Source organism: Cryptotermes secundus, unplaced genomic scaffold (genome assembly GCF_002891405.2).
Source record: "Cryptotermes secundus unplaced genomic scaffold, Csec_1.0 scaffold1406, whole genome shotgun sequence".
NCBI classification, from domain to species: domain Eukaryota; kingdom Metazoa; phylum Arthropoda; class Insecta; order Blattodea; family Kalotermitidae; genus Cryptotermes; species Cryptotermes secundus.
Window position 1 is genome coordinate 231,677 of NW_019721015.1, and position 138,617 is coordinate 370,293.

The following is a 138,617-nucleotide window of genomic DNA, read 5'->3' on the forward strand; positions in this document are numbered from 1 at the left end:
TGAAGATAGACAGTTCCGTTCTACACGTGTGTACTGAAGATTCTCGGTGTGAATGTGGTCGCAATTAAATGTAGCACGCAGAATGCATTTGTTTTATCTGAAAAAAAAAGAATAGAGACCACCAGTAGCTACATTATTACTATTCGTGAATTTGTCTTACAATAATAACAAACAAAACTTTCTCCATTACACTTTTGTATTAAAACCTTCGAAATATTTCGTGTTCCTTCGATGATCGCAGACAGACCAACAGAACTTGTGATATTAACAGAGTTTTATGCAAAGTTTTTCGCAATAAATATTTATTAATAATAAATATTACTAAATTACTAGATCTTAAACATTTAAAATGCATTATTAGGGCAAGTAGCACGCATGGGGAGAAGAGGAATGCTTAAAGTATGTTGGTGGGAAAACTTGAAGGAAAGACTCACTATGAAGACCTATAGGGAAGTGGGAGGATAATATTAAAATGGATCTTAGAGAGACAGAATGAGGTGGTATGGACTAGATTGATCTGTCACAGGATAGGGACCAGTAGAGGGATCTTGTGAACACGGCAATGAACCTTCGGGTTGCATAAAATTCTGGGAAATTCTTGAATAGCTGAGCGACTGCCGTCTTCTGAAACGTGACTGAGTTCAGAAGAGTTAGTTAAGTTGTCACACAGAACCTCATAGACAATACTCGTCCTTACGTTTGGAATCCGTAATACAAAACTAAATAGAGCTTCATACGGAACGTGTAAATGAGTTTATGGCTTATTATCTTACACAGTTTCGCATTCCAGCAATGAGTGCAAATTCATAGTTATCTGGCGGCCTCTGTGTCAATGTTTTACTTCTACCAAATTTGTCGTCAGGGAGCCGGGACAGCATAGTCAGTATAGCGACTGGCTACGAGCGGGACGATCAAGGGGTTGGAGTTAGAATCCCAGTTGGGTCAAAATATTCTTTTTTCCACGTTGCCCGGACTAGATTTGGGGCCTTCTATCCATTGGTTATCGGGGGCACTTTACCTTATGTGGTCTAGACGCTAAAGAATAGTTGAAAGATCGTACATAAAAATGAAGGCTGATCACATATATATATTCCGAATCACAAGGAAATAATTAGAATGATATTAATGCGTTGGAGAACAGACTCTTCTAATAAAATAATGCAGTAGGCTTGCAGTAACGTAGCCCTTTGTGTTCACGTTATGTAACGGGTTACCGAAGGTCGCCCGCTACTCGCGTCACGGACAACAAACATTCCAACCACACAACTGAACACGGGGAAGCACAACGCCAATATACGTGTATGTATTGTCTGTCAAAATTCGTACTTCTCATGTGATGAAGCCCAACTATCGTCGGGCAAGAATGAAGTCCTGACCGCAGTGATGTATAAATACATTTGATGCGTGCAGTCTTATGTGACGTAATTACGTGGGCAATCCGTAAACTGCTTTAACTACCAAAACTGTAAAAACATTTACATACTGAGACTACAAAATATACAGTCTGTTGAAATGAGGTTCCTTCAGTCTTCAAGTGATACGCTAGGCTAGATAAAAGCATCGAATCAGGTTACAAGGCCAGAAACGGAAATAAAGGTAAAGTTGTCCCTGTGCTTAACTAATTAAGCACTACGCCATGAAGACGTTTAGGCGAGTGGATGTACAGATCCACATCTTCTTGACCTCGGCACTAGCTGAAGGTGAGTGGTCAGCTTCACGCCCCGGCCACTTTACCCCGGATACCCATTGGATAGGAGGCTGGGTGGGCCCCAGAGCCGGTCTGAACGACGTGGAGAAGAGAAAATTACCCCTCGGTCGTCCAGCCCGCAGACAGTCGCTACACCGACTGTCGAATTACAGAGTGGCAGGTGAACATTTAAGTGGAAAAGTTTTGGAAAGAGAAAGTTATGGCCTAACCGACGTACTGTCGTGACATTTGTCTGCATACTGAATAAAACCACGAAAACCTTTAGGATATCATCTGTCTCGGGCGAGTTTCAAGCAGAGGACCTCAAAAATATGAATTCAGATCCAACCTACTAGATGCGTTCATTTTTTGTATAGACCTTATTGAGGTTCAAACCCATTGTTTTGAAACTGAAGGCATACATAGGAATTACGACTTCACGCAATCCCGAAAACGGCTCATTTATCAGGTTCATTATAATATGGGAGGCCTTATACCGAAAGCTCCATATCACAGCCATCACTCTTCTATGATCAGTAAGGCCCTGCCAAGAGATAGGACCCAGTTCTACCGTTTCAGAAGGGCCACACTTAACAAACAAATCGACGGTCTGGAAACTTTTTCCAGAGATCGACAAATCAATCAGATCAACTCCGCCTCCCGGCAGCAGCGGAAAGCTCCTTCAAACATCATTTTCTTCAGCAGAAGAAGATTCAGATTAGAAAATTCTTAGCCCTGAAAGATCACTGAGACCCCGAAAGCCAATCAGGGCTCTGATAAATCTGTCCTCAATTTATCAGAGCACGTCCTCACAGAATGGGAAGAATACGTGCTTAATTTTGCAATAACAAACAGAGTGTGTAATCTGGACATGGCATGTGCGGCAGAAAGTGCAAAGTCCAAACTTCCCACCCTCCTTGGGTATGGAGTGCTGTTGGAGGATTCGATGCATACTAGAGAAACCAAGACCTTTACATCTAACATGACTACGAAGGAATCTGTGGCACAAATACAACCTGGCACAAGGTCTGCTTGCACAATCAAAATTAGCCCAACGTGCGCATGAAGAAGGCCACAAAATGTGTTGGAATTAAGCGAAGGTCTTGCAGATTGAGCCCAACACCACATACAGGCAATACGTACAAGGAATCCGCCCACCTGTCTCTGCTGGAGCATCCGATCAGTCAACCCAGTCTGGACATCTCCCCCATCTGGACCCCCGTTATCACATTAGAAATCAAGGAACTACAATTCCGTCCAGTACAGATTATGTGTAAAATTTGTTTTTGTGTTGATACCATACAGAGAATTTGTCTTTTTAGTGGTGACTTCTATTCTGATAGTACCCTGATTTTTATCGACAATAGCCGTGAAATAGTGCATGGGCATAGGTACTAGGCCTCATTTGTGTGGAGTTTTATTTTTAATGTTTTTTAATGTTTGTCTTAACTCTCGCAGATGCTTTGTGGAGTGATTGCCTTGTATAACCTATCTTATGCTGATGCTGGCGTCCGGAGAGAGGGACTAGCTCCAGCGATTGGGTCCAACTAGGTGGGTTCTACCTGAAGACAGAGACAGAATTCAGTCTCCGAAACGTTGTGTTTTGTATAAAAACAGGACGAAGGGTAATGTCCAGAAACATATTATTTGGAGCGATTATTTACATAAACAGCTTTAACTGATTAATCTTTATATTCAGTGTGTTTTGTGCGAGGTAATGCCTAAATTTAAAAGTATTGTTTAAAACAAATTCTTTCTTCAAATCGCATGACTGACCAAAATCACGGGAAGCTTTTTATGATGGATTCAGTGTTGATGCTTCACGGGAATTTTAATGACAATTACATCTTGACAGCAGAAAACTCCTGCTGTATTTTTGCTTGAAAAAAAAATTTTTTTTTTGGTGCAGCTAACGTTTAAAAATACAAAATTCGATTTGAGCCTTATGTAATAGAGAGGTCATACTAGGCTACTAAGACTCAGAATTAAATTCGTTTAATTTATTCAGGGGCAGACCTCTAGTAACGGCAGCAGCTTCGAAACCCACAAATTTCAGAAATTAAACGCATGGACGTTCAGACGGCCTCAGAAGCGGTTCTCAGCCTCTTCCTTCTTGTTAGCCAGTGAAACACGCAAATGTATGCACCATAAGCAGAAAAACAACTCAGAACTGTATAAATTACTTTCTCTCGGTAATTATAACCCAGACTCAGAAGGGGAAAGAATCAAGGGCACCTCCTAAAATTACAAATTTAATTTAGGTATTTTACTTCTTTTCGGTAAAAATGAACTTTTGTGAAATATAATATTACGTATATATGGTTATGTTAGCCGTCGCCACAACAAAGTGATTTACGTATAATCAATCAGCATTCAATTTCAATTGAATATTTAATTTGTAATTACTTACTTACTCACTCATGGAGCTGGCCGCGCCATAGCTCAAGCGGTTAGTCGTTGGCTTTCCACTGCTGCGGCCCGGGTTCGATCCTGTGTCTGGTCAAGTGGGGTTTGTGGTGGACAAAGTGGCTCTGGGGAAGGATTTCTCCGAGTACTTCGGTTTCCCCTGCCAATCTTCATTCCACCAATTGCTCCACAATCACCCTCACCTATCATTTGGGGCTCGTACAATAGGCCAGAAGTGGCCGCAGTACAAGGGACTTAGTCCCACCCCACTAGCAATAAAAATACGCATGGAGCTGAGCCCTTCTGGAGGAGCCGCCAATTCTGCAGCTACTCAAGAATTTCCCAGCATTTCATGGAACCCGAAGGTTCATTACCGTGTTCACAAGGGCCTACACTGGTCCCTATTGTGAGTCAGATCAATCCAATCCATACCATCCCAACCTACCTCTCTAAGATCCATTTTAATATTGTCCACTCACCTACGCCTTGGTCTTCCCAATGGTCTCTTTCCTTCTGGCTTTCCCACCAATATCCCATACGCATTCCTCGTCTCCCCCATTCTTGCTACATGCCCTGCCCACCTCATCCTCCTTGACTTGATCATTCTAGTTATACTTGGAGAAGAGTACAAGTTATGAAGCTCCTCATTATGCAGTTTTCTTCAACCTCCTGTCACTTCATCTCTCTTCGGTCCAAATATTCTTCTCAACACCTTGTTCTCAAACACCCTCAGTCTATGTTCCTCCCTTAATGTCAAAGACCAAGTTTCACACCCATACAGAACCACAGGCAATTTATTTTGTAATAACTTTGAATAATTTTAATATATCTTTCAGTACTTTTAACCACGCATCAGCCAGCCAGTCAGCCTCTACGTCACTCAGGCAGCCAAATCTGTCACTCCCAGATAATCACTGAACAAATATTGAAGACAGCCGCATGTTCGGCCGGGCGTGTGAAGTAATGAAATTATAAGCGAGTAAACTCTCAACGTAAATGGAACCGATTCAATCCGGTTCTTACCTGCGTCGTGAAGCTTCTTGTTAACTCTGATAATGAAAAACACAAACACGCGGGCTGTAGTAATAAGAAAATATTGGATCCAGCTGGCTTTGTAGCGGAATGTTTCTCATGCCTGTACGAATGAGATCCTTCCTTCTTCAGTGTAGGCGTACATCATCACAAGTTGCCTTATTGCAGTTTCCAGTAATTGTATAACAACTTGTTTTTGACTTAGAACACTTCCCGAGCGGCCTCCGTAGTCTAGAGGTAACGTTCCCACCTCATGACTCGTAGTACGCTGATTCAAACCCGGCGGAGGTCGTGGAATTTTTAAGGGCGGAAAAATTCAGGGAACAAGTCCTCCGGGAGAGACTTTAAGCCGTGGGTCCCGTGTCGTAGCTTTACGGCACGTAAAAGAACCTCATATCTCTTAAGGAGGTCCCTGAGCCAAATTCAAGGACATTTCCCGCCCAACAGTAGTCTCTAACGCCTCTGATAGATGGGGGAAGCATTATAGATACCGCCAAGCCAGTATAGGCCGAACTCGCTGGCTTGGTCGGGACTGATGGTAAGCACCAGTATCGGTAGGGTATAGAGACTGGTAGAATATCATAGAGGGAAGCACAATAGATCAAACTGGTCGCGGTGCATGGGGAAACCCACCCTCTCCAATAACTAACTAACTAACTAAAACACTTCCCAGTATCAGCGGTTGTAGGTTAAAAATTAAATTCACTTAGTGGGGGGTGGAGTCCAGCTGGGTCCACTCGGCACGGCGGCCACTGATTGGCCTCTTGTAGCTTGTCCCGGGTGATTATGATGATTGAGGATTTGGTGGAATGAAGATTGTCAGGGGAAACCGAAGTACTCGGAGAAAACCCGCCCCAGCGCCACTTTGTCCATCACAAATCCCACTTGACCAGACCCCGGGATCGATCCCGGGCCGCCGTGGTGGGAAGCCAACGACTAACCGCTTGAGCTTTGGCGCGGCCTTGGGATGATGATAGATCATTAGCAATATTTTCTAGGAACTTGTGCCTCCATCTTCAGGGTGAAAGAGAAAGCCGAGCGAGGAACGAAAGTGTCATGGGTTTAAAGAAGCAGGACCAGGAGTGGGTCTTTGTCAGGGTCCGCTCAGGGCACCGTCTCAAGTTCTCCGTATATCCGTACCAAGACTGCAGGGCCCTCGGCGACTTTGGTAACGAGCTACAGTACCACACGGGAGAACTGCTCCGCCTGGAGGCGGGTTCGAATACCTCCACTGCAGCCCTGAGAGTCGCAGGAGGCGACGAAAAGAGAACCAAGTGCCTGGGGGTATAACCGGGCCACCCTCCTCCTGGGTGATATAAGTACGGGGATCTGGCCCTTCAGGTTTAGGGGAGTCTCGAATCTGGGACAGTAAAATATGGTTATGAGTCCCGCGGGACTCGGACGTGAGAATGACTGCGCTGGTGAGGACCAGCAGCACTTTTAAACTAGAGACCCGTCCTGTCTGTCTGACAGAAAGAAGAATCTGTTCTTGAGTCCCAAATTGGGTCTTGACACCAAGACAGACTGGCCGACTGGCCATCGGTTGTAACATAATGTCTCGTGTATGAGTGACTCTCGACGGGGTTTTGGACAAGATATTGGATTTATTGGCCACTTTAACATACAACTCGTGCCTACGCTTAATTATAGCGCCATCGCTGATTTCCACACTTTACAGATCGCTAGAGCACACGCTAAGTCTTTCCCAGCCTGCATTGTGTTCACTAGTAGTTGTCTGGTAACGATTCCAACAGTGGCTATTCCTCTGCTACCGTGCTCAAGTACTCTCTGAATTGCGACTCCCTTCCAACTCTCGCAATTGTCTCTTTTCTTCAGGCTTCCGTGCAGGACTCATTTATTTGCCCCAATTGTCTTCCTTACAACTCATTGGCACGGCCCTCGCGGATAACACCGATCATTCTCGTATGAGTATCCGTTGCTTGTTTACCGAGCCATTCCCTAGCAGCGGCCATCTATTCTCATTAAAAATCTTCTGCCTAGCAACGGACGTAGTTCCGTTTTCCGTTTCGCGGCCGTTGCCTAGAAACGAGTGTTGTTTCAGAGCCGTTCGCTGGCAACGGCCGTTTCTCTGGCTCCACAGTTCTTGCTTTGAGCAAATATGCCACAATAACTAGAACGGGAGAACTTCAAGGCAGCACACCGGCAACCGGAAAACAGGAACGCGGTTATGCACAGAACTAATGATACTGTTAGCGATTGTGTTGACACTTCTCATGACAGGATATCTGCGGTAAGTAGTGTGCTGTCACGTGATTTCCATGCTACTCCTGTGTGACTCCACACTTAACTTTTTCTGCCTCAGCATTCGCCAAGGAAAGGTCTTGCAGTATTGCTGTTTGGATATTCCGACGGCGAATTCCGAGAAATAAGAGATAGGTAATTGTATGACATAATAGAATAGTCTCTATACAAATTCCCACTGGCGTTATTTGCGGTTTATTAAGCTTACATGCTGTTTGTTTATAAAGTCCTTTTACGAACCCGTATGAAGTACGCTTTGTTACGACTCGGTGTGGCTGAACGTACGGAGTATACGATTGAGGCGTCTCGTGCAAAAACAGAGAAATTCTGTAGCGCCGTGGGAAATTGATATCGCACTTTTCAGCCCTGTTTAAAATCAGTCAGTTCTGAGAATAATAATGTTATGACTTGGAACAACTTCGCATTTCAATTGTCTTCTGGGATATAATGCGATGCATTCTTGTGAAATTCAACAGAAGTAGCTTGCTGCCTGTTTCATGCTGGTTTCTTGCTAAGCATACTCTTCTATTCTGAAGATGGAGGCGATATATTCCTCCGAAATTTCGGTTGACTTTCAACGGACTACACGGCGTTCATCACTGTGAGAACCTCAGAATCTTATTTGTTTGGTAAAAGGTGCGTTTAAAATGTAATTAGCATATTATTAAATTTCAAGGGTACGATTTGTGCCATATTATAAATTATTTTGCACATCAACCCCTACAAGAGCCAAGTGTTGAAAATTTCGACATTGGGAAAAGTTGCTGTATCCGACATCCTGTGACATCTGTTACAATTTTATCTGAACTATATCTTTTCTTTACCGGCGTTGCATTCCTGTAAGGGTGTTGTTTTATTTTCCTGGATGTTTCATAACAGTATTTTTTTTTTCAGTGGTGGAGTCATTAGCCCCACGCCCAACGCCAAACCTTGGGGGACCACTTCTGGCCCCTATCCTTTGAACTGTCTGGCGCGGGTGGCACTACCAGGAGCTTACGCTCCCGCCAGCATAGGTCTCCGAGTCACTGAGGGCGCCCAGACCTCCTCCCCACGATAAGGCTGTCGTCCTCGCGGAGGCTCTGAAGTACATGTCCAAGAAATATGTGGAACGATTATTTTTCCTTATGTTTGGATTTCTCTTGTACTTCTTCACACATATTATTTGCCCAGGACGGAAGTTCTGTTTTCGGAAACCTCAGATGTCAATGTGGCATTATCGGAACTAAACCCACCACTTCTGGAAGGCTAAAACTGCCGGTGTTGGGGCTGAAGAACAAGGCTCCGACAAAGTGACGTTATTCAGGGGTTCCATTTGATTACAGTCCAGTGGAACTCGGATTGTTTGAATCCCGACTGTCCCAATACTAATTAAACGTATCATGGCAACCAGCCGTCTTGAAATAGCGAGGACGTTGACACGAAAAGCAGATGAGTGCAATGCTATGTAACTTCTTGCACTGGAACACGCAAAAAAAGAAAAAAAGTAAAGCAATCCCTGAGGCAGGCCGTGAAGGCCCATAGATTTGTGAGACGTCGGGGCCCCACATTTTCTAGACAATCGGCTCACAGATGGCAGTGAGGTTGTCAGCCTTATGCGCCCGCCGCCCATTACGCCCCAGGAAGATTTCTGGTACTCATTTCTGTTAGAGGCTGAGTCGATCCCAGAGCCATAGTGCGGCTGGAAGAATTAGGTATGAAGAAAGCAGTCTTCTTGGATTTGGCACCGTGTATATGTGGTGTTAACCGACGTTTCGGAGGAACGTATCGCCTCCATCTTCAGGGTAGAAGAAAAAATATAAGAAATCTGCAAGCGGAGAGACCGTGAGAACCGGTAAAAGCAGACTGTCCCAGAAGACTGCTTTCTTCATAGTCACCGCCGTGAAAGCCTCAAATCTTACAAGAATTAGGTATATTGAAAATTCCACTTCATCGGGATTCGAGCCCACGTCCTTCCGGCTTGTAGCATAGTGCCTCAAGCAACTCACTACCATGCGTGCGAGACTCATCAGCTGGGAAACGAGTTTCGTCTGCTAAACAAACTTCCTTGTTGGACTTTTTCAGACAACGTGTTTGAAAATGTTAATTTATAATTACAATTATTAATTTTTCATGTTTCACCTGTTTTAAAGTTGTTTGGTGTAAATTATTATGAGAGTGCCATAAGAAGCCGGAGTAGCGCAGTCGGTACAGGGGCTCGACGGCAGAGGATTGAAGTTCGAGTCCTGGTAGGGTCAAGAATTTTCTCTTCTCCACGTCTTCTAGACCGGTTTTGGGGCCCACCCAGCCTTCCATCCAATGGGTACCGGGGGTTCTTCTCCTGAGAGAAGGCGGCCGGGAAGTGAAGCTGACCATTCACCTATAACTGGTGCCGAGGTAAAGAAAATGTGGATCCATACATCCACTTCTCCATACGCCTTCATGGCGTAGTTCTTAATTAGTTATGCACAGGGACAACTTTACCTTTTTATTTTACTGTAATCGTTCCATGGACAAGAATTTAATCCAATTATTCGAATTTTCTATTATCCGAACCACATTTGTTACTATGAGTAATTAATTAGGTTAATCAGCGTTCTACTGGACTTCGACAGGGAAGGCGGCCACTTGGTGTGTTGGGGGGATAATATTAATGTACATCTTAGGGAATGTCATGTAGTGAAAGTGACACGGAACTCCAGGTCACTGGTCAGGACCTATAGCGCGCATGAAATTGATTTGTTAGCAGACACTTCGCGACCATTATCGGCTGTTACATGGACATCACGTGCTCGTTAAGGGCTGTACCATTTTCCGTGCGGCCACAAGACATCGTGTCAGGCAATCCTCTGCCTCATCTCAGAAAGTACTCAGTATGTAAATATTTCGATGAAATCTGGCATTTTGAAGCGTCTGCACTAAAAATTGTTGGGGGAGTATAATTCTGCTACTTTCGGTCAGTTCGAAACTTTATTTCCTTTGGCTGTAACCAGTCAACTTAAGGGTCAAAGATGAAACAGGAATATTCGGTACCGTAGTGCCTGGTTAGAGCCATCAGTGCCTCGGAAAGGGGGGGGGGCGGTGATAGATTATGGAGGAATGTTTGAAGAATGATTACCGGGGAATAATCGAAGAAACTTGGAGAAAAGCTTGTTCCTGTACCATTTCGCCAACTACGAAATTGACGCGAAGTCAGCAGGAATTGAAACCGGATTTCTGCGGCGAGAAGCTAGAGTCAGTCGCAATGACTAATTTGCGTGAAACCCAAAGTTGTAAAGGCTGAAGGTAACGTTACTCTTGTGATTAATTAGCATTATTCCGTGAAGACGTATCGGGAGTGGAGGTGTAGCTCCAAGCAGTCCTAACCTAAACGCTAGATGTCAATGTGTAGTCAGTTTTACGCCTGAACCACTTACTCCCCGGGGAAAGAGGCCTCTATTCCCGTTGGGTAGGAGGTTGGATGGGCAACAGAGCCGACTTGGGTATGCTGATGAAGGGAAGGTCTTCCCCCTGTCGGGAATCAAACCCCATTCCCTCGTCTTCCAGCCCGTGACCTGTTTACCGTTCCGACTAAGTACTGGACTTAGGTCAAATCGACGATTTGAAAGCCGCACCAAATATGGTGGGTAGCTGCGAATATATTTAATAAGCAGTCGCGGACAGCTGACAAGGGGCGGTCTTACAGCTTGAAGGTTGAGCGTGAGTCTAAAAACTCACCATAAAATATAAGTTTGTTACGAAATGTAGCAAAGGGCCTCGGGACTTGGAGGGCTCTTATGAACAAGGTAATGAACCTTTGGGTTGCATAAAATGTTGGGTAATTCTTGAGTAGCTGCGCAAATGGCGGCTTCTCAAAAAGGGCTCAGCTACATGGAGTTAATTCGTTAGTTAGAAGGTATCTACAGAGATGTCAGTAGATTCTTATAGATACATCTGCAGATATATTAAGAGAAGTCTGTAGATATACCTACAGAGATTAGAAGAGAGTTCTGTAGAGATATCTACAGCGATATTAAGCGAGGTCTGTGGAGAGCTCTACAGAGGTATTAACTGAGGTTTGTAGACATACCTACAGAGATATTAGGAGAGGTCTGTAGAAAGCTCTACAGAGATATTAAATGAGGTTTGTAGATATACCTACAGAGATATTGAGAGAGGTCTATAGAGATATTAACACTCCTACGTCTGTAGATTTCTAATTTAATTAATTAATTTATGTCGATCTCCGTCACAATCAGATTAATTAATTACAATAAATTGGATGCAAAAATTTGTCAAACGTTTATATCCGTCAAAATCGATAGATCGCATTTCTGTAGGATATTAGTATTTCTTATACTTCTTACGTGAGAAGGTAAAAGGCAATACGGGAATTTTCATTTTCGTGTTTTGGAAATACTGATAGACCGCTGTGACTCACAGTTAAACTTGCCATTCAGATTTCAGTGTACGTGTTCTATGTTGTATCAAAATTGGTCATAAATCGTCCACTTACGGACTACATCCTCCAAAAGCGGGAGGGTGAAAGTGGACTTAACCGGAGGTAAGGTAATGGCTATTGTAAAATTCTCGTGTTGCTGTGTCCTTCAAGAAAGATATCATGACAGAACTGACAAAACTTAAATTCTTACAGCAGACCTCCAGTCATGAAAATCTTGTACTTTGATATTATATTTACAATATTATATTTAAGCATCCTGTTGCACTCTACACGATAAATGATACAAACTCCGTCCTAAGTGCAAACAATATACAAATTTTCTCTAAATTTTAAATTTTAAATTTAAAATTTAGAGAAAAAAATTTAAAAGGTTTTAAAAACATCATAACTAAACATTTTTAGAGTGCTACTACAAGAATATCAAATTTGACGTGTGCAACACAATATCTACATACCAGACACATATCAACGATGTAGATGTTGATAATACGAAGAATGTGACATTGTGTTTTTAAATGTTAAATTTTAGACTGGGTTCAGTGTGGCAGCAACGTTAAGAGTATACACCTGATGATGGCCGATAGAGGCCGAAACATGTAGTGTAGAAAGAACAAGATCAAAGACATATAATATATATTGTTTGCACTTAGGACGGAGTTTGTATCATTTATCTTGTACTTTGATGTCTTATTTAAGTAAAGCAAATTTATATACCAAAAATAAAAATCAATAACCTGATGAGTTGACGTTTTGAACTCGATTGCAAATGGCCATAAAATCGGATAGTATTCGAATAAAATTTCTATTGCTTGTAATTATAATTATGTTATAATGATGATTATGATTATTATTACTATTAGACTACTCTTACTTAAATATAGATCTTGTCTACGTTAAGTTTGTCTGACATAACCTCAAAATCTGTGACTGTCCCAATATTTGTAACTATTGGCCGCGATTCATATAGAATTTGTGGATTTATTTGTGATTTATCTCTATACGAAATTGCATATGTGGTTCTGTAGTCATCGCCATCAAACCGAAAGTAAAATCCGGTATGGATTTCATGGTACCGCCAATTTGTTGGTCTACATTCTAAGGGAAAAAATTATCTGAAACAAAGTTGCCAGTTTTCCATGATTTCATGCCATACTCACGCAACAATAGAGTTACTGTTGGAAACGGGTGTTTTCTACTCGGTCCTTGCAAAGGGGTTATAAGGAAGACAATTTGAATCGGGGTTGAATACCTCCACCGTGACCCTGCGAGTCGTAGGAGGCGATGAAAAAGGAAGTCTTGAATCTGAGACAGTAAAATATGGTCACGAGTCCTACGGGACTCGGACAAGAAAATGACTGTGCTGGCGAGGTCCAGCAACAGTTGTAAACGACAGACCCCTCCTCTCGTTAGAGACAGCGCCCCGCATCAACAAACGCGTAACTGTCTGACAGTAATAATAATCTGATCGTAAGCTCCAAATGGATGCTTTATTCCAAGACAGACTGGCCGACTGACAGTCGGTCGGAACATAAGACTCAGACTCAGACCCAGTCAGAGGAGAGTTGAGTTCCGCAAGAGATGGCGCTATAGTTCAGTTGACAATTCAGTTGCGGGATATTCGCCGGATAGTACTGACGTCAGGACAGAAGCTGAAGAATCTCCACTGTTGAGAGCTGTTACCAAGCAACGATCAGTGAAGACACTGCCGGCTGAAAAAGACTTAGCGTGTAGTGATTTTTAAAGTGTGGAAATCAACGATAGAGTTGTAGTTATCTATAATTACAACATGTAAGTGGTCAATAAATTTATTCACCAATCCATACCCCGTCTATAGTTACACATACTACGTGACAACATATCCGATACGTCCTAAATTTGTTTATTCAAGCTATAAAATATTTTATATATATTTTTCGAAGTGGTGGGTTTTTTACGAGGCCAAAGGAAAAGTTCTTCGATCATACAGTAAAGTGGCGGCTTTGAATAACCCACAATTATCATTTTTCTTTTCCTTGGCACTACAGCCCCAGTGGGCCTAGGCCTACCTACACGAACTTCTCCGGTCACTTCGGTTTTTCTAGATCTTACACGTTCAGTAGGACTCCTTGGGCGGGTGATCAGCTCGTCGCAAGGCCTCTACATGTAGACAAACACAGAAAAACGCCCCCAAACATCCATGCCCTAAGTGGGATTCGAACCCACGATCCCGGTTTCCAAGCGAGCGAAGACAGTACATGCCTTAGACCGCTCGGCTACCGTGACCGACACAATTATCATTTAAGTGTCTATAAATGATAATTTACAGGATAAGCCAGGCTATCACAAGATACATTAACCGATACAGCTGCTGATAACAGGTGATTTGTCAGTCGCTGTCTACCGACAGTGTTCGTGGTTCCATGAAGATTCAAAGGTAAAAAAGGTGAAGTTGTCCCTGTGCTTAATTAAACAACAAGCGATGAAAGCACGCAGTAGCGTACTTTGTTGAGGCACTATGCTACACTCCGGAAGGTCGAGGGGTCGATTCCCGATGAGGTAATTGATTTTTTTTAATTAACCTAATCTTTCCAGTAGCACAATGACCCCGGGGGTTGACTCAGCCTCTAACAGAAATGAGTACCAGGAATCTTCCTGGGGGCAAAGGGCGGCCGGCACGTAAGGCTGACAACCTTACCGCCATCTGCGAGCCGATTGTCTAGAGAAAATGTGGGAACCTCGTCGTCTCACAACCCTATAGGCCTTCACGTCTTGTTACAGGGATAGCTTTACTTTTACCTTTTACCTTTTTTACCGCTCCATGAGAACACAATGGGGACTGGAGATACAGCTCCACCATTTTTGACCTCGGCATTAGATAGAGGTGAGTGGTCAGCTTCACGCCCCAGTACCCGTTATAGATGATGTTGTGAGGGCTGCAAAGTCGCTGTGGACGCTGTGGTGAAGAGAAAAATCTTACACCTCCCGGGAATCGAACCACGGCCGTCCAGCCCGTAGCCTGTCACTATACTGACTGAGCTATCCCGGATCCCCATAGCTACTGATAGCGTCGTTAAATAAACCACAATCATATAACACTGTTTCGGAAGCTCAGTAAGTTGCTGTTTTCATATGAGGGATTGAGTACTTTCAGAAAGGGCGACTGAATCCAAGTTAACTGACGCAGTTAACTAGGTACCACCAACACCGAACCTGAAGGCGGAAGCAGATCCAGCTTTCAAATATTCTGTTCTGTTTTAGAATGTCGGACGATAAGCAAATTTCAGAAAGCAAGTAATACTAAGCGAAGGTTAGTATCTCCGGTGTGTGACGCCGTGTAATTTGGTATAAAGTTAAGAATGTTGGAAAGGAAATTGTTGCCGCCAATTTCAGGATAGAAGTTGGAAGACGGATGCATCAGGTTGCTCCGAAACGTTAGTAAAACACTACCAGACTACACTGTGTCACATCTCACAAAAGAGTAATGTTGATACATGTTTCCATTTTTGAACATCATTTTTTGGGTTCAGTTATAGAGGCTGTCCTTTGATGAACACTTTGCAAACCGATTGGAAATTTTTCCTGAATCCCTGCGGTTGGATGGTTTTTATCATAAAGCTCAAAATCGCCCGTCTTGCATCATAACATTTTTCTAAACGACGATGCCGTGGACGCATATGACTAGATAGAAAGAGGCGGAATTAAACACCTTTTTTCGAAACCGATGGGAAAATGTCCATCACATCAGACACAAGACCTACGTCATTACGTTGGCAACTGGCAACAAAGCCCAAGGTCGAGCTCGGAAGTAGTTTCGGTAACTTGACTTTCCTTCTCAGTGACAACAACCAATTGTTCGCGACCTTTTGAAGGCCACTGAACGTATTACAGGCCGTAATTACATCAAAATGACCATCGGATTTGCCACATCCCTTTCTGCAAGGCACCATTTTTTACCGGTTAGTCTGTTCGGTGACGTAAAAGTGTTCACCGCAGCTAACCAAGTCTCTGACTTGGCGTGATCGTGTAGAAGTACATTGGCCCTAGCTATGAGGCTGTTCATTCAGATGTACTTTAACACGGACATTCTTAAGGGTCAGTTTTAAATTAAATTTCCATTTCTTCAAGCTGGGAAAGAGCCATTAGGAAGACCAAGGCGTAGGTGGGGGTATAATATTAAAATATTATCTTATATATTATATTATATATATTATCTTATAGAGATAGGATAAGATGGTATGAACTCGATTGATCTNGTTCTTGAGAGGCTGCGCAATTGACGGCTTCTGAAGAAGGGCTCAGCTACATGAAGTTAGTCTCTTCAAGTTGAGTCTTTCCACCCATTTTCATGCTCAAATGAATTAAATGCTCATTGTTTCTTCTGCTCGAGCTACATGTTCAACCCATTATATCGTACTTGATTTAACTGCTTCAGCTTATTTCTAGTAGAACGTAAATCACAGTTCTCAACATAACTTTCTCTACGTTAGGCAAAGCAACCAGTTTGGATATCCCTATATCATGTAGGGCAATTCACACTCTTACCTAGTGCTAGTGACAAGTTGCAACGTGGGACACAGGAGACCTGTAACGTCGCCACAAAAAAGTTACTAATTGTATGATTGTCTTCTTGCAACAACATAAATTTTTATGAATATACTGTGTGAAAGTTGCCACATAGAGTTAGTGGCCAAGGTGGCACAGTTCTAGAGCAGGAAAAGTTATGCGTCCTAGTTATTGGGCAAGATTACACAGTTCTAGAGTAGGTACATTTTCCACCGTGTTAGTTAGGGGACAAGGTGTCACAGTTCTACAGTAGGTAAATTTGTGTCACTAAGTTAGGGGACAACGTGTCACATTTCTACAGCAGGTAAATTTGCGTCACTGAGTTAGGGGACAAGGTGTCACAGTTCTACAGCAGGTAAGTTTGCGTCACTGAGTTAGGGGACAAGGTGTCACAGTTCTACAGTAGGTAAATTTGCGTCACTAAGTTGGGGACAAGGTGTCACATTTCTACAGCAGGTAAATTTGCGTCACTGAGTTGGGGGACAAGGTGTCACAGTTCTACAGCAGGCAAATTTGCGTCACTGAGTTAGGGGACAAGGTATCACAGTTCTACAGCAGGTAAATTCATACCACCTAGTTAGAGGCCAAGGTATCACGGGTATAGTAAAGGCAAATGTGTTCTAACGAATTAGTGACCGAGGGGAAATAATTCTTGTGCAGGTACATGTGTGCCGCGGAGTTGACGATTAAGGTGACGTATCCTATCGCAGTACAGAGCACGTACACTTGCCTCAGCACCAAAGAAACGTTTTTGACGGCATACAGGTAGAGTAAAGGTAAAGTTCCATGACTTATACATTATTTAGTCAGTAACTCAGCTTTGTCATGGTATCGAAATGGTATGTACTGCATTTCATATATGAACTCATGAACTGATTCAATTGAAATGTCTTTTAATGCAGTTTTAAGATGGTTACATAAATTTCCGGAATTCGATTTTCCGGGTTTTAAAAACAGGCACCCTAAACCCATTCTTTCCACCGAACAGGTTGGCTCATGCCGTAGCGCTTCTGACTTGTAAGGTGCCCGGTTCCAATCTCGGTGGGAACATTGACTATCTTGAAGAAAGCAATCTTCTGGGATTTGGCACCGTGTATATGTGGTGTTAACCCACATATACACGGTGCCAAATCCCAGAAGACTGCTTTCTTCATAGTCACCGCCGTGAAAGCCTCAAATCTTACATTGACTATCTTGACTGAATCTTTCGCGGCTTTCCGCAGAGCCTGCAAAAAACCGCTTCTTTTCAAAATCCTTTCCAAATCATCATTTCATCAACCATTCTAATATTCGACGCTATACAGAATGTTAAAATTATTGCGGAAACGTAGGTGGTTGATGCACTATGCTACAAGCCGGAAAAGTCGCGAGTTCAAATCCCGATGAGGTCATTGGATTTTTTCAATTGACCTAATCCTTCCAGCCGCACCATGACCCTGGGGTCGACTCAGCCTCTAACAGAAATGAGTACCAGGAATATTCTTGGAATGTTCTTGGGGGTAAAGGGCGGCCGGCGCGTAGGGCTGACAACCTTGCCGCCATCTATGAGCCGATTGTCTAGAAAATGTGGGAACCTCAGCATCTCAAAACCCTATGGGCCTCCACGGCCTATTACAGGGATACCTTTACTTTTTTACTTTTTACAGGCTCTAAGGAGGTACAGTATTCACTTAGAAGAGCAAAAAGCCCCAGTCAACGCATGCGTATAAATCAGTGCCGACTGAGAAATTGACTGTACTCTAGGATAAGACTGCACTACGCAATAAGCAAAGAATCAAGTAGCCACACTCGCTCAGTCGCTGGCGAAGTTCCACGAGTGCTCTGTGGGAGGAGGTTGTGCGCTGTCGACCATGTTCTACGTACAGGCGATGTACGTACTTCCAGAGAATTTTCATTGGCATGACTGCACATGAAATTCACGTCTGCCATTTCTCGAGCAGATCAGTAAGATCCACTTACAAAACCAGTAAACGGATTTCATATCGAATGAGTATTACAACACCAAATATCACTACTTCTTTCTTCCTTAGTGGTACATCATGGAGTTGAGCCCTTCTTGATAAGCCGTCAGTTGTGCAGCCATTCAAGAATTTCCCAGCATTTTAAGTTACCCGAAGGTTCAATACCGTGTTTACAAGAGCCCTCCACTGGTCCATATCCTGAGTCAGCTCAATCCAATCTAAACCATCCCATCCTATCTCTGTAAGTTCCATTTTAATATTGTCCACCCACCTACGCCTTGGTATTCCCAGTGGTCTCCTTCCATCTGGCTTTCCCACCAAATATCCTATATGCATTCCTCTTCGCCTTCATTCGTGCTACATGCCCTGCCTAACTCATCCTCCTTGACTTCATCATTCTATTTATACTTGGAGAAGAGTACAAGTTATGAAGCTCTTCATTACGCAGTTTTCTCCAACCTCATGTCACGTGGTCTCTCTTCGTTCCAAATATTCTCCTCAACACCCTGTTCTCAAATCCCTCAGACTATGTTCCTCCCTCCATGTCAGAGACCAAGTTTCACACCTATACAGAACCACAAGCAGAACTGAAGTTTGGTATATTCTAATTTTTATGTTTTTGGACAGCAGACGAGAAGACAAACCATGTTAGGTGGGTCCCTGTCACCACGGCATGGCGCGTCCTCAGGTTGCGGAAGGAGGAGACACCCTCCAGTTTTGGAGGGAAACTGCGAATATATTGAATAAGCAGTCGCGGACAGCCGACAAGGGGTGGCCCTCCAGCTTGGGGGTCGGGCGTGGGACTAACAACTCCTCACCGTAAAAAATCATTATGTTACGAAAATGAACACAAAGCCTCGGACCTGGATGGATTCTTTGGATAAACGACCTAAGCTAATGAAAATGGATATGAGATTTGGCACTTGGAATGTACGAAGTTTGTATAGGGCAGATTCGCTCAGGGCAGTGGCGGAATAAATCTTAAAATATAAGTTGGATTTAGCGGAAGTACAGGTGGTCAGATGGGATGGAGGTGGCATCGCACCAGCAGGTGACTATACATTTTTCTATGTAAAGGGGAATGAAAATCATGAATTAGGTACAGGTTTTTTCGTACATAAGAGAATCGTATTAGCAGTTAAGGGGGTAGAATTCGTTAGTGATAGGATATCATATATAATACTGAAAGGTCGCTGGTGTGATATCATTGTTATGAATGTTCACGCCCCAACCGAAGATAAGATTGATGACATAAAGGATAGATTCTATGAAGAACTAGAACATGTATTTGATAAATTCCCGAAGTACCCTATGAAAATTTTGTTAGGAGATTTCAATGCCAAAGTAGGGAGGGAAGACATTTTCAAACCAAAACTCTCATTCATTTATTTACTGCTCCAAAACAAATTTCTCAAAATTCTTTATTAGAATCCGTCGTAACACAACAATGAAACGGTCTAGGTCAGTATCACCTTAGCTACATGTTTCGGCTTTTAAAGCCATCATCAGGAAAATACTTGGTTACTACACTCACTGGTTACACATTACACTGTAAAATGAGGCACTGGTTAAACAATAAATACCAAATAATACTACACTAATACCACAGGTCTGAAGCGGTTAACTATACGTGTACATGCCATGAATATACCTCTTTATGTCCGCTGGAATATAACAAGATCGCAACAACTACTTCATAGTATGAAACATTACATGAAAAGTTCTTAACCATATTTTATTGTATAACTTCCGTTTTATAATAACTGTATCATTTTATTGTATTTTTATACCTTGTATTATTATAGTGTAACAGTTGTCAAGTATCAAGCTTGTGTCAAGTATCACACGGAAATGCAGTTCAATAGTGTGCGAGTGTAGCAACCATGTATTTGCCTGATGACGGCTTTAAAAGCCGAAACATGTACCTAAGGTGATATTGACCTAGACCGTTTCGTCGTTGTATTACGACGGATCCTAATAAATATTTATATGTAATAAACACAACGGGATGCACCCAATGAAAATTTCTCAAATTTAATACACAAATTTACAAGAGATACATCAGGGCCTCCATCTGTTGTGGTATAAGAAAACTACTTAAATTCTCGCCCTGCGCCGTTTAGCGGCCGTTGAAGTGGCAAACTGCAATCAAACTGACAGACGTGCCGTTGCCGTCAAAGTATGCCAGTGGTTCCGAATGGTATGCTGCAGCTGATCCATACAGTACAGGACGATATACTTACCAACAGGCAGAGTTCAGCTCTTATTGTGGGCACCTGAGAACGTCCGACAATGTGAATGTTTGTGGGTTACATAAGTGATGGCACAACCGGTTCCCGATGCCCCTGCGTGCTACACTATAATTAGATGAAATCATTGCGTTGTCATGCGCATGTTATCATGCCCACTCGTACACAAAGTCACGAATATACAAGCGTAACAATCCTGAGCTCTTTGTGCTGTTGCCATTTCTTCTGACGTTCGAAGGCAGATTTATGTACAGTCCGTAACAGAAGCAAGAGTTATTTTTTCTTCTTCTTACTTTGACAGATTAATCTTTCTGGCCTGTTCCCATTTCATAATTAATTTGAAAACTCTGAATCTGACATGCCCCCAAGCGGGATTCGAACCCCATGTCTCAGTGTTCGAACGGATGAAGATATTTCTAGCCTTATACCGCACGGCCACTGTGACCAAGCTGCTGATGTACACAGCTTATGTTTAGGGTCTGTAAGAGTTATACTGCACAGGATATGGTGCAGTGGCCACGCTGGTGAATACGGCAGTGAACATTCTATATATCTATGGCTCTATAGCCCTTTGTTGGGCTTTGGCTGCTTTTTCGGTTTCTTAATCCTGTACACAGTCGGTAGAACTCCTTGGACGGGGGATCAGCCCATTGCAAGGCCTCTACCTATACACAGAACAACACAAAAACAGAATAAACGCACACAGACATCGAGTGGGACTCGAACCCTCGACGCCAGTGTTCGAGCGGGCGAAGACGGTTCATGTCTTAGACCACGCGGCCACTGTGAACGGCTCGTACACGTATGTTCTAGAAGAGTAAAAATGTCTTCGGCGTATTATTAAAAATAAACCGAGAAATATAACGATGATAATGATGATAATAACAATAGCGAAAAATAATAATGAGACTAATAGAATTAATTTTCTGAGATTATCGTTGCCCCACTCGCTACACGTAGCGCCTTCCGATTGGTCCTCAAGGTACCTGCATGGTGAGGGTGATGGACCTGTTCCTTTGTTTCTGTTTCTCGCAATGATTCGACGTGAATACTGTGACGATGTCATGACGACAAATGGTTAGAACCGAATAGTGACGAACTGTTTTGAATTCGTTTAGCTAAAGCTATTGAAAGTAAACATTCCATGAATACACCAAGTGAACTGCGAATGAAAGCGTGGAAGCCACAATTTGCGTAGCTTCGGTCTGTACAAGAAGAATAATCGCTAGTATGTAGTTCGCGTAAGTTAATGTGAAGTTCTTGCAGGTGACAATGTACACCGTGTAGTGTGGTAGATATTTGCCATCTGCCAGACTACAAGACAGTAGTCTATCTGTTCATCTTAATGAAGGCTATATTTATTTTTAACCCGCTTTCCTTAATTTTAACAAGAAGTTCTGGGAAGAACTACTCACCTAGTTTCCTTTGATACGACACGGACTGCACAGGAAACAGACACAGCAAGGCGATATCTTAAGTCTGTGTGTCTGTGTATCTTCTCTAATTCATGACAGCATAGCGTAGGCCAATATTAAAGCAAAGAAGGCGATAAATTCTTCCTAGGACTTCTTGTTAAAATGTATATCCATAGTCGCACGAAACTTCAGTGCCTTATATTACGCGCCAGTAATGTCATTTTGTTGTCATGTTGTTCGCAGGGTCGATATTTTGATGTTATTGACACTAACATAAAATTCATGTCACGTGTCACGAAAGTCAATTATTGAGCTTAAAAGTTAGTAGCAGGACTCCCAGTCCGAAAGTCAGACTGATAGTAACATTGTTGCCTTAATTTTTTGCAGTTGCAGTAACGTTTTGCGCGATTCCATGTATTGTCACTGAGTCTTCCGAGACGAGTCCGTCAAGGCGTTGCAGACAAGTTACAGTTTATCACAGAATATTTCTGTTATCAACGGGTATCATAATTCATTCCGCTGATATTCGTAAAATGAAGCACAAGCACCTGAAGAGGTTACAGTATATGAGTGCCGGTCACGGCAGCCGAGCGATCTAAGGCATGTACTGTCTTCGCTCGCTTGAAAACCGGGATCGTGGGTTCGAATCCCACTCAGGGCATGGATATTTAGTTTGTGTGTGTGCGTTTTCTGTGTTTGTGTACAGGTAGAGGCGTTGCGACGAGCTGATCACCCGCCCAAGGAGTCCTACCGAATGTGTAAGATCTAGAAAAACCGAGGTGAACGGAGAAGTTGCTGGAGGTAGGCCTAGGCCCGCTGGGGCTGTAGTGCCAAGAGAAAAAAGGTATGAGTAAAATTGGTTCTGTCCTTAATTAAGACGTATGGGGGAGTAAAGTTATAGCTTCATCCTTCTTAACTTCGGCATTAGATGTGAGTGTCAAGCTTCACGCCGTGGTCGCTTTACATTCAGACAAGTGCTCCCGCTACCTATCGACCGCGATGCCGGTCTGGAAGCTGCTGAGTGGGAAAACTCCGGTCATCCAGCCCGTAGCCCGTCGCTATACCAAGCTAGCCCGGCATAAAAGTAAAGCTCCTGTTCTTAAGCCATGAAGACATTAGGAGGAGTGAAGGTATAGCTCCACCATCCATGATTTAGACACTAGATGGAGGTGAGCGGTCAGCTTCACACCCAGGCCGTTTTATCCCCGAGAAAATCATCTCCAGTATCCATGGAATTAAGGCGCAGTCTCGGCCGAGCCATAGCTCAGGCGGTTAGTCTCCGGCTTCCCACCGCTGCGGTCCGGTTTCGAGCTCAGGTCAGGTCTTGTGGGATTCGTGGCTGACAAAGTGGCACTGGGGCAGATTTTCTCCGAATACTTCGGTAACCTTGCCAATACTCATACCACCGATTCCTCGACATTTATCATTATCCATCATCTGGGGCTCGTACAATAAGCCAGTTAGTGACCGACGTACCAAGTGGACTCAGTCTCACCCCACCTCAAGGAGCTAAAAGAACTAAACTAAGTAGCAGTCTCCATATGACAGTTCTTTTTGAGAAATTGGCAGTCGCTCAGCTGGTCAAGAAATCGAAATTCGGTGTCGTGTTCACAAGAACGTGTCCTGGTCCTTATCCTGAGCCACATGAATCCCACCCATAACCGCCTTCCCTACTTCTCTGAGATCCAGCCCGATATTATTCTCCCTGTCACGTGTTGATATTGCAACTGGTGTTTTCCTTCATGTTTTCCGGCCAAAATTCTGTATGATTTCTAATATATTCTATCCCTGCTACATGCCCGGCTCATCTAGTCTTACTTGATTTGGCCGTTGTAACAATGTTTGATGCAGAATACAAATTTTCAAGCTCTTCATTAGACTATTTTCTTCAGCCACTCCCATTTCTGTCTGTCTGTCTCTCTATTTTTTTATATTGCTAGTGGGGTGGGACTAAGTCCCTTGTACTGCGGCAACTTCTGGCCTATTGTACCGGCACCAGATGATAGGTGAGGGTGATTGGGGAGCAATTGGTGGATTGAAGTTTGGCAAGGGAAACCGAAGTACTCGGAGAAAACCTGCCCCAGCGCCACTTTGTCCACCACAAATCCCACTTGACCAGACCCGGGCCGCCGGGGTGGGAAGCCAGCAACTAACCGCTTGAGCTATGGCGCGGCCCCTTTCTGTCTCTTACTTATATCTAAATATTTTCCTCAGCACTCTCTTCATTCGCGACAGAATTATGTTTTTCTCTTAAGTGAGAAGCTACAGGTACAAGTAACCTCTTTAACATTTTAATCTTCGTCTTTATATAGCAGATTTTAGATTAAAAAATTACTAACATGAATGGCAGGAAGCATTCTCCGAATTTAATCAATTGTTACTGTTTTCGTGAATCTTGTTATAGCTTTCGAATGTCGTTCCCAAATATTTGAACTTTGCCACTGTTGTCAGATATTTGTTAGCTGTTTTAGTTATGATTTTGCTCTGTATTGTGGGGCTACTGTGATCACAGCACATACATTAAAAATAACAACGGGGAAATTAAGAACGAGCGTCGTGGGCGTCAAAATCAAGGGCAGTTGGGAGGGATGGAGTCAGCTGATCGGGCCTGTGTGTAACGAGCTGTAGTGCGCAGGTCGGCGAGGGAGGAGTGGGGGAGATTCGATATAACCTGCATGCACTAGACGGTAGGTGTAGGAGAGTGTTTGGAATCATTTTGTTGTTATTCATTTGAGCTGGTTGCAGGGACCCCAGGTCGCAGCATTATCATCAGGTTAGTGTTTTGCTGTTCAAGACCAAGTATCTGTTGATTTGGAACGCAGTATGAAATGTCTTTCTTAGGAAAGTGTTCTGTATCTTATCTGAGCACGCGGCCATTGTGTGTCTATTTCCTTTGCTTCACAACTCCTGGTTTTCAGTGACACCAATGTATAGTTAACAGGGATAATGAGAAAGAATTTTAACGAAGTAAAGCTGTGAGGATGTGAAATGAATACAACGTCCGATGGCTGACCCATATTGTGACTGATGAATTGTGTTCGTTAGCAACGAGAATATATTTGAATAGTCTGTAAAGATAGAGTGGTGCAACATAAACTGACAGCTGTGGTTGCTATGGGATCATGAACAGAAATGTGATAACGGGGTCAGGGTCATGACACCAGTGAGGTTAAACGCGCAATTCAACCCAGCGTTCGTAGCTTCCTCGTAACAAATTTGGGCTTATACGTCTATGTATGAAGTCCGTTAATAATGCAACAGTCATTAAAATATTCACAATTTAACACTAACAGAACATGTTTCGGCCACAGACGGCCATCCTCAGGTGTTTCAGTGCGTCCAAACTGTTACACTGCCCCGATGCGCGCTAAAATTGCACGTTGACGGACTTGGTACATAGACGTTTAATTAAAGATGTGGAACAGGATGCTGAAATACAGTATTGGGCTGATACTCCATACATTAAAAAGGTGAATTTGTCCTAGTGATTAACTAATTAAGCACATGCCATGAACGCACATGGGGGAGTGGATGTGTAGATCGGCATTCACTTGACCTCGGCACCAGTTGGTGGTGAGTTCCATACATGTTTAGAATAATAGCTGTTATGCTGAATTTGCTTCATTTAATTCACAGTTGCTTGTTTGAATATAGTTCTGATCCCAGCACACAAGCTCTCGCTTTGTTATGTTGGTATTAGATTTTGTAGGTTACAAAGATTGAATTACCAGAATTGTTTCGGTTGGCAAGTTGGACTAGTTCAGTTCGGTCAAGCAACAGGCCGTTAGTGAAACCGAAATCCACATCAGAGCCTTAGACATTTTTCTAGATTTCACGGAAAAGAGTTTGAGATGTGCTTGAACGCTGGTAACATCAGTTTTTAAGGTTGTTTTGGAGATGTGCTTTCTAAGAGTGCCCTAGTTAGAATTGCACAAGCTTCTTGTACAAGAAACAGCACATCGAATAAAAATGTTGTTGCCTAATTTGATTGAAATTATGACATACTGACAGCAGTACAGTGTAGGGTCCGGAACAAGCCCTAGTGGCAGTGTAGGAGAATGTGTTGAAGGGGGTTTCCTTCCTCGTGAATGTTCCCATTTCATTAACTACCGTGGAAGTTCAGGGCTTCCGTTCTTGACATTACGGTGACATTTTGTTTTAAAGTAGCTTTGAGACGTGGATGTTCGAATGCGAAGTTTCAGTTACGGTAGTTGAGAAGAATACGGCGCGGTAGCACAAGGGAAACAAATAAATTCTGATATGCTGATTATAAATATGAATGTGAAGTGTATTTAATCTCAAGTTAGACGTGCTCGTTTTTTTTTAGTTATGTATTTTTACCTATCCTTATAATTTTTTGCCAACCATAATGTGAGAAAAAGATTTTTGATAGTGAGTGAAAGTTATCATTTAAATGTCGTCATAATACCAAAGTCCGTAATAAGAGTTGTGTGTATTTTAGTAATATCTTGCGTGCAGCATGTAGGAGATAAAAACGGTGCCTTTGAAACTTTTTAACCAATGTTTGTGCTCAATGTATCCAGTTTAGTCGAAAACAGCTTCTTTTGCATATACAGATGTTTACGTTCTCACAACGGTGATTGTGAAGAGTGGTATCTTCTGGGATATAAGTCCGTGTAGCCCACTGAGAGCCGAACACGAAACCAGCTGCATGCTGTCTGCATCGTATTTGTATTTTCCTTAGCTTACTCCTCAACCCTGAGGACGGAGGCGACATGTTCATCAGAAATGTCGGGTTACTTTCAGCGGACTACATGACATTATATCCCAGAAGGTAGGGCTCTTTTATTTCGTACATGTTATGAAAAAAACTGAATTTGTTCAGCTGTATTGCAGGACGTGTAAATATGAAGTCTGAAGAACAGTGTTATTGCCGTTTTAATTTAAGTGTTCAATGTGTTGGAATTTGGGATAGCTTAGTCTAGCGACCGGCTACAATTCCCGGAAGGCAAGATTTTTTCTTCTCCAGAGCGTCCAGACCGGTTCTGGGGCCCATCCATCCTTATGTATAGTGGATAACGGCAGTTCTTTCCACAGTGGTAAGGCGACCTGGGCGTGAAGCTGACCACAACTAAATCTCGTTCCGAGGTCAAGAATTGTGGAGCTATAACACCACTCCCCCATGTGTCTTCATGGCATTAAGCACAAGGACAGCTTAACCTTGATATTCCATTTTCGGAATCTCACGGACTCTTTTTGTTGCTAGTAGTTATGTATACGTAGCTCACCACCCGCACTGGAGGCGATGTGTGTGTGAATAAAGTAGCAATTTTGCTGTATTGGAAATTCCTATTAAAGAATATATTTAAATGTCACAGTACAGCAAGGAGAACAGAAAATGCCCCATATCATTACTAATTTCGTGGAGCTGAGATCTTAAAAGTCGTCAGTTGTGCTACTCTGGAACTTCCCAGCATTTTATGGGACCCGAAAGTTCATTACCGTGTTCACAAGAGCCCTCCACTGGTCCCTCTCCTGAGCCAGCTCAATCCAGTCCATACCTCCTCATCCTGTCTCTAAGATACATTTTAGTATTATCCACCCACCTACGTCTTGGTTTTCGTAGTGGCCTCAGTGGAAGGAAGTATCCTGCTGTAGTTTGTAATTTTCGTGAAATTACATTTTTTACAAAAGTAAAGACTCATTTACATAGAGACACTGATGGGAAATCGGGCGGTTTTCATAAAACTGATAATTTACTGTATAACGGTTTTCCAGACGTCTTCATCCAGGAGCGTGAATCTTACCATTCAACCTTTATGTACTGCCGAGATAAAAGAGTGCGTGGAACTGCACTTTTACTCTGAGCTTACATGACATGGCGCTTAATTAACCCATTCAGTGCTACAGATGTACATATACGTCGTTTGACGTGTTGCATCAGGTTAGGTAGGTTAGTTTAAGCTGAAGTTCTGTTATATTAGGCTGTTGCACCTTAGAGTAGGTAGTGTTGTGTTAAGTTAGAGTAAGGTTGGTTATGCTGTATTGTTTTAATGTAGGGTAGGTTATGTTATGTTATGTTATGTTATGTTATAGCATGCTATATTGTGTCAAGTTAGAATAGTTTATATTGTGTTAAGTTAGGGCAGGTTATGTTGTGTTAATGTTAAGTTACGGTAGGGTTGGTTGTGCTGTGTTTTAAGGTTAGGGTAGGTCATGTTGTGTTTATGTTAAGTTACGGTAGGGCTGGTTGTGCTGTGTTGCTTTAAGGTAGGTTATGTTGTGTCAAGTTTGTTTATATTGTTAAGTTATGTTGTCTTTATGTTAAGTTACGTTAGGGTTGGTTGTGCTTTGTTGTTTTAAGGTTATGGTAGGTTATATTGTGTGAAATTAGAGTAGTTAATATTGTGTTAAGTTAAAGGTTATGTTATGTTATGCTATGCTAAGTTTGGGGTTGGTCGTGTTATGTGAAGTTTGGGTAGGTTATGTCGTGCTACATCAAGTTAGGGTAGGTTGTATTGTGTTAAGTTTCAGTAGGTTTTGTTGTACTACATTATGCTATGTTAGGGTAGGTTATGTTGTATATTGTGTTAAGTCTGAGTAGTTTATTTTGTGCTGTATTATGTTAGGGTAGGTTAGGCCGCGCCGTAGCTCAAGCGGTTATTCGCTGGCTTCCCACCGCGGCGGCCCGGGTTCGATCCCGGGGTCTGGTCAAGTGGGATTTATATTGGACAAAGTGGCGCTGGGGCAGGTTTTCTCCGAGTACCTCGGTTCCCCTGCCAATCTTCATTCCACCAATTGCTCCACAATCACCCTCACCTATCATCTGGGGCTGGTACAATAGGCCAGAAGTGGCCGCAGTACAAGGGACTCCACTAGCAATAAAAGAAAAGGGTAGGTTATGTTGTGCTGCATTATGTTAGGCAAGGGTAGTTATGTTCTGTATGATGTTAAGTTAGGGTAGATTAGGTTACAGGTGTGCATGTACATCCTGTTGACACTTTCATGTAAAATGTGTGGAGAAATTAACTCGACATGCTAAGAGTTAATCGTTTCATTATTAGTTTGGATTTCAATATTTCAGACTTGCTTGTGCTACTCATAAAGCAGCCTGTGGCCAAGCTTGAGAACAGAGGTGGGTGACATAGTTTTTAGCTAGTTAACTGTATGTGACGCAGGTGATGGAGAAGCTCTCTGTATTTTGTCCTAGCTTCTGGATCTTACCTTGTGCTAGTTGTATCCACTTCACTTTCACGCATTATAACGACCCTTTTAATATTATCCTGCAGTCTAAGGTTCCAAATGGCCTTTTCCCTTCAGTCTGTCCACCGGTTTTATATGCACTTCTAACCTGCCTCGTATTTCGTCCCATGATGACAAATTACGAACAGAGGTTCCTAGGTCTCATCACTAAATCTTTTAGATATGCCATAGAGCTCTATCGTAGAACGGTAAGATATTGTTTGAATAATTGATGGGAAAGGATTTGGAAGGAAGCAGTCGTGGCCTAATTGGGGTTCTGTACCGATGTTGGTCTGGAGGGGTCTGGGGAAAATGTAGAAATTTTAGTAATTAATAACAAACCTTAATGATATCTACTAATTATGGGGCGAGGTTTACAGTTTTCCGGGTCCCTATTAGTAACAACAAATTTAGGTCATGACATTTTTTTTTATTATAGTAGCTAAAGATACACACCGACTTTTCGTGATGTTTGAAAAGCGAATGTCTCCTTAAGATGTGTGGATTCTATTTTCTATAGCCCCAGTCACTCACCTTTAAATCCAGGCCTGACTGAGCACATTTTATCTTCAGTTGTAGGTCTTTAGTGTAATGCGACTTTTCTTACCATTTTACATATGTTATAATTAGAAACGGCCCGGCTTCACTTGTGGGAAATGCTGCACTTATGGAACAAATCGAAATAAAATTAGTTTCCGCCAGGGAAGTTTAATACAAGTCATGGCTGGAAAGGGGTTAGATGCTGGTAGATGCCATCTACTTATTTTCAGAAGGCTTAATTTTAAGGAAACTATCTTCTTGGGGTGGGGGGCCGACGCTTAAGGATGACAACCTCACTGCCATCTGTGAACCGATTGTCTAGAAAATATGGGAGCCTCGACGTCTCACGTCCTTATGGGCCTTCACGGCCTGTTACAGCGATAGACTTTACTTTTTTTAAAGCTTTCTTAACCGATCGTCCCCAACAGCGATGCATGTAGGAACGAATTCGGGAGCTAACACCGTAGTAACTTCCTTTTCAATATGTGCTGCCCATTCTTCCGGGCTCTTCGATGATCTGGAGGTTCTGTTTGGTTCTTAAGAGCCATTTCCATCAGTGGTGAAAATTCTGGTTCTAGACGTTTGGTTCCGAACAACGCCGAGCGCTCCTCCGGGGCCATTAGTGATTTCCTGGAAGGGGCGAGGCCATTAGAAGAACACAAATTTTAAAATCAAAATTCAGCTAAAGCATTTTTTTTTCTCCTTATGGTTCTGAAGTCCATTGGATTTCGGCCGCGTTTTCAGTTTCTTAATCCTATACACAGTCGGTAGTATTCCTTGGACAGGGGATCACCTCGTCATCAGACCTCTACTTACGTACAGACATCCATGCCTCGACTGGGATTCGAACCCATTAAGATGCCTTAGACCGCGCGGCCACTGTGTTGGCTACAGTTCTTTTTTAGCTGCATTTAATCATATCTTTATAGAGCCCCGTCAAAATTAATTCAGATATGAACAACATAAAATAGATTGGATTTCAACATTTTCCGGCATAATCGTCCACAGACAACACAATGCAGCATTTTCTTTGTACAAATTTCAATTTCTTTACTCACAATTTTGATGCGGCACAAAATACGAGTTACTTGGTCGTAAACAGTAATATAAACATGAGTGAACGGAGTTTCCCTCATTTCGGTAAACATGATAGAGGGTACCAAAGGTATACTTCGGGGCTGTCCAACACAACAGTTAATTATAAACCGACATTCAAATCGTTAATATTCGGGTTATGTTTCGATCTGTCAAGATCACCATTACACTTTATTTTATAAATTACACATGTTGAATTATTATAATGGATCCATTAAAAATATTTAAAAATTAGAATTCACGTTTATCTAATTTAACTGTATTTAACCACTAGATTTTAACTTACACGCGTGTAACTTTTAGAATACATCATTCGAGTCGCACCCCACACAAAAACTTAATTTAGAATATTATTAATAAATGTAAAAAAAATGGATCACCCCCACATGGAGCTGAGCCCTACTTGAGAAGCCGCCAATTGTGCAGCTACTCAAGAACTTCCCAGCATTATATGGAACACGAAGGTTCATAACCGTGTTCACAAGCGCCCTCCACTGGGCCCTATCCTGAGCCAGATCAATCCAATGCATACCATCCTATACTATCTCTCAAAGATCCATTTTGATATTGTCCATCACCTCTGTCTTGGTCTTGTTAGTGGTCTCTTTCCTGCTGGCTCTCCCACCGATATCCTATATGCACTCTTCCCCCGTTCGTGCTAAGAATGGATCAGTTTTCATAATCCAATAACGACATATTTAATTTATAAAAAAAAAATCTCGTAATGCTCTTGATAAATTGAAACGTTGTATTGGGATGGAAATAAAAGAACCGGAACGTTTGAACATTTTAAGATCTGTTTGTAGTTAGTTGTTATGTTGAGGAACCCTAAGTGTACCTCTGATACGTGACACACAAAGGGATGCAGAAAATAAAGATGGAGAGTGTCAGGACGGTTTGGGGGTGTCAGTTCAAAAAGTCTCGTGACCGCTGTTGTAAATTAAAGCGACAGTGAACTGGAAGCCAACAGTTGACTAACTGTTCTTCAAACATAGTCAGTCCGAGATACGAAGTTCAAGGCAGCTATGACAAACAACATGATTATGTTGTGTACAAGTGGAACAGCCGTCCAACTCAAGACCATCCTGCAGAATGTTCCTAGCTCAAGAAAAATGGAATCTTTGATAAAATGAATTAACTACACATTCGTTATGAACCTGTGTTTCCCACATGGCCGCTATCACGTGATATTCATGTGACCACTGTGAAGCTTTGTCAGGTTGCAAGACAGGACTCCGCTTTAAGAGGAGGAGCACGTGTGGTCAAGGGCAGAAAGGACGAGAGAGACATAGAAGAGGAAATCGGGCCTTCCATTTCGATTACGCATTATTTGAGAAAGTGGACTACGAGGAACTATCTTGAGATTGTCTTCGGTTTAGAAAGGAAAAAAAAAATAGAACGCTTTGAATGGAGGTCATGTCTGGCTGACACACTCTCAATGTAGTAGCGTTGGTCAGAGTAGGTTTTCTCAAATGTCGACATGTTAGACTTGCCCGCAGATAGAATGCCCCGTCACGGTTTCCATCCCAGGTCAGGTCATGTGGAATTTGTGCCGGATAAAGTGCATCTAGCGGTAGCCGAGCGGTCTAAGGCATTCTGTGTCCTCCCTCGCTCTGAAGCCGGGATCGTGCGTTCGATTCCCACTCAGGGTATGGATGTTTGTGTGCGTTTTTCTGTTTGTGTACAGCTAGAGGCCTTGCGGCGAGCTGATCACCCGCCCATGGAGTCCTACCGAACGTGTAAGATCTAGAAAAACCGAAGTGAACGGAGATGTTCATGGAGGTAGGCCTAGGCCCACCGGGGCTGTAGTGCTAGGGGGGGGGGAAGTGCATCTAGATGGGTTTTCTCTCGAGTATTTCGGTGTCCCCTGCCAGTTCTCATTCCACCAACTGCTGCACATTCATTGATCATCCTATCCTCTGAAGCCATATTTACTTGGACAGCGTAATGAAAATTCATAATAAAGTGTGGTTTACGTAAAGCCGTAAGTGGACTGGCAAGTGTCCCGTAAGCCACTACACAGATTTAGATGAAATTCGATACGGAAGGCTTTCACCGAAACTTGTCGGGTTGTTCCTATTTTCAACTATATTGATCACAATAAAGCCTCTTTCCATAGGGCTGTGAATGGAGTTGTACACACATCCCCTAAACCTTCCAGAGACTCTGACATGGGAGACTGTCACAAATTTGAAACTTATTGATTCCATTTGGATTAGGTTTAATAAACTTCAAAGAGCAATATTGCTAATTTTGTGTACAACAAGAGCCGGCATAGCGTAGTCGGTATAGCTACGTGATACGTGCTGTCGGTGTTCGATTTCCAGTAGGGGCAAGAGTTTCTTTTTGTGTTTTCCGCAGCGTCTAGACGGGATCTGGGGCCTATCCAGCCTCCTGTGACACAACTGGTACCGGCGTCTCTTCCTTCAGGGGTAGAATGACCTTCTTATGAGGGAAAGTCAGTAAATAGGTTACATGATAGGTATTTGGTTTGTATTCACTGTGGTAGGATGTCCTTATTGTTGTGTTTTGTGTATTGTGTTTTGTTTGAACGTGTTGTCACTTAGTGTAATGTGTGTTACATGTCTGTTGTGTCCTATTGTGTACTACTGCCACCGGGCTAAAACCCAATTACAGTATAATAAATAATGTAATGATGTAAAACGTAAAACATACGATATTCGAACCTGGAAAAGACCGTTTATTTCTCGACATATCCTCCACCAACATTAATACACTTGGCCCATCACTTTACCAGTGCGTCTAAACCAGCAGCACAGGAGCCTTTGCTTCTGTCGGAGTCTCAACAGGGCGACCTGGTCGGACATGATCTGCAACTTTCGAACGCCATTGAGAGAATTTCTCGACCCAGTTGTGAACTGCTTTATGCAACATACGCTTCCCACTGTAAACATGAAACATTTCTTTATGAATATCCTTTGCATCGGGTCCTTTTGCTCACAGTCCTCATACACGGTCGCCATATTGACTACTGAAACCAGTCTGCGCATCTGCTACCTAGACTTTTTTATTTTGAAAAAAATAAATGCATATGAAAAAATGGCCTAGCCTATGCCCATCCGACTGCCACCTAATGAGACGCTTAAAGGTAAAGATACGAGTATCCCTGTGACAGGCCTTCATGGCCTGTCCCGGGACACCGGGATTTCATTTTTATGGTATATTTACAGGATTCCTTTTGTGCTTGGTATAAAAATTCCTTCCTATCCTGAACATTGTTAACCGACAACTCTGTTACAGGATGCGGCGTATGTTCTTGGAGGTAGGACCCGAAGGTGAGGTGTGCAGCATGCATTGATAAACGGGCTTGCTTGCGCAGTTTGGGTTGGAAAATCTCAAGGGAAACGAGCACTTGGATAGCCAGGGCGTAGACAGGAGGAGAGTATTGTGGCATTTTTGGTCAAGGCAAGAACTGTGAAGCCAGCAGAGACAGCCGTTGCTAGGGAACGGCTCTATAAACACTCCCATTAGTAGGCAGCACATTTATAACACGCATCAATAGAGCAACTGGAAAGAGCTGTTCTCTACGCGGTCCTTGGGACAGCTCCGGGGCGCAACAATAGAACTGTTGGGTGAGGTGTTTTCTGTGTGGTCCGTGCCCGGTTAAAGCAGGACAATTCTAGATGTTGGTTAATGTGAAACAGTCGCCGGCCAGTAAGGACGTGGTCACGAAAGTTGAGGGATATATGGTTTTACAAGCCGTTACCAAGGACGGCCGGTGAAGATAAGCAGACTGAGAAGCTTTACGTGTTTTTGCGAAATGTATAGTGTGTGAATTAAAGATAGCTCTATAGTTACTTGCAGTTACGATCTGTAAGAGTTCAGTAATCCAATTAACACTCCAAACCCCGTCTATAGTCACTCATACACGTGACAGTATAATCAGAGAAATCGCCTTGAAAGATAAGATTTCGACTGAAGTGGTTCAGTGCCAGTACCGGCCCCTTGGTATCGTAAGAGTTGGATATGCCTGTTCTAGGCTGAATGGCTTCCAATCGTAGCTGAATGTGTAGTTAACCGTTTGAAGCCTGACATTCATTCAAATAATGTTTTTATGTTCTGCCTCACAGAAAACAACTAATCTCCATTACAAAGACCAGCTGGTTAAAGTTATTTACGGAAATAATCGCTGTATATTCTGAGAATAATACTTAAAAGAACTTCCCATTCTATAAAGAGACAAGCGCCGGCTCAGAAATGAAGCCCCCAAGTTAAAGCTTAGAAATGTGATTGCCTGGTCAGGGTTGTCAGACACCTCGTGGAATTGTGTTTAGTTTGGTAAATACAAAGAAACGCCGTGTATAACCTGCTCCAATGCTTCTTCTTCCACCACGAATCTTGCTTGAAGCCACCTGAGACTGAACCAGAGCCCCCGTTTTGAGAACATGTGAAAGTCACCTAGGGTCAAACCCGAGTCTCCTCCGTGAAAAGTCAGCGTCTAAACGCCTCCCTGAAACACACGAATGCACACTGGGGAGAATGTAGAGTTTTTAGCCTACTTTCCTTATTTTGACGCAAGAAGTTTTGGGAAGAACTAATCGCTTACTTTCGTTTGATACGAAACGGACCGCACAGAAAACGAAAAAAATTAGTGAGATACACAGACACAAACAGCAAGGTGATTTCATGATCTTCCTTTTACTTTTAGCATAATTTCCTAATTTCGAAAAAAAATAAGAGGAGGCCTATGAGATCACTTTGCTGTATGTGTATCCATGTCTGTCTGTCCATCTGTGTATCCCCCTTAATTTTTTAGGTTTCTAAGGTAATCTTGTTGCCCCCCCCCCAAGTTTTTGTTAATAGGCTTATGAGGTCACCTTGCTGTGTATCCCCTTTTTCGATTTCTATGCGATCCGTGTCTTATAATGGGTGGTAGACGAGTAGTTCTTCCGAGGACTTTTTGTTTGAAAATGAGGAAAAGAGGGCTTACGAGATCACCTTACTCTTTGTCTGTGTATCCCCCATAATATTTTCGTTTTCTATTCCTTCCGTGTCACAGGAAAGTAGGTGATTATATCTTCCCAGAACTTATTGTCCGAATATTAGAACAAGCGGTACATCTAGTGACCATTGTGGTATGAAGAGTTAACCACGTTGCTCATACCTGAAGTGCGGCTTACTGACAGCTATGTCTGTCGCGCCCCGTATCGATTTCCCCAAATCGATATCTTTAAAAGCTGCCTCAGTTGCCGAGGATGCCTTGACCTCTTTCAAACATGCGACGGGGCCTGAGAGAAGCCGGGGCGTTGAACTCACACTGCGCGTTAACTACGGTGAAATCATGGAACCTGACGAGGCCGCTCTCAAACAAACGTCACGAATCACTGGTTAGCACCCCTGCTTCGTATTATTGAGTTCTGAGATTGATTCGCGGCTAGAACGCAAACTATGACGACTAGATAGTTTTTTCACCTTCCCCCACTCCCAGAAAATGCTGAGACGTCTTGAAGTAGGTCACAACCACTACGGCATTTTTCCTCGTTCGGCCTTCACAGTGCTGTCCCTTCATTTAAATGCATATTGCTACCCTGTAGTCCGGAAGCTTTTTCCTTTTCGCCTGCTGTCTGCAAACACATAACAATTAAAATATGCAAAACTATAATTTTGCTGTAGTTTTGTATGGGTTTGAAACTTGATCTCTGTCATTAAGGAAAGAAATGGACTGAAGGTATCTGAGAACGGGGTGCTGTGGAGAATATTTGTACCTAAGAGAAATTAAGTGACGGAAGGTTGGAGAAAATTGCACAATGAAGAGCTTCTTATACTCCTCACCAAATGTAATTAGAATGATCTAGTAAATGAAGATGAGATGGACAGGGCATGTAGCACGCATGGGTAGAAAAAGAAATCCATATAAGGTTTTGGTGGAAAGCCAGAAGGAAAGAGACCATTTGGAAGACATAGACATAGGTGGGAGGATAAGTTCAAGGTGGATTCGTAGAGGAATAGGATGTGGTGCTATGGACTGGATTCATCTGACTCAGGATAGGGTCCAGTGGAGGTCTCTTGTGATCACGGTAATGAACATTCGGATTCGATAAAATATAAGGGAATACTTGAGTATCTGACGGGCGGCTCCTCAAGAAGGGCTCAGCAACATGGAGTAAGTTACGTTCTTACTTGACTGTGCCGGTAATGTGTATGTTGCAGGTGGGGAAAGCTTCATAACATGTGTCAAGGTACCATCTCAGTCCATTCCACATCACCAAACAATATACATATATGCTTATGTACATTATAAATAATTTTGCCGTGCGTGTATGGTTCTGTTGTTTTGAAATTGGGCGCGCCAACCCTCAGACGGGTGAGCGGCTTCTGTCTCGACAGTACAATACACGAAAGTACAGACGTGTAGCCCGAGCGAGTTTCCGCGACTCTGGTGTTCACCTACAATGTACAGGGCCCCTGAAAGTATATATTGTCGCGTATTGCGTATGTAACGCGACAATTGTAAATTCACGCGGGTCTCGGATTTGGCTAAGACGTTTATATTTCTTTTACACTCGCAAGTACAATTATTCACAACTTCACTAATCACAATTACTTGCACCGCTGATTTTGGTGAAGTGTCTTCTGTCCTATGTCGGATGCGAGCCTTCTTCTGATTAGTCGGAGCTACACTGAAAACTGATTGGTCTCGTCAAAGCTGGACTTTTATAACGTGCACTCGGACTGAACAGGGCGCACCATGTTCAAGGGTTCGGTTTTATCCGCTGGTAGTATTCGTTTCCATGGATATCCTTCCATTTTCGGGGAAACGCGTTTGTTGCTTGGCGATTCCTATGCAACGGTCTGCTGGTATGCGTTTCCACTGAAGTATAAATTCTTATCGCAGTCGTTGCCTATCAGTAGACGTCTTATAGCCTGGCTTTTTGGCGGCACGCCACAATATTTTCGCGCGTTAGTGTCTAGACACGGGGTTTGGGTTGTTGAACACTCATAACTCATAGCTCCAAGTAACTGTAACACACTACAAAGAACTGCTTCGAACATTAAAGCTTCCATGTCTTCACAAGTCGTTGCCAGGTTGCGATTCCCAAGGATGATTCTTCTGCACTCTTACTTAACGCCGTTGCCGGATGGCTGCCATCTCACAGCTAACTTATGGCATCACTAGGTATTCCTGACTATTGTTGGCTCTCAGCTACTACTGACATTAAGTCAAAGTTACTTTACGACTGGCTGTGTATCGCCAGTCAGTTCGTCTTGGCGATAAGCCCCTTGAGAGTAATGACTAGGGACTTTTTTTTTCCAGTTGACCCTTGCGGTAATAGTCCTTACGTAACATCCTATCTGACGAGGAGATGAGGTTGTCTTGTACGAATGTGATTGGCCTTTCGTCAGATATGCGTATGGCACTTACAGTATGTTGAAAATTGTTTCCTTTGCACTATATACAACCCCTCTTGTCAGCACAAGCTTTGCAGAGCTGATCATGTCTAACTTACGCAGAGACTTAGTCAGAGACTAAACCGCCAGTAAGTTCGCCTTGCCTATGGGCTACTTGAGGACCACGACCGTAATTTTTATTTTCCAACTGAAAATTCGCGGTTATAGTCCTTATGTAACATCCTCCTCCAAAAAATTCTGCATTGTTGCTGAAACTCGTCTATCGAGTCATAGCCTAGCAGCGGCGGTCTTTCTAGCTCCATTATTCCGGCCATAACCCATTATGTCATAATACTGTACATTCAGACGCTGTTGTGTTCGTAGGCCGGCGCCATGAATTCGCTGGGACATTCACCCAACGCCAAGCTCGACAAAACGATCTTGGAGAAGTACCTTAGGCTCCCGCAACCGGAGGACAAGCTCCAGGTGACATATATTTGGATTGATGGAACGGGAGAGCACGTAAGGGCGAAGGACCGCACCCTTAACTTCCTGCCAAAGTCACCCAAAGGTGAGTTTATAAATATTATGGTTTGTGAGTTTTGAGGTGGCGCTGTGAAGTCAAGGAATTTGCACGCCACGAATAGGTTAGATAGGCTGGGCACACTCGAGTGAAAATTACCACAGCCTATGCCACGATCGGCTGTATGTTAATCACGCAGTGAAGTATATCTGTCAGTAGGTGGCATCAAGTCTTATATACCGATTTTAGAGGAAAGGACAGGCTTTCAAGCCACGATCGTCTATATGTTAATCACGCAGTGAAGTATATCTGTCAGTAGGTGGCATCAAGTCTTATATACCGATTTTAGAGGAAAGGACAGGCTTTCAAGCCACGATCGTCTATATGTTAATCACGCAGTGAAGTATATCTGTCAGTAGGTGGCATCAAGTCTTATATACCGATTTTAGAGGAAAGGACAGGCTTTCAAGCCACGATCGTCTATATGTTAATCACGCAGTGAAGTATATCTGTCAGTAGGTGGCATCAAGTCTTATATACCGATTTTAGAGGAAAGGACAGGCTTTCAAGCCACGATCGTCTATATGTTAATCACGCAGTGAAGTATATCTGTCAGTAGGTGGCATCAAGTCTTATATACCGATTTTAGAGGAAAGGACAGGCTTTCAAGCCACGATCGTCTATATGTTAATCACGCAGTGAAGTATATCTGTCAGTAGGTGGCATCAAGTCTTATATACCGATTTTAGAGGAAAGGACAGGCTTTCAAGCCACGATCGTCTATATGTTAATCACGCAGTGAAGTATATCTGTCAGTAGGTGGCATCAAGTCTTATATACCGATTTTAGAGGAAAGGACAGGCTTTCAAGCCACGATCGTCTATATGTTAATCACGCAGTGAAGTATATCTGTCAGTAGGTGGCATCAAGTCTTATATACCGATTTTAGAGGAAAGGACAGGCTTTAATGCCACTTACATCTGTGGTACTTAAAGGTAATCTGCAGAAAGACTGTTAGTTCTTTTGTGCAGTTGCGTTTACGCCCGAACAGCCTTGGCGTTTCTAAGAGGCACTTCCTTGATTTGTTTACAAGGTGCTCTTAATAATTGATACACTTTCGTGCATAAAATACGAGGTGGCTATATAACATAACCGATATCAGCAGATAGTCAGGCTTTCAAGAGGTTTCAAAATTGGTGTAACACCATATTACACATCTTTACCGCCAGGCTCCGCAATTTTCAGAAATGTCATCTTCCAGAGAGAAGAGCTTTTGCATGATTGAGTACAGTGTTCAGCGGGTCTTCGGAAAACTGTTTCGTACGGATCCGCCTCAAGCATTGATACAGAAGTGGCGTGACAACTTCGGAAACCAGGGATGCATCTGTAAGAAGACAAGGAGTGGCCGTCCTCGTGTGAGTGAGGAGGCTGTGCAGCAGGCGGACGCCCCTCTGAGTTGAAGCCCAAGGGAAGCTGTGACTTACAGATGCCAAAAACGAGCGTGTGGCAAGTTCTGCGCACACAGATTCGTATGAAACCTTAAAAATTTATCATGATTTAAAAAATTGGAACCCGAGGATTGCCCTAAACTGGAAAAAACTTTTGCGAGGCCTTTACTCCTCGCTCTCTCGTTTTCACTCCATGGGGCTTCTTTCTGTGGGGTTATGTAAAGGAACGAGTGTTTGTGCCACCTCTACCACTGGATATTGATGAATTGAAGTCGAGAATTACCGCAGATGTCGAGACAATTGACAGGAACATATTAGGAGTATGGGATGAGCTGGGTTACAGACTGGACTTTTTTTTTAATTCGCTTAGTGGAAGGTGGAGTCCAACTGGGTCCACTCGGCATGGCGGCCACTGATTGGCCTATTGTAGCCTGCCCCGGGTGATTATGATGGAGAATTTGGTGGAATGAAGATTGGCAGGGGAAACCGAAGTACTAGGAGAAAACCCGCCCCAGCGCCACTTTGTCCACCACAAATCCCACTTTACCAGACCCGGGATCGAACTCGGTCCGCCGCGGTGGGAAGCCAGCGACTAACCGCTTGAGCTATGGCGCGGCCTACAGGCTGGACATTTGTCGTGTCACGAGTGGAGCTCACATAGAGCACATTTAACAGAAGATTTTTTTTTAAGTTAATAAATTGTAGGGATGTGAAACCTGGGGTCGAACTGTGGCCATATAGGTCCTGAAGTTTTATTATTATTTTTTATTTGTTTCAGCATTTATGACACCTAATTCCGTTTAACACCTCGCAACTTAAGACCTGTCTTAGTATTTGACTTATCAGTATTTTTAATCTCCTGCGTAAGATAAGATTTATCGTTACCCGTGTCTCCACCAACTTTGCGTACGAGTTTCTTCCTACTCTCTCCCTAGCTGTGTATCATTATATTGTGACATGACGCCCGAAAGCAGGAATAGTGAAGTCACAGTAGAAGTTCATTGTTAGGCAACGACTCGGTAAACACATTTCCGCGGCAACGAATACGCAAGCAGCATTCGAGTAACTTCCGTAGATATGCAATGGCGCTGAATCACGCCTTCTCAACAACAGAGAGGCTGTGATTTCTGCGTGGTCCGTGCAAAGTGGTTATAAATAAGAGTTTAGTTTAGAAGAGTTAGTAGAGTTTCGTGACGCCAGTCTGCCGGGTTATGAGCTTGGGAGCAGAGGAATTGAATTGAGTTGGCAGAATAATTGCAAAAATTAATTAGGCGGTGCAATGAAGACTTCATGTGTGATTTGAGGTGACAGTGAGACTGTGATACATCCGTTGCTAGGATACGGCTAGTGAAGACTGAGAATCCTAGTGCGTGTATAACGGTCAGCTGTAAAACCTGTAAATCAGCGATAGCGCTGTATTGCCTATATTCCCGAGTTATGTATATAAGGTGCCAATAAAGCCAGTCATCTAACCCGAACCCCGTCTAATTGTCACAACCCCTAATACGTGACAATTATCCACGATTTCACTATCATGACCTTCGGATAAGGCGGCAAGGATTTGAAGTTCCTCAGAGTGGTGCTGAGACGTTCTGTTCTCATAGCGACATGCCCAGGATAAGTGTTATGCTAAAGCCACAGGAGCAGTTTCTTTTGTGAAAACCTCTCCCGTGTTTCCAACCGCGCTGTTCTCAAAAACATCGTGCCCCAGTTTTGGTCTTCTCGGAATGGTGTAACCATAACATCTTTTTCTGCGCGTACGCATGCTGTCAGGCTCCAACAGTGTGACGTGGGGAATTTTATGTACTGTTGAAGTGGCAAACAGACTGGTTGGACATTCGGTAGAACAGTGTTTTCCATGAAACTTCAATTGTGATTGAAGTACATGAAGATTTTCCAGTCTGAATTCTTCTTTCACAAATTAAAGGATAGAACTTTCACGTCCTTGGTCTTTGTCTTCGACGTAAAATCACAGATAAACTTCATCGACGAAATCCCGTCTGGGTCTGCGTAAAGGTAAGGTAAAGCTGTTGCTGTAAGCACTATGGCGGAGTAGAGATACAGCTCCACCATTTTTGACCTTGGCATTAGATGGAAGCGAGTGGTTAGCTTCACGCCCCGGTCGCTTAACCTCCAGGGAAAGAGCCCCCAATACCCAATGGATAGGACGCTGGATTGTCCTTAGAGCTGGTGTGGATGCTGTGGAGAAGAGAGAAGTCTTGACCCTGCTGGGAATCGAACCCGGGCCGTCCAGCCCGTAGCCCGTTGCTATACCCACTGAGCTTTCCCGTATCCTCCTTTATGTATGTAAAAGTAAAGTAAGAAAAGCCAAAGGCCGCGCCATAGCTCAAGCGGTTAGTTGTTGGCTTCCCACCGCGGCGGTCCGGGTTCGATCCCGGGTCTGGTCAAGTGGGATTTGTGGTGGACAAAGTGGCGCTGGGGCAGGTTTTCTCCGAGTACTTCGGTTTCCCCTGCCAATCTTCATTCCACCAGTTGCTCCACAATCACCCTCACCTATCATCTGGGGCTGGTACAGTAGGTCAGAAATGGCCGCAGTACAAGGGACTTAGTCCCATCCCACTAGCAATAAAAATAAAAAGTAAAGCTAAAGGCCCATAGGGTTGTGAGGCGTTGAGGGTCCCACATTATCTAGACCATCGGCTCAAAGATGGCGGTAAGGTTGTCAGCGCCGGCCGCGCTTTACTCTCCAGGAAAATTATTTAATTCATTCCTGGTACTCATTTCCGTTAGAGGCTGAGTCGACCCCAGGGCCATAGTGCGGCTGGAAGGATTAGGTCAGTTGAAAAAAATCCAGTGACCTCATCGGGATTTGAACCCGCGACTTTTCGGCCTGTAGCATAGTGCCTCGACCAACTACACTACCGCGTGCCCCTCATTTATGTATGGGGAATGAGTTTATTGTTGTGACAGGAAACGAAATGTGCAAGGCCGTGGAATATTCCTACGTGTTGTCGCCTTTTTTTTTTTTTGGCCGTCTGTCCGTGCGCTGAAAAAAGACGTTCGTGTGGCCTTCGTCTTGCCCAGTGGGAAGTGACTGACGGCTTGGCAGAGCAGTTAGAAGCCGCATCTCGAATCGACCGGCTACCATTCAGTTCCCGTGGTTTTCGTGAGTTTCTCAGGCAGAGTCAGGGTTGTGATGTTATGTAGTCTGGTAGGAATGGAAGCAGAGAACTGCGACCCTGAAGATGGAGATGTACGTTCCTCCGAAACGTCGATAAACATCAACCAACCTACACGGAATTTTGTCACAGAAGATTGTACATCTCGTATTCACCGCCGTTAGAGCATCAAATCTTACACATGCGTTAAAGTAAGCCACGACCGCTTCATCCACATACTTTTCCAACTAATCATTTAGATCTGTCAGCTTGCCGTTCAACGTTATACAGTTTAAAAATGAAATGTTTTTAAGTAACTAAGAATCAGTGAGCCTTAAATGGTGAGTTCCGACTTGACTCCGACAGTTGTCATTGTCTGGCGCGACTTTCGAGAAGAATTCCCATGAATACATCAGCTGCCCCTTGAAATCACGAAGTTTATAAAGATACCGTTTTACAGCTTTTTGAAGCATGTCACTCAGTTAAATAATATTTAAAAATCAATTTCTGCCTCGCTGTTAGTGGAATAGCGATGGGGTACCGGCTGGATGGCCGGGGTTCGAGTACCATCAGAGGAAAGAGATTTTTCCTTATTCCACGGCGCCCAGATCAGCTCTGGGGCCTACCCAGCGTCCTATCCAGTGTGTACCGATGGCTCTTTCCCCCGGGGAGAAAGCGTTTGAATTGTGAAGCTGGGCACTCACCTCCACCTAGTGTCAAGGTCAAGAATGATGGAGCTATACCTGCACTTCCCCATACGCCTTAATGGCATTGTGCTTTATTAATTAAGCACAGGGACAAGTTTACCTTTTGCCTCATTGAAAAGAAGTATGCGTTCATTGCAGCAACTAACCGGTTTAGAGAATTAAATTAACCTTCTGGGGGACCAAATGAACACCTCGAAATTCTGATCTTACACGAGTATCTTTCCTCTTTTACGTGTGGGTCCATCTGAAGGCCGAAGTGTGTGCTGTGAAAGTTCGCAGTGTCCCAGCAACTTCAAGAACGAATTCTTACTTTCCAAACAGAGGTCGCACCACAAATGATTGACACCGTCCTCTTAGCCTGACAAAGTGTGCGTTTGGTTCACCAAGAATGAGTGTATTGTGACGTGTATACCCATTGCTAGGTAGCGGGTCGCTAAACACCTGCCCGCGGTAAACACGCCTAAAACAATACGGGACAATAGAAGTAGGTGTTTTCTGTGGGCTCCCGGCAAAGTGGTTATAAAGAAGAATTCAGTTGTGCAGCATAGGGTGAAGAGTTTAGTTTCGAGACGCCAGCTTGCCGGGATATGAGCTTGGAATTGAAATGAGTTGGTAGTTGTAGAATAATGGCAAGAAAGGAATTAGGCGATGCAAAGAAGACTTCATGTGAGATTGGTGTTACAGTGAGACTTATCCGTTGTCATGATACGACTATTGAAAGCACAGACCCTAATGCGTATGGAACTGTGAACTGTATTGCCTGTGGTCCCGGGTTGTGAATGTATAAGGTGCAGTAAATCAAATCATCCAGTCCAAACCCCGTCTTATTAAGTTTTAAGGCTTTAAACAACACAGCACGATACGAACAAACATAGGACGACAACAAGAACTACGTAGGTCGTACCGAAAGTCATGAGCAACTTTTTTTTTGCATGCAACCTGAGAACAGCAGACGAAAGAGAGTACGGTGGTAGGTGGAACCAGCTGTTGTGTTAACCTTGAGTGTCTTGTGACGTCAATAGCTTGCATCACGTGACCAGTATCACTCCTAACAAAATGGCCGACAACCATATGTCGTTTCGCCAGCGTGCTGTCATCGAATTTCTTGTGAAAGAGGAAAAATACCTGCTGCAGAAATTCACCAGAGACTTCAGCGTGCTTATGGAAGTGTGTGCATGGGTGCGAGCAGTGTTCGAAAATGGGTGAAACATTTTAAAGATGGGAACACCAGCATCGAAGATGAGCCTCGGAGTGGTCGTCCTCGAACAGCCTCAACTGAACGCAACAAGGAAAGAGTGGATGAGATCATTGAAGATGACAGGCGTGTGACTGTGGACACAGTAGCCCGAAAACTTGGAATAGGGCACAGTGCAGTACAGGAGATGATTGAAAGCTTGGGCTCTAGGAAAGTTTGTGCTCGTTGGGTCCCGCGGTTATTGACTGAAGGCCACAAATGTCAGCGAAAAGCCATCACCTCAGAACTGCTGCGGAGATATCGACACGAAAGCGATGATTTTTTTGTTCTGTATTGTGACAGGTGACAAAAGCTGGTTTCACCATTTCGAGCCTGAAACGAAGCGGCAGAGTATGGAATGGCACCATTTGCATTCTCCATCAAAAAAGAAGGCAAAGACAGTGCCATCAGCAGCGAAGGTGATGGGCACAGTCGTCTGGGATGCAGAAGAGTTTATTCAGGTTGAATTTGTGGGACGTGGGCAAACCATCAGTGCTGCTCGTTATGTCCAGACGCTGCACAAGCTCCGTCGTGCATTGCACGATAAACGTCCGGGACGAAACATCATCTTGCATGACAACACTCGCCCCACATTGGAAGCAGTTGCAAAGATGGGGTGGGAAGTTCTTCCACACCCCTCCTATAGCCCTGATCTGGCACCCTCCGACTACCATCTTTTCGGATTTGTGAAGGATCAGCTGCGTGGACAACGTTTTGAGACAAGGGAGGCAATTCAGAAAGCAATGCGTCAGTGTCTTCGGATGGCTGGAACGGAATTTTACAGAAGGGGAATTTTCAAACTCCCAGAACGCTGGGAGAAATGTGTACAAAGAAGTGGCGAATATGTGGAAAAATAAAGAAGGGTCTGTAGATTGAGGTGCTGTATTTGGTTTGTCAATAATAAAGCATGTTACTTCACAAAAAATTGTTGCTCATGACTTTCAATACGACCCTCGTACCTTCCCAAGAAAGACAGGCGGCACAAGTTCGGCCCCATCAAGGAAAACGAAAGGACAAGGGGCACGAACTAATTCGGCTAAAGAATTTTAACTTAAATAACAAAATGTTTTTAAAAAACTTTAAGGCATCAAAGACAGTTGCTGTAGTTGTAGGAAATTTGGATTTTGTATAAAGTGTATATTACAAATATGCTATATATTAGTTTATAATCCCTGAGGTTTGTGTCCTCCAGCCATCCCAAATTCTACTTTTATCTTGACTTCACCTCTGAACTTTCCTGGGCTCTTGAGTAAGGAAGTTACATCATAAGAATTGTCTAAGGGTTCGATCCCGGTCATAGGCAGGCATTTTTCTCTTCCCCACCACGTCCAACCTTGCTTAGCGTCCACCAAGTTTCCTATTGAATTGGCAGGTGTACAGGTATCTCTTTCCCCTTGGGTACAGTGGTCACTCTGGCCCACTGATGTTAGCCGTACAACTGCTAAGTGACGAAGATATGCACTATAAAAAGATTCTATATCCGGAGCAAGTGACACCTGTTGGCATTTTATCTAAAATATATATTCGATAAAGGTGTGGAATGCCGGTCATGGTAGCCGAGCGGTCTAAGGCATGTACTGTCTTCGCTCGCTTGGAAACCGGGATCGTGGGTTCGAATCCCACTCACGGCATTGATGTTTAGTTTGTGTGTGTGCGTTTTTCTGTGTTTGTATACAGGTAGAGGCCTTGCGACGGGCTGATCACTCGCCCAAGGAGTCCTACCGTATATCTAAGATCTAGAAAACCCGAAGTGAACGGAGAAGTTCATGGAGGTAGGCCTAGGCCCACTGGGGCCGTAGTGCCAAGAAAAAAAAAAAGGTGTGGAAGTTCTTAGGGAGGCAGTGCTATAGCTGATGCGGTTAGTGGTCTGCTTCCCACCGCAGCCGTCCGGGTTCGATTCCAGTTCTAATAATGTGGGATTTGTGGTGTACAAAATGGCACTAGGGCAGATTTTCGCCGAGTACTTCGGTTTCCCATGCTAATTCTTATTCCAACAAATGCTCCATATTTATTATGCGTGACAGGTACAATAGGCCAATTAGTGGCCGACGTTCCAAATGGACTCAGTCTCACCCCACGCGCCAAGAAAAACTTCTTCGGGAATGTTTATATATTGAAGAGTTATACCTTATTCTACTTGCTTTCTGTTTCTTCCTGGTTTCCTGCGTGACTTACTCTTCTACCTTGAAAATGGAGGCGGTACGTTCCTCGGAAAAGTCAGAAGGTATTAACACTCTTTATGGTCCACTGTGCTACAAGCCGGAAGGTCGCGGATTCAGTTCCCGATGAGGTTATTGGATGTTTCAGTTGGCCTAAACCTTCCATCCGCACTGTGGCTTTGGGTTCGACTCAGCCTCTAACAGAAATGAGTACCAGGGATCTTCCTGGGGGTAAAGGGCGGCGGGCGCATAAGACTGACAACCACACCACCATCTGTGAGCCGATTTGTCTAGAAAATGTGGGAGCCTCTACGTCTCACAACCTTATGGGCCTCGACGATCTGTTACAGGAATAGTTTTCTTTGAACCTACTTTTGGCTGTACGGTCCTCTTTAATAACCTTGGCGTTCTTTACGACGAAAGATCACTTCTTCACCAAACATGATGGTCTTAAGATAACCCTCTCGATTCGCCTCAATCAGCTACGCAGCCGCGTGCCCCCAGAAAATTAAGGAGAACATAGAAATAGGTCATGTCCTTAAATCCAGGATAAATTTGTTTTTTATTAATAATTTCGGAATCATCAACTAGGATTGAAGAAAGCAGTCTTCTGGGATTTGGCGCCGTGTATATGTGGTGTTAACCGACATTTCGGAGGAACGTATCGCCTCCATCTTCAGGGTAGAAGATGGAGGCGATACGTTCCTCCGAAACGTCGGTTAACACCACATATACACGCTGCCAAATCCCAGAAGACTGCTTTCTTCATAGTCACCGCCGTGAAAGCCTCAAATCAACTAGGATTGTTTCCCTCTGTGAAATCTTCAAAACGACGCATTTAATGATGACGAATGGTTTCGCAATGTTAAGTGAGAACAAGTGGACTTGGGCCAAAGCCACACACACAGGCACACAGTAGCGGTTCCGTCGTTGCTTGTGTCACGTACGTCATTTTTCTTCTGTTTACTATGTGTTCTTCGAACTTTACTGTCCTATGAACTCTTTCCACTTCACTGATCAGTGGCAGATATCCTAAATCAGAGTCAACAAGTCAGAGATCGAAAGAGGAGTTTGAGTGAGTACATTTCTGTTTTATACATAGGAGAAGCAAAAGCTTTTTGACGCAATTTTTTTTTTGGCAGCAGTGACGCATGGATTGTACGCAACAGAGTGCTTACTCTGAAATGCAGCAATAAATTATATACAACCTACATGCAGGTATCAATCGATATGTGATTCCTCTTCGATGTCTCGTCGGTTATATCGATATTGAATTTTTACTGATTTAGGGGTTTTAGCCAAATTGTTTTGAAAAAATAAAAGGAGGCTTATGACATCATCTTGCTGCCTGTGTATATTTTTGTATCCCCCAATGCCTGAAGCGGAATAGTGAAGCCTGAAGAGACGGTCGTTGCTAGGCAACGGCTAGGTAAACACGCGGCAACGAATACACACGCAAGAACAGAATTGTTAGATTCATAATGTTGTATTTTAGCGTCCTGTTGCACTGATTCTCGTCCATATTGTATGTACTGGCCGTCTTCTAGTGCACTCAATTTCACATGTCACTCCACTACATGTTTCGGCAACATTGTGCCATCTTCAGGTGCGTTATTTACGCTAAGCGATTGCATTGCTTGCCATCATGTGTCGTTCATAAAATTATTTAAAATGTACATTCTTCATCAGCTATAATGAAATTTGTATGCACTAAAACTTCTTAAGATTTATCATCTTATGCGTCTTAATTCAACCTCGCGTATTGTATGGTTCTTCCACTGTGGGAGTCGTTTTTCCTATATTTTGTGTGTACTGTGTCTTGTTATGTGCCCTTCCTTTTTGGCTGCGAGCGTTGCAGTGGGCCAAATAAGCCAAATTTTTGCATTGTTCATCGACCCTGAAGACGGAGGTGGTGCGCTCTTCAGACACGTCGGTAAACGTCACACTCCAGAATGTAATACGTACTTTTCATTTCAATTAAATTCAGCCTTACCTTATTGCCTTTCACATGCCACACCTGTCATGGTCATTCTATTGTATATTACTTGCTCCTTGTCTCCATGTGCCACCGGCCGTTCCTCACAATAACATTGGCATTCCTGCCACATTCCAGCCTATCAATCAGGGTTAGGGCAAATAAGTATAATTTAAGTAATTATTTTTAGGTGGGCCCCCACTATAAGGGCGAGGGCACACCAAGGAAACTGACACCCGCAACGCAACCGCAATTTTCGAGAACTGTTACCATCTTGAGCAAAGTGAGGAAACGGCAACACAGTTTGCTCAATTTGCTCTGCTCCAATCAGTGACATGTCCTCAACTCAGAAGGATAACAGTTCTCGAAATTGCGGTTGCGTTGCGGGTGTCAGTTTCCTTGGTGTGCCCTCGCCCTTACAGTCAACAGAATTCAGATGTTTGTTAGGCGGTTTGCAGTAGAGAACTAGGTGGGTCATGGTACATTAGGCGTCAGGGCCTAGTGAGCGCACACACAGGCACACACGCACGCGTCAGTGAAGAGCAACCAGTCTTGGGCCCTGGAATAGTAACTTGCATTTTTTTCACTGTCTTTATTACAGATACTGTAAGATTCTTTGTGTGATTAATTAGGAAGAACAGAGCACGTGAGACACGTCTGAACTGTCCGAAAGCACGATCAGAAGTTTTTGGCTTGGACGCGTCCTGCACCCACGTGCTAGGAAGTCAGAATATCTCGATCTTCCATCGCAGAAGGACAGATGCAGGGAAGTGTTTACCGCGTCATTGCTTAGCAATAAACGTCTCCTCTGCCACCAGTATTCCGGCTTTCAGGATTCATGTCACATTGCTCCCTCCTTCAGGCTGCTCGTCCTGAGTAGGCTACAGGCGTTCCGCCATTTCTCCGTGGGGGCGTGTTTTTGAAGTCTGTAATTGTGTTCGCGTGTGGTACCGCAAAATATTGGTTTCATCTCCTTATCCAGTTTCGACGTCGTCCATTCTTCAGCCTTCGTAGACTAGGTATTGCGTTGCTGTTCTCCAACTGCGCCCTCCTTAAGCCTGCTCGTCTGGAGCGGTTTTCTTGTAAAGTGCAAGTTTTTTTTATTGCTAGTGGGGTGGGACTAAGTCCCTTGTACTGCGGCCAATTCTGGCTTATTGTACCAGCCGCAGATGATAGGTGAGGGTGATTGTGGAGCAATTGGTGGAATGAAGATTGGCAGGGGAAACCGAAGTACTCAGAGAAAACCTGCCCTAGCGCCACTTTGTCCACCACAAATCTCACTTTACCCGACCCTGGGATCGAACCCGGGCCGCCGCAGTGGGAAGCGAGCGATTAACCGCTCGAGCTATGCCGCGGCCTAAAGTACAAGTTGGTTCAGGTGTACCGCCATCATCATCTTTCTGTGGTATCAACAAATGGTCTATACCACATCTCTGATTCGGGAGACTACCTCTGTATAACATCCCCACGACGGTTCAAGCTTGGGTCACTTGCCTTCAGTGCGGAAAGGGCGGTAAGTACAGCCACACTTGGTCACCATCCTGGTAGCCCGCTGAAGCGGTCGTAGCGCGCGGCGCTGTCCATCTTCAGATGTCAGAGAAGGTAATTGTGGATGTCGTGGCCATTCTACGAGAGTCGCTTCTTTTTAGGGGAATCCTGAAAAATGGATCACAGGGCAGGCCAAGTTCCCAGCGAAATTTAGGTTACGATGGATTAAGCCCATAGTGTCGTGGGCATGGAGGAAGATGGGCAGCCTCGTGCCCCAGTCCGTCCTATGTGACGTGACGATTCTTCGCAGGTGCTCCTCGACCATTTTTGTATACTGCTCCATCATGCTGTCCGACTGGACGTGCAGAGGGTGGTTCGCGTCATGTTGACTCGTAGGAGTTGCAACACCTCACGCGAGACTCGAAGTAAGGTCCTGATCACTGTATAGTTCTCGCGTTATTCAGAAGCGGTAGAAGGGCTTCTGACACCATCGAGTCCTGGTTAGGCCTCCGGCCTGTTGGTGAAATAGCCCATAGCAATTACGAGGTACCGGTTCCCTTGTTCGCTCTGAGGGAAATGCCATGCTACGTCGATGGTTGTCCTGTCGAATAGGTCCCCGACTCTTGGAGGTGGGTGAATATCTTGAAATGGATTTGCGGCATGTGGGTAATGTGGATGTGAACTCGTTCGCTTATGTGATGAACCAGTAAAGCGAGTGCATAACAACTGCGCATCAGTGATATCAGTTCAATTTATATAAGCAGTGCTTGTGGACGATGCTGCCGACGTTTCAGAGGTACATGCTGCCTCCATCTTCAGGGTCTAACTGTCGATGGAAGCAGCATGTACCTCCGAGACATAGGCAACATCGCCCACATCCGCCGAAGAACAAAGTTAACATCAGTAATTGACCACCGTAAATAAAAAAGAGTAAGTAAAGTTGTCCCGCCGGTCACGGTAGCCAAGCGGTCTAAGGCATGTACTGTCTTCGCTCCCTCGGAAGCCGAGATCGTGGGTTCGAATCCCACTCAGGGCATGGATGTTTGTGTGCGTTTTTCTATGTTTGTCTACAGATAGAGGCCTTGCGATGAGCTGATCACTCGCCCAAGGAGTCCTACCGAATGTCTAAGATCTAGAAAAACCGAAGTGAACGGAGAAGTTCATGGAGGTAGGCCTAGGCCCACTGGGGCTGTAGTGCCAGGGGGGAAAAAAAGTTGCCCCTGTGCTTAACTAATTAAGCACTGCGCCAAGAAGACATGGGGGAGCTGTGGTATAGATGCACGTTTTCTTGACTTCGGCACTAGTTGGAGGCGAGTTAATCGATCACCGTAAAAGTCAGAAATCAGTAATGGAGAATCAGTTACGTAGAGAAGGAAGGTCACTTCTGTTTGCAATATTGACTCCTTCCCAGCAGCGGACGATGGCCGGTCCCATTTGTTTTCCTCACATCAGCTGTTTTGTAGTTATATTTAAGCGTTGCCTGGCACACTCCATGGTCACGTGACACGTGCCTGGTCACCTTCCGTCACCAGACATAATTTCCGGTTGGCTCTGTGCGTGTTTGTAGACTACCCCATCTGGAACTACGACGGCAGCTCCACGTACCAGGCCGAGGGATCCAACTCAGACACGTTCCTGAACCCTGTGGCGGTATACAAGGACCCATTCAGGCCCGGCGCCAACAACACGCTGGTGCTGTGTGACACATACAAGTACAACAAGGAGCCCACCGGTGAGTTCAAATGTGATTTGGAAACGCTGTGTATTTGTCTACAGCATGCTTTCTGGTGCCCCTGCTGTTTTTGGCCGCTTACAATGTATCGGCAGACATGCGACTTTAGACAAGTTTGTTGTTCTTTATCAATTGTTGGCCGATATGCGTGCCATCTTAAAAAAAAAAGCACGGGACATTAACCATACCTAGCACACTTGTACCTCCGTGATGAATCATATGCACCAACATGTATCGCCGTGATGAACCGCATCCAGCACACCCATATGGCAGTAATGAGCCATATCTGGCACACCAGTATGGCAGTTTTGTCCCATATCCAGCACACCAGTACAGCAGTGATGGCCATATCTAGTATGCCAGTGGGTGGTAGCGTTGTGATGAACCAGCATTAACCACTATGCTTCTGATTTTCTATGCTAATGAAGGGAAAATGAGACATGAATAATCAAAATTTCGTGCATGGTTAGGTGACATTGTTATGGTTGACTGTGCAGTATAAATTCAGAAATGAATGCATAGCATTAGTTTTGCTCCATTTATCTCGAAACCCATAAGTCTTGGGAAAATGCATGTTGATCATAAAGTGTGTTTTCATCTTTCTTTAGAACTTCTATTGCAAATATTTTGTGCTTCAAGAAACATTTAACAAGTTATGCTTGAAACATGCACGAAAATCCATGTATGTCTTCATGTAAAGTGATTTTTAAAATGACCTGATGTAAATTAAAATTGAAATGGCCATGTAAGTCATAAAATTTTCCAATTTAAATTTTTGTGTAAATCTGTCCATAAGTTTTTGGCTTCTTCCATACATATGGATGCATGGATTGATCAAACTTCGTGGGTGCACAACAGAATTGTGGACATGCCTGAAGGGGCTCATGGATAAGCACAAACTGGATAACCCAATCTCATATAATCAGGGGTATACTCCTCTTGGAAATACTCAGAAGTGGAGCATGTTACAGTTTTGTTTCATTTTAGGATTAAAAACTATACTTTTACTAGTCATGAAGCTACAGCAGTAATATTTAGTTGCCTATATTATGCTAAATGGGGGCATGTGGTAGCTTAGTTTGTTGAGGCACTATGCTACAAGCTGGAAAGGTCGCGGGTTTGAGTCCCGATGAGGTGGGTTTTCTTTTGAATTTATCTCATTCTTCCAGCCGCACCATGATCCAGAAATCTTCCTGGAAGGTAAAGGACGGCCGGAGCGTAAGGCTGACAACCTTACTGCTGTCTAGAAGTCTATTGTCTAGAGAAAATGTGGGAGCCTCGATGTCTCACAACACTATGGGTCTTCACGGCCTGTTACAGGGATAGATTTACCTTTTTATCTTATTATGCTAAACAAAATTAACCCTTTTTCACTCTTTTATGTCTCTGAAGGAGAAGTGTGAAAACAGATAATCTGATATGTCAGCCCAGTCTCAGAATACACACACACTGAATGAGCATTTGTATCTAGAACTTCTTTAATTGATAGAGTTTTACAATAGTGCCATACTTCTTCATTGCTCCACTGAAAGACCTGGTGAGCCCTTATTGAAATGGGCCATGATGGTATACCAAAATAGTCAGTCTAGACATTTCGTGGTACATAATGATGTGTAAATTTGCAGCCACAAATCATCGACGTACATGTCTGGAGGCAGTAGAGAGAGCTGTGGACACAAAACCCTGGTTTGGGATAGAACAGGAATACACCCTTCTGGACTCGGATCTCCGACCATTTGGTTGGCCTGCCAATGGCTTCCCAGGCCCTCAAGGACCATACTACTGTGGTGTTGGGGCTGATAAAGTATATGCTCGGGAAATCGTAGAAGCACACTACAGAGCATGTCTGTATGCTGGCATTGATATTGCAGGCACAAATGCTGAAGTAATGCCTGCTCAGGTGAGGATCCATATAATGAATATGATGATGGAATGAGTAACACTCTGAATGACACTGACTGATGATAATTGTGTCATTTCAGTGGGAGTTTCAAGTCGGACCAGGAGAAGGAATCAAGTGTGCGGATGACCTTTGGGTTGCACGGTATATCCTACATCGTATTGCTGAGGAGTATGGGGTTATTGTAACATTTGACCCCAAGCCCATGACTGGTAATTGGAATGGTTCAGGGGCCCACTGCAACTTCTCTACTTTAGCCATGCGGGAAGAGAACGGCATCATGTGAGTAAACTATTGCTTTATGGCATGGATCTGAAATGTCACAGATAGGCACATACCATTGACTGTAGTAAACTTAATACAGAATTTAAGGTTTAGGGATTGTTACCTTGCTGAAATGTTAGAAATATATCCAACTATATTGACCTACGTTTGTGTGGTTAACTAAGCCCTCCTTGACAAGCCAACATTTGGTCAACCACACAAATTCCGAGCATTCTATGGAACCTAAAGATTCATACTGTAGTTACAGGAGTCCATTGCTTGTCTCTATCCTGTACCAGATGAATATAGTTCACACCCAATCATATTTCTCTCAGGTCCACTTTAATAGTATCCTACCAACTATGTCTAGGTCTTTCTAATGTTACGCGTATTTTTCCTTCAGGCTTTCCTACCAAAACACTGTACGCCATATATTTGCTGTTATTTTCAAAATATGGGGTGGTATGTACTGCACTGATCTGGCTCAGGATAGGGACCAGTGAAGGGCTCCTGTGAACCTTTGGGTTCCATTAGGTTGGGAAATTGTTAAGTAGCTGTGCAACTGGAAGCTTCTCAAGAAGAGCTCAGTGCCATGGAGTTCGTTCATTAGTTGTAAAGTGAAGGTACACACTATAAAATGTAAAAATAGCGGTATGAATACTGTGTGATTAGAAAGAATAATATAACCATAAAGAAAACCAGTAGATGTAAATCACATTTTTTTATTCCATTTGCAGAGAGATTGAGAAGGCAATTGACAAGCTGTCGAAGCAACATCTACGTCATATTCAGGCCTATGACCCAAAGGGAGGGAAGGACAATGTTCGCCGTCTGACTGGACATCATGAAACCTCTTCCATACATGATTTCTCTGCTGGTAAGTTACACGCTCATACCAGACTGTTTAATTTTATTTGTTACTTCTTGAGAGCTTTAAAATTTGATTATGTTGGGATTGCGATTTCAGGTGTTGCAAACCGTGGTGCCAGTATTCGTATCCCTCGTGGCGTTGCCGAGGATAAGAAAGGTTATCTAGAAGATCGTCGGCCCTCATCAAACTGTGATCCATATTCTGTGTGCAATGCTCTGATCCGTACTTGTATACTGGATGAGTAGAGAAAAGACATTTTCAAGTGTTACCAGTCGTATTGGTAGGAGACAACATCACTATTAAGAATTACATGCTATGTATTAGTTTTATTGTATGTTTATGTATTATTTTAAAGTGTACATCTGAAATATTTTAAAATACACTTCATAGATGTAGGCATCCTGCTTACAATAGGGGCATTTCGTCATCCTGAGTGTGAGATGGTATTCAATACTTGGAGTGTGTAATACATCACTTCCGTGCCATGTAAACATTTCTTGTAAGATGTATATCTAACCAGTGCAGGAATTTCATTCCAGAGCCACAGTTCTGCACAAATCATAATGTACAGTTTCCCTTTATTTGTTTTGAAGCAATAATTGTAGTGTTGGGCAGACTGGTGTTAAGACTCCAGTGAGACACTTTACAGAAAGAAAAAGGGACGATGTTTCTCAGCATTTTAGGTAGGCTATTCTGCAGAAAGAAATCTTTATGGATGTAACAGGAGAACAAAGAAAATCACATTTTTAGCTAAACTGTGGTTCTTGCATTTTTAACTGTGAAGCAAGATTGGAAGCACTTGTGTATTCATTTCATTTACAAAGAGTGCCTATTATCATAAACATAAATTTTATATGAATTTGTTGTTTTTATTTTTAAGTAGGGGAAATAGATATTTTTACAGATTCAGTAACCCTGTGTCAACTATAGAGCAATAATTTCCTTTATTTCTGTATTCTGGCCTAGTTCACTTAGAAGAGAGAGGATCTTCCTCTTTCTACATGACAATTCATGTGAACAACTGTGCCATTTACTTTTTTCTGCCCCCCCCCCCTCCCACCCCGGTACAGACTGACACAGTAACTGAAGTTAAGATTCTCCAAAACAACTCTTGTACCCTTATACTCCTTAAGCATGCTTCAGGATTCAAATGTCAAATCAACAGAAGATACAACTTCTGTCATAAATATTGTTTACCTACTTAGTATTAAAATAATTTTGAAATACATATTTATTCCTTTATATTTTAGAATTTTGATTTGTATTTAATTTTGTTGTGTTTGACGTTCTCAGAACAGTGTCTAGTTGTATCTCTGCATAGTCTGGAGACAGCAAGCTTGCCACCTGCTTCTTCTGGTTTCTTGCTTGGGTTCCTCTTCAGTCCAGAAGATGGCAGGAATATGTTCCTCAAAATATTTGGCTGTCTGAAATTACACAGTGTTACAACTGAAGGGGCCCTATTCTGCAATATTTAATTTTATTTATGAATTTTAGCTTGCACAGACCAATTTAAAATTTAAAGTTACTAATCCAGCACAGTTAGTACTTGTACAGGACTCTGAATTGATATAGTAGGCGTGTAGAATATTTTGTGACTAAAAGCATTCCATATGAATCTGAAAAAGAAACAGTTGATAGTCCAGATTCTAGGCCCTCATGGTGGTGACTATGAAGAATGCCTCTTCTGTGATGTGATCCATGTAGTCTGGTAGAAGTTTACCTCCATTTTCAAGGTACACATGGCCTGCATCTTCAGGGTAGAACAGTAAGCAAAGCAAGCTGTGTGGAAAAGGTGGTATGGATATAGACCAAGGTAGGAGACCTGAGCACTGTAATTTCGTCTGTGGTTCTGTATGGGGTGTGTAACTTTGTCTCTTGACATTAAGGTAGTAACATAGCCTGAGGGTGTTTGAGAACAGGGTGCTAAGTGGAATATTTGGACTGAAGAGAGATGAAGTGATGGAAGACTGGAGGAAACTGCGTAATGAGGAGCTTTGTGTACCCTTGCCAAACATAATTAGAATGATCAAGTTAAGAAGGGTGAGATGGGCAGGGCATGTAGCACGAATTGGGTGAAGAAGCATGCATATAGGATATTGGTGGGAAAGCCAGAAGGAAAGAGATGTAGGTGGGTGGAAACTGTTAAAATGGATCTTAGGGAGATAGATTGGGGTGGTATGGATTGGGTTGATCTGGCTCAGGATAGGGACCAGTGGAGGGCTCTTGTGAACATGGTAATGAACCTTGGGTTCCATGAAATGCCGGGAAGTTCTTGAGTAGCTGCAGAATTGATGGCTTTTCCAGAAGGGCTGAGCTTCAAGAAGTTAGGAGAGCTGAGCATGCCAATAGGAGCAATGGGAACTGAAGGAACAAGTGTCCTCATAAATCCAGAAACTCCTAGCAGACAACACAGTATCACATCACAGAAGAGAGTACCCACCATTTGTATCTTGTTACAGTTTATTCCTTCCTGTGATGAAGTCATGCTACATTAAAGTTGGTACTACAATCACACATATCTAAGTTTGAATTCTGGGGGAAGTTCTGGGAAAAAGCACTTAACAAGGGCTGTATCCTATCAAAAATCTGGTATATACTGCCAAGAAATATTTGTATGTTCATCTCTGTAGCAACTTTTCTTTTACACTATGACATTTTTTATTGCATTTGGAACCTTAAGTCATTCCCTTACCAATATTGCCTAGTCTGCCTTGGGGAAGAGTAACAGCTTAATTCTTTTATATCAAGAAGAAGAAATTGTCAGGTTTCTATGTAAATTACTAGGGACACCCCTTCACTTATTCAGAATCCAATCATAACATCCAGTATTGAAATAATACAAAGTAGAAGTTCAAAGAAGCACTTAACAAGCGTTTTCCATGGAAATGATCACTAGAGACTACTGCTGGCAGACCCACCTCCTTGCAGAATTTGTGCTATCAGCAACCAGTTGGCATAATTTCAACACAATTGTTATGATTTTATTGAATGGATATATGGTTTTTATTTCTGCAACAGGAAGGCACCATGATGTGACTGAGAAAAGTAGTTGTACAAGGTGTAATAAAAAATTGTCAGACTTTTTCTTTTTCATAAGTGCAATTAATTTAGCAGCTATTCATGCCTGTTCCCTCAGAGCACTTCCTAGATGAAGGAAGTACAACTCTGTTGTTAGATGCATGTGTGGAAGACTTGTAATTTTGAAGTCCACAGGTGTAATGTGTGTGCATTTTCTTATTTCAATGACAGATCTTTTCCCCTTTTGCTGAGTATAAACTTGAAGCAGAAATGAACTGCATGGGATACTCCTAGGGAGCAAATTAGGTGATATCTGCTAGAAACTGCTGCACAGAAAAACTCAGTGGAATATATGTGTGGGAGGAACCAATATCCAGTGAGCCATTGTTGAGGACAACGAAGTCACCGTCTCCCAGTAGATGCTGAAGAATGTCTCTGGGTCCTGTCGGATGAATTCCCGATTTCATGATTCCATCCACATGAAAAACCAGTGTCTGTTTGGCATTTTCAACAGAAGTCTTTCCAATTCTGAACCTTGACTACCACTCAAATATCTGAATTATATGCATTATTCCCTCTCTAAAAGCAGGTTTGCTAAACATGTCAAAGAGTTTCCACAGCAGTTTTGTCTATTTTCCTACCAAGATGTGAATGATTGTGAGCTGCTGCTCTGTTGATACGTACATAGTGATGGCTGCAGGCATGAAGTTGTAGACTGGAAGAGTTCTGACCCGAAAAACAGATGAGCCTGTTGAAGTGTCAGCCTCTTCAGATGCAATGTCCCTTGCATTGCCACTGTTTTCAGATTCCTTGTCGCCATTTTATATACCTATATGCATAACCTCTGCCCCAATACTGCCTTCACTTGATTATGAGCTTATTTTTATCCAGTCATTTGATTTCTTCAAACCCATTAAAAAAAAAAGGGCACGTTTCTAACCACGGCATTTTCTTTCAGTAAATTCCACATCAGTTCTATAGTATTTACGTCACAATGGTATGGAAGAAGCTGCAACACAGTAAAACCCGTTCCTGCAAAATTCTGCCGATAGGATATAGGAAACAGAATTTGGGGACGACGACAACGACGACATGCAAGAACTGTTATGCTAGGCATACAGTTCTGAACTTGAAGAAAGCAGTCTTCTGGGATTTGGCACCGTGTATATGTGGTGTTAACCGACGTTTCGGAGGAACGTATCGCCCCCATCTTCAGGGTTGAAGAAAAAGTTTAAGAAATCTGCAAGCGACAACACCGGTGCCAAATCCCAGAAGACTGCTTTCTTCATAGTCACCGCCGTGAAAGCCTCAAATCTTACACAGTTCTGAACTTGTTCCATTTTGTCACAAGACTTGTCTGTTTGATGAACAAGAATGGAACTTAATGCAGGACTTGAAATACAATGTCAGTAAGGTTTTATTGTAAATTAAAATTTTATTAATAAATACAGATTGTTTTCAGAAATGAAATTATTGAAGACTAGTGCGTGTTGAAGTTTTCAGAACTGACAGAATAAAGAGCTCAAAAAACACATTCTCACTTCTTCAGTTGTGCCTGCTGGAACTGCTGCTGCAACTTGGTGATGGCCTCGCGATGTGTATCCTGCTTTTTGTCCAGCCCCACAATCATGTCGTCTATTCGCTTCCTGCACATACAAAATTCATGTCACAGCTTTCATTCAAATCTGTCTGATACTAAGGCATTATTATATTATTATTATCATGAGCTCTGTCCACAGTGTGAGGTATGTTGGATTCAATGCATATGGCATTTTGGGGCCAGATGTGCTCCTGTCATCAGATGATGCACAGTCATTCTATAATTCTTTTCTTGATTTTGATAGTACTGTATAAAATCTATCAGGAAGTTGATAGCACTAGCAATGGGAATAAGATACCATGAAATTATGAGATACTTCATAGAGAAACAATGTATCAGGAACTCTGGATGAAACTGATGCTTTTAAGTATCTCACACTTATATGGTGAGTTTAATGGGAAGCCTCTTGCAAATCTTCTGGCTGGCGTGGTGGGAGGGAGATCCGCCAATCATGCAGGCTGTTTCTAAGTGTTCTTATATGCAGCACAACAAGGCTATGGGCCAACAAAAGACAAAACCCATCCACATCAAAGAAGATGGCTGGATATGGTCCCTGTTGCTACATGTAATTTTTGCACTTTTGTAAAATGATCACATTCATTTGTCAAAGTTCCTTTTTGGAAACAAAGGAAACTTGAAACCCATCTCCAGTGCAAGGCATCTAAGGGATTTTCTAGGGAAATGTTCAGCTCTAGCACAGATTTCATCCAGTTTCCCTTTAGTGAGCATTTGGCATTTCTTGCCTAGTAATAACTCCACTGTCCACATTTGATTACAGCTGTGTGATCTTTTCTGTCTGGAACTGTAACAACCTGAAATGTATGCCAGAATCATCTCATTTTCTCATGGGTGTCATATATGAACACTTCTTTCGATGTGTAACTCTCACTTGGAATTTCAACACAAAGTAATGCAACTTGGTGAATGTTTAACACAGTAGTAGGAGCTTGGGATATAGTCTACAGGTATGTAATGTATATGCTTGGTTCACAGTAGCTGTTTAAAGATTTACTGGATAGAAACTGTGATGTGTACAGCCAACTGGCCTGTTGGATACACCAGAAGATCAAACAAATGCTGCGAGTAGCATGACCCTCCTGACAGGCCAGTGAAAGGAACTGTTGTAGGCCCCCATGTGACCTCTCATACACATGCATGGAATGTTTCTACTATTCCCACCTAACAAGCCATCCAAAGATATAATTAAATTTACTCTGTAATCTTGCCATTGTGTATGGCAACCACAGATGTTAAAGCAATGTCCAATTATTGGGGCAGAGTTTTTGGATTTTAATTGAATCCTTATTTCCAGTTAACTATTATGGGCGTGGGGTTGACTCAGTCTCTAGCAGAAATGAATGCCAGGAATCTTCCTGGGGGTAAAGGGCTGCTGGCATGTAAGGCTGACCTCAACATCTCACCATGCTTATGGGCGGGCCTCCATGGCCTGTTACAGGGATAGCTCTACCTTTTTTATTTCCAATTACTTTCTTTTTGTAACTACCTGAGAAGACGTTAATTTCTTATGTAGGATTGGAGGTGCAGACAGCAGTTGTTATGAAGAGTTCTATCTCATGGGATATATCACCATATAATCCGTTGAACATTAACTACTGTTTTGGAGGAACATGTCACCTGCATCTTTGGGGTTGAATGGTTAGCCCAACAACACACCAGCATGAAGCAGGTTTTACTTGCCTGCTTCATGTCGGTGTGTAGCTCAGCTTACTCTTCAAACTTGGAAGATGGGGGCCACATGCTCATCTGAAATGATACTGACTTTCAATGGACTACATGGTGTTATATTGTAGAAGGCAGAATTCTTTTAATTTCTTAATTTGTGTGATTATTTCTTTAAAATTATAAGACTGCATGCTGTGACAATGACAAGCATTGCAATCATAGTCTGGGTAAAGGACAGGTATTTCTGTGTGCAGATTATAAAACTCGAAATACAAATTTTGGTAGACTTGAAAGGATTCTGACAATGGGTAGAGTCCAAAATAAGCCTAACAGTTCTGTACAAATTTTGGTGTACTGTGTTAATTTATTTGTACAAAACCTTGTTGGAGAATGTTACTTTTATCATATACAAAAGATTACTTTGATGTTGAATCCCTATGCTTGTACATTGCTTTATCACTAATGTAGCACTGTCACTGCAGAATATTTATGGGGTGACTTGGTACACAGTTATATTCTTGCATTATGTGGAATGTTATCCATGGCGATTATTGCATTCCTATCTAAGTATCTGGTCTTGAATGCCTGGAAATCCTTTTCTTAATTCAAATATCAATCAAACATTAGATTTATTTATTTATAGGTTAATTAGCAACACCTTCAGTAACTGGACTATAAAGTGTCAAATGATGACAGGTGAATAATGATTTGAAATGATGCAGTCATGGCCTAAACGAGGTACCATCTGGGCCTGAAAGGACCAAGAAAATTCCAAACAACCTCAGTCAGGATAGCCCAAGTTCTGGCAAAGATTTGTGCTGAGCATCACCCAAATATGGGTCAAGGGTGTAACTGCTATGCCAGTCTGTTTGGTGAAAAAATTACATCTTCTATATACTGTTTAATAAATGGACAAATTTAAAAGGTACACAAATCTGGAACTCTTATTTACATTGACACATAAGTAAAAACCTGTACCTAAAAAGGCCACACATTCAGAATAGTCAAGTACTCAAGATTTTTATAATACCTTCCCGTATGGCATCAACAGTAGCATGATGATATGCATTAAGCAACTAATTTCATCTGCCATGTGTGTAGAAAGGTAAAGATGTCCCATGTTTAAGCACCATGCCATGAAGACATATAGGGGAGTGGAAGTCCACGATCATGAAATATTGTTGCCAACATCAAAAAATAGCTGACAGCAATACACACAACAGACCTATAAACTGTGGCATATAACACCCAGGTACTATATGATCCATCTAAATAAATATTAAATTATGCATGCTTCTGGATTTCCTATTGTCATGAATATATACTAAAGCTTTTGTTTTAATATTGTTTAGTCTGGTGAACATTATATGCTGCCTTTGGGTGAAACTTCTGCCTCTTCTTTCTGTTACATTCAATTAATTTGTTAGTTACCAGCAAGCATGCCTAATTTTATTTCATCCAGGAATAGCTATTCCATTTCTGCAGTACATTCACACGTACGATGATCAGCGAGCATGCCTACCTTACCTTCTGGGAAATACCTATTTTCGCTCTTCTAATAATGTGCAGTATATAACAAATTCTGAGGTCAAGCAATTCAAAATATACAATAATTTACATGTGCCTTGGAGCCAAAGGACATGAGAACATTCGTACTTTTATTTCATTTGAATGCATGACTTCATAACAGGGTTTTAGAGCGTGGCCATTAAAAGTGAAGATAAAGGTACTTCTGCTGTCAAGCTCCTTTCCCTGATGGCATACAGAGCCATGGAGATGGAGCTCCATGCACTGGGAAACAGGTCAGTCTAGCAGTAACTCTGTAGACTTGCGTGTATTTGGCAAGTGCTTGGTTTGAATCCCAGCAGGCACATTGGCTATTTTGAGGCTTTTTGTGGTTCTCCTCAGTCCCTCTGGGGCAGTTGCCAGGATAGTGCCTCAATTAGACCCTCAAATCCTTTTCAATTCATCGTTTGTCTACCATCATGTCACTTGATGCTACACAGTTCAAATGTTGTCATAAAATAATCCAGAAAACATAAAAATGGATAGATGTGCTATTGCCCTTGGACCAAGATGGAGGTCCATGGTCAGTTTCAAGCCCTAGTTACATCAACAATTAGGCTGCGCCAAAGCTCAAGCAGTTAGTTGCTGGCTTCCCACCGTGGTGGCCTGGGTTTGATCAAGTGGGATTTGTAGTGGACAAAGTGGCACTGGGGCAGGTTTTCTCCGATTACTTCGGTTTCCCCTGCCGATCTTCATTCCACCAATTGCTCCACAATCACGCTCACCTATCATCTGGGGCTAGTACAAACAGGCCAGAAGTGGCCCCAGTACAAGGGACTTAGTCCCACCCCACTAGCAATAAAAAAAAATTCCTGTAGTATTCCTTAAGCTCTCCAGGCAAATGCCAGGCATGTAGTGCTGTTATTTTGCATTCATGGTGACTCCTGAAACTGGTTTCCCATCTCATTTAAATTTCTATCCTGGATTATGGGATAGGAACTGGCTTGGCTTTAAGAAAATCCACAATATAAAATAATACATAACAATGGGGGAAATGCATGCATAAAGTGACAAAAACAGCCTTCAAACAGGTAAAATGGAAATGTGATGCAGAAAGTGAAGTATAAATAAAAATTAATTCCCTCTTCACTATTCATTTTTTGTGTATAAAACTACAAGCAGACGGTGTCTTCTAACTGCTTTACTGTATATTACAACAGTTAAAACCAAGTTCTGCAGCTGAATGAAGAGCACTCATGTCTCGAAGGTTCCAGGTTCAAATCTCCCCATAACTGACTACCCTGAGGGTTTACAGCACCATATCCCTTCAGGAAAATGGTCGGACAGTACCTCAAATTAAGATGCGAATATTTCCTTCCATATCTTTTCCAATTGATTCTTTACTGATCACCGTACCATTTGACATTATATACTCTTTTGAGATACAGTGTCATAAAATGAACTACAAATAAATAAACAACAGTTAAACTCACAGTTCAGTGTTGATGTAGTTGATTCTTTTAGCAACATTCTGCTTTGCTTCTTCAAGATCTTGTTTCACCAGCACTGGCCCTATTAACTTGTACACTTCTGCATTTGCTTTCAGCAGATCCAGTTCCTGTCACAAAACATAATAATGAAATGTGTCACTCAGAAACTGCATGTTCCTCTTTCCTGTGACATACCAAATGCTTATGCGAATTCTTATTAAACACTAATGAACTTTCAGATTCCATAAAAGTTGGTAAATCTGAGCGACTGGCAGGCTCCCAAGAACTGCGCTCCATGGAGTTATAGTTACTGCATACCTTCTTTACAGCAGTGTTCTCACTCAGCTGTCCGTCCAGTTGTTGGCGCTGTGCAATAGCTTTGTGGTAATCTGAAAAAATCCAATACTCAAGTACTGTACTTTCTATACGTAAATCGACCAAGTGTAACTTATATTTTTACAGCATGAGATTAACTTCCTCTGTGAAAATTTGGCATAAAAACGGTGTCACAGTTAGACAATTGAGTTACACAGATAATGACTTATTCAAATCCATATTTATACACATAAGAAACCTTTCAGGTTATGTCGCTATGAACAATTCTGTTTGCATTCACCTTTTTGAATGGCTTTGTATTTATCAACTTCAAGCTGTAGTTTATTTTGTATTTCTTCAACCATGACTGTCCCTCTCTATCACTACTTCTTTTTAATATTATGTCAATGTTATAACACGATGTCACGAACTTTCATTTGTTTCAACTTTCGTACCAGGGCTTCTGAATGTTCTGAAACCTCTGAAATATAGCTCCATCTAATGGGAACAGTCGCAACCGTCACAACATTCGAGGGCAGCTATTTCCAGAGAACATTGTCTGGTTGCTGAAGTCTCTCGGGACCCTAGCTGCTGATCCGTGCTTGGTGTCCATGCTGCCGCGGCTGCCGCTTTCCGCTATGCGGTAAGATGGATCGTAGGGGATTATAGTGGCCATGACAAGGTGTAACATGGAGGCGTAGATCAATATTAGAAGTGTTTTGCTTCGGCTGTCAAGGATTTGTGCTATATTTATAGTTCATTTCCGTATTCTGGATTGCTTAAAGGATTTTTAAGAAATGAGATGGCACAAACATATATTTTGCCTGTTACTGGTGTATATCGGTGCTCAAGGATTAGGTGATCCGTATAAATTATTAGGGATTCAAAAAACTGCAACGCAGCAACAAATCCGAAAAGCTTATAAACAGTTGGCGAAGGAATGGTAAGTGTTCGCGTCTTAAAGTTAATCATCTGCTAAGGAGATTATATCGTGTTGATCACATGTGCGTTTGCTAAAATTTCTGGTATTTTGTAGAGTAGTGATGTTTCAGTGTTGCTAAGGAGATTATATCGTGTTGATCACATGTGCGTTTGCTAAAATTTCTGGTATTTTGTAGAGTAGTGATGTTTCAGTGTTGCTCAGAGTTGATAGGATAGTTTGGGGGTAGGTGTGTTTCAACGTTTCTATTAGATCTAGACCAAAAGGGTGTGCCTCATAGAGGACCAATAATTAATTATTATTCATGCGCCTTTTAATATATTGAAAATAGGAAAGGACAGACTGAGAAGACACCACTACAACCACGAGAAGTTACAGCACCATTTACATTCATGTATTTGAAATTCTCCATTGCAGAGGTCATGTTTTGTGTTGTGTAGCATTTGTAAGATGAAGCATAGTTTATTCAATTCAAAGAAACTTGTAACAGCAGGTAATTTCATAAAAGTAGATGACATAAAGTGTAATTTTCAGTAGTAAACTTGGATTAGATTTTCAGTTTGTATGAAAACCGCACGATGTTTATATTTGTCAGAATATTTTGATAGAAGAATTACTAGGGGCGTTCAAAAATGATTGACACTAAATGTTTTTTCTTCACAGTAACCATTTATTGGAACAAAATACATACAGATTATATATTAGAGGTATTCCCCGCCAATGTCTCTTCACTTTTGCCATCATTCCGGCAGTTTCCATATTTGCACAGCAAACCATTCTTTGGGGGTATCCCGGCGCCACTGCTGGACAGCTACCTCAAGCTCGTCGTTGGAGGTGAACATCTTACCCTGCATGACGTCTTCCATTGCATCGAATAGAGTGTAGTCGCTAGGGGCACAATTGGGCGAGTATGGTGGATGAGGCACCACGGTGTACCCTAGAGTACCCAGGGTGGCAATGGTCTGCCAACTGCCATGTGGCTGCGCATTGTCATGTTGGAGAAGAATGCCACACCCCCATTTTCTGTGGCGGCATTGCTGAATGCGTCGGCAGAGTTGGCGCAGTGAACTGCAGTACTGATCACTTTCGATGGTCATATTGGGGGGCAGCCAATCCAACAGAAGGATCCCCTCCTGATTCCAGAACACAGTTGCCATTTGCTTCTGGATGAATAGTACCGGTTGTGACTTCTTGGGAGGAGGGCTCCCAGCTGCTTCCACTCCATGGACTGGTGTTTCTTTTCTGGAGTCTCATTCTAGAACCATGACTTGTCCACAGTGACTAGACGCTCTAAGAACTCCATCAGATCTGCGCTATAGAGCTGCAGCAACTGTTGGCATGTCTCCACACACTTCTGCTTCTGCACAATGGTGAGAAAATGAGGCACCCATTGAGCACAGTCCTTTTTTATCTTCAAGTCCTGATGGGTGATGGTGTGCAGTGTTCTGCATGACAAACCTGTTGCGTTCTGTAGTTCATCGAAAATGATGCACTTGTTCTCCAGTATTAAGTCGGACATGTGCTGGGTACTGTCTGGTGTGCGTGCTGTTGCTGGATGCCCCCTGCTTTTGCCTTCTTCTGCACAGTCCTGGCTGTCTTTGAACTCTGCTATCCAGCGAAACACAGGTCTGCGACCTGGTGCTGCTTCTCCACATACGGCTGCTATCCTCGTGTGAATGTGTGAGAAACCGCACAGTCCACCGTTGCCCGTGATTGTCTGCTTCCATGTTGTCTGAGCATTGTCCACGACTGCACCTGCGCAACTGTGACTTCAGTATGGCAGTGTATGTAGCACTAAATAATGGACTACTTTTTATTCATATATTCACTGCTGTCTCACATGGAACTCACACTAAATTTTTAAAATTAAAAAATCTATCTCTTAATTGTGTCAGGTTGTATGTGTTTATTTAACACATATATTGGACATCATGTTTCAGTGTATTTGGCCTTCATCAGGAACATTAAAATTGTTGGAGAAATTGTTGCGCTTTTGTACACTGTACACTGTACTTTTGTATGCAGAAACGTGTTGTACAATAGATGTGTTACATAAAGACATACCATCAGAAACAATTGAGAGATTTAAAGAACTTTAAATTTTGAATTTTAAAACTTTAGTGTCTCACGTGAGATGGCAGCAAATACATGAATAAACAGCAGGCACAGTGCAACAGGATGCTACATTACAGCAGAATTGTAGGATGACAGATGACTGATGAATTGGAAAGAATTCAGAAGGAATCCGTCATGGCCAAATTATGGTACTATCATGGCATTTATCTGGAGGGACTGGGGGAAACCACAAAAAATATCAGTCAGGATAGTCAATGTCCCAGCAGGAATTTGAACCAAGCGCTCTAAATACAATCTAGAGCATTAATGGTAAACCAGTCTGCTTGGTTAGGTCATGCTTTTGGTGGTAATATGTATCCATTACAAGAGGCATGTAAAGCAATGTATGTTTTTCTGTTTTCTCTCTAGGCATCCTGATAAAAACAATGACCCTGCGGCTGAAAATAGATTTGTGGAAATTAATCAAGCTTATGAGGTAAGGTCTTTATTGTTATGTATGAAGGGTTCATGAAGTAATACTTCCAAATTAATCCACAGTATGAAAGAATTAGTTCATGAACATACTACTAAAATCCAGTAATACAGCTTTGTGAACTGTAATGGTAGAAATGACTGTGACCTCATTTTTCTTTTATTCATCCCCACTACAGACAAGAGAAAAGAAATTGAAAAGAGTAAATATACAGAGCAATCCTCATTGCTTGTAATAGTGAATTATAGTTAGACAGTGTTGTTTGTAGAATAGGAATGAAAATAAGTAGCGCCCAAGTATATACATGAACCAACATAATGCAGAAGGTGTGCATACCGGACTGAAGTAACCAGACTGTGTCTGTAGCAGCGTTTCTCGACCACCAGGCCGCGGACTGGTACTGGTCCCTCGCCTTATAGAAAAAGAATGTACTGGGCACGGTCTGGAAAAGTTTGAGAACCACCAGTCTATAGAACATATATTGCTAACCATTGGTGGGTGTATTAGCTTCAGAGTATTTTCCTTCTCACTTTGTATACTTGGATTATAATGTCTCAGCAGTTCTTGAAAATTTTTCATGTTAATTTCCCACGTTGAGATAGGTTGCTCCATATCCTAACAGGAACGCGAGGGAGACAAGTTTTTCTTCCTCTTATTTTACACTCTTTTATTTTCCTGTGCCATCTGTACCATTTTTTAAACATCTCAACTTCTTTATTGGTCCCTTGGTTGCTGAACACCTTGTAGTTACAGACTGCGCCTACTGTCCTGTCAGTTAATGTCCTGTTTCCACTGCACAGTGTTGCTATCTGTTTAAATCTATGTACTCTCTTGTTTACTGTCTCCAACATTTATGTTTTTGCTAGAAGTATCAGCAGCCCTTGCAAACTGCTAATCTAATGTTGCAATTACCCCCCACATTTATTCAGTTTGGGAATTTCAGATACAGGTACACAACCTTGTGTTCAGGCTCTAGCAGTCCATCGTTCACCACATTCAAATGTGTTATGGATGAGGTTCTTTTAGTCAGTTACGTCTGAAGAACAGGAGTTTCAGTATCTCGACTGTGGTGGAGTATTTTATGAGCAAGATGCTTCCTGTCACATCCACCAGTTCCCATTGTGTACCTGGCATATCTTTACCATTCAGGCATATGTTGCCAATACACTCACCTCTTCTTCATCCTCAGATTGCAATTGGACAATTGTGATCCTTTGTTTAAAGTTCTTAAATAAGATGCAGAACTATTACCACTAAACGCCACTTCTTTAGTTGTCAAAGTTCCATGAAGTATGCACACAGTTTTTGCAACACAAGACAAAGCGTACTGTCTCAGAAGGCCACACCATAGCTCAAGCGGTTAGTTGCTGGCTTCCCACCATGGCGGCCCAGGTTCGATCCCGGGTCTGGTCAAGTGGGATTTGTGGTGGACAAAGTGGCGCTGGGGCAGGTTTTCTCTGAGTACTTCAGTTTCCCCTACCAATCTTCATTCCATCAAATTCTCCATCATAATCACCTGGGTTCAGGTACAATAGGCCAGTCAGTGGCCAAAGTGCCGAGTGGACCCAGCTGGACTGAACCCCCCACTAAGCGAATACTGTCTCAGAAACTTCACTCAGTGACATAACAAAAAATATTAACATCAGCATTAATAACCAGTTTCCTCCTTTAAACACCAATCAACCTCCAGTCCCAACTCCAGCAAATCAACAGACTCCCTATTCCCAAATAGTCTCACAAAACCTGCAGTCACCCAACATATCAGAGTAGCTCTTAACCTTCTTAAATGAATTCAAAGCTATGTTCAGCCAACTAATCAATCAAAACGTGGTATTAAACATGCTAAGCACTCTTATAAACAAAATCGCCCAATAATGGAATGGCAAAGGGCTGTCAGATCACAAACTACAGCTGCAAAACTTCATACATATACACAAAATAGATACTGCATTAATGTCAGAGCCGCACTTTGCTACTAGAACAATGTTTAAAATACTGTACTACAAAGTCTGCCATATTCCTCACCCAGATGGCACTGAACATGGGGGTGCAGCTCTTATAATTTGAAGTGCAGTGACTCACCATGAACTTCTACACCACCAGTCAGACAAAATACAAGCTGCTGGTATTCAAGTTGCTGCTGACCCATGACCTTTGACAGTCTAGGCGATCTACTGTCCTTCCAGGCACGCTGTATCTGCCGAAGAGTACACAGTGTTCTTCCAGTCAATGGGATCTAAATTCCTGACAGGTGGAAACTGGAACGCTAAACATAAGGAATGGGGATTGAGACACCAAAAGGAAGAAATCTCTTACATGCCATAAGGAGACAAAACTGTAAATATCTCAGCACTGGCAAACAGCTTTACTGGCCATCTGACCCAAATAAGTTGCCAGACCTGTCGGATGTCTTTATACTCTACAGTGTCACATCAAACTACATGCAAGTTGAATCCAGCTTTGAGCTATCATCAGATCATTTTCCAGTAATTGCAACTATGAGCACATATGCAGTAAGTAAATCAACTCTTCCAACACTTGCCACAACACAAACAAATTGGGACAACTTTCATGCATACATATAAGAAGACATGAACTTGAATTTAAGAATAAAAGAACCGAATGAACTGGACAAGGTAACGCAGTATTTTACCACCTTAATACAGGAAGGAGCATGGTATTCAGCACCCACCCCAAAAGAAAGAAAATAGATAATATCACTTTCCGTATACATGAGCTGGTAACCAAAAAACGCAGATCACGAAGCAGATAGCAGAGATCAAGAAACAATAATGACAAGTCTTATTTATAACAGACTAAGGCAAAAACTACTAAGAGATGCGAAGAATAAAACATTTGCACACTGTATCGCGTCTCTCTCTCAAGATGACCACACAATCTGGAAGGCAACAAGGAAGTTCAAAAGACACCAGATATTGATACCACCGTTAAGAAAATCAGATAGAAGCTGGGCAAAAAGTGATAGTAAAAGAGCCACAACATTCGCGGACCATCTTGAACAGGTATTTACGCCACTTTCTAACATAATTCATAATGACAGTGAAATTGAAGACTTCCTGGAAATACCATGTCAAATGTTGTTACCTATCAAACCCTTCTCACCTAGAGAAGTAGTACAAGAAATTAAGATAAATGATACAAACTCCATCCCAAGTGCAAACAATATATATTATATGTCTTTGATCTTGCTCTCTTCTACACTACATGTTTCGGCCTCTAACGGCCATCATCAGGTGTATACTCTTACGTTGCTGCCACACTAAACCCAGTCTAAAATTTAACATTTAAAAGACACGTTGTTATTTTCTTCGTTATTATCAACATCTACCTCGTTGATATCTGTCTGGTATGTAGATTATTTTGCACACGTCAATTTTGATTTTCCTGTAGTAGCACTATAAAATCTTTAGTTATAATTTTAAAATCCTTCAAAATTTTCTGTAAATTTAAAATTTAAAATTGTTAGGGTTACTCTCCCTATGTCTAAAGTGCTGCAGCGGCTAGTTCTTGTTTCCACACTGTACAGGTGTTATTCTGTGTAGTCTTCCTGTGTGCGTGCCGCTGCTTGTCTTTACTATGTGTGCTCTAAAGGATTTTAAAATTATAACTAAAGATTTTATAGTGCTACTACAGGAAAATCAAAATTGACGTGTGCAAAATAATCTACATACCAGACAGATATCAACGAGGTAGATGTTGATAATAACGAAGAAAATAACAATGTGTTTTTTAAATGTTAAATTTTAGACTGGGTTTAGTGTGGCAGCAACGTAAGAGTATACACCTGATGATGGCCGTTAGAGGCCGAAACATGTAGTGTAGAAGAGAGCAAGATCAAAGACATATAATATATATTGTTTGCACTTGGGACGGAGTTTGTATCATTTACCGTGTAGAGTGCAACAGGATGCTTAAATATAATATAAGAAATTAAGAGCATAAATCTAGACAAAGAGCCCAGTTATGACCTTATCACAAGAAATACCAATAAAAGAAGCAGTATTGCTAATGACGAACTATAACAGCATGCTCAGAATGTCATACTGCCTGATAATGTGGAAATTCGCAAAGATCATATACCTAAACCTGGGAAACCAGCCAGCGAAGTAAATTCTTATTGGTCAAATGTTTGCTGCCAGTCACATCAAAGCTTTTTGAAAAATTACTGTTGAAGAGAATTAGAAACTACGTAGACCTGTCAACTGTTATTCCCGATTACCAATTTGGATTGAAGGAAGAACACTCCACAATACAATGAATACATAGAATCGTAAACAAGATTGCAAGAAGCCTCAGAGAAAAAAACATTGTGTACAGCAGTTTTCATTGACGTAGGTCAGGCGTTTGACAAGGTCTGGCACACTGGACTACTATGTAAAATCAAAAATACATTCCCCAGCCCCTACTACCTACTTTTAAAGTTATGCATCACTGAAAAACACACTCACTCATTCACTCATGGAGCTGAGCACTTCTTGAGAAGCTGCCAATTGTGCAGTTACTCAAGAGCTTCCCAGCATTTCATGGAACCCAAAGGTTCATTACTGTGTTCACAAGAGCCCTCCACTGGTCCCTATCCTGACCCAGATCGACCCAGTCCATACCACCCCATCCTATCTCTCTAAGATCTGTTTTAACAGTGTCTACCCACCTACGTCTCTGATCAGGCAATTTTCTTTATTCCAATTAGAATGAATTAGCTTATGGATTTTAGAATGTAATATTTCGCTTTCTGCTTGAATAAATCTGCCAGAATTTGATCACTACCTGGCAATTTATACCTTTTCAATTTGGCAATAGCACTTTCAATCACAGAAGGGCTAGGATCAGATACTAACGGCTCAGCTGTACGTATTTGTATCTGCCTAACATCACTAACCCTATGTCTATTGAATAGCTGATAGAAGCAGTTCTTCCACCTATTCAAAATGTTTAGGACTTCTCCAAGCAGATCACCATTCTCATCCTTCACTAAGTTACTTCTAGGTTGGTAACCCCTGAAATGCCTGCTGGTTTCATGTCTTATATTGTTCAGATTATCCCTATTTATTTCGCTTGGATCCTGTAACCACTGCAGTTTGGCTTGTTTTCTGTGGTCTAATAATTTTGAGTGCCCTTCATCGAACCATGGCTTATGCTTCTTCTGGTCATAATAACCTATGCTCTCCTTGACAGAAATTTTGATATTCTTTCTTATAGTTTCCCAAGCTTTATTAACATTCACCTCAGTGTCTAAGTTTTCCAAAGCCATGAACTTGTTTTAGAGTTCGACACAGTACTTCTCTTTACCCTCTACCTTGTTTCATTTCTTGAGATTGAACCTCTCCATATGAGCTGTGTGCGTTGTTCATTTGCTCACTGCCAGTCTTCCCCTAACCTTTGCCACCACCAGGTAGTGGTTAGTATCACAATCTGCTGCCTTAAATGATCGGACATCAAGTATACTTAGTACAAATATCATGTTTTTGGATGTTGTCCATCGTCACAAACTTTTATATCTTATTTATCAAGTATACTTGAATGCTGTTCTTCCTGTTCATCAAAATATGGTCAATTTATTTGTGTGTCTTCCCATCAGGAGATGTCCAAATAAATTTATTGACGTTACGATGTTGGAACATTGTACTTTTGACAGTAAGATTTTTCAGTGTGGCAGAGTTTACTACTCTAACTCCATTATCATTACTAATTTCATGCAAACTCTCATTCGCAATTGTTGGTTATAAAGTGTCTTCCCTCCCTACTTTGGCACTGAAATCTCTTAACAAAATTTTCATATGGTCCTTCGGGAATTTATCAAGTACATATTCTAATTCTTCATAGAATCTGTCCTTTATATCATAAATTTTATCTTCTGTTGGGCATGAACATTCAGAACAATGATATCACACCAGCGACCTCTTATTATTATGTACGAGTATAACATCCTATCACTAATGAACTCCAAGTTATCCTTAGAAAACAAACTTCTACTATATGAGTGCATAATAAAACCCATATTGTATACACCTATGGGGCTGTACAAAACTATCAAATACAAAAATAATTCAAAGACTTCAGTACAAATTCTTGTGTTCAGTAACTAAAGCACCTTGGCATGTCTCCAACTTTACTATCCGCAGTGAACTGCAAGTCCCATTTGTCATAGAAGAAATACATAGATTGTCAGCACTCTGCAATCAAAGCATACTCAGACACAATAAGAGACTAGTTGTAGAAATCAGCAACCCACCAAATGTAAGAAGAAGATTTAGGAGACAATGGCTGTCTGACCTACCACAGCCCACAGATGCCAAAAATTAAAACCATCACCATTCCTGAACAGGGCCTGTCAGAGTGTCATTGGTGGATTTCTTCTGTACTCAAGACACCTACTGGGAACAAATTTATTTATTACTCCATATTATCAAGAGTAGGTCGCAAATGTGCTGTTAATTAAATAAAAAGAAAAGTAATACTGTCTCAACATGTCCCCTGTTAAATATTTCTGTCTTGTAGCACTTAATGCTGTTCAGTGTGTTGAAAGTCAGCTGATGATTTTGAGTAACATGTCGCCTCCAAATTCTTGTTTGAAGAATAAACCAAGCAAAAATTCAGCATAAAGTAGTAGCAAACTCTGCTTCTTCATTCCTGAAGATGAAAGCAACATGTTTCTCTAAAATGGCAGCTGACTTTCAACAGACTGAATGGAGTTATATCCTGGAAGATAGAACCCTTTGTAACCACCACTGTGAGAAGCTCAGATCATACATGTCCTCTGTTGTTCATTACATGAAGAGTTTCTACTGCCCATGTACAGCCACGTATGGAAAGAGGTCTCAGCCCCAACTGCCTGTAGAAAAGTGATTCCCCCTCCCCCTTGGCACTACAGGCCCAGTGGGCCTAGGCCTACCTCCATGAAATTCACTTCGGTTTTTCTAGATCTTACACATACGGTAGGACTCCTTGGGTGAGTGATCAGCTCGTCGCAAGGCCTCTACCTGTAGACAAACACAGTAAAACGCACACAAACATCCATGCCCTGAGTGGGATTCGAACCCACAATCCCGGCTTCCGAGCAAGCGAAGACAGTGCATGCCTTAGACTGCTCGGCTACCGTGACCGGCGCAGAAAAGTGATACTCATCCCAATAGTGAAACCCAGCAGGATCACTCCTTCCCAACCAGTCATCGAGCTGTTAGTCCCATTAATCGTGTATATCAGACAATGAGACATATAGTAAACCGTTTGCCTGGCTAGATCATGGAGAGAAGAAACTGCTTTCATATGCACAGTACAATTTAGGTCACTTAATGATCCTGAAACACCAAATCCAGATTTATTTCATCTTATGCCAAAGCTGTGATTCCATCTTTTTGGAACTGACAAAGATATGTTGCTATGTGGCAGTATAATAGCCAAACAACCGACCACTGCAGCAATCTTACAATTGAACTCATTCCACGACTGTGTTTTGTCTTGACAGTGTCTTTCTTACCTGCACATTAGCTTCAAGAAAATTTAATGTCCCACAGATATGTTTTAGGCCGCTTTCAGACAAGACACACGGTGGCTTGTGACTAGTGTCTGGGACACAGCCACTCAACGCCACAACACGTATACTTAGTGGCTCTGATGTCAGAACCCCACGTTGATGTTGCCCTCAGTCATTCAGATGGAGGTATCAAAATGTTTATCCACCATTTCATCAATGGCGCTAGACTGTGTATGTCCCATCTGAACACTAGCATACAACACAATGCACTTCGAGTGGCCAGACCACAAGTCAGTGTCTCGGCCACTGAAGGAGAAAGACACAGCTGTGACACAGTGTCTTGGACGTGGGACACTGAGACGCTTGTGTGAACGCTAGTATTCATGCTAACGTATTTGCAGTCGCTAGACACATTGTGTCCAGCCACCGTTTGTCTTGTCTGAAAGCGGCCTTAGTGTGACCTCGTTTTCAGTTATTGTTAGTATACTTTTTGCTGCCATTGGTTCATCTGTCTCAACATCATTGTATGTTGACCATGTTGCCATCTTCCACATTTCCCAGAGCACAGCTATAAGCAAACATTGACTTCATGTTACTATAAATCACCTGCAACATTACCTGGAGAGCAGATTTTTCCTTCCCTGAGGCTAAGACCTACTGTGTACACTTCACACTTAAACTACTGCTATCATTCCATTGCAAGGGAGCAAAACACTGATTCAGGGAAAACACTGTTACTACCCAAGAAACTGCTTATGACTTATGCTGTCGTATGTTGCCACTTACAGACAGAAACAGCATTCTGGTTACTTTATTGACAGATCCCAAATTAATTCAGGTTGATCTGATTTTTTTGAAGTACTGCATTTCATGAGTTGTAAAATTTGATTCTTAAAATGCAGTTTATCTCAGTATGCTTTTCTTGTTTATATAGCTATATCATTTCTTCACAGTTGTTGACGGATCCTGAACGTAAGAAACATTTTGATACTTTTGGTATAGTGGTGGAAGAAAGTCCACAGCTCCGCAAAAAACGAGATTATAATCAGTATCAAAGGTTTGATCCTTTGGAGGAATTATTTGGAACGCAGACTGGTGGATATAAATTTCGTTTCCAGGACCGTGACATCACTCTTTTCCATAAGCTGAGAGTTACAACAAGGTATGTTTACTGCTTTTGCTAATGCATGGCATTGAACATCTTTCACTGTTAATTGCATTACAATATAGACTTTGCACAACAAAGCAGATCTGTTGTCACAATATGTGTCTGCATTTCTGTGTGAGCCATAACCTCTCAGAAATGTCACAACAAACAAAAAAAATTAGAAATATGCAGACTTTTTCAAGTGGAAGTTTTATAATAAAATGTAAATATTTCTATGTATTTCATTCTCTGTCTTGCCTACATGCTTTGTTAGAGATGTGTTTTTTTGTTGTTCCAGAAAAAAAATACTGTTGACTGCTGAAGTTTGAAAATGAGGAATTCTGGGTAGAATTAATAGATTGCTTTCCCCTTGTAGACTTCCAGTCCTACAAAATTTATGTTGTTTTCTTTAGGTAGTATATAAAAATGTATAATCCAAGAACAGAATTCCATTTACTTCATATGATACCGTGCTGCGCTTGTGTGCAGATCTAATACTAATCTGGCCAGGTTCTTTCATTGGTCATAATCCTAAATATGCTGCAGATTATTACAGCATGATGATGAAAAATTTGTCAGATAAATGTATCTGTACTAGAGATGGCAGAGGTTTTCACTGTTTGGTGCCACATTTGTATGGAAAGTTACCAGTAAGTGTCACCCAGCCTTACTGCTCCAGTTTCACCATGGGAGGCTTTGTTCACATATCTGCTGCTGCACATTTTTTGGATGGTTGGCCGGATCTTGGCTTGCACCATGCTTTTTTTTAGAGAAGTACTTTTGTTTAGTTTATGAAACAGAGTTTTATTTCGTTTTATGTTTTTCTCAGAGGAAAATGGATCATATCAAAGAGAAACTATATTGTGAAAATTAGTGTCTTCTGAGATGTGTGTGGACTTTATTTAACATCAGTGTCATTATGTAAGCTGTGTCAGAGGATGTGGTTGTGGCCTTATCTATATATTGATCTGGCATTTTGCCTTGAGTGACTGAGGAAAACCATAAAAACCCGCATTCAGGACAGACAATGTTCCTGCCAAGTTTTGTACTGAGCACACACCCTCTAGATCCACCAGTTTTGTTTCTAGGATGCTGTTCTGCATAGTCCAGTAGAAGGGTACTGGTCCTGCTCTCTCCATCTTTAGGGGAAAATGAACTCTGAGTAGAAACCCTTCTGCAGTAAATATGGATATGCACTCTGAAACTTTGGTATCCTACCAGATTACACACCATCAAATCCCAGGTGACAGCAATTTTTGTATTCACTGCCATGAGAGCCTGAAGTAAAAAAAAATATTGTGACATGACAGCTGAGAGCCAGAATAGCAGAACAAATAGATCTGACCATTACTAGGCAGTGGTGTGGCAAACACATGTCCATGGTAACAAATAAACTCCAAGAATGGAGGGCATAGTGTTGTCTATGTGGCCACTGCTAGCCAGTGGCACAGTAAGCATGTGTCTGTGGCAACAAACAAATGTGCAATAATGGGGGGGGCCATTGGGGGCAGTGTCTATACAGTCTGTCACGAGGTTATATAACAGAGACCAACTGGACAAACAGTTTAGTTAGCAGTCAGTTGGAGGTCAGTGTTGGCGGTTAGTATGCAGTCTTGAGTTGCATTGTTAGCAGCCATTACCTAGTGATGACTAGTGATGACTAGTGATGGCAGAAAGAAATTGAAGGACTTCCTACATGCTGTAGTTTTAGTGATCTCTGGAGTGCAAATCAGTGAACCTGTTATGGTTATTTTTGGTAATCAAATTATCAATCCAAACCCCATGTCTGGTCACTAGCACATGACAATATGTTGTGTTTTATTTTATAGTTGTCTTTCTCTGGGTAACCATACTTTTTGGTGTCATAAAGTAACAGCAAGAATGTACCTTACATGAAGCTTTGTGGCAACTGCAGATGCTATTGTCGACAAATTGTGTAATCACCGTTGTGAGACAAAATCTCAGTTGGTGCAAGCGGATCTCCATTTGTCCCATGTGAATTCTAATAAATACCTTATGCACACTCATTTAAGTAACCTAATGTGTCTCTAGGGTGTTCTGTACAGTAGGCCTACAGTAGGTTTTAGATATCTTATGCATACACTTATAACTGATCATTACTGCCCCAGAGTCATTTATAAATATTACTAGTAATTATATAATATTGTGACGCATTACCTTACGTCCATTGCCGCGACAACTGCTACGCTCGGAATGGATACTTCCACGACAACGAATATGTAGAAATTGTCGAACTCCCACAGCGACAAATCGTAGCAACGAATTGTCGTTGAGTAACAACGGATGAGACAAAACATGTTACTGGTGTAATCTATAAGGAGCATTCCCGAAGCAATGAATGTGTCTCCCCGGAGATGAACTACAGAGAGTTCGTTGCGCCCGTTACATAACAGCGGACAGAAACAAAACAATGAGGAACGGTGTCTGGTATCGAGTCTGCAGAACACCTACATTAGCCGAGAGCTACAGAGAGAGAAAAAGACAGCAAGAATACAGTATTGGAATAGCCGGCACCAACAACAGTTGAGATCCAACCATGGCCAAGGATAGCTGAGACATCGCACTGGAGTATTGGGCCAGAAGTTAAGTGATCTTGCGAATGATAATAATTGTAAGGTGTGTAAGTGTGAGTGTCCAATAAAGATTCGCTAAATCTGAGACCCAAATAAAGTTATTTGTTGCGTGACATACCCAACACGTGACAATATTAACTATGCTGATACTTGTAAGACTTAATATAATTTCCTATATTAAGAGTGACATGTGCTCAGTTTTTGCTGTAACTGTTCTGAGAATTTTTAGCAAGGAATGTTCAGATAAGACTCATGTGAGAGGAGACCATCCAGTGATAACTAGCGTGGTATGTGTGGCAGTTAACCCAGCCAAATTTAAGGAAGCTGCCAGAAGCTTTTAAATCTGTTAGAAGGTTCTGGAAGTATTTAAATTAAATATGGAATTGTATTGACAGTGCAGATTAGCTTTGTGGACCCCGTAGTTGGCCAACCAGTCAAAAACAAATTACGAGGGGAATTTACATCATTTGAAGTATATGCTTGCTAACTTCCAAATGGCGCTTTCAAAAAGAGTCATCAGCTAATGTTTGAGTGATCTAGATGCAGAAATCCTTGCCTTTTGCTAACCAATTAAGGACATTTACCCTTAACATTGAAGAAGGGTGACTATTAGTGAACTTAAGAGTAAAACGTGCATAATATTTTTTTTATTGCTGGTGGGGTGGGACTAAGTCCCTTGTACTGCAGTCACTTATGGCCTATTGTACCAGCCTCAGATGATAGGTGAGGGTGATTGTGGATCAATTGGTGGAATGAAGATTGGCAGGGGAAACCGAAGTACTCGGAGAAAACCCGCCCCAGCGCCACTTTGTCCACCACAAATCAATACTTGTGTAATACGTCTGGTTGTAAGTGTGGACAATTGAAGTTAATTGTTTTCTTGTTTAAGAAAGAGTTACCCAGTTGCGTTGAAGCAAGGCCTTTTAAGGCCTGAGTCAGATTTCTCATGTTCATCCATTAACATCAATCAGTGCAACCCCATAATCTCTCATAATCCACATGTAGTGTATGGTTATATGGCACCCAATTATTCTCTTGCCTCCTTGAACCTTTCCACTACACAGAAGGTCTCTAGGTGTGTAGTGAGAATGAACAAAAATACAAAAGGAATAAGAGAGGAAACGACACAGAAGTGAAGTGTTCAGTATGAGAGAAACTAAAAGGGCAGTTATAGAATTGGTCACACAAAGCATGGCAATAACAATTGTGTAAAGGGACGCTTATACACTTACCATTGAATGTAACAAGTTTCTAGGGTTTCCATATAGTGTACCATAGACTCTAGATATCTTGTTCTTACACATTTTAATTAAACCAAAAAGTTTCTAGATTATTCAATGCAGTACTGTCAAATCAAGATAGTTCATGCATACACATTTCTGATTAGCTGACCAAGTTTCTAGGGATTACCATGTAGTATTGTATAGTCACATGTTAGTCAGTGCAATATCTAGCAGCAAACAGTTTATATTGGTTCATAATGCCAGAAAGTATACTTTTGTCATTCTGTGTGATTCTTGTCTTCCAGAGCATATGAACACAAGCTTGTTCCAAAGAGTTATGAAGTACCCTACCTGATCATGTTCTATTCAGATTGGTGCTTTCCATGTTTGCAAATTGAACCAATCTGGCGCCGTGTCACAGAAGAATTGGAGCCAGTTGGATTTGGTATAGCAACAGTTCATGCAGAAAATGAGCCTTTACTGGCTCGAAAAATTGGTATTCATTCTCTTCCATGTTTAATTTTACTCATGGATGGAAAAGCAAGTGTTTACAAAGAGACATTATACAGTGTACAAAAAGTTGTGGGTAAGTATTGTTCTTTTTGTGCATAACTGTATTAACTATTTCATTACAGCTCTTGCAAGTTCTCCTAGCCACATTTTCTTTTCCCATAAATATTTGTATCAAATTTTAATTTTTACAGCAGTAAATTTGGATAGCTCAGTTTGTATACTGACTAGGCTATGGGCTGAATAACTGAGGAATTGGTGCTTGTTCCTGCCAAGGCAACATTTCTCTTCTCCATACCATCCAGACTTGCTCTGGGGCCTGACCACTTGGATAGTGGGTCCTAGGGGTAATTTCTTGGGGGATAAAGTGGCTAGGGTATGAAGCTGACCACTCACCTCCATCTAATGCGAGTGTTAAGAATGGCAAAGCTTTGTCTCTGCTCCTCTGTACCTCTTCATGGCGTGGTGTTTAATTAGTTAAGCACAGGGATAAATTTATTTCTTTACATTTATGAGTAAATTTTGTGAGATTCCCTTAGCTGTAGTAGAAAAATGCGCACTGTATTTTGAAGTTATGTGGTTTGGATATAGCAATAGAAGTAAAATGTAAGTCATATAATTAAGGTTTAGTGTGAGAAAGAGATTTGAAGATGAGCAATTTATATTGCATATTCAGAATTGGCAGTAAGAGTGAGTAAACTACATCCATGTGTAAATGTGAGTAGTTTATAGCGTCATTTATTAAATGACATCTGTCTGAAAACTTGTACCCAGGGTGAAACTTGTTACTACATGCAAACATGCAAGTGTCTGTGAAGATCAATTCATTTCTGCTGTTGCCACATGACAGTGAAGAGACTTAAATGACAGGACTCACTGTAGGAAAAACCTATAAACTACATAGACAAAGCACAGGTAAAGTTGTCCATGTGCTTTTAATTAAGCACCACATAATGAAGATATAATGGGGGACAGAGGCCTAGCTCCACCATTCTTGACCTCAGCGCTGGATGGAGGTTAGTAGTCAGTTTCACATCCCTGCTGCTTTGAGTCCCCAGTACCCATTGGATAGGAGGCTGGGTGGGCCCCAGGGACTATACCCTGTGGAGTAGAGAAAAATCCCTTGCCCCTGCTGGGAATCAAACCCCAACCATACAACATATAGCCTGTCGCTGTACTTGCTGAGCTATCTCAGCTCCTCATAGACAAAACATAATATGTAAGTTTAAAGTTACTGGACAATGGTTTTATGTAAAGTGTAAGACTGTTTTAAGAGCCATGTCATCTTTGATGTAATGCTATCAGCCTGATGAAAGTCAACAGTCATTTCAGAGGAATATACCACCTCTGTCTTCAGGATTGAAGAGTGAGCCAAGCAAGAAACTAGCATGAAGCTGACTGCATCTTACTGGTTTCTTGGTTGGCTTACTCTTCAGCTGTGAAGATGGAAATGATATGTGCCTTCAACACATTGGTTGACTTCTTCAGACTGCATGACATTACCTATCCCGGAAGCTAGATCAGTTTTTGTTCTGGGGAGAATGTGAAGATTTTTCTGTGCTGGCCCATGATTAGGGCTATTTTCATACCCTCATTGGGTATGGTGTATGAGGGTAGCTACCTGAAGACATAAATAAAATCCATTTCCTAGATGTGATTTTGATATTAAAAAACTGGGACATATTTTAACTTTTAAGTTCTTGTGTCATACAGTGTCTGAATCTGCCTTCTAGAGGTAGTTCTGTCCTTAGACATGGCTGGATGACCATGCAGTGTGTCATGTAAGTTAGGACAGAGAAGTTTTAAAAAAGAATTAGGCTTATTAAATGAGATTTCTGTTTTCTTCAGATTTTGTGAGGAACAGGTTTCCATACAAGTTGGTCCAGCCAATTACAGATGACAACGTGAATGCGTTCTTGAATGGCTGGATAGATAACCGTGTTCGAGCGCTCATATTTGAACGCCAAGAATCTATTAGATTGCGATACTTGCTCATGGCTTTCTACTACAGAGAGAGGGTAGCATTTGGGTAAGTATCTTGAATAGTATAACATTCACCCTTCTGGTGTATACTTTATAAAGACTTCAACCCTGGTAGTTCTAAGGTTCGTAACCCTTTAGAGCACAGTGGTAATCACATATGCCACAACTGAGTGGATAGGTGTAGTGGTATTGATTTAGGCTGATATAGTGGAGGTGCTGGTTTGAATCTTGGGCAGGACCATGACTGTCATGGCAGGGTTTTCATTGTTTTCCTTCATCCCCCCAGGCAAATGCAAGGATAGTACCTCAATTAGGCCATGAGCAGTTCATTCCGAATTCTTTCGAGTTCCTCTGTAAATCTGCCATTCGACGCTGTATAGTTTGATGTCATAAAATAATGCAGAAAGAAGTCTCTGTGCCACCAGCTTTAATATTGTGGCATACTTGCTGAAAACAGCAGAGACAGTACTGTAACAGCACGTTACCCGGTGTTTTCTGCGTGGTCCATGCCACGTTCCCACAGCAACAGTTACACATGCAACAGTGGAGGGATTGTGGGAAGTGGTGTTCTCTGTGGGTCCATGCAGAAGCAGTATCTGTAGAATTGGAACACAGCTAATTCTGTTGAGAGTCTTGAGTCAGCAGTTGGGATACAGACCCATTGGAGGTGGTCGTAGACAGTTGCTCCTGCTGGAGGCATGGAAGGCGGAGGAGTCCCCATTGTTATGAGCTGTTGCATAGCAGCATGGAGTCATGTTGTGAGATAGATGCCAGCCTGCAAGGATGTGAGTCTGGGAGCATGAAGGCTGAGGGATGTATGGTGTTGGGAATGTTGCCAGGTGGCAACCAATGAAGACACAGCAGGCTGAGTAGACTTAGTACGTGCTGTAGTAAATAGTAGTGCATGTGAATTAGAGATAGCGCAGCAGTGAATTTCAAGTGTGCAATAAATATGATTAACCAACCCAAACCTTGTTTATAGTCACATTATGGAATGGTGGTATTAAAAAGCTCTGCATTTGTGTGGTATGTAGAGTATATATATGTTTCATATGATTTTCAGAATAAACGGGAATTATTTTTGTGAACAGCATTAGTCATTGTCCTTTGTAATGCAGATTTATTGTTTCCTTTGAGGTACAAACTGAATATTTGGTATTATTCAGATGAAATTCATCAGAAGGTTAATTGTGAAATAATGTGAAGGATGCCATTGTCAGTTGTATTGGAGAATGTTTCTTTTTTTTTAATGTTCTTGATAATATTAACATGGCCAGACATCTAACCAAAATGAATGATACTGAACTCACAAAAAAATATTAACCTCTGGTTAGCTGGAAGGGTGAAGAAGCCAGGGTAGATCAAACTAAAATGTTTGAGATATAGAAGAAACTCTGAAAATGCTGGGAGTCAGTAACTGGTTGTGGAAGGTGTTGGAAAGGGAGTCCTGGAAAATGTTGCCATAACCCATGTCAGGCCATAGAACTGTGAATAAGGTAACACTGATGCATTTATTTTTCCATCTTTTACTCTGTTAACATTTTATATGACTGTTCTTGCTGTAATTTTTACTTTTCTGGGTTACACCATGTTTCTTGACAGATTTTCAAACAATTAATGAATTTGCAGCTTTGGAAATTTTCAAAAAGCTGAAATATAAAGGGCTACTTCTAAACATTTTGTATTCATTTTGAAAAAGACTAAAAATATCCACAGATAGCACTTGAAGTGGATAAATGTTACATGACTACTGATATGCTAGTATTATTTGCTTAGTGTTCTATCTGATTATGGCTTTACAGTCCTTTGTTGAGCCTTAGCTGCTTTTCAGTTTCTTAATCATATAAGCAGTCCGCAGGACTCCTTGGATGGAGGATCAGTCTGTAGGACTCCTTGGACGGAGGATCAGCCTGTTGCAAGGCCTCTACCTGTACACAGAACAACACAAACACAAAATAAAAGCTCACAGACATCCATGCCTCAAGTGGGATCGGACCCACGACCCCAGTGTTTGAGCGGGTGAAGGCAGTTCATGCCTTAGGCTATGCTGCCACTGTGATTGGCTGCTTAGGGTGTTGCAGTGATAAAGTCTGAAGGGGTGAGACTTCTGGAAGACTTAGGCATAGGTGGGTTAATAATACTAAAATTGATCTGTAAGAAGTAACATGCGAGGCTGTGGAGTAAAGATTTTTCTCAGAGTAGGATCCATTTGTGTGTTCATGTGAATGTGCTAAAGAACCGTTGGGTTCAATGTAAGGCAAGGAATTCAAGTAGGTTGTAACTGTTACCTATACAGGAATTACTTGTAGAAGTGTATTGATGTTTTGGAGAAACATACGAGGTCTGACAGTAAAGTTTGTGAATGCTCCACTTCGTGCTTGCCATGGCAGCAGTGGACAGAAATCTCAGTATGGTTTGATGATATAGGCATATCAGCATTTTACAGCTGTGTTGTTGTTGATCTATGGCAGTCTCTTTCTGAGTGGAGTCCATTATTGTCTGAGTGTGTTTTGGCATGCGTTGTGAGATTGTCAAAGCTTGAATTAGAGGAACAAACAAACATTAAATTTGTTAAACCTGTCAAGAGTGGAAGCGAAATCAGAGAGATGTTAGTGCAAGTTTATGGGGATAATGCTATGAAGAAACAGCAGTTTACAAGTGGGCGACACGTTTTTCTGAGGGGAGTGAAAGTGTCATTGATGAAGAGAGATCAGGATGGCCAGCAATGAGCAGAACTGAAGAAAACATTGCAGAAGTTTGTCAAATTATGGATGAAAATCATCGGCTGACTGTCAGGAGCATAGCAGAACAAGTGAACATTGACAGAGAAATGGTTATGAAAATCTTAACTAAGATTTTGACATGAGGAAGCTGTGTGCAAAAATGGTCCAAAAAGAAGCTCGCCAAAGAACAAAAGCAAAGAAGAGTTTTTAGCTAGTAAACAAATAACTGTGCTGGAACAGCCTCTCTATTCACTGGATCTAGCCCCCAATGACTCTTTTCTGTTCCCAAAGATAAAAGAATTATTGAAAGGACGGTATCTTGATGACATTGATGACATCAGGAGTACTATGACATCAGCTCTGAAGGTCATTCCACAAAGCCAGGTCTAAAATTATTTTGAAAGGTGGATTAGGCACTGGCATCAGTGCATAGCTTCCCAAGGGGAGTACTTTGAAGGCGACCACAGTGATACTCAGCAGTGAGGTATGTAGTACTTTTACTGCAAAGAGTTTTCAGACTTTGTCAGACCATGTATTACCTCCATGTTCAGGGCTGAAGAGGAAGCAGTGTGAGTAGTCTGCTTGCTCCACTTGCTCATTTTCCTTGAAGACGAAGTCACAACAGTTGTTGGTGCTCTTGTGCCAGACTGCAGAGGGTCATATCCCACAGAATGATTACTTACTTACTTATGGAGCTTAGCCCTTCTTGAGGAGAAACCAAATCTGCAGCTACTCAAGAATTTACCAACATTTTATGGAACCTGAAGGTTCATTACCATGTTCACAAGAGCCCTCCACTGGTCCCTATCCTAAGCCAGATCAATCCAATCCGTACCATCCTGTCCTAACTCTCGAACATTCCATGTACCAAATCTCATATCCATTTTCTTTAGCTTAGGTCATTTCCAAGGAATCCGTCCAGGTCTGAGGCTTTTTGAGAATTTTCGTAACAAGTTTATTTTTTACGGTGAGGAGTTGTTAGCCCCATGCCCAACCCCCAAGCTGGAGGACCACCCCTTGTCGACTGTCCGTGACTGCCTATCCAATATATTCACAGCTTCCCTCCATATCTGGAGTGCATCTCCTCCAACCACAACCTGAGGATGCACCATGCCGTGATGACAAGGCACCCACCTAACATGGTATCCCACAGAATGATTCCCTTCATAATTGCTGCCTTGAAGTCCTCAAATCCACCATAGTTCGAGATATGTGGTGTTGCAATAAAATTGCATTGGTCTCAGAGAACAGGAAATTAGATGAGTCAGAATTGCACTAATCCAGACCTGCATTAATGCTCACAACTAGTTTGAATGTGAAGTGATTTCATGTTCATGATAACCTTATGTTCCATGTGTTTCAGGTTTGTTCACCTAAATTCTCCAAACTCCGAGAACATCCAGAGGAAATTTAAAGTTCCTCGTGATATTGAAACCCTCCTCCTCTTTAATGAAAATATCAGTCGATCTGTGGCAAGTCTCAGTATGGCTGATATTCCTGTTAAGACAATGCAAGATGTCATTGATAATAACAAATACCTTATGTTACCAAGGTTATCTTCTCAGGTATGTTATTGCAGTCATACCTCATTGTATTGCATTTGGTTCTTTGCTGTAGATCAATTAATTCCATGGTATGGGGTCTTACTTAAGTGGCTAGCTTTTAGTCAAATGATTGCTAACTAACTTACAAATCAACTGACATGAAATGATAACATTTTTGTAAATTTTGGAGGTTCTTTCAGCCTTGTTAGTAAATCTATCTTCAGAGTATTTCTACATTTGTCTATAAGAGACTGTGTATACTGGTTTATAAGTTGAAACAATATTTGGTATGTATGCATTGTCATTCAGGGTTGCAGACTCCAGTGCCATTGAGTATTAAAACTGTTTTGTAATTTAAAAAACACTGCTACACTTGGACTGCACTTTGTACAGATCTGTATCAGTATCGAAGCAAAATGTGAGGTTTTTGCGTTGTTGACCATGAAGATTTGTGGTGATGCTGTATGTTGTGGTGGAATGTTATCATTGTTTTAGAGGAACCTGCAACCTTCATTTTCACAGTCTGTACCTTGAAGATGGAGGCAGCAGATTCCTCCAAAACTGGTAGTGTCCTACCAGACTGCATGTTACCACATCCCAAAAGACAGTAATCTTCACTGTAACAAAAAAGTTTTTATTGCTTCTACAAGAATTGTAAAACAGCACCTTCTGTTTTATGTGTGCATGCACGTGTGTGTGCAGTATGCGCCAAAATATACAGTACTGAAATGAAAAGACATCTTGTTGATACCACTGTCTATTCATGTGAAGGCCCCTTGCATGACAGAACCTTATCACATCCTGAAGAAATGGTCTGATCACCATGTCCCTGTAGTGTTCTTGGGTGACGGTAAGAGCATTGCCTCCTCATCCTCAATGACATAGGGGCCTAATATACTGTGTGCCGAGACAGCACACCATGTCGTCACACATGTACTATGTAGCAGTTTCTGGATGATAACATCTGGCTGCTCAAAACCAAGGAAGTGAGCTGATGACCACTTCCATATGAGTGGAAATAATACTCAACTATCAGTACTTTTTCCTCCGTCGAGAGACACATTTCTAAGAACAGTTGCACAACACAACTTCCTTTTCACTAATGGGAACACATACGGCTGGAGCTATGCCCCGTCAACAAACGCACATGGGTGTTTGAGATGTGTGAGTTTCAGTACCGTATATTTTGGCACATACTGAATGTGTGAGCAAGAAATGCATTCAGAATTGGAAACAGAAAAGATATGAGTACAGTGTAAAGCTGTGAACCTGGATATAATTGGTTTAGGATCCCAACCAAGACAAAAGCTTTGATGTCAGCAGTGCTGAGCATTCAGACCCTGTTACCAGCAAGTATATAGATACATGCAATATTCCAACATAGCCTTTGTATCAAAATCTCTGATTTTGCAGTGAGCAAATTGCTGGACAGTGACAAAATACTCAGTGAAAAAATGTAGTGTGTGCACTTATTTATTGAGGAGGTAACCGTATTTTAAAATTTGGTACACGTATAGTGAAATGTCATGTAAATATATGTATTCATCCAGTTTATTATTTTTGCTGCATTTAGTGAATTTTGATTTGGTGAACAACCTGCATTTAATATAAATTTTTTTCCTACCATAGCTTGTACATTGATTTGCTTTAACTGTGGCCAATGTGATGACAGTCGTGTTTCCTTTGTGCTTGAAATTGTTCCTGTGCAGCTGCTGTGTTCTTGAATTTGAAGTTCTTACAGTGGTGACTATGAAAAATGTGGATCTTGTGGGTCATATTTCTGTGTAATTCAGAAAAAGCTCAACATTTTGGAGGGACATATCACTTCCATCTGCAGGTTCAAAAGCAAGCCAAACAAGAAGCAGATGGCAAACACTGGTGTGTTTGTGTGCTGCATTACAGCCCAGAAGACCACGCTCTTCAGTGTGTTTTGATTTCATATATCATTAATTATTTTAGAAGTTAATTGGGTATTATTGGTTATGTGACTGTGTTTATTTGGGTAGAAACAGTTTTATTAAGTGTTCATTTAACAAAATTATGTTATTTTAATTACATTTAGTGTTACAAGAATGTGAAGTTTCTTGATGTAATTTTTCCTGACTCCACATTAATGAGAACCTCAGTTTAGTTTAAGAATAACCATTCCCCAGAGATTCATTATTTAGGGATTTCTCAGTAATTACTGTAGATATGTGTGTGTGTTGCTGGTCACGGTAGCCGAGCGGCCTAAGGCATGTACTGTCTTCGCTCGCATGGAAACCGGGATTGTGGGTTTGAATCCCACTCAGGGCATGGATGTTTTAGTTTGCGTGTGTGCGTTTTTCTGTGTTTGTGTACAGGTAGAGGCCTTGCGACGAGCTGATCACCCGCCCAAGGAGTCCTACCGAATGTGTAAGATCAAGAAAAAACCGAAGTGAACGGAGAAGTTCATGGAGGTAGGCCTAGGCCCACTGGGGCTGTAGTGCCAGGGGGGGATGTGTGTGTGTGTGTGTGTGTGTGTGTGTGCGTGCGTGCATGCATGCACATGTTTCCTCCTCCTCTGGGGCTGGAAGTTGGAGGCTTATAAAGTTATGTTTCAAAAAGAGAAATCAGATTTATCATTGCAGAAATTAAGAAAGATGGATTTCATTGAGTGTCTCAGAATTTATTATTATTCTTTTAAATATATTGGAATGTTAAAGGGGAGCACTTTGAATAGCTGCTGTAAATCATCATCAATTTGGAATGCATGTACCCACAAATTATTTTAAACATCATATTAATGGGATCATTTATTAAATTGCATGGTTTCTGTGCAGGGTATGTTTGATGCATTGTGTCCACCAGAAAGGGCACCCCCTCGTAAACGTCTGTGTGTGGTGTTGGTTTCTGAGAATACACCATATCACGATGAACCGCGCCAGGCACTACGTGAATTTGCACAGGAAGCACCCTACAGTGCAGATAGAGTTCGCTTCACATACATTTTTCAGGAGAGACAAACAGAATTTGTCAGTGCGCTGGCTAATGGTAGGTTGATTTTGGCATAGTTCTACTTAGTGTAATATAAGACTCCAAGTACCTTTTAATGCAACTGAGACTATATGTGTTGATTTGGGCATAGTTTTACTTAGTATAATAAGAGTCTAAGTACTTTTATTGTAACTAAGAATATATGTGACTTTTTTTTTCAGTTCTGCATGATCCACAGTGAAGCATAAATTTATTATGGCAGTCACTATTTATAAAATGTTTTTACAAAATAGAATTTTTGACTGTTCATTCCTTTATAACATCAGCAGAGGAAATGTGATTGTAATGACAATTCAATTCCTTAGAGTGCTTTCCAGCAGCAAGTAACCTATAATAGACAAACACTGTAAATATATACAAAACCAAAATATCGAACATAACAAATAACATACAAATATTATGTTTTTTGACATCATCCATCATCTTGTCTTTATATAAAAATACCATCCTATTTATTTTTCAAAACACGTTTTGGAGACTCAATTCTGTCTTCATCTTCAGGTAAAACCTACTTACTTGGGTCCAATCAATAGAGCTAGTCCCTAGCTCCCTAGTCCCTGTCCCTAGCTCTATCGATTAGGCCCAACTGAGTAAATTTTACCTGAAGAAGGAGACAGAATCCAGTCTCTGAAACGATGTGTTTTCAAAAATAAACAGGACGTGTTTAGATAAAGACAGGACAATGGATAATGTCCCCAAAAAATATTTGTACTAATGTACCATTGTCACAAACTTTTAGGTCCCAATAACAAATAACGTGTTAACATAAACAGTGATTTGAATAGGACTGAGGGAAGAAAATTGTCAAAGGAAATACAGGGCTGATAATAACCATCTAGAAACTGAGAAATGCTGTTTGCAGCCATGATATGCCTTATAGAAGGACTAATTCCTGAAACATTACTCAGCACTGAAAGGAGAGAAGTCTCTATTTTTCTTAGTGGATACAAGGAGACCAGCATTATCCACCAAAGCTACAGTTGAGTTTGTCCTTGAAAACACTACAGTAAATGGAGCATCAGGGTGTAATTGTCTGGAATAAAGTGCTCTGAAACTTAAGAAGTTCCAAATTGAATCTTAATTATTAGGAATGTTCGACTGAATAAATCATGACAGAAATCGTGACATAAGCTTGCAAATTTTCACTTTATATTTTCCAGTTTTTTAGAATGTGTTCCCCCTCCTTGGTGTCTCCACCTTATCGTGGTGAGGGGGTTTGAGTATGCCAAGGACCCTGAGAGCTATACCAGCGGTAGCGTAGCTACTGGCAGGGCCTCCCTTGCTGGACAGATCAAAGGGTAGGCATCAGACGAAGAGAGACACCAGAAACCAAAAACTGATGCCGGAAGCAGCATCATCAGCAGCGACTTGAAGCACAGAGCAAATGATGCTCGAGATGGTTCAAGTTCGTATAGCAACAGGCGTGACCAGAGTGGTTTGAACGGCTGCTGTACTGCGATGTGGAAAGCAAATGGAAAAACTACCACATTATCACTTCCTGGATAGTCTCTTTCCAAAAACAGAAGATTGCATTAAGTGGAGAAACTGTTTTGGAAGAGACTGTGGACCTGTCGTCTGACAGATTACTGATGATGATGATGAGAATGTGTTAGAACAAGGATATTCTAGATGTAAAGTGCATACTCACTCTTTGACCAAATCAATACAATATACACTATTAAACTGTCAAGGGAAGAAGTGTTACATGCAGTGAAATTAGTAAGTTCAGGCAGGTTCAGTGTATGAAAATATATTTAGTCAACTTGACCATGAAAATGGAGTTTACTGCTGATATAACCCAAAAATCTTTTACACAGTTAAAACATCACCAGCTTGCTTTAATTCCCAGTACTGTACTGCTGCTGACACTTGCAAAAAGCATTCACTCTATCATATAACTTTCTCTGTTGAAATGCTTTGTACTAGACATACACTGGAACAGATAGATATTCCTGTAAAAATATCGTCATCTTCATCAACATGATCATCACCATCACTTGCAAAGCAGTTCTTTTAGAGCCATAGCCTTCCTTAGAAGATTCTGCCAAACTTGTCACTTATGTTGTGAGTTAGACCATCCAGTTTTCACGTCTTTGGATTTGGCAACATTATTTTTAGAGCAAGGTCATCAGTCTTGCATCAAGCCCCCGAACCTTGAGGACCGGGTTTCTGTATTTATGTCCCTCAGTGACAGGGTGGCCCAGTTATACCCCCAGGCACTGGGTTTCCTTTTCATTGTCTTCTGTGATTTGCAAGGTTATGGTGGAGGTATTCTGACCTGCCTCGCCAGGGGATGATCTTACAAATACCCATGAAAAGTCTATCAGATCATGCTGACCTTCCCTATGAGTTGCTAACCTAATTGTTGATAAGGGGAGTCCATATGGGAGAAATATCCAGACTGGGTTGACCGATTAGATTAGTTAAACATGCCATATGGGCCGATTCCTTGTATTTCTTATACCTGTTGTTGCTTTCAATTTCCAAAATCCTAGCTTCATTCCAGCCTGTCCTACAGTACAGTGTATTTTTATAAATGTTTGTGCAAACATCATCTGTGATACCTTGCATCACAGGAGAAGGAAGTCCAGTGGAACCACTTCTACATATTGTGATAATCTGGAGGCGAGACAATAATCATATAAAATATGAGTGGCTCCCACATACTTGGAATGGTGCAAAGAGTCATGAGTGGAATGAAACAAGGGATCATTTGGAGTTGACAATTCAGAGACTTTTGCATGCTTCTGGGGCTCTGTCATGTGAAGCTGTAATAAAGGTAAGATTCAGTATATTGATTAGCCTTTTGAGTGCTGTACATTACTACAGCAGTGAACACATGTGCCATGAAAACCCAAATCTAATGCTAGTAACTCAACATGGCCGCGTCATAGCTGAAGCGGTTAGTCGCTGGCTTCCCACCGTGATGTCCTGGGTTCAATCCCGGGTCTGGTCACGTGGGATTTGTGGTGGACAAAGTGGCACTGGGGTGGGTTTTCTCCAAGTACTTTGGTTTCCCTGCCAGTCTTCAATCCACCAAATCCTGCATCATCATAATCACCTGGGGCAGGTTACAATAGGCCAATCAGTGGCCACTGTGTTGAGTGGACCCAGTTGGTATCCACACCCCAACTAAGCGAATTAAAAAAACACAAAATTGCCTTTATGAGTTCTGCTTATCCTCAACTACTTATTTAAATTTTGCAGTTAGTGCAGTAAATTATCACTTTTTAAATACTTTTCTTCAAAATATATGTGTTAAAGCATTCTGGAAGTTCTCGTATTCCAGTTTCAAAGAACTTTTTTGATTGATTTCAACAGCCCCTCCCAGAAAGCATTTAACTTGAATGCCTGGCCTCCTAAGTGCTCTGATATGTTGGGTTTTTGGACTTTATCCATCGTCCTGGTTTTTAAGATAACAAATAAAAACACGACGTTTCGGAAACTCGGTCTGTTTCCGTCCTCATGTGAAGGAAAACACCTATTCAGTTGGGTCCAGTGATTGAGGCTAGCTCTTTCTAAGGGACCCAACTGAATAGGTGTTTTCCTTCACCTGAGGACGGAAACAGATCCAGTTTCCGAAACGTCGTGTTTTTATTTGTTATCTTAAAAACCAGGACGATGGATAAAGTCCAAAAACCCAACAGATCAGTGTGTTATACACCATCGTCAGAATCCTATAGTAACTACTCCTAAGTGCTCTTTCACTGTTGCAAATAGATGGAAAGCAAAGAATGATAAATCAAGTTTATAAGGAGGATGACAGAAACATCCTATCCCCATTGACTGATTGTTTTCAGAGTCATTTGAGCTGTATGTTGAAGATCATTGTTGTGGAGGAAACGAGCGCATCTTGATGGGTCCGGTGGCTACTGTTTCCGCTCTCTCTTCAGCTTCGTTCTGTTAACCCACCCATTATATCTTCCACTCACTTTACTCTCCCTTTTGAGGGCCAAATTTTCTTTACTCTGTTCTCCCTACTCATGTTGGTTAGTGCAGGGCCCTGGCCACAGTCCCTGCTCCTGCAATTTCCATACATTTTCTTGTCATGCTTTTCTTGTTCTCCCCTAAAGACACCGGCAGCAAAATGTTTGCAGTGACCTACCAAACTATATTTTATCAAGTAGTTCTGATGATGGTGTATAACACACAGAATTACTGGGGTTTTGGACCTTTTCCATCTTCCGGTATTCTAGAGAATAGAAAACACGATGTTTTGGAAACTGGATATGTTTCCGTCATCAGATGATGGGGGGGGGGGGAGACACCTAACAGCAGGTATAGGAAATATAAGAAATCAGCCCATATGGCATGCTTAACCAATCCCGTTAGCCAACCCAGTTTGGACATTTCTCCTGTCTGGTTCCCCCATATCAGTAATGAGGTTTGTAACTCACAGAGAAGATCTGTATGACGTGACAGATTCTTTATGGGTTTGTGTAAAGTTTCATGACGTGACAGATTCTTTATGGGTTTGCGTAAAGTTTCAGTCTCAAATGTTCATGTTTTATTCTACAGATGGCACTCGTGTTAGATACTACATGTCTTCACATTTTGTTTCCATTTCTTTGCATTGGTGCTCATGCACTTAGTTTTGTTGGTTATGTCTGTATCACAAATTTCTACATCCTTTTCTATCCCAGTTCCAAGCATGTATCCGCTTTATTACAGTTTTTATTGTGTATTTCCTTGTTATCTCCCACCAAATTAATGTGGACTCAAGTGATTGAATAACTGTACGAGTAAATATGACGGGTTGTCCAGTGATTAAGATTAGCTTTTTCTAAGGTGTCCAGCTGAGTAGGTGTCTTCTTTTCCCTTCATCTGAGGAAGGAAACAGATCCAATTATTTAAACGTTGTGTTTTCCGTTCTCTAGAATACTGGATGATGGAAAAAGTAAAAAGGAAAAAAAGCAATCCTTTATATTGTAATACATCCTAAAATACTCTGGAAGTATTTGTCATGGTTGCTGCCATGAGAACTTGAGATCTAATTTTGCCTGTGTTTTTACTGTAATATTTCGGAATCTTGCCAGGAGTTGTCTCCCCAATAAGTGGAAGCTGAATACAGGATTTACTGTTTCAGGAGCTCATTGATGAACATGCTCAGGGCATGATGTCTAGAATTGTCATGAAACTTCTTCAGACTGCTGATTTCTTCAAAGACAACATTACAAAGGATCAGCTGTTACCCCTGCTATCCATCCTTGCTACAATTTTATTTATTGTTGCTGGTGGCTATGTTTTATCATATATTGTGTAAGTAACAGAATTCCACCTTTGGACTGGGTAATATCAACAGTTAATTCCTTCAGTAGCATATGTAATTTGTTCCTTCACCACATATCAGTGGGGTGTCAAATCAAGGAAGATGAGATGGGTGGAACACAACACATATGAGTGATATGTATACAGTGGCCGTCTTGTAGTGCACTCAGTTTCACCTGTTATTTCACGACATGTTTCGGCAACATAGTGCCATCATCAGGTGCCCTAATTACGTTAATCTATTGCATTGCTTGCCCTCATATGTCTTCACAACACCATTTAAAAAGTATTTAAAAAGTGCGTATTTGTCAACTATAATAAATTTACACTCACTAAGGCTTGTTAAGATTATTTATATTATGTGTCTTAATTAAAACTTGCGTGTGGTTCATTCACTATGGGGTCGTTTTTCTTATTTTCTGTGTAAACCGTGTCTTGTGATGTGTGTTCCCTTCTTAGCTGCGAGTGTTGTAAACCCTCACATATGAGGGTAAGTCAGTAAGTTACAAATGGATATAGAACTTAAACAAATAAGAGTACTGATTTGAAAAATGCTTTTATTTCTCAACATAATCTCCCTGTACATTGAGGCACTTATCCAATTGTTTCACAAGCCCATGAAAACCAGCAGCTTAAAATTCTTTGGGCTGCTGTCAGAACCAGGTGTGTTCACACGGCATGGAAGATTTTAAAATTTAAAATTTAAAATTGTTAGGGTTACTCGCCCTATGTCTAAAGTGCTGCATCAGCTAGTTCTTGTTTCCACACTGTACAGGTATTATTATGTGTAGTCTTCCTGTGTGCACTTTAGACATAGGGCGAGTAACCCTAACACTTTTAAATTTTAAAATTTAGAGAAAATTTTAAAGGATTTTAAAATTAGAACTAAAGATTTTATAGTGCTACTACAGGAAAATAAAAATTAACGTGTTCAAATAATCTATAAACCAGACAGATATCAACGAAGTAGATTTTGATAATAACAAGGAAAGGAACAATGTGTGTTTAAAATGTTAAATTTTAAACTAAGTGGAGTGTAACAGTAACGTGAGATTATACACCTGATGATGGCCGTTTGAGGCTGAAACATGTAGTGTAAAAGAGAGCAAGATCAAAGACATATAATATATATTGTTTGCACTTGGGACGGAGTTTGTATCATTTATCGTGTAGAGTGCAACAGGATGCTTAAATATAATATTGATGTATTTGAAAGAAAGCTCATGAAACTTTTAGTGTTAATTTGTATTTCAGACGAATGGAGGAAGAAAGCATAAAGAAGCAGCAGTATGCTCATGGACAGAACATTACAGATGAAGAATTAATTTCTAATGATACAGGGCAAAGTGACGGATTCACATGTAATAACAACAGAACACCAAAAGCAGCAGTACCGCAGTTACGACTTTTGCATGAACTGCGTGCAGAGACATACAACGGCATGGTCCGAATGCTAAAACCAGGCTGTCGTACAATTGTTGTTCTGGTAGATGCTCAGTCAAAGAACAAATTATTACCAGAGTTCCACAGAATTGTGTGGCCTTACCGAAAGTATGTACTATTAGTTATCATTGCATTATGCAGGACATCTGTGAAATGCGTTTCATATCTCAAAATGTTATATTTTAATAAGCATGATGCATAACTGAATGAAATAAAATTTTGTGGTAGTAAGATTTCACTTGAGCATCTCTTGTAGTGCAGCAGATACTGGGACCGCATATACATTCAAGCATTTCTTGTGCTAAGGATTTCAGTAGCTAGCATAATCCTGTATTTCAATGTTCTCACACTGTGTACATATCCAGTGGTGCCATAAAGTCCACTTTTTATATATGTATACCCAAAAAAGAAGGCCAAGAGGCTTGGGAACCTGTGAAATGGGGTTGCATGCCGCCCACCAATGTGGGAATATTTTATTAAGGTCATCTTCAGTAATGTTGTTAAAGGGGCAGTACACCATTTTGTAAGAAAACTTCAGTTTTCTCTTTTTTCCACTTGTAGAAGAACAAAGTTTTTGAGCATGTCAAGATAAATGGTCCCCAGTATGGTAGCCTCAGAAAAGGGGAAAGCTAGGATTTTAAGTTCTCACTGCAGTGATTGTATCTTCTGGGATATAATGCTGTATAGTCTGTTGAAAGTCAAACTGACATTTTAGAGGAATGTGTCCCCTCCATCTTCATGGTTGAAGAATGAGCCAAGGAATAAACCGGAGTGAAGCAGGTAGCAAGCAGAACTTCATGCTGGTTTCTTGCTTTGTTTATTTTTTGCCCCTAAAGATGGAAGTGACGTGTTCCTCTGAAATGTCAGTTGACTTCCAACAGACTACATGGTGTTATGTCCCAGAAGATAAAACACTTCAAAGGGAAAGGTGACGGGTTCACAATAGAATGTCATCACAGTATCTGCTGCCTTAGTGGCCTCCGTAGTCTAGGGGTAACGTTCCCACCTCATGACTCAAGGTACGCGGGTTCAAACCCAGCGGGGGTCATGGAATTTTTAAGGGCGGACACATTCAGGGAACAAGTCCTCCGGGAGAGACTTTTAAGCCGTGGGTCCCGTGTTGTAGATTTACAGCACGTAAAAGATCCTCATGTCTCTAGGAGACCTCTGAGCAAAATTAGGTGAAATGTTTCCTGCCCAAGTAGTTTCCAATGCCTCCGGTAGATGGGGAAATTATCGGGTACCAGTGCCAGTAGAGGGCCGACCTCGCTGGCAGAAGGGGGAGATAGCGGGCACCAGTATGGGTAGAGTATGGTGACAGTAGAAATTAAAGGGGGACGTACAGTAGACTATTAGTCTCGGTGCATGGGGAAACCCACCCCCCTCTATACTGAATAACTGAATGAATCTGCTGCCTTAAAAGAATTGTACATGTTAAACCATAATAAGCAATTTTAAGTTTTGTTTCATTCATTTATTGTGATTATGAAGCTGTAAGGCTTCGAACGTCAACAGATCGTGTATTATGGACACACTGTTCTCCAGTTTTAAATGGCAAGAAGTCTTGTTGCAATTTTACCTTGTATGAAGGATATATATTTAACTTTTTTCTTAGGCTGAGTTTGCTTATGCATTATTTATCATTTTTACATACTTACCACATGGACAATTTAGATATGAAACTGAGCTAATTCTGACAATAAATGTATGTGTGTTGTGTGTGCAGGAACAAAACACTTATGTTTGGCCATATGACTTTGGAACGTGGATTGGATTGGTACAAATGCCTTTTGACATTAAGTTTACCGGAACCAAGAGATTTGAATATCAATCCTCGTAACTGCATTGGTACTGTCCTGTCACTCAACGGGCATCGCAGATACTTCTGCATGTATCATGCTAAACATCCAGAATGCATTAAGGGCAAAGCATCCAAGGTATGTTCTGTTTTATGCTAGGGACTACGGAAAGAAGGGATAATATCAAACTTTATTAAAAAAACATGATTTTTTAGTTATCTATTTTTTGTGTAAGTACAGTTTTGGTTAGGCTTATGGAGAGATGAGACTATGGGATAATTGCAAACTGTGTGTAGGAGATGAAGTCAAAATCTTTAATTAGCAACATTTAGCATTTACTTGGCGGTACTAATGAAAAGTTACAGGTGAATATCACTAATTCAGCTTGTTCCATGATATTTGATGCTTCACCACAGACCTAACAAACATGATTAATTTTTTATTCAAGTGGAATGAGTTTGTGGTAGTGGAATCATGTTCAGAATGTATTATACACTTGAAAAATAAGTTTGAATTTGTTTATGATGAGTGGAAGATGAGGTTAAAAATATGTGACTTTTTAAGAGACTGATCTGTATTATAATGAAACAGGTTTGCTTAACGGTCGAGATGTTCCTTAGAGGGTCATCAGCTTTGTAGTACTCATTTGTTTGCATAACTGTAGTTAAATTGAAGTTCCTGATGTAGTATGAATGAATTAAGTATGATAGTATGATATGAATTAAGGAATTTGTTCATTTTAAATCAGTTCTGCATTTTCAACGTAATGTTGTACTCACAACTAATAATTAACTGCAGAAAATTGTTGTCTTGTCTATAGCCTGTAGGTAAGAAGTTTGTTTTTATAATCTGAAAAATAAACAGACATTGAAAAGTGCACACATTCTGTGAGAGCATTGTCATCTAAAACATATTTGGATCAAAAATCATGTACCCTTCTGTTATGAATGTCACTACCATCCTTGTGGGATGCAAGAAACATATGCTGTATTTGGTGAGGAAAAGGGTCACAACACAAAAGTACAGATGGATATGTAATTTAATGAATCATATACAATTTGGGTCTAACAGATTCAACTGGTTGAGTCTAAAGTCGAGCTGTTGTTGTATTTGTCATTGTGATAATAAGCCTTCAAATTTAATTATAATTAGCAGTGAATTAACATATTATTTTCTTCGTAGCTTGCTAAGAAGATATTGTACTCCTTATGATTGACTGATAAAAAATATAAATTCCGTTCTGAATAAAATTATACCAAAATCCACATTTAATGTTTCTTGGTTGAAGATTTTCCTTTATTTAATTTCCATTATCAGTGATCTGAAGTCAGTAATCTCTATGATAAATTACCTCCATGTATGACTTCCCTCAGTTTCATGTTGAAGTCCAGTGTTTTCTACAGAAACCTTAAATGGGGTTTTCATTTCATATATGTTGAACTTTTCTGTTTTATAAGCGCTTTTTTTTTAAGCGGATGCTGAAAATGACGAAACGTTTTAGTAATGCAGCCGTTGGAACAAATGGTGCTTTCATGGGTTTTGACACAAGTGAATCTGATGATACTGAAACATCGGATCTGGAGCAAGGAAGTCGCCTGTTGGATGATGTAAGTAAAGAGATGACAGGCAATTACCAGAATATTTTTAAATCAGTTGCCAGTTTGAATACCGTCTTAACATCCTTCATCCAGAAATAGGCAGTTGAAAATCTTAGAGTCCTGCGTGGCTGGTGGCCATATTAACTTGGTTTATGATATTGGTACTGGAAAGTGGAATGCATGGTCATCCAGGTAGTGCATTTACCATTGCAGTAATGCATCACATGTTAGTAAAGGTTAAGAGAATCCATTTAAAATTTATTTCACTTTGTATCATGTACAAAATCATAAAAGTGATGGAAAAATTCACTGGAGAAATTAGTCACTCTGGGAAGATATAATCTTACTACGACAGTCCTAATCACTGTTCTGTATGGCATTTTCCTTGAGTACCGATGAAAACATGAGAAACCTCAGTGAGGATAGCCAGTGTTAACGGTCAATATTTTTAAGGGGTGCCCATTAAATCTCGTAGTAATATATGTCAGTGATACTTATGATTTGCAGTAGACTGTACATCTCATCACATGAGGTTTTCTGTTTCATTTCTTCATGCAACCTTACAATTGGACAAGGATTGCTTTGTAATTAGTAACTAATTTAGCACAACATGTATTTAGTACTTCAAAGATTAATATTACTCTAAAAGCAACCACATCCCAGGTTAAAAATGGGTACTTCAGCTATTTATATATTTATCACTTGTTTTTGAGGTTCTGATGGTGGTATCAAGATTGTATTCTGGTATGTGATACCATATATGTATATATATTTGGTAGACACACATCAGTGTTTTGGAGGTACCTGCTGCCTCCATCTTTAGGCTACTAGATGGTTGCAGCAGGTTTGACATAGTTTTTGTCCCAGAAGTCCATAATCTTATTTTTCCCCTGGTTCTTGCACTGATGCTTTCTGATTTGAACAAGGGGTGATTCCCATCTGAAAGGTTCCAAGTCATTGCCTATAGTATTTACTTTAAAATCTATGCTCATCAAAGTATAGCTGTTATCTATAGTGAATGTACAGTTATGTACTGATGATTTTGTACTATCTTTAGAATTATTATTTTTTTCTAGATAATTTACTATAAATGTTCAAATTCTTCACTAAGGTCACAGTAGTATTAACTCTATAGAGACAAATCCTGTTTTCCATTAGTGAATGTACTGATGCTTTTAGTCTACCATTTGTATATCATTTTTGCAGGCTACTGTCTCTGACAAGTACAGTAATGTGGTTTTCCAAGGAAACCTGCTTGATGGTCTTCCCAACTGGTTGGACCGCTTATTTGAAGGCACAACACACCGATATTACATCAACTATTGGCCAGACTTTGTCCCAAAGTAATGTAATAGCATTGTAAGTGGATTGACAGTAGTAATTCATGTCATTTTTATTTAATTTATTTGTGGTGTTGTGTTATTGAATATACAGACTTCTAGAATGATAATAGACAAGAAAGGAGATTTATTCAGAATCATAGAAAGCTATTGTTGACCCCTATTAACCAGAAAGTATTTTATATGTACTGTTTAAAAATTGTGGGAATCTTCTAATAAACACAGTTATTGGAGGTAACTGGTTATGGTTGTTGTGCTGCAAGGTAACATCCACAGTGCCAGCATAGTAGAAGTATGTTGCATAGCACCCGAGTCCTCACCATGTCAGAATGTTAGTCGGGTTTGAATAAGGAGTAATTTTGTTTTCAATGGAGCAGTGAATTCGTCTAGATAACTGTATGTGTTTTGTAAGATGACAGTAGTATTAGTTTGTTGTATCGACTTATGAGAACAGTCTTATTCTGCACCTTCAGTTAAGTACTGTTCAAGATGGATTGCCACTTAATCATCGGTTATTTGCCAGCCAGATTAGTATTGTTTTCTGTACTCACATTATTTAGAGCAAGGATAGCTCAGTTGGTATAGTGACTTGCCACAGGCTGGAAAACCAAGGGGTCGGAGTTTGAGTCTAGGTGGGGATAAGAATTTTCACTTCTCCATGTAGTCCAGACTGACTCTGGGGCCAACCCAGTCTGTTGTCAGATGGGTATCGGGGGCTCTTTCCCCAGGGGTAAAGTGGCTGAGGCATGAAGCTGGCCACTCACCTCCATCTAGTGCCGAGGTCAAGAAAACGTGGGTCTATACATCCATTGCCCCATATGCCTTCATAGCATAGTGCTTAATTAGTTAAGCACAGGGACAACTCTACATTTTCCTTTTACTCATATTATTCTGATTCTGAGAACTTTGATGCTTCAGAAAAAAAAACAATTCCTGGCAATTGCAGTTTCTGTTTTTGGCAGAAGGAATCACTGTAAGATGTAAAGACTGAGGTCTTCAAAATAGGTGGAAAGTAGGTAATATACCAAAGAATGTATTAATACAGAGTATGAGAAAGTAAATGTTACTGCAAAAGATTTCTAACATTGTTTATTGACATAACAGTGTTTGTGTGTTGTGTTGTCATTTGTTTCATACATACCTCTTGCAATTGGTTGTGAATGTGAAAAATTTTGCATATACAGTTCCTGATTTTTCGAATGCATTTTCCACACCAATGCCAACATTTTATTAATTGATGATGTAAAGATTTTGTTTTTGCATGTTTTCATATTTTGAAATATGTGTTTCACCCTTGTTCTAGTCACTATAAGTAGAACAAAATGTATGCAGCATTGCACATTTTAAACAGTGGATGGTCGTATTTTTTATGACTTAATACAATATTTTTGTTGTAAGTAATTTTGATTATTCAGGAAACATTCTGAAGACAATCAAATTTCAATTGAATGTCCAGTAAAGTAGCACCATTGGTCAAATGAACTACTCCTGTATACTGCATCTGGGAAGTGTGTATGATATTTAGTGAGTTATCATTTTGTATAGGTCAGAAATGCCTATCCTTAGTATTAAGGTTCTTAAATATTGTAATATATTTTGTAGCTGTATTTAGGTGTTATAAAAAAGGCCATGTGTGGTGGTGTTTTGGAGAAACTGTTAGTGAACCAGAAACTGTGGTGTGATCACTGTGGCCACTAATCCTAAATTAAAGTAAATTAAAGGGCTCTCATTATATTGACAGCCAGTCACCTGAAGTTACTCAGAAACAAATTTGCAATGTGCATATGTTCAGTTGCCATGCGATCTCCTCCCAGCCACCACTAGGTGTGCTACCAGTTTTCCTTCATGCTGGTGCCATTAGAGTAGTAGAGGCTAGTTAAATTTGTGACCATGTTACATTATATGTGTCCGAAATCTGTCATGTATCAAGCTGTGTGCCTTAGGAAGAATTTGTCACAAGAATTAAAGTGAGAACAAGTTGTTTTGACTTTGTGTTTGGGTTCTGTGAGATTTTTTCGCTGCAGCTAGCAGATTCCCTATGCAGGCTAGATAAAAGAGAACTTACTATGTGATGATTGTCACCAAAACTATGGGGAATCGTTAGATACTTTGTAGGATTTAAGGTTCTTACACCGGTGGTTATGAAGAGTACTATCTTCTGGGATATAATGCCATGTTGTCTATTGAAAGTCCACCGACATTTTGGAGGAACATGTCACCTCCATCTTCAGGGTCAAAGAATAAGCAGAGCAAGATACCAGCGTGAAAGCAGATGGCAAGCAGAGCTTATCAGTTGACTTTCAACAGACTATACAGCATTATATCCTAGAAAATAGCACTCTTAATTGGAAATTTTTTCAGTTCTCATTTTGAAACACTGCATAGTTGGTTGAGGCACTCTGCTACAAGTCGAAAGGTTGTGGTTTTGATTCCTGATAAGGTTGTTGGATTTTTCAGTTTACCTAATCCTTCCTTTCACACTATGGCCCTGGGGTGGGCTCAGTCTCTTAACAGAAATGAGTACCAGGAATCTTTCTGGGGGTGAAGGGCGGTCTGTGCATAAGGCTGACAACCTCATTTGCCATCTGTGAGCCAGTTGTCTAAATGTGGGAGCTTTGACATCTCACAACCCTATGGGCCTATACGGCCTGTTACCGGGATAGCTTAACTTTTTTTTTTATAAATTCTGTACAAATAAGTGAATTTTTTAATAAACTGAAACACATTTTTATTATATTTTAAATTGTTGTGTGTTAGGATTAACTGATTTTAACACTTAACTTTATTCATTCTGGTCCATCACACTAATAAACTACTATAGAATAATTGATAACACCGTCCATTGTGATTCAATTTGTAGATATTTACTGCCTTTACATGTTTCGGTCAGCTGTAACCATCTTCATAATGCACAGGATCAACATGTTTAGGAACTTCTATTGAAAAGCTCATTAATACATATGTTACAGCTGACCGAAACATGTAAAGGCAGCAGATATCTACAAATTGAATCACATTGGACAGTGTTACGAATTATTCTGTAATTATCTAAACACATTGTGTGGGACTGCTGTGTGGGGCTCTCCATATTTGGCAATAATATATCTTGCCCATAACAATTTTCAATAATTCCTAACATTTTACATTCACTTGTCATTCACGGATAAGAGACTGGGTGGTAGCCTTTCTGTGTCATTTATTCAAGCTGGCTTGTGGCAGTTGTTTAATAATCAGTGTATAGTTTCTTTGTATTTCTATTCTTTTATATCTATGTGTGTGTGAAAGTGGCAGGTTGTTGGAGCCATATTGCAGATAAAGAGCTTACTCCTTGCACAACAGCAGTAGCAGCCATTTAATTGCCCAGCATGGATTTAAAAACTTGTAAATTTCACCATACATGGTCTGGTAGTTATAACTTAGAGCAGTGGTTCTCAACATCTGTCAGACTGTGGCCTGGTAAATTCTTTTTTCTATAAGACAGAGGCCTGGTATAATTGATACAGTGGTTGAGGAACACTGACTTAGAGGAACTTGCCTGTCAACAACATGTCTACATCTGTGAGTTGATCTCATGGCAGTGACTACAAAGGGTACTGTGTTCTTGGATATGATGCCACATAGTCTTGTAGAAGTTTACCAGTGTTCCAGAGAAACACACTCCCACCATCATCAGGGTCAGACGTGACGCGACCCAGCTAGCAACAAGCATAATACTTGGCTTACTTGACTCACTCATCTGCCCTGAAAATTGAGGCAATGGGTAACTACTACATGACTACATGGCAGTACATCCCAGAAGACAGAACTGTTCATGACTACTTCTGTTGTTATTTATATATAACCTTGTATTACGCTGCACGGTCTACATTTCCTCAGCTGTTGAAATGCCCATAGAAGTAATGCATGATCTGAATGGTTCACATTATTTACTGTAACTTTGTACATAAGGCTTCTAGGTAATGATAGTGCAGTTCTGATATTTGTGCACTGAAAAATAATTCATACAATTTCTAATATGTGTAATTGAGCAGACTGTTATGTAGGTTTTAGAAATATATACACATTACTCATACTCAGCCTTGGAATTAGTAAAGAGTCTGTAATTTTTTGAAAGTGCCATAAAAACTGTGAAGGAGAACGATTTAACAAGTTATGATGCTTGTTGCATTATTTCGCACAAAACTTTCAGTGTTTAAAATTTGTAATGGAGTTGCTACAATTTAAGCTACAAAGAATTATGTGATACTTTGGGAGAGTAACTGCCACCAGTGTCAGAACAATCAGCTGTCAGTTGAGAGTATGGTATGCTCTTGCTTGATTTGTATCTAATATGCCTTTGAAGGTGTGTTTTCAGTGGATAGTGACATAGATTGCTACATCATTATTAGATGGCCACTAGTCTCTGATTTCAATACATGATGGGAACCAGAATCACTCTACAGAGGATCTTGCCATACACGCAGTACTCTTTTTGTGTAAGACTGCTTATTCGGGTATGATGTATCATCAGAGATATACAGGCATACCTCAGAGATGTCACAGGTTTGGTTCCAGATCACTGCAGTAAAATGAATATTGCGATAAAGTGAGTCGCATGAAATGTTTGGTTTCTCAGTGTATAGAAAAGTAATGTTTACACTATACTGTAGTCTATTAAGTATGCAATAGCATTATGTGTAAAAAAACAATGTACATACCTTAATTAAAACACTTCGTTGCTAAAAAATGTTAACCATCATCTGAGCTTTCAGCGAGTCTTGCCTTGATGTTGATGGCTGCAAACTGATCAGGGTGGTAGTTGCTGAATGTTGGGGTGTCTGTGGCAATTTCTTAAAATAAGACAACAGTGAAATTTACCAGATCAATTGACTCTTCCTCTCATGAAAGATTTCTCTGTAGCATGTGATGCTGTTCGATAGCAGTGCCCCAAAACAATTACGATAGTAATTTTTTTTAATGCTAGTCGGGTGTACTGCGGCCACTTCTGGCCTGTTGTACCAGCCCCAGATGATAGGTGAGGGTGATTGTGGAGCAATGGGTGGAATGAAGATTGGCAGGGGAAACCGAAGTACTCGGAGGAAACCTGCCCCAGCACCACTTTGTCCACCACTAATCCCACTTGATCAGACCTGGGATTGAACCCGGGCTGCCATGGTGGGAAGCTAGTGACTAACCGCTTGAGCTATGACGTGGCCCATTTTGATAGTAACATCACAGATAACCATAAGAGATATAATAATAAGAATGAAAAGTGAAATATTTGTGAGAATTACCAAAATGTGACACAGACACAGAAAGTTAGCACATGCTGTTGGAAAAATTGTGCCACTAGACTTTCTTGATGCAGGGTTGCCACAGACCTTCAATGCGTAAAAGACACAATATCTGCAAAGTGCCATAAAATGAGGTATGCTGGTATTGGACATTATTTGGGTACCTTGCACTTAGCTTTGTGTTTATGGAGTATAACTGGGAGTAGAGTGTTATGCCATAGGGGGAAAAATCACTATGTACCCACTCATTCAATTTCCCCAAAACAGGCTGTACAGTGTAAAATGTACCATGAAACAGGTTACAAACAGCAGTGCTAGGTGCAAGATGGATGTCTGGTTCATGCCTCTATTTGTATAAAACTTAACAGTTTTACCTTAACCACTCAGCGCGGTTTGACGTGTATGTTTTGTCAAGGGATTTAAATCGTTCGCGGGGGTTCGACGTCTATGTATCGTCCAGCTGCACACCTATGTTATAACGCCCATAATAATTGATGGTTTTGCTGTAGATTGTTAGATTTTTTGCTGGTCTGTTGTCAGAAGAACAATATATATATATATATGAAACATGAGTTTAGCTGCGTTGCGTCATCGTTACCTATGCCTGTCTTGCAGGAAAAGCATGTTCCTTNCTCATTCCTTCATGTATTATCGCTCCAGTTGACTCCATTTTATCGTACTGACCTTGGTGGTTGAGTCAAGGGATGCCCAGAAATTTTGTCCTGAAAGCTAAGCTGCTTTCGTGAACTACATACCAGCCAGTTCTTAGAATAACTTCATGAATTCTGTGGTCACCCCTGTGACATCTGCTGCAGCCAAAATGGATGGAATATGAAACGCATAACACCAACCCCTTGTTATGATAACATAAAGGTTGAATTTGCTGCAGCTGAGCTGGCAAGCTAAAGACGCGTGTCTTCATAATTTCCATACACCAGGCCACCAACAGTTTACTTCAAAACTTTGAGTCCTATCATGGCTGGCCCTTCTACAAGTCGTGTGCTGATGGAGGTCGAACAAGTGACCGTGCTGAACGAAGTATTGGACGACGAAACCCTAAGTAATTATAGTTCCGATGATGACAGTGCATCGGACTATGATTATACACATCTGGTGCCACCTGAAACCATCAGTGCTAGTGAAAGGGACAGTGATCCTGAGGATATCATGGCCCACGATGGACTGGAAGAGGTGTCCAGGAGATTTGTGTGGGAAGATATCGATTCGTTTCACGCTTCGCGAGAATCGTTTTGTGGTGTGTGTGGTCCCCAGTTCGACACTGCCGAACTAGATGTCATCAGTGTTTTTGAAAGCATTTTCGATATTTCCCTTGTGCAGCTGATTGTTGATGAAACGAACAGGTATGCTCAACAGGAAATATCGAAAATCGCCAGACCTCTCACATTTCGCTCTAGGATTCGGAAGTGGGAAGATGTGACAGTGGACGAAATGTACGTGGTTTTGGCACTAATTATGTTGACTGGCATTGATCAGAGGCCTACATTGAGGTCTTATTACTCAAAGAACCGCCTGCTGTTCACTCCGTTTTTTGCAGAGACCTTACCTCTGGAAAGACTTGAGGTCATAATGAGATTTCTGCATTTTTCGGACAACAGCAAGCAAAATGAGTACCAAGGCCCTTCCAAACTTTTCAAAATTTATCCCGTCATTCAGCACCTGAGTAGAAAATTTCAGATTCTCTATCTTCCAGGTCACAACATTGCCATAGATGAATCCTTGACCCTATGGAAAGGTCGTCTGTCTTTCAAGCAGTACTTGCCACTCAAGGCTGCGAAATTTGGTATCAAAACGTTTGAACTCTGCGAGTCTAGTTCTGGTTATGTTTGGTCCTTTCTTGTCTATACTGGACAAGGAATGGAACTAACAAATCAGTATGTGACTGCAGAGACAAACAAAACTACAGCAATTGTAGTAACACTCTTAGAAAATCTTCTGGGTCGCAGACACACAGTGTGGATGGATAATTTTTATAACTCCCCTGTTTTGGCTCGTATCTTGAAGTCTTCTTGAAATTCGTGAAATCATCAAGGAAGATCGATGACGGACCATTGAAGAAATTGTGGAGCTGTCGGGAGTGACTTGGAGCTCAGTTCAGCGAATCTTGACAGAAGACTTGGGAATGAAAAGGGTGGCTGCGAAATTCGTGCCACGACTGCTGACTGCTGAACAAAAACAAGGTCGCGTGGAAGCATGCTGTGCTTTGAAAGAAGACTCCTGAAATGATCAAAACCTTTTTTCAGCGTTCTGCTGATGTTGCTGAGGTGAAGGAAAAAAACGACGGAGGCGCTGTCAAGCATCTGAAAAGATGAATTTAGACAATGTTTTGAAAAATGGAATAAAAGACTAGACAAGTGTATTAGTGTAAGTGGAGAGTACTTTGAAGGGGATTGAAGGTTTGTGCTTAAAATTTGAATAAATAAGTTTAAAAAAAAATGAGTTCGGTTTCTTTTGGGTACCCCCTCATACTTCAGGTAAGATTGCTGAAGTTGGGGCTCCCATTGCTAAACCTTCTATCTATTTGTAGTATTGGTTGTTATGTTGTATGTAATTGTGATTAATAATAAGCTCTAGCAAATTCAGTACTTCTGTATACTCTACTGTTGCTGTTGCATAGTTCTTAATGATGATATCTCTTATTATATTCAGTAGGTCACTTACTGGGATGTTGGTGTACATGTTCTCCATATCAAATGAGCAAAGTTGTATGTGCTCATCTACATCTATATTTGCGAGCTCTTGTATTAAAGAGTTCTTGAATTCGTGACATTAAATGCACTGGGTAGCTCTGGTTTGTTGTGTAATATTTTATTACGTGCCTTTGCCAATTCATATACTGGTCAATCTTTCCAGTTAACTATGGGTCTTATTGGGTTTCCTGTTTTATGTAGTTTCACTATTGCATGTATCATTGGGGCTGTTGGGTTCATAAATTTCCATTTCTCATCTTTATTTATTATATATATTTACTGTTATTTAAGTAGTTACGAACACTTTTTTGCAGTGTGTTTGTAACATTGGGTGTTAATTTTGTGAATTTATTGCCTTTTATGAACTTGTCGATTTCCTTGTTGTAATCCTCCTCCTTTAATATGACTGTTGTATTCCCTTTGTCTGCTTTAGTAATAATAAGGTGGTTCACCTTGATTTTTTGTTTTCAGTTAACATATATTTTGTTGGCTCTCATAGTTTCTGTTCATTTCTCTTTGTATCTCTTATTTGCTTATCAATTTTTGCAAGTTATTGGCTGCTGCTTGTCTGAAGTACTAGGTAAACTGTACCAACTTTGTCACTTGAACAGTATATACTAGTATTAGAAACAGTACGTAATATCTCTCTCTTATCAACAATTTTGAAACCGTTCAGTGAAATAGCTCTATCTTGGAAACTATTTGGAATAGGACACATGTACATATACACTTTTTTTTTTTGCTTACAGTGACTGATACTGTAACCTTCCAGAATATTGGCGTTTCCTCCTGGTACACTCTGTATACTTATTCACTACACAAGCTTCTTCTGGGTATTTTTTCGTGATGGCATAACACTGAAAATTCAGTGATGCCATCTTCAGTTTCCAGTGTTTCTGGAATCCCAGCACTGGGATGTCAGTGATGCCAGCTTCTATGTCCAGTATTTCTGGAATCCCAGTACTGGGACATCAAGTTCACAGCTTGTTTTGGTGTTTCACACAGCACTGCACACAGCTGTGGCCAGGCGGCAAACTTCCCTGACACCACCTATGCCAAATGGGAGTTGAGCGTGAACCCACTATATGAAGTAAAGTCCGTAAGAATCACCCTGTCCAACACCCATTTTGTTCATATCATTAAATCCAATCAAGACCTGGTGTAGCTGACTTACTGCCTGACTGTTAACTCAGTAGCCTACTCATCCTCTGCTTCTCCTGTCCCTGCTGTAACTCGCACACTCCCCTGGCTTGTCCTTGACTCTAACTGCAACAGCTGACTTGTCCTTCTTGTAACATCTCAGCACAGACCGTGTACAAAATGCCACTTTCCATTTTTGCTGTATTCTCTTGTTTCCATGGAAAGATGCTTGTTTGTGGAGCCTTACTTAGCAACAGATATTGTTCCCAAACTGTCCCTGGCCTCACCTATCAGCATCTCACAGCAACAGCTCACCCGAACTGAACCCACGCAGTCCTCTAATTGCAACAGAGGTAGTTACTGTACAACTTGTGGTTTACTGCCAATCAGTTTATGTTGAAGAAAGCAGTCTTCTGGGATTTGGCACCATGTATATGTGGTGTTAACTGACGTTTCGGAGGAACATATTGCCTCCATCTACAGGGTAGAAGGAAAAATATAAGAAATCCTCAAGAGAAGAGACCGTGAGAACCGGTAAAAGCAGACTGCTTTTACTGCTTATTTCACAGTTGTTGCATAGCAGTGGGCCTACATGCCATAGTATTAAGTCATGAATATTTGATTTGCTCTTTGATGACTAAGGTTTGATTCATTTCATCGTAGATTTCATTTTGATGCAGTTTGGTTTGATCTACAGAGAACTGTCAAATTAACACCAACATTGCTCCTACATTTTCATAAAAAGAAAGGATATAATATTTTCAAATATATGAGAGTTCACAAACCCCCTTCCCAAAGTCATTAATGAAGATGGAAACTGCAACATTTGCCCAAAGATTGGATGACTTTTAACATTCAGTGCAGCCTAGTCCCTTAAGCCAAAGGCACACAAAGTAGTTACAGAGTATCAGTTAGCATGCCTTAACCAGAGCCAAAATAACTGAAGGGCCGGGGGTAAGGGAAGATGTGCATTTCTGCCACACATTGTTTCAGGCTGTAACAGGGACAGTGCAAGCAAAAAGATTTGAAGAAGAAGGCAGTGGCTCAGAGCTACCAGAACTGGCCTCTGTGTTTGAGAAACAGTTGGAGACAGGGCAAGGAAAATTTTACTAAACACTTGGCTATCAAAAGATACTTCTCGTTTTCCTGAAAACTGACTTGTCACAAGTTAAGGCATGTTACTCCCCATTTCATTCCGTGCATCTGGGATGTATTATATCACCAGTCACTCTGGAGTAAGTGACCCACGTGATGAATTAAATGAAAGATATAATGCAAATTAATTATAAAATTCTCTTTTGTGGGTAATACTAATACATCTTAATTAAAAAAAATGCACTTTGTAATATTCTAGTTAGCAGTTCTTAATGAATTATATGAATCAAATATAACAACATAATGTAGAACTATTTCTGTATAAATTAAATCTCTCTGTAGATTATAATGTTACAGAAAACCCACAAGTGTATCTTTTTATGTTTTTAAATGTAAAATAGTTTTTATAAAACAGTAATTAGAAAACTAAAATTTTGCTTCAGATGGACTAGTACTTTATCCCAATCCTCTGTAGTGTAATTCAGAGCTTTATACATAGTTAAACATTCTGTATGGATTTTAATATCTAGATCTTTGTAAAAAGAAATAATTTGTTTCGTTATATATATATAATGGAACTGCCATGGCATTAGAGGTACAGGGTGCAAGTAAAGCATGAATGTCACAAAATTTGTTGAATTTATTTGCTTGGATGAAACCAAATGGATCTTCATGTGGCTGAATAAAGGTAGTGATTTTGGACTGTGAACCCACAATTTATAGTTATGGTGTGCCACTGAAACCATGTGTTTAAAAAGTTCTTTATCAAGAACACTGATGTAGTTGATTGTTAAAATATAACTTTTGATACAGAGGTTATGAGTGAACTTGAACTGTTATACAAGGAGAATGTGTTTTATACAAGTTTTCACTATCCAGAAAGATGAAGTACAGTGGTGACGCCTGAAATAGACATTAAAGTTAAAATAGGCATGGATTACTGTTTAGTGTCAGTTTTTTACTGTCTCACATTAAACACTAATGTTCTATAAAATCTATTAAAAGATATTCACTTTAAAAAGTTTTTCACTACATGTTTCCATCAATGTGGTCATCATCAGTTGCTAATATTATTGGATGAGGAAACTACTATCTTCTGTTTCGTTACTTCAGATGTTAATATGTAAGACCCTTCAGTGCACATGTGTGTTTGATGTGGGGCTTGTATTTCTTTCTGTTGTGTGATGTGCTGCATGTCTTGTTTTGAAAACATGAGCATTAGTGTTGCACGTGAGGCCATAAAAACTAGTAGACACTAAGTGAAAAGTCCAGCACAGTGCTACAGTATAATATTATTGGATTAATATACTTCACATTATGACTACAGATAAAATAGGCTTAGATTAATGTACTTCACATTATGAGTACATTCTTTATTGGGCGTGTCTGGAAATGTTTGAGTTTGAGATGAGAATTTTGAAGAACTTGGAGCATTAAAATGAGAATTTGTTCCCAGTAGACAAATTTTTCCACAGTAATCATGATTTGTAACAGTAGCCACTTATTCATAATGTGTGAAAGTACACTGCTTGTCCCTTCTCATGAGACAGTGACATTGCATGCAGAAATAGAGAAGATGCAGAGGGAGACAAGCAGAAGAAATTATTTGAAAGTTATTGAGGTTTTAGACCGAAAAATCATTGTACAAAGTGAAATTTTTTCTTGCTCAAAAGAATTTGAGAGTCATATCTACCTGTTTTTATCACCTAGAAGTCCGTCAATGATTTTTGTGCATGTGTGTGCGCTTGCCTGCATGTGGAAAATCTCAACATGACTGGAGTTCATACAAGTATATATATTGTGAAATATGGGGTCACTCATTGGTTTGGGAGAATGATGAAAAAGTACCACATTCTTTTGTGTGCTGACAGGGTGCAAATGAAATTTTAATAAACTGTATGAAAACATTTCACACCATAAAATGGATTTCCATATTTCCTTTTGAGAAGCATTTGTAATCTTTTTGGACTGCAAGCCCACAATAAAGTTTTGCTTTCAAATTCACCTGTTGCTAGATGTTTCTTATATAGAGTCCTGAAGAACAAAATTGCATTACTCTCTTATCATCAGCATGTTAGCTGGAACCATAGGTGTCACCTCCCCCCAAAAACGGGGTGTACACTTACATTGGCTACTAATAAACATGGGCATCACTCACTCGCTCACTGAGCTGAGCAGTACTTGAGAAGCCACCAATAGTACAGCTACTCAGGAACTTCCCAGCATTTTATGGAACCTGAAGGTTCATTACCGTGTTCACAAGAGCCCTCCACAGGTCCCTATCCTGAGCCAGATCAATCCAATCCATACTTTCCCATCCTATCTCTCTAAGATCCATTTTAATATTGTCCACCCACCTTGGTCTTCCCAGTGGTCTCTTTCCTTCTGGCTTTCCCACCAATATCCTATATGCATTCCTGTGCTCCTCCATTCGTGATGCATGGCCTGCCCATCTCATCCTCCTTACTTGATCATTCTAATTATATTTGGAGAAGAGTAGAAGTTATGAAGCTCCTCATTATGCAGTTTTCACCATCTCTTCGGTCCAAATATTCTCCTCAATGCCCTGTTCTCAAAAACCCTCAGTCTGTGTTCCTCCCTTAATGTCAGAGACCAAGTTTCACACCCATACAGAACCACAGGCAAAATTATAGTTTCATATATTCTAATTGTTATGTTTTTTGGAAAGCAGATGAGAAGACAAAAGGTTCTGGACTGAATGGTAGCAAGCATTACCCTTGTTCAATCTCCTCTTAACTTCCTTGTGAACCAGGTTTTGATTTATTGTCATTGTTCCCAAATATCTGAACTGTGCCATATTTTCAAAGGATCTGTTTCCTATCGTTATCTCATGATTTTACTCTGCATTTTGGTGATTATACAGCAACATATATACTTAGTTTTCTCTGCGTTTACTTCTAGACCAACTTCCTTACTTGCATCAATTTAAGTCTGAGCGTTTTTCTTTATAGTATCTATATTATCATCCAGTAAATTCACATCATTAGCGCAGACCAACAGCTGATGTGTCCCATTTAATTTCAGTCCCATCTGGTTTCCCTGGACATTTTTAATGGCATATTCTAAAGCACAGTTGAAAGCAGTGGTGATAAAGCATCTTGTTTTAGACCATTCTGGACAGGGAAATTATCAGACAAATATTTACTTATGTGGATTTTCATTTCATGCATCCAGTTGTGTCATAATATACAGTTTCTTTATTAAAACTGTCACAACACAACTATATCAAGGTCAGTGCCTAGTTTGGCTCTGCTACATGTTTCGGCTATTACAAGCTATCATCAGGCAAATACATGGCTATCATATATACACCATTGAACTGCAGTACTAATAAAATTGGATACAATAATATTAATTATATTAAAATACTTGGCATAAAAATACAATAAATTAGATTATATAAAACAAAAGTTATAGTATAAAACAAGTATAAAATTTTTCGATTGATGCTTTACATCATCGAGTCAGTCATTGGTTTTTGTGATTTTGTTGTGTTCCCATGGACAAATTTGAGTATTCTGTATTTTGTGTATATACAATAAACTGTTTTGGAGGCTCGTGATGTAGATATAATAATATTAATGTTAATTATTTAGTTGGTGCCTCTTCTTACAAAGTATTATCCGTTCTGTAGGGAATGTATATTTTGCATGAAAGTACATTTCCTACACATCACATTTCACTGTACTGTCCAATATGAAATTATATATAAAATTATTCCTTCTCAGAATTTCATGAACATGAATAATAAGGAAAGTAAATTCTGTCAGTTCTGCAATCTTACAATACAGGATTTTTGCAGCTCTCATACAAAGTGGAGTACCTGTTTCTGCAAAGCGGCCTATGTAGTCTAGGGGTAACGCTCCCACCTCGTAACTCAAAATACGCGGGTTCAAACCTGGTGGAGGTTGTGGAAGTTTTAAGGGCGGAAAATTTCAGGGAACAAGTCCTCCGGGAGGGACTTTAAGCCATGGGTCCCGTGTCGTAGCTTTACAGCACGTAAAAGAACCTCATGTCTCAAGGGGACCTCTGAGCCAAATTCAGGACATTTCCCACCCAACAGTAGTCTCTAACGCCTCTGGTAGACGGGGGAAGCATCGAGATACTGCTGAGCCAGTAGAGGCCGAACTCGCTGGCTGAGTTGGGACTGATGGCACGTGCCAGTACCAGTAGGGTATAGAGACTGGTAGGATATCACAGGGGGACGCACAATGGACCAATATCTGGTCTAAGTGCATGGGGAAACCCACCATCTCCAATAAGAACAACAACCTGTTTCTGCATCTCATGCACCAAATTCAAGAGTTTCTTGTGCCTTGCTCAGAATAGGTAAGATGTATCCATAGCTGTAGAGATTATTGGTAGAACTGCTTTGTTGTTAGTGAGTGTGTTTCTATATCTGGGCCTGATTAGGCAATGGGTTTGAACGTAGGATACAAAGGTGTGAAATGGCTTATACAAGTATCCCCTAACTTTGGTACAATAGGCCAGAAGTGGCCGCAGTACAAGGGACTTAGTTCCACCCCACTAGCTATTAAAATCCCCCAACTTACATGGCAGTTGTGTTCTTGAGAGTGGTATTGGTAAATAAGCACTTTATTATTTCTTTGATATTACTGCCTCTAATTTTCATTCAAGAATGTTTAATTTGGTTAACATTAAAACCATTCACTATGGCAGTTTATGAATTCTATTTTTCTTCTTTTAGGCAAATAACGCAATCACTTTTTAATCTTCACTAAAAAAATCACATAAGTTAGGGGATATCTGTAGTGGTATATGGTTTCTTCGTTACATTAAATATTAAATTAAAATAAATCAGACCATATGTATCAAGAAACAGTTTCTTAGGTTTATATTTCATATTTACAACAGCACAAAATCTGAGGTTCCTTTTACAGTTTGTGATTTTAAAAATGTAGTAACAGTAAATTTATTATGACACTCGTAAGAATTAGCAAAAATTAAATACCTAAATTATAGTTTCATTTCTAATTCTGTATCTACTTAACAGAGCTGATGCACTACACAGTGCTAGATTTCACCAATAACGCCACCGAACAAAACTGCGGACACTTCTTAGATGATACTGGTCATGATGACATCCATAATCATTTCTTTGCCTAGAAATAAAAACAAACCATGCAAGAAAAAATGGGGCAGGCATGTGCAATGGGCAAGACATATATATTAACCTGTAAATACTCCATAAGTTCTGTCACTAACGCACAAATAATAATGGAATAGGTATTTAACGGAGCACTGGTTTGAAGACGACAACAGGCAAAGTTCTGCCTTCTGAAATGTAACCCCATATAGTCCACTGAAAGTCAACAGATGTTTTGGAGATAAATGTCACTTCAATCTGCATTGGTGAAAAGTAAGCCAAGCAAGAAACCAGTATAAAATGGGCTGCAAGAAAATTATATGGCTTGCAGACATGTGGGATTGCTTGCTGCCTGCTTCATGCTGGTTTCTTGCTTGGTTTACTATTTGACCCTGAAGACTGAGGCGATATGTCCTTCTGAAATGTTGGTTGACTTTCAACTGACTACACGGCAGTACATCTTAGAAGGCTGCTCTTCATACCACAGCTCCAAAATCTCAAACCCTAGAGTAAAACCAAGCATTTCTGAATAAAAAGACTTGACAATGAAGGATTAATATTTATTATCTGGACTTAAAGCTCCCATTACCAAAAAGCTGGCAGATGCATTTAAACTCGGTAATAATTGCATTTATATTGTAAATAAGGCAACATTTAGCCTGATGATCCAATGCATGTGCTGGCACAATTCTACGACATATGGACAGTAAGGGTTAAGAGGGCGAAAATTCTCTTTCTTGAAAATATTCCAGATGTAGCTGATGTAACTGCTTCAGCTGAGTGCCTTGCTCTGGTAAATGTTTCTCCCTTTCAGTCCTCTTTATTGATGCATTATATTTATTGTCTACTATTTTACCTTGCTGGGTTTCGATGTACCATCTTGTATGATACTATTCAAATCACGTTCACAGTTTGTATATGCACTTCCTATTCCAAAACCTGCTCCAAGAACTACAGGCCAACTTCTTCCTAAAACACATTTAAAAAATTAATCACTTCTATTTACAGGGTACTAATTCACAGTAACCTAATCTGCTGAGTCTGTGATTTTTTAACAAATATACAACTGTATTGCAAGATAAACAAAATTATTTGTTTTGACTGTCAGTACAACTAACTCTGCCACAGGGTTGGTTACAGTACTGTGTGTGTGTATATATATATAGACACACACACCATACCATTAATTTAACTGAACACTTAAGTCTTCTGGGTTGTTATAATGGGTAGTTCAGACACAGTCCAACATTTCAAAGGAAAAAGCTCAGCTGGCTGCCCACTTCTGTGAGCTCTTGCTTCGTTTACCTTTCTGCCCTGAACATGGAGGTAATATGTTCCTCTCTGTGAACAACATGATGTCACAACCCAGAAGACTAGTCTTCACAGTCATAGCTGTTCTGAGAAGTCACGCTCTCTGTGAACAATATGATGTTACAACCTAGAAGACTAGCCTTCAGTCATTGCTGTTCTGAGAAGTCACGCTCTCTGTGAACAACATTTCATTTTTATTTGGCATTCATATTTGCTACAACAGTAACACTCGAACAAATCACATCATTAAATACATCATTCTTGAAATCTTTTTGCCCAAATGCCTAAAGGATTAGAATTTGTCAACAATATATAATCATGCTTTACATGGTTAACCTATAATTCAAATATAACACACACTATCAAACCAGATAAATAATCAAATTAGATACAATATGTAAATCAAAATGCAAGCCAATCTTATGAGTTCATCAAGAGTATTTTAAGAGTATTACAATAAATCAAGAGCCCTACATATGACCATGTCAATCATCGAACACATTAAGATACTGCAAGCAACCATTTGTTATCTATTTCCATTGCTGAATAGAGGTTTTGCTATGCTTACTACTGTCCCTCTAAGAGGAACTCGTACAATGTATAGAATGGATGATCTAGTAAAAAACTTTTAGCTCATGTTTAAAGTCACGTAACATGATGTTACAACCCAGCAGACCAGTCTTCACAGTCACTGCTGTTCTGAGAAGTCACTCTCTGTGAACATCATGATGTTACAACCTAGAAGACTAGTCTTCACAGTCATTGCTGTTCTGAGAAGTCACATTCTCTGTGAACAACATGATGTTACAACCCAGAAGACTAGTCTTCACAGTCACTGTTGTTCTGAGAAGTTACACTCTCTGTGAACAACATGATGTTACAACCCAGAAGACTAGTCTTCACAGTCACTGTTGTTCTGAGAAGTTACACTCTCTGTGAACAACATGATGTTACAACCCAGAAGACTAGTCTTCACAGTCATTGCTGTGAGAACCTGAAATCCTCCATATTAATTTGTCTGTTCTGAATATACAAACTAAACATCCCTCCTCCAACTCCATACTGATGGATTAGGCTCTCTGGCCTGTTCCCACTCAGAATTAATTCTAAATTTATGACTCTCATAAACAGTCGGTAGGTCTCACTGGAAAGAGTATCAGCCTGTTGCAAGGGCACTACCTAAACAGGAGAACATCAACATATAACGCAAAAACTGAACATTTAAAATACCACATTATTTCTTTCAAGTTATGAGCAGGGTCTGAAGTACCCAGTATATGTCAGTTATACTGACAGCAAGCAAAGTTAAATTCTTTAGTTCTGAAAAGTATCATAGGAACAACCCATCTGATACCATGACCACTTGTAGCCATTTCTGAATTTTGGATTACTTTACAAATTACTAACTCAAACAACTGAACCAACATAACTAAGCTCTCTAACCTGTCACTAAGTTCAGGTTTTAATTAGAACTGATCACTGTATTGCATAGTTGGACAACATTATCTAACTGCTAACAAATCTTGAGAAATTAAAATTGAGGCAGAAGATTGTGCTGAACACACACTCAATATTGAGACACATTAAGCCAGGACACACGAAATTAAAGTATTAGGTTAAGGCCCAGTTGAAATGTTGTATACTTACTTTTAAAGAATAACACTGTTAGAACAGTACCAACAAGTAAGCCTCCTCCTAAAACACAGAAAAGAAGTGTACACTGTTACCATTCCAATAGGGCACACACTGATTTTTTATACAAAGAAAGTTAATTCAGGGAACAAAAAGATCTTCATTCAGCAATTCAATGCAGGATATAAAATAATGGAACATGTCTGCGATAATATTCCAAAGCATACGTAACTCAGAAGGATATAATAAAAATATTATAAATAAGTGTTCAAACAGTTATGCTACATGTAAGATTTGAGGCTTTCACGGCGGTGACTATGAAGAAAGCAGTCTTCTGGGATTTGGCACCGTGTATATGTGGTGTTAACCGACGTTTCGGAGGAACGTATCGCCCCCATCTTCAGGGTAGAAGAAAAAGTATAAGAAATCTGCAAGCGACAACACCGTGAGAAACGGTAAAGCAGACTGTGGAAATATTCCTATTATACTTTTTCTTCTACCCTGAAGATGGGGGCGATACGTTCCTCCGAAACGTCGGTTAACACCACATATACACGGTGCCAAATCCCAGAAGACTGCTTTCTTCATCGTTATGCTACATGATAGGCTATCCAACCTATGTCATCTTTACTGCTAGTCTTTTTGGGCACAAGGTGATTAATCTTCTTGCATTAGTAATTCTGAACCAAAACCAGCTATTTACTTTCCGTTTTACGTTTGGAAGCGATGTCTCTGATATGCCTAATTTCTCGATATACCAGTTATGAGCTCCCTTGTGTTCGGGGCTGAAATAAGAATTAACTGGTAAATGTAACTTTAAGAATGACATCTGAAGAACGTAAATATGCTCCAAATATGGTGTATTCGGATGGAAATATAATATGTTTAGAATGTCCAATTATACATTTCTTCTGCTCCGATCACATGAAACACGAAGGATAAACTGTCCTATATGGAAGTAACTATAACCCACTTTTCTTTACTAACCATACTCGGTTGATTCAAATGAACCAAACTAAATAAAGTTACCCGTTTTCAAGACCACGTCTGTTAAGCATCTGTCCCATTTTCTTCCTAGCTCATCCTCTGCGAACGTCGCTGAGACTGCCATTTTGAAAACATTAGATAACGTCAAAGAGGACATTGTCACGTGCTGGCCGTGGTTGATAATTTGTAGCGTTTGTAGCATTGTTAACTTTGATGTGATCCGTTGGTATGTGTGGTGCTCTTTGTGGGGGGAAAGGTTGGTAGGAAAGTGAGCGAAAGTGAGTGTGTAAATTATTTGTGCGTATTGAGAATGGACGGTTTAAATCACGAAGAAGTACGTATTCAGTTATGATGATTAAATTGCTCCTACGACGCATTTGAAATCAAAGCCCCGAAGCAAGAATTGTGTGTTACATGCACAATATGATGCTGTGGTGGTAGGAGATTCTCCCCCCAACTCCCTCAACCTATCATAGCCGTATGTTAATGAAGGGTCTGGTAATGTCGTGAGTCGTCGTGAGTTTAGGTTCTGGAGGTAAGGTCCTTAGCATGTGTGAATCCCAAGACATCAGGGTCTGGTTGATAGTAACAATGTGAGTTGGGTAAGACGGTCTTTTCCAGTTTTTCCATTGATTTTCTCAATGTTGGTCACAAACACGCATTTGAGCAAATCCTAGTTGATTTCTTATGGTTTCAAATCCCAAGTTCACTACCATAATTCATTTTTCCTGGTGTGATGTTATGTGGGCATAATTTGTATCTGTGATGTTTTTTGGGAAGGCATCCATCCTGTTCTTATTCTGTGTAAGTACATCATGGAAACCTCTCATCTGCTCCCTGAAAGACCATTGGAAGCCCCCCTAGCAGGACTATAGGTCTGGGCACACTACCCATATCAGGGCACAAATTCTGCCCCATTTGGGCATTCATCAGCTTTAAGACTTCACCGTGCAGTCCTGCCTTCTCTCTGCTACCTCTGTTCCTTCATGCTCCACTGTATGCTTAGGACCCAGGTACATGCCTTCTGTACTCCTCAGTTGTCTGTCCACTGCAACCTTACCACTTCTCCACTGTCCTTTCCTACACCAGGACAAGCTGCCCTTTAAGGGCCATGCTGCTTGTCTTGTTATTGCCTTTTATTGGTTTGCTCAATTGGCTCATTTGTGTGTGAAACCCAGTGGGTACTGGTGGTTCATTTCCATCTTCCATTTCCCTCATGTATTCTAAGTAATCGGAATTTTACAGACTGGTTGCTCTGCTTGCTGCCTACTTTCACACATGTTTCTTGCTTGGCTTATTCTTTGACCCTGAAGTTGGAGGCCATGTGTTCCTCCAAAATATCAGTTTACTTTCAATGGACTACGTAGCGCTATATCCCAGAAGATAGAGCTCTTCATAACCACCGCTGTGAGAACCTCAGATCCTACATAGCGCTATATCCCAGAAGATAGAGCTTCTTCATAACCACAGCTGTGAGGACCTCAGATCCTACATAGCGCTATGTCCCAGAAGATAGAGCTCTTCATAACCACAGCTGTGAGAACCTCAGATCCTACATAGCGCTATATCCCAGAAGATAGAGCTCCTCATAACCACAGCTGTGAGAACCTCAGATCCTACTTTTCTTTTAGCCATCTGTTTTATCATATGTCGGCACTATATAACAAATATAGTAACTTCATCTTTGCTTTTATATAATGTAACAAATCCTGCTTAATCCTACATGGATGGAGCTACCAATTATTGTGGTAGCAGTTGATTCTTTTATCTAACAGAAGCAGATCACTAACTAAGAAACAGGCTGTATTTGAAGTATAATTTGGTAGATGCAATAAACTTGTAAAATGTATTTCTTTCATACAGAAGTTGCGTCTCACTGTTCATAGTGAAGTTCGGAAAATGTGTCGAGAGGTGGGTGGTCAAATCAAAATGGAGCTGGATAAAGATGCTGTCAGTGTCATTGCTGAACTTGTATGGAGGAAGATGTGTGTGATCAGCCAGGACTTGGAACATTTTGCAAAGTGAGTAAATGTGCCTTTAGAAACAAGGTGATATGGGAAAGCAGCAGTACCAGATTTCCTTATAAAGCATTGTTCTTTGTGATTAAATTAGGGGAAAATATAAATTAATGATTATTTAAGTAAGTGATCTATTTATGTGCATAATCTACAGCACTACACCTACAAATCACCTACAAATGGAATGGTAAATATAAACTTAATGTGGCCAATATGTTGTTCTGTGTTCTTGAAAAATAGTACCCTCAACAGAAGGTACATACTTTTTAAACTCTTTTATGAGATAGTTCTGCAGTTTGTTATCAAGCCTGAAAGCCAGTTAGCAGTATGGTACTGCATCTCACTCACATTCAGGAGGTAGCCATTTCAAATTCTGGGATGGGACATATAATTTAGGATAAGTTTCTTAATGTGGGTTTCCTCTGCCCCTTCAGGTTAATGTTTAAAATAGGCCACTTCCATTGTCTCTTGTAGTTTCCGCTAGGGAGAGGCATCTCATGACAGAGGTCCCAATTTCATTTGACACTGCATAATCTCAGTAACTGAATGCACATGTGTTGCTTACGTTGTACAGTATGTTCAGAGGAACGTAAGTAAATAAAAATAGGAAATAATGAAACAGTATATCATCTGATTTCTTGAAAATTTATAATATGAGTATGGTGCATGGAATTTCTGGTCAACTAAAATGAAGTGTTAGGAGTATAGAGATCTGACAGTGTTCTACCAAGCTTGGCAATGAGCAAAAATTTACAGTGGCTGCATTCACCTTTGAATAAATGTTTTTGTATGGGTGCTACAAGCTATATGAGCTTCAGCCATTGGACATGTAGAACAGTATTTGGTTACCGACTTTGTACAAATTTGAATGAATCAAATCACATTTCTTCAGATGTTTTTCTCATTATTCATGCAAGCAAAAAGTGGTTGCATTTTAGAATTGTTGACTTGTACACCGTTTTTAGTCAGTATCATCTAGATCTTGGAAGAGGAATTTTGGTGACTAGTGGGTCATGTCACCAGCTTAATTAAGCTTTATGGGCCACACATCATTATCATTATAATAATTAACTTATTTATTTATTTCATCTCTATAGATCATTGTTACATGATATAGGACAAGTCAGTTACTGTTAATTGGCTGATTACAATAAGAGAATAAAGTTACAATACTTAAAATTGTTTACAGTAGTTAAGATTTCATATAGTGTGAGGTGGAATCCATATTAGGTCCGCTCGGCACATCGGCTTCCATATGTCCTATTGTACCTGTACTGGAGATAATGCTTATGGAGAATTTGATGGAATGAGGATTGGCAGGGGAAACTGAAGTACTTGGGGAAAACCTGGTCCAGCACCACTTTGTCCATCACAAATCCCACTTGACTAGACCGCAGCGGTGGGAAGCCGGCGACTGACCGCTTAAGCTATGGTGCGGCCTTTGAGATAATATTGGTCAATGTGGTGATAGCACTGGTATAACGTTTCACTGTAGACTCTACACTGCAACATCTCATTACATGTGTTCTCCCTTCCTGGTGCAGCTTCTTGGTATCTGCAATCTCTCCAGAGTAGCCCATTCAGGTACATCTCCGACTGTGTTATCTTGGTTGCTGGAAGAAAGAAAGGAAAACTGCGCAGTAGGGATTCCCAAAACCAATTATTCATGAATTATGTGATTATAATTGATTAGTGTTTGTCTCACACGAGAGAAACTCATCCACTTTATAAAAACAATGATCGAGTAGGTAAGTTTTCAAAGCGTTTTTTAACTTATATAGTACCGGTATTTGTTTAATATATCGTGGCAGATGATTTAGCAGTCGTAGTCCTACATTGTTGAAGTTGTTCTTGCATAGACTTGTATTACATGGGATGATGTGCAAGTCTTCTTTTTCCTGGTGTTGTATGTGTGTAATCCTAAGTTGGTTGTGAAATCATTCAAATTGAATTTTAGGTATATTAGAGTTTCGTATATGTACAAAGCTGGTAGAGGTAATATATGTAATGATTTCAAAATTTGTTTACAACTAGTCGTTTTTGGGACCTGGGTCATCGCTCTTATAGCTCTCTTCTGTAATTTAAAGATCAATTTTGCATTTACCGAGTTGCCCCAAAATATCAGTCCGTATGATAACAAAGATTGGAAATGAGCATAATATAACGTACGGACAGTCTCTAGTCCAGTTACTCTTTTAACTACCCTTAGGCCAAGACATACCTTACATAAGTTGTTCACTAGCTTTTGCGTATGCATAGTCCATCTTAGACGCTTATCTAGCCAGACTCCCAGAAATTTTGAGTGATCTGTGTAGTTGATAACAGTGTCATAAATCTTTATTGGAGGGCATTCAAGTTGTAGTTTTTGAGGATGATGGAAGGCTATTGCTATAGTTTTCTCTTTATTAATAGTTAATCAATTCCTCTCAAACTACTCTGTGATTTATTGTTTCATTTGTTTTCCTTTGAATTTCATTAGTGTAATTTCCTGCTATTAAAATGCTAGTATCATCGGCAAAGAACGTAGGTTTCCCATGTTCTGTGCTGGCCTCCAGGTCATTTATGTATAACAGAAACAACACTGGTCCCAGAACGGAACCTTGTGGGACGCCATAGCTGATGGGTCTCTTTCGGGATAGGTAATTAATGTTACGATTAGTTTTTTGCATCTGTATGTAATTTCTACCGCTTGTTCTCTGTTTTCTAAGTATGTCTGGAACCACCTTAGTGTCGTATTCCCATCCTTTCCATCTTAGTTAGCAATATATCATGATCTACTAGGTCGAACGCTTTTGATAAATCCAAAAATATCCCTATACTCATTTCTTTTTCATCTAGTGCTTTGTAAACCCTTTTTGTAAATTCTGTGATTGCTGTATCTGGGAAATAACCAGATGAAAATGGCAGATTTCATTCATTCATTCATTTATTTATAATTTATAATGTATGGTAGAGCATTTACTAGTTGAGGATGACATTTTTTAATAATGAACTCTGGAATATCGTCAATGCCTTTTGATTTTTTGTTACTCAGTCTTTTAATTATGTTTACCACCTCCCTTTCAGTGGTTGGGGTTAAGAACATGCTATTAATGTTGTATTTTATTGTGTTGATCCTGTCTTCATTGTTTTGTGCTGTATTCGAGCATCCTGTTGCAATAGTTGCATTTATTGATATAAAACTATAAATGTTCATTTCAAGTCTTCAGTTTCTGTATGAAGAAATATATATGATTTAAATAGGTTTAAGAACATGGATTATTAATTGAATGATAAATTAAGAAGAAAATAATTTAATCAAGATCATTATTACAAATGCATTGTTAGTATTAAATTAGATATAAGCATGTTATCTTGTCCATCAGATTTTAATTAATAAACAGTCACTAAGCCTGACATGTCTCGCCCATGAGTGGCCATCTTCAGGGGTGTCCAGTTGTAAAAAGAAACTTTGTTTCCATACATAAGCCAATTTTAATGCCAGTGGTATTTTATGTATAGATCTATTGTAAATAATTAATTTAAATTTGTGTAAAGTTTCATTTTACAATTGGGCATCCCTGAAGATAGATATGTGGGATGTTGATACTCACAGGGACAACCACGTAAACGGTGGAGACTCCCTTCATAGTGGGCTAGCTGGGGATAGTGATGCCAGTGATGTTGTCGACCTTTAAAGGGCTGGTCGTCCAGCTGCGTCTTCTTTGTAGCAGCCCAATGATTGTGGGCTGGCAAGAGGTTGAGGGAAGCTTTCGCAGTAGCAGGCGTACTGTGCTAGTCGCAGTGGGTTGGCTGGCCAGTGAATCTCCTGTCGCTGCTGGCTGTTCTGAGTGCTGGTGGAGTAGACTTGCTGCAGTGCTGTCCTCTTGATGAGCGTAGAGCTGTGTATCGTGTCGTAAGTGTAGCTGTGACTGACACTACTGTGTCAGAGGCCCACATTTTTTTACTTTTGGTGATGGAGCTGCGGTTATGAGCGCTACTTGGGTAGCACTTGTGTGGGTGTCCAGAGAGCCAGGTTGCAACTGTGATGTATAAATATCGTTTGCTCCTGCTACACTGTGGGAGTTGTCTGTAGACTGTGGAAGGTTCCCACAGATATATATGACTGAAACATATTTGGCTTCATAAGTAATTATAAATTAAAATGTGAATGCACTAGATGGTTCTGTTATGCTTAATTTAATATGGAAGTAATTACAAATAGAATTATGTAAGCCAATTACAAGTACTTACTGCATATATCATGAACCATTCAAAGACTTGCTGAAAATGTAATGCTGTAGTTCGGAGAGACCATAACATTTCTGGGGAGCATATTGCTTCCATCTTTAGGGGCAGAGGGTAAGGCAGGCAAGCAAGCTGGAGAAGAGGAAGGCATCATTTTCCTCTGGAACGTTGACAACAATCTACCTTGAGAACCTCATATTTCACATTTGTTTAACTTTTTTTTTTTTTATTTCAGACATGCCAAGCGTTCAACAATTAATGCAGAGGATGTAAAACTTCTTGCAAGACGAAATCCTTCTCTGGTAATTTATGGCTACCTAGGTATTAATGCTTGACCCATGTAACTTTAAAACTTTACCACCATGTCTGTCACATTAATGCTGCCACCCTTAGAAGTTTAACTGTAGTAACAATACCAAAAGCCTAACCTTGTGGCCTTGCTAGAGGTAAATTCTAAGTTTAGACTTTGGGTCTTGTTTTGCAATTAAGCTTGCAAGGTTGGCAGCACTAATGTGGTCATCATGGTGATAAATTTTAAAATTACATGATCACATGTTAATCTTTGAGTACTGATTTATAATTTAATATTGAACAATCGTATAGTTTGTAGTATATCTGCTGTAATATTCTGAACATCATTCCCTTTTCTGAGAGTCGTACTAAATTTATTCCTTTTTGTGCATAGCGGGCAATAGTGTGTCGTATGGCTGATGATGCAGTAAAGAAAAAGCGTCAGAACAAAGAAAAAGCCACAGAAGATTTATCGTAAGCTGAATAAAGTTTGAGGACAGTATCGTCTTGTTGAGGTTAGTCACCCGTGAATGTCAGTAGGCTATCTTACGTCATTCATGTCTGAAAGCCCTCCATCTTGTGACAAGAATGTTTATTTTTGTGCATTCTTTATGAAGTGAATTTGTAATGAAAAGTTTCTGTTCATTCCAGACTGCATATTTCCATGAAATTTTGTATGTAATGTGTACATTAAAATTGTCATGCAAAATTCATTCTATCCACTTTGGACCATGATGGCCTATATTTTACTTCTTGGTAAAATAGTTTTAATTTTAAAATAACATAAATGGCTGAGGTTTGAGAGCTTTTAACATTTATTTGTGTCAGTTTTTGGTATGATGATGTATTTGCCCTTTCCCATACTTTTTATTTCCAACCTTACATCTGGTCAGCTACAGTTTAGTTTGTGCAGAAATTTATAAGGGATAGAGAATTTCTTTGGCATTTTTTAACATTGAAAATGTTACTATGCAAGGGTGCAAGTGGATGAAGCTGAAAGTGACACTGAGCATAACACTTGTGCAACCTCTTATGTAACCACTGATAACTCATGACCTGTGGTGTATATTATGTTAAAAGCTATATGTAAATGAAAGAATAAAGACTGGGCTATCCAAAAATGATGTTTATTTTATTCCCAAAATGAAATTGTACATTGTTTAAACAATTACCCAAAACGTAATAATTTTCCTAATTTTACAGACTTTCAACAGCCTGCCACGGCTAAACCATAAGACATATTGTGAGTGAAATATGTTAATAAATGCGAGCTTCTCAAAAATGCAGTCTGTTTTAGTCCACCACTTACGGTTTAGGAGTTATAACCATTTGTTTGTAACAAATATGGCTAATTCAATTCCACTGCTTAGTGGATGACACAATTCTATAGACAAGCTGCCAGTGTATGATATCACGCACTAATAAGATGTCTGCTGGTAATATTCATGCTGCATATATGAGAGAATACAGGAAAAGGAAGCGCTTAGAAGAAGAAAATTGTAATCACATACCCAAGTGAACAAAGTTACATGCCGAACGACAGCGTGAATATAGAGAAACACATAAAAACTTATCTACTGAATACATGCGTGATTACAGGCTGAAAAGCCCATCTTGCTGGCGACTGCAATTTTACAGTACTCTTTAATTATTCTTGTATAAAAGTAAAGCTTTAACTTTTAGCTATGCTTAAAATAAGTATATATTAATTCTGTTTTAACATAAAAAATTTTAGCATATACGATGGGGTACCCAAAAGAAACCGAACTAATTTTTTTGTGGGCACAGCTTTTGTAGTACCGCATTTTGCAGCTATGAGCGCACAGAGCTAACATTCCTGAGTCCATAAGCCGACTACCGTTGCTTCAGAAGGTAAGGACTAGTTTCGGCAGAGTTTATAGTGACAACTGTTTTGTGTGATCGTCATTTTTGCAATGGCTGATTTTCGTGAACAGCGTGCGGCAGTGAAATTCTGCTTTTTGTTCGGGAAAAGTGGAACAGAAACTCTTGAAATGTTAAAAACGGCATACAAGGACAATGCTATGGGGAAAACTCAAGTGTTTGAGTGGTTTTCCCGTTTCAAAAATGGTGAAATGTCAATTGATGACAAACCTCGTTCTGGTCGTCCTTCCACGGCCCGAACACATGAAAATGTTGAAAAAATTCGTGAAATCATCAAGGAAGATCGACGACGGACCATTGAAGAAATTGTGGAGCTGTTGGGAGTGACTTGGAGCTCAGCGGCCAGATTTGTGGCAGTTGGGTGACTGGTTTTTCCATCATTACAATGCCCCTGCTCACACAGCCCTGTCTGTATGACAATTCTTGACCAAAAATGGTATGACCCCTGTTCCTCACCCTCCATACTCACCTGACCTTTCCCCGTGCGACTTTTTTTTGTTTCCTCGAATGAAAAGAGACATGAAAGGAAAAAACGATGGAGGCGCTGTCAAGCATCTCAAAAGATGAATTTAGACAAATGTTTTGAAAAATGGAATAAAAGACTAGACAAGTGTATTAGTGTAAGTGGAGAGTACTTTGAAGGGGATTGAAGGTTTGTGCTTAAAATTTGAATAAATAAGTTAAAAAAAATAAGTTCGGTTTCTTATGGGTACCCCCTCGTATAGTAAGATGACCTTGTTTTTTGTAATGGAAGGTAGTCATAAATTTGGTTGTACCTAGTATATTTTAATTATTCCAAGAGTGTGCTTTTAATTGTAATTGAATGCTATGTTATGTGATATATGATGACGTTCAATCGATTGGGCAGGAGGCCAATTAGACTGGAAAAGTTGTATATGTATGTAACTTGTTCGAGAGTTACAATTTGTAACTGTGATGAATGTTAAATAGAATTATTATTATTATTAAGATGTGCAGTACACAATTGTATCTAATTTTATTACTTATCTGGTTTGATAATGTGTGTTATATTTTAATTACAGGTTAACCACATCAAGAGTGATTATTTATTATTTATTTATTGACAAGTTCTAATCATTTGGGCAAAAGGATTTCAAGAATGATGTATTTAACGATGTGACTTGTTCAAGTGTTACTGTTGTAGCAATTATGAATGCCAAATAAAATGAATGAATGAATGGTGTTGTGATCTCAGGGTTGGTGGGGTCTAGTAGGCATCGGCCCATGTAACTTAATTATATGTTAATATTTCTATTCGTGTCCGTCATCCATTTCATTAAAACATTGCTGGGAGATTTGTTTGATAGTGAGAGATGTTTTCTAGTTCTGGAAGAATCAGATCATTCTTTGAAAGTTTATTATTATTATTAGTCACCAGGGTGTCAGTATTGTTATGTAATGTACATGCTTCGGCCCCCTTTCTTGGCTATTATCAGGCATGTACTGCTTCTCTTACATTAATCTTTTTCTTTCCCAGCTTCCTCCCTACACTGGTCAATGTTTACAGAATCCGAGTGTTTATTTTCCCATTTTATGTTATATGTAATGCGTCTATAATATAATTCAAATTAATGTTAAAACATTTATGTATTAAATTTTAAAGCGCCGAACGTATTTATCGTTCGGAATTAAACTGCCTCGTTTTTAAATATGACCACTGTCAGTCGGCGGTCTATTTTTTCCTTCATCGAGTCAAGAATTTCCCTCAAAGTGGTAACACTGCAGCTGAAATCGGCTGAAATGAAGTAGTTTGGCCATGCACTCACATAAAGTATCGGATTAAGGTGGCAGTGTACACGTTTTACGGAACGTTACGGAATTACAAGAGGGGGCGGACACAAGATCTGTAGGAGAATAGATCGGAATTGGTTGAATAGAAATTCGTGATGATCGTGATAGAATAGGTAGAGGTGACAGAGGCTAGGTCTATTTGTGATAGTTAGCGGAGAAGTGATCATTAGTAGTATGGAGCTGAGTGACGATAATTTATTAGAAGAAGGACCAGGTGCAGATTTCCAAGGAGCAACATTACAGATACATCAAGATTCTTATTTGTGTAGTCGTAGCCCAAGTAGCCTAGATGACAGTGATTCTGTTGCAAAATTAATATCACCAGATGCATCTAGGGTATTGCCAGATGAAATAAAGTCAACGGAAGGCGATGGAAATATAGGCAAGAGCTATTTAAAATCTGCAGCGTCAAGCGGTGTGGATGTGGTTTCACCCATTACTTCAATTCCAAAAAGAAGTAAGGATTAAGTTCATTTAATGTGTATGTATATCACAGTATCAGGATTTGTGTGTGGGGGGAATCATTGAATGAATAGTTACAGATGTAGTAACTGCTGCAGTATTGAAATACAATTACTACTTATTGTGTATGAAAATATTTTGTACCTTGTGGTATTGTTTGTACCATTGTTTGTGGTACTGTTAACAAATACTGAAGTACCACGAATGGTATGAGAATTATGTTGTCTAATCATCTTTCAACAGAACTGGAACTTAGTCTCTTTCCTCTCACACACACAGGCACATGAATGCACACCTACTTTTATCAGTTTCTTATTTTGCTTTTCCTGATTTCTTCAGTCTGATTCTTAATCTGTGAATGTAACATTCCACAGGTTAGTACCGTTATACTGCAGTAGCCAAAATTTCATCTTGAAAATTTGTTCCAGTTGAACTGATTAATACAAAAGTTATGTCTCATGTGAAAGAACTCGTTAGTCATTTTGGATGAACTTCACATGATTTTAGATTATCATATTAATGGTTACTGGAGTTTGGGGCAGTTCCACTAGTGGATTGCCAGTGTATGTGTATTGGCAAGGGATATAGGGTGCTGTAGCTGGACCAGTTAACATCCTTCATTAATGGTTGCTGCATTAGAATAACATTTGAGGAATGTTCACAGCAAGCTAGTGGCGCAGTGTTGCCCACTTAAAGAGACGTCTGACGAACTGCTGTGAGCAGAAAATGCAAATATCATGTGCTGTCAGACAAAGTGTATGTGTTTCAAACCGGCACTGGTGTCAGAGAAGTCCCCAATAGTTCCCGAATGTGCGGGAGAACACACCACTTCTCCAATGATGATGGTTTGGGTTTCACAGTTATTTTAGTTGTGGTATACTTTGTTTACTTTCATCAAGACGGTTCTCTTTGTTTTTCTAGCTTGTTACATAATACAGGTTGAAAAGAGTTTTATATTCAAAGAAGACACTCTCAGAAGGTCACTGGTTTCCAATTTGATTAGCTGGAATTTTATCATGTTCCTTCTTTAACTCTTTGTCATGTAACAAGTGCCAAGAACACTGCAAAGAAATGACACCACAAAAATTTGTCTCACTCCAGCACTGGTGTTTGCTGTCAGTTTGCTGAAGGTAAAGGTAGTATAGGTAAATTCTTAACTGAACACTGCATGATGGTGGTATATGGGGAGCCATGCTACAGTCCCATGCATTCATAACCTTGGCACTGTGTGCTTTGTGTCCATTGGACAGGGGGCCCAACATTCTGTCCCTGATGGAAATCAGAATGTGGTTGTGCAGCCCATAGACTAGTGACTATAGTGACTTAGCTCACCCCAGCATTTGGTTAGTCTAAACCAACAGTTCTGATCCCTTTGATACTCACTGGACAGTTGGGATATTCTTTCATCCTTTTACCATCACTCTGGAATTAGAATACAGAACTATAATTTATAATAAAAGTACAAATGTTATTTAAATAATATCATTTATTGTATAGTAATATAAAATTGTTATGAAATAGATGATGAAGTTGTGTTCCAAAAATCAATTTATAAAGTTTATGCAAATGCATATTTTATTTTATATAATCATTCCTTCTTTCAAATTTAGTGGCACTTGGCAAAGTGTAATGCAGCACACGGGTTGAGATGCACTGGTGTAAACAGTGCTGCAGTGTGTTTCTTGAGTTTGTAAGGTGAATGAGCTGTCCATGAAACATTTTGGCTGCCCCTTGTGAAACATCATTTAGCTAAAGTGACCCCTGTTGCTTCCTTTTTATTTATTTTTTATTTGTTTTTATTTAATGAAGTGAATGCTGGGATTAGTTCATACTTTGTGCATTCATAAAGTAAAGTATGCAATTAAATCAGGAGAGTGGAAGAGTTGTGGTGCTGTGTGCAGAAATTGCATCCTCTGTGGTGAGACTTTTAAAGTGATATTTAGTGTGCATATTTTCTTCAAATAATTTACATCTCAAGAAGAAGCAAACTGAATTTGTCAGGAGTGGGAAGACATAACATATGAAGCTTGTATGGGGCAGAGTGAAATGTGAAATGCTGAACATGAAATATTAGAGCCAATAATTATCTGTTTACAAAACAGAAATGCAGAACAAACAACAGCTGAATGTGACATAGGACTTCAGATGATATGAACTCAGGTTGAAAATGTTTACACATATTTTTTGTAATACTAACTGTATATGCGCCACCTTGGTATAGGTGGTCACTATAGTATACCTCGGTCAGTATAGTTTGCTTGCGGACTAAAACCACAGAGTTTGTTCGTTTATGTGTGCCACCTGCTGTAACATACTAACACCCTGCATTCTGTCCACACAGCGTTTTTGTGTATTTCATACGGTTCTCACAGTAAATGAAGTTTGTTTTCCGAAACATTTATAACAGACAGATGTTTGTAGTGAGGTATGAACTGAATTTTTGTGTATTATTTAAAAGAAATTTAGTCTTCAAAGATTCAATGAGCTGTATAATATTGTCTTCATCATAGTTAAAGGAATGTATTGTTCCTGACTGGAAGAAACCTGTCTCACACTGTTACACTGTATATAGCTGCCTCCTCCTTTGCTGGGTTCTCAACTGACCTTCTGTTTGACTCTTGACTTTCATTCCATATTGGCACCAGTGGATAATACTGCAGTGTATGGTTATCTCGATCAACACACCATGCATGATGTGACAGCAGTGTAACAGTTCATCAGAAACAGGATCTACAAAGTTATAAACTGATTGTAGTAGCTATTCTGTTAACTGTTGGAATGTCATAAATTCAAAAGAGATGTTCAGCTTTGCCCTACCAAAATATTTGTGCAGCAAATTGGTTTTGCAAATCAACTACCCAGTAAATGTGTCTGTTTCTTGCAGAAATCCTTTCATCTAGTGGGTTTTGTTATTTTGTGTACTTGGTTACTGTAATTCATGAAGTTAGGTCTAGAAATTATATTGAGAACAGGTGTTTAGAATTTTATGGGCTCTTAAAATTGGTGCTTAGCCACTGACGTCAGTATGTCTTGAAACCCCAGAGCAATTTCTTTGCATCATCATGATGAACTTTGTGGGGTTTGAACCGATGTTTCGGAGAGAAGGGCTCTGCTTGCCACCTGCTTTCACGCCGGTATCTTGGCTTATTCTTCGACCCTGAAGATGGAGTTGAAATGTTCTCTGAAACATCAGTTGACTTTCAGTGGACTACATGGTGTTATATGCCAGAAGATAGAACTCTTCATAACCACTGCTGTGAGAACCTCAGATCCTACTTTGTGAGGTTTGATGGTTGTAGTCTCTCCATTGTTTTGGTCATCTGGAGTTCATTGTCCCCTCCCTGTGTAGCCAGGCACCAACTGTGGAGACATACTCATTCTGTATCCCCAATAAACTACCTGATAATGCAGAGTAAGGGACCTGAATGAAATCCTGGCTTGAAATTGGTGTTCCAACTTTCCATTTCTTCATCCTTTTAGGGGAATGCTCTATCAGAACCGCACCTAAACTTGATGTTTCATGCCCCTCTCTCTCTCTGTTCAAGTTCATTCTTACATCTCTGTTTCACTGAGTGAGTTGGCTCGCCATTGAGAGATGCCCAGTTCAGACTGGTTTTCCTGGCAGAGGTTATGCATCATACAAAATCTGAGATTTTTGCATGGATTAATATTGAGATTGTGATCATCTGGGGTGTGACGCAGATACAGACTTCTTGAGGAATATGCTGCCTCCATCAGGATGGAAGAAATGGACCACCTACATGCTGTCCTTTTGCAGAAGACCACAGTTTCTGAAATAAATTGTTGCATAATCTTTAGAAAATTTGGTATGCAGATACCCTGAAGATGGAGGCAGTGTTTTCCTCTGAAATACTGGTATCCATGCACCAGCTACCCTGTATCATAACCCAGAAGACCACACTATAAATGTATTAATAGTATCTAGCAAAATGATAACTCTGTTTTGAAACCGCCATCTTGACTCTTAATTAATGCCTTCAGTTCTTAGTGCAATGTACATCTGGTCCTAATGGAAGAGAAAGGGAGTGTTATTTAAAGTATTTTGGTATTTCAACTGTATGATATTTTATTACCACACATTACATCACTGACTGGTCACACTATACTGAGGTCACAGAAAGAAGTCCCCTGGATGGTGGGGATGATTACACTTGAGGTTTCTGCCTATCTGCATACTGTTATTTGTGAGAGCAGAATACATAAAGAGCCAGAGAGAAATATAGGGAAGTATGTTGTAAGAGGAAGTGTAACAGCTTGAGGAAGGCGTGTAGGGATTTTGATGTGTAGGACATCTTTCTGTGGCCTCAATATGGCATCATGACTGTAACTTTAATGATTACATGTGGATTGGTAGCTTGGGGTACCTATTAAATGAGTAAACCATGCTGAATGATGAAGACCGTATTCAACATTTGAGGTTCTCATGGTGGTGACTGAAGATTACTAGCTTCTGGGATGTTACCCCGTTTGGTCTGGTAGAATATCAACATTTTTTAAAAATGCACAGCTTTGGTCTTCAGGGTCAAAGCGTAAACCCAGCAACATGCACGCACACTGTGCTTATGTCTTGCATGATTGCTTAACTTACTGTTTGACCCTGAAGGTGGAAACAGTATATTCCTTCAAATTGTCAGTTAACTTCTGTGAAATATCCCAGAAGGCAGTACTCCACAAGACTATGTTCATTATATTCATTACGAGACACAGATCTGTAGGAGCATGGTGCATGAATCATCCAGTGCATGACCTATGGGAAGTTGCACTCCTTTGTGAAATGTTCATATCTGCTAATACTTTCCTCAGTTCTCAATCTTTTTCCACAGACTGGACTATTCATGTGTGCAGGATGCATCACTGACTGGCTAAGTAATGCATTCTCTTTACTCTTACAGTCTCTGAAAAGCTTAAGAGGACAAGATCAAAAAGTGACACGCCTGTCAAAAGTAACATCATTTGCCAAAACCCAATACTAGAAGAAGATGAGGCAAGAGATTTCTTTACCTACAGGGACGGTTTGGTAGAGAATGCTGTAAAAGAATGCATCTCTGATCTCGTCACTCCAGAGAAAGATGGGGAGGTTCTAGGTTCGTGGCTGCTTACTGAGTAAGTATTTCAACAAGCACCAACCGTGCGCACAGTCTTGGATGTGTGCCAAGTTTTTCTAACCCTGACCTCTGGTGGACACTGTACAGTATGTCTCATCAATCCTTTGGACATGAAGTAACTTTGTAAGATTTGAGGCTTTCACGGCGGNTAACTTTGATTTTCTGCTGCCTTTATTTCATGAACATTGGTGTAACACGTTGTGGCTTAGTGAGTCCCAGGTATGTTTCTACGAGATTCTTTCCTTGGATGACAATTCTGAAGTTTTATAATGCCACAGTTTTAGCTTACTGAGGGTGCATGAGAATGGAGTGCTAAGGAGAATATTTGGACCAAAGAGAGATGTATTAGTGGGAGGTTGGAGAAAACTGCATGATGAGTAGCTTCATAACTTATACTCTTTGCCAAGTATAATTAGAATGATCAAGACAAGGAGGGTGAGAAGGGAAGGGCATTTAGCATTAATGGGGTCAAGAGGAATGCATATAGGATATTGGTGGGAAGACCAGAAGGAAAGAAACCACTAGGAAGACCGGGACATAGGTGGGTGGATAATATTAAAATGGATCATAGAGAGATAGATTGGAGGTGTTATGGACTGCTTTGATCTGGTTCAGGATAGAGGCCAGTGAAGGACTCTTGTAAACATGGTAATGGGCCTTCGGGTTCCATAAAATGTTGGGAAGTTCAAGTAGCGGCAGAACTGGTGGCTTCTCAAGAAGGCCTCAGCTCCATGAAGTTAGTTAGTTCATAGGTATAATTTGTTTTTTGTTTCACTATTAACCAGTATGGTGCAGATTGTACTTTTAAAGTAGCATTATTGAATCAGAAGTTTTGTAAAGTGGACAGTTTCTTTTGAAACCAACAGTTCTGAACCGAACACATAAATTCTGTTTCCTATTGCAGAAATTTCTAGTCCTATACGAGGGGGTACCCAAAAGAAACCGAACTTATTTTTTTTTGAACTTATTTATTCAAATTTTAAGCACAAACCTTCAGTCCCCTTCAAAGCACTCTCCACTTACACCAATACACTTGTCTAGTCTTTTATTCCATTTTTCAAAACATTGTCTAAATTCATCCTTTGAGATGCTTGACAGCGCCTCCGTCGTTTTTTCCTTCACCTCAGCAACATCAGCAAAACGC

At 40.6% G+C, this 138,617-nt stretch overlaps 7 protein-coding genes across 13 annotated transcripts in view; 5 read left to right on the forward strand and 2 right to left on the reverse strand.

The window, feature by feature from the left end:
- Positions 1 to 24,657: 24,657 nt before the first annotated feature.
- Positions 24,658 to 56,823, forward strand: LOC111875295 (glutamine synthetase 2 cytoplasmic). The gene is made up of 7 exons (XM_023871411.1): positions 24,658 to 24,744; positions 38,544 to 38,730; positions 52,380 to 52,544; positions 54,170 to 54,444; positions 54,527 to 54,726; positions 55,446 to 55,585; positions 55,676 to 56,823. Exons 2-7 carry the CDS (start codon positions 38,553 to 38,555, stop codon positions 55,822 to 55,824), a joined length of 1,107 nt encoding a protein of 368 aa, XP_023727179.1. The 5' UTR covers positions 24,658 to 24,744; positions 38,544 to 38,552; the 3' UTR covers positions 55,825 to 56,823.
- A 3,069-nt stretch (positions 56,824 to 59,892) lies between these two features.
- LOC111875303 (prefoldin subunit 6) lies at positions 59,893 to 65,719 on the reverse strand. Its single transcript, XM_023871434.2, has 4 exons — positions 65,493 to 65,719; positions 65,195 to 65,265; positions 64,880 to 65,004; positions 59,893 to 60,243 (listed from the first exon to the last, which is right to left on the reverse strand). The coding sequence occupies exons 1-4, from the start codon at positions 65,554 to 65,556 to the stop codon at positions 60,135 to 60,137; spliced, it is 369 nt and encodes a 122-aa protein (XP_023727202.1). The 5' UTR covers positions 65,557 to 65,719; the 3' UTR covers positions 59,893 to 60,134.
- Positions 65,720 to 65,834: 115 nt separating this feature from the next.
- LOC111875302 (dnaJ homolog subfamily C member 16) lies at positions 65,835 to 102,407 on the forward strand. 2 transcript variants are annotated; one of them, XM_033755764.1, is made up of 13 exons: positions 65,835 to 66,134; positions 68,616 to 68,682; positions 77,128 to 77,336; positions 81,444 to 81,724; positions 83,497 to 83,677; positions 87,718 to 87,919; positions 90,700 to 90,910; positions 93,490 to 93,692; positions 96,000 to 96,172; positions 97,436 to 97,732; positions 99,351 to 99,561; positions 100,881 to 101,030; positions 102,228 to 102,407. In XM_033755764.1, exons 1-13 carry the CDS (start codon positions 65,989 to 65,991, stop codon positions 102,366 to 102,368), a joined length of 2,472 nt encoding a protein of 823 aa, XP_033611655.1. In that variant the 5' UTR covers positions 65,835 to 65,988; the 3' UTR covers positions 102,369 to 102,407. The 2 variants fall into 2 exon arrangements, with proteins under 2 accessions (XP_033611655.1, XP_023727201.1); XM_023871433.2 differs by having other exon boundaries at positions 65,836 to 66,134; positions 100,896 to 101,030.
- A 6,202-nt stretch (positions 102,408 to 108,609) lies between these two features.
- Positions 108,610 to 109,665, forward strand: LOC111875287 (piggyBac transposable element-derived protein 4). Its single transcript, XM_023871397.1, has one exon. It carries the CDS (start codon positions 108,610 to 108,612, stop codon positions 109,663 to 109,665), a length of 1,056 nt encoding a protein of 351 aa, XP_023727165.1.
- A 7,761-nt stretch (positions 109,666 to 117,426) lies between these two features.
- LOC111875300 (MICOS complex subunit Mic10-like) lies at positions 117,427 to 121,784 on the reverse strand. Its single transcript, XM_023871429.1, has 4 exons — positions 121,678 to 121,784; positions 120,664 to 120,711; positions 118,562 to 118,674; positions 117,427 to 117,721 (listed from the first exon to the last, which is right to left on the reverse strand). The coding sequence occupies exons 1-4, from the start codon at positions 121,757 to 121,759 to the stop codon at positions 117,710 to 117,712; spliced, it is 255 nt and encodes an 84-aa protein (XP_023727197.1). The 5' UTR covers positions 121,760 to 121,784; the 3' UTR covers positions 117,427 to 117,709.
- Positions 121,785 to 121,848: 64 nt separating this feature from the next.
- On the forward strand, positions 121,849 to 130,071 carry LOC111875301 (centromere protein S-like). 3 transcript variants are annotated; one of them, XM_023871430.2, is made up of 4 exons: positions 121,849 to 121,969; positions 123,499 to 123,656; positions 128,116 to 128,182; positions 128,566 to 130,071. In XM_023871430.2, exons 1-4 carry the CDS (start codon positions 121,946 to 121,948, stop codon positions 128,647 to 128,649), a joined length of 333 nt encoding a protein of 110 aa, XP_023727198.1. In that variant the 5' UTR covers positions 121,849 to 121,945; the 3' UTR covers positions 128,650 to 130,071. The 3 variants fall into 3 exon arrangements, with proteins under 3 accessions (XP_023727198.1, XP_023727200.1, XP_023727199.1); XM_023871432.2 differs by having other exon boundaries at positions 121,867 to 121,969; positions 123,522 to 123,656; XM_023871431.2 differs by lacking the exon at positions 121,849 to 121,969 and adding an exon at positions 122,039 to 122,170.
- A 1,814-nt stretch (positions 130,072 to 131,885) lies between these two features.
- The window catches only part of LOC111875289 (tumor protein p63-regulated gene 1-like protein), a 36,287-nt gene continuing 29,555 nt past the window's right edge, over positions 131,886 to 138,617 (forward strand). For all 4 annotated transcript variants that reach the window (XM_023871399.2, XM_023871400.2, XM_023871401.2 and 1 more), the window contains exons 1-2: positions 131,886 to 132,342; positions 137,261 to 137,471. In XM_023871399.2, coding sequence (XP_023727167.1) covers positions 132,060 to 132,342; positions 137,261 to 137,471 — 494 coding nt within the window. In that variant the 5' untranslated portion in view covers positions 131,886 to 132,059. The remainder of the gene's footprint in view (positions 132,343 to 137,260; positions 137,472 to 138,617) is intronic.

What these genes read in the sequence shown, in the direction of transcription:
- LOC111875300 (XM_023871429.1), bottom strand. Translation starts at nt 121,759, where the DNA reads ATGGCAGTCTCAGCGACGTTCGCAGAGGATGAGCTAGGAAGAAAATGG. An exon ending in AGACGTGGTCTTGAAAACGG is followed by an intron (nt 120,712 to 121,677) that starts GTAACTTTATTT and finishes TCTGTGTTTTAG; the next exon opens with GAGGAGGCTTACTTGTTGGT. An exon ending in AACAGTGTTATTCTTTAAAA is followed by an intron (nt 118,675 to 120,663) that starts GTAAGTATACAA and finishes AATGTGTTTTAG; the next exon opens with GAAGAAGTTGGCCTGTAGTT.
- LOC111875295 (XM_023871411.1), top strand. Translation starts at nt 38,553, where the DNA reads ATGAATTCGCTGGGACATTCACCCAACGCCAAGCTCGACAAAACGATC. An exon ending in CCTGCCAAAGTCACCCAAAG is followed by an intron (nt 38,731 to 52,379) that starts GTGAGTTTATAA and finishes GCGTGTTTGTAG; the next exon opens with ACTACCCCATCTGGAACTAC. An exon ending in CTGAAGTAATGCCTGCTCAG is followed by an intron (nt 54,445 to 54,526) that starts GTGAGGATCCAT and finishes GTGTCATTTCAG; the next exon opens with TGGGAGTTTCAAGTCGGACC.
- LOC111875303 (XM_023871434.2), bottom strand. Translation starts at nt 65,556, where the DNA reads ATGGTTGAAGAAATACAAAATAAACTACAGCTTGAAGTTGATAAATAC. An exon ending in AGAACACTGCTGTAAAGAAG is followed by an intron (nt 65,005 to 65,194) that starts GTATGCAGTAAC and finishes GTTTTGTGACAG; the next exon opens with GAACTGGATCTGCTGAAAGC. An exon ending in AACTACATCAACACTGAACT is followed by an intron (nt 60,244 to 64,879) that starts GTGAGTTTAACT and finishes TTGTATGTGCAG; the next exon opens with GAAGCGAATAGACGACATGA.
- LOC111875302 (XM_033755764.1), top strand. Translation starts at nt 65,989, where the DNA reads ATGAGATGGCACAAACATATATTTTGCCTGTTACTGGTGTATATCGGT. An exon ending in CATGTGAAGCTGTAATAAAG is followed by an intron (nt 93,693 to 95,999) that starts GTAAGATTCAGT and finishes TTACTGTTTCAG; the next exon opens with GAGCTCATTGATGAACATGC. An exon ending in ATTGTGTGGCCTTACCGAAA is followed by an intron (nt 97,733 to 99,350) that starts GTATGTACTATT and finishes TTGTGTGTGCAG; the next exon opens with GAACAAAACACTTATGTTTG.
- LOC111875287 (XM_023871397.1), top strand. Translation starts at nt 108,610, where the DNA reads ATGGCTGGCCCTTCTACAAGTCGTGTGCTGATGGAGGTCGAACAAGTG.
- LOC111875301 (XM_023871430.2), top strand. Translation starts at nt 121,946, where the DNA reads ATGGACGGTTTAAATCACGAAGAA. An exon ending in GACTTGGAACATTTTGCAAA is followed by an intron (nt 123,657 to 128,115) that starts GTGAGTAAATGT and finishes TTTTTATTTCAG; the next exon opens with ACATGCCAAGCGTTCAACAA. An exon ending in CAAGACGAAATCCTTCTCTG is followed by an intron (nt 128,183 to 128,565) that starts GTAATTTATGGC and finishes TTTTGTGCATAG; the next exon opens with CGGGCAATAGTGTGTCGTAT.